General features: G+C 31.8%; 4 protein-coding genes across 9 annotated transcripts; 2 read left to right on the top strand and 2 right to left on the bottom strand.

Moving 5' to 3' along the window:
• The first annotated feature begins 21930 nt into the window (after positions 1-21930).
• Positions 21931-23906, top strand: LOC139513476 (cyclin-dependent kinase 5 activator 1-like). The gene has a single exon (XM_071302031.1). The coding sequence runs from the start codon at positions 22142-22144 to the stop codon at positions 23009-23011; it is 870 nt and encodes a 289-aa protein (XP_071158132.1). The 5' UTR covers positions 21931-22141; the 3' UTR covers positions 23012-23906.
• A 9305-nt stretch (positions 23907-33211) lies between these two features.
• On the bottom strand, positions 33212-39291 carry LOC139513475 (uncharacterized). 2 transcript variants are annotated; one of them, XM_071302029.1, is made up of 2 exons: positions 38883-39291; positions 33212-36518 (listed from the first exon to the last, which is right to left on the bottom strand). In XM_071302029.1, exons 1-2 carry the CDS (start codon positions 38903-38905, stop codon positions 34787-34789), a joined length of 1755 nt encoding a protein of 584 aa, XP_071158130.1. In that variant the 5' UTR covers positions 38906-39291; the 3' UTR covers positions 33212-34786. The 2 variants fall into 2 exon arrangements, with proteins under 2 accessions (XP_071158130.1, XP_071158131.1); XM_071302030.1 differs by lacking the exon at positions 38883-39291 and adding an exon at positions 38466-38647.
• Positions 39292-71022: 31731 nt separating this feature from the next.
• LOC139513474 (unconventional myosin-Id-like) lies at positions 71023-119008 on the bottom strand. Of its 5 annotated transcripts, XM_071302023.1 has the most exons (25): positions 118796-118981; positions 102358-102566; positions 101844-101937; positions 99895-99921; positions 96687-96852; positions 95987-96040; positions 95532-95627; positions 94657-94776; positions 93791-94000; positions 93318-93463; positions 91545-91770; positions 90913-90972; positions 90210-90355; positions 89488-89620; positions 86022-86188; positions 85340-85544; positions 84399-84520; positions 83790-83891; positions 82540-82684; positions 81469-81486; positions 79509-79610; positions 78303-78419; positions 77287-77435; positions 73937-76254; positions 71023-73361 (listed from the first exon to the last, which is right to left on the bottom strand). In XM_071302023.1, the coding sequence occupies exons 1-24, from the start codon at positions 118894-118896 to the stop codon at positions 76095-76097; spliced, it is 3075 nt and encodes a 1024-aa protein (XP_071158124.1). In that variant the 5' UTR covers positions 118897-118981; the 3' UTR covers positions 71023-73361; positions 73937-76094. The 5 variants fall into 5 exon arrangements, with proteins under 5 accessions (XP_071158124.1, XP_071158125.1, XP_071158126.1 ...); XM_071302024.1 differs by lacking the exon at positions 81469-81486 and having other exon boundaries at positions 118796-118980; XM_071302025.1 differs by lacking the exon at positions 99895-99921 and having other exon boundaries at positions 118796-118980.
• Positions 119009-130485: 11477 nt separating this feature from the next.
• On the top strand, positions 130486-134660 carry LOC139513473 (dynein axonemal heavy chain 7-like). The gene is made up of 3 exons (XM_071302022.1): positions 130486-130711; positions 132104-132295; positions 134389-134660. Exons 1-3 carry the CDS (start codon positions 130658-130660, stop codon positions 134632-134634), a joined length of 492 nt encoding a protein of 163 aa, XP_071158123.1. The 5' UTR covers positions 130486-130657; the 3' UTR covers positions 134635-134660.
• The last annotated feature ends 4410 nt before the right edge of the window (positions 134661-139070 follow it).

Genomic DNA, 139070 nt, shown 5'->3' with positions numbered 1-139070 from the left:
GACAAAAATCAAACCTCAGTCTACAAAACACAACATGTAAAAACTAATAAATGAACAATAAGAGTTCAATCAAATACCTGAGGTATTCTTGTGTGCTATTGACTCTAATTAGCAAATCGTTCCATCTGAAATAAGTCGTTTTCTGAAAATCGGAAAGCAACAGATTTCTTAGAACGAAACGGGAAGTAAACATCCGGAAAGACATCATTTCTTGTGTTTTATTTAAAAGAGCATTTATGATTTCATTCATGACGACATGTTTTACTTTTTTATCATGTTGAAAAGCGCCTGAGGTTCCGTAAGAAAAATGAGAGATATCACATACCGAATGCCTGTACCAAGTGAGGAATATCACAGTTGTTACCTATTCGTTTGATGTGTTTGAGCTTTTGATTTAGCCATTTAATTAAGGACTTTCCGTTTTGATTTTTTCCGGAGATCAGAATTTTTATGATTTTACTTTCTTCCACCTGATTTAAAAAGCATCATCCACCCTTTTCTCGTTTCTGAAGAAAAATATAAAAGCAATCGTTCACGTTAATTTTATCGGAACCAAGTATTCTGAATATACAACGTGCAGGACTTCGGTACGAAATGTTTGTGGTGAAAATATTAAAGTACTCAAATCCTAGTGGAAATTGAATATCAAAGAGTCTTAGTTCTAAATTTTGAATAAATTTTTCAGCAATTTTTACATTTCTCTATAAAATCAACATGGTTTTGAGTGATATATGTTGCTGTTGACGGCATTATGATACACAATAGAAAATGTCACATTATCAAGGAACATAATTTCATGGTCCCTTTTTTTAATTCAAACAGAAATAATGTATGTTTCACTATAATACGTTATTTTCATTGCCTAACTGTACATCACGTGTTATTCCTTAAGCAGTTGTATCACACAATAAAACTTTTCATTCAGGATGACACGAGGTCCCACAATAAAGTGCACAAGGTAATTGAAATAAAAACTTGATAAAAGGCGTGTTTTCATGATCCTATAGGTAAAAATGTAATTATAAGTATTGAATGCTTTTTTTTTGTAACTTTATAGGGTTGTAAAAGCGTTGACCGTGCGCACATTTTTAGTATGAAGCGCTTCTGCACTTCATACAAAATGTACTTCGGTCAACGCTTTTACACCCCAATAAATTTACAAAAAAGAGCATTCAATTCTTAAATAAAATCAGCATGTTTTTGAGCGACATATGTTGCTGTTGACGGCATTATGATACACAATAGAAAATGTCACATTATCAACGAACATGATTTAATGCCCCCTTTTTAATTCAATGAGTAATGAAAACAAATTTATTTTATATTTTCTTGTGAAGAATGTGTTATATTAATTATCATTGTTAACATTATAAGTAAAATATATAATAAGAGAAACAACTATAATGTTTATAAATGATTCATTACTAATATTATAATATAATATATAATCAAGATCTTTGAAATGAAAATTTTAGTGAGGAGACATGTTGTCAAATATAGTATTGGAATACAATTTCAACATTAACATGTTTTGCAATGCTACATGTTGGTATCTGTTTTGCTTTTTATATGATTTTCGATCTTTTTGTTTGGATTTTAAACTTATAAAAATTTTATTATGTCCTCTGAGAATATCCATCTTAAAGAAGACTTTTCCTATCATCGGAACCAAGCGTTCTGAATATACACCGCGCAAGACTTTGGTACGAATGTCGGAATTTTCCCTGGGGTTAAAATATTCAAAGTATTTATATCCTAGCGGAAACTGAATATCAAGAGTCTTTATAAATATTATTTTTTAGCAATATAACATGTCACTTCAAAATCAACATGCTATTGAGCGCTACATGTTGGTACAAGATTGCGAATTTCACTGACATGGAACATGAGCTCAATCCTCTGGGTTACATGTACTATCTTTTATCCATTAATTACCGATTAAAAAAATATAATCTAGTAAGAAATAGATTTTTTTAATATATAGAAGAAGAATTTCTGACATACAGCTTGATAATAATAAATCAGTATTTTTTTTTTATTTCTGTGATGCATTGGCATTCCAAGGTCAGATTTCATCATTTTCTAATCAAGCAAGATGCCAATCCGACTTGTTAAACCCACTGTGTAGTGAGGTGTTAATGAATAAACAACCAAACAAATGTTAAATAGATATAGGAAGATGTGGTGTGAGTGCCTACATAAGAGATGCAAATATACCAACGTGATTGTCAAAACTCAAAGGTTAATAACAAACCCACAAAGAACCTGGTAAAACAAAATCCAAAAATTTACAAAAAACAAACCACAGTCTACAAAACACAACAAGTAAAACTAATAAATGAACAATAAGAGTTCAATCAAATATCGGAGGTATTCATGTGCGCTATTGACTCTAATTAGCAAATCGTTCCATCTGAAAGAAGTCGTTTTCTGAAAATCGGAAAGCAACAGATTTCTTAGAACGAAACGGGAAGTAAACAACCGGAAAGACAACATTTCTTGTGATTTATTTAAAAGAGCATTTATGATTTCATTCATAATGACATGTTTTACTTTTTTATCATGTTGAAAAGCGCCTGAGGTTCCGTAAGAAAAATGAGAGAATATCACATACCGAATGCCTGTACCAAGTCAGGAATATGACAGTTGTTATCCATTCGTTTGATGTGTTTGAGCTTTTAATTTAGCCATTCGATTAGGGTCTTTCCGTTTTGATATTTCCGGAGATCAGAATTTTTATGATTTTACTTTCTTCCACCTAATTTAAAAAAGCATCATCCATCCTTTTCTCGTTTCTGAAGAAAAATATAAAAGCAATTGTTCACGTCAATTTTATCGGAACCAAGTATTCTGAATATACAACGTGCAGGACTTCGGTACGAAATGTCCGTGGTCAAAATATTAAAGTATTCAAATCCTAGTGGAAATTGAATATCAAAGAGTCTTAGTTATAAATTTTGAATAAATTTTTCAGCAATTTTTACATTTCTCCATAATTACATTAAATGTATGTTTCACTATAATACGTTATTCTCATTGGCTAACTGTACATCACGTGTTATTCCTTAAGCAGTTGTATCACACAATAAAACTTTTCATTCAGGATGACACGAGGTCCCACAATAAAGTGCACAAGGTAATTGAAATAAAAACTTGATAAAAGGCGTGTTTTCATGATCCTATAGGTAAAAATGTAATTATAAGTATTGAATGCTTTTTTTTGTAACTTTATAGGGTTGTAAAAGCGTTGACCGTGCGCACATTTTTAGTATGAAGCGCTTCTGCACTTCATACAAAATGTACTTCGGTCAACGCTTTTACACCCCAATAAATTTACAAAAAAGAGCATTCAATTCTTAAATAAAATCAGCATGTTTTTGAGCGACATATGTTGCTGTTGACGGCATTATGATACACAATAGAAAATGTCACATTATCAACGAACATGATTTAATGCCCCCTTTTTAATTCAATGAGTAATGAAAACAAATTTATTTTATATTTTCTTGTGAAGAATGTGTTATATTAATTATCATTGTTAACATTATAAGTAAAATATATAATAAGAGAAACAACTATAATGTTTATATATGATTCATTACTAATATTATAATATAATATATAATCAAGATCTTTGAAATGAAAATTTTAGTGAGGAGACATGTTGTCAAATATAGTATTGGAATACAATTTCAACATTAACATGTTTTGCAATGCTACATGTTGGTATTTGTTTTGCTATTTATATGTTTTTCGATCTTTTTGTTTGGATTTTAAACTAATAAAAATTTTATTGTGTCCTCTGAGAATATCATGCATCTCAAAGAAGATATTTCCTATCATCGGATCCAAGCGTTCTGAATATACACCGCGCAAGACTCTGGTACGAAATGTTGGAATTTTCCCTGGGGTTAAAATATTCAAAGTATTCATATCCTAGCGGAAACTGAATATCAAGAGTCTTTAAAAATATTATTTTTCAGCAATATAACTTGTCTTTTCAAAATCAACATGATATTGAGCGCTACATGTTGGTACAAGATTGTGAATTTCACTAACATGAAACATTAGCTCAATCCTCTGGGTTACATGTACTATCTTTTATCCATTAATTACCGATTAAAAAAATATAATCTAGTAAGAAATAGATTTTTTTAATATATAGAAGAAGAATTTCTGACATACAGCTTGATGATAATAAAACAGTATTTTTTTTATTTCTGTGATGCATTGGCATTCCAAGGTCAGATTTCATCATTTTCTAATCAAGCAAGATGCCAATCCGACTTGTTAAACCCACTGTGTAGTGAGGTGTTAATGAATAAACAACCAAACAAATTTTAAATAGATATAGGAAGATGTGGTTTGAGTGCCTACATAAGAGATGCAAATATACCAACGTGATTGTCAAAACTCAAAGGTTTATAACAAACCCACAATGAACATGGTAAAACAAAATCCAAAAATTTACAAAAAACAAACCACAGTCTACAAAACACAACAAGTAAAACTAATAAATGAACAATAAGAGTTCAATCAAATATCGGAGGTATTCATGTGCGCAATTGACTCTGATTAGCAAATAGTTCCATCTGAAATAAGTCGTTTTCTGAAAATCGGAAAGCAAACATATTTCTTAGAACGAAACGGGAAGTAAACAACCGGAAAGACAGCATTTCTTGTGATTTATTTAAAAGAGCATTTATGATTTCATTCATGACGACATATTTTACTTTTTTATCATGTTGAAAAGCGCCTGAGGTTCCGTAAGAAAAATGAGAGAATATCACATACCGAATTCCTGTACCAAGTCAGGAATATGACAGTTGTTATCCATTCGTTTGATGTGTTTGAGCTTTTGATTTCGCCATTCGATTAGGGACTTTCCGTTTTGATTTTTGCGGTGATCAGAAATATCATGATTTTACTTTCTTCCACCTAATTTAAAAAGCATCATCCATCCTTTTTCTGGTTTCTGAAGAAAATTATAAAAGCAATCGTTCACGTCAATTTTATCGGAACCAAGTATTCTGAATATACAACGTGCAGGACTTCGGTACGAAATGTCCGTGGTCAAAATATTAAAGTATTCAAATCCTAGTGGAAATTGAATATCAAAGAGTCTTAGTTATAAATTTTGACTAACTTTTTCAGCAATTTTTACATTTCTCCATAAAATCAACATGGTTTTGAGTAATATATGTTACTGTTGACGGCATCATGATACACAATAGAAAATGTCACATTATCAAGGAACATGTTTTCATGTCCCCCTTTTTTTTAATTCAATAAGTATTGAAAACAAATTTATTTTATATTTTCTTGTGAAGAATGTCTTATATTCATTATCATTGTTAACATTACAAGTAAAAAATATAATAAGAGAAACAACTATAATGTTTATATTATGTTTTATTCATTATGTATTATGTAATATATGTTCTTTCGTGCACACCTTATATTTATATCTATTATTATTGATGCGCAAATATCAGAAACACAGTTTTGGCAGTATTTGGCCACAGCTTTATTACAAACTACAAAATTATAAACACATATAACTAGATAAACAGTTAAGATATATATATAGCAAACAGATAGATAATTAAATGAACGTAGTCACCTTTCATATTGGCAGACTACAAAAGATAACTAGATAACTAACTAGATAGATAACTAAATATTTACAATAAATGAAGCATCCAATAAAATAAAATAAAATGAATCCTGGGATACAGAGATTCATTATTTTTTGTGTGGTGGGTCCTGGGATACAGAGACCCCCAATATCAAATGTTTTGGATGCTAATTGAAATATGCGACAAAATGACGCATATCTAAAGTAAACGCAGCGAAATGTCTCTAAAATACTTAGTCTTGAAACAGAACACACACATAAAGTTAAGATGGTAAACTTCAACCAGCAAAATACGGACTTGAGATAAGTACACTGGATACCAAACTGATACGCTCCATATACAGTTGACTGCTTAGTAGACGTCCCGAACCATTTATTGTAACAGGAACATTCTGAAAAAATACATCAACACACAGCAAAAATTGTCCAAATATATTATAAACATATAGCGGTGGGTGGGTGGGTTTTTAAAATCCTCAAAATAAATATACGTCTGCTATTGTTGAATGTAGCTATTGAAAAGATTGCATTCGCAGTCATACTGCGCGTGATCAATCGGATAAGTGATAACCCACATTAGACAAAAAGTAGCACGGTCAATGACACACATTGCTTACACTAATAACCGAATTTATGCTGAATCATAAATTCTATTATTATTGATGCGCAAATATCAGAAACACAGTTTTGGCAGTATTTGGCCACAGCTTTATTACAAACTACAAAATTATAAACACATATAACTAGATAAACAGTTAAGATATATATATAGCAAACAGATAGATAATTAAATGAACGTAGTCACCTTTCATATTGGCAGACTACAAAAGATAACTAGATAACTAACTAGATAGATAACTAAATATTTACAATAAATGAAGCATCCAATAAAATAAAATAAAATGAATCCTGGGATACAGAGATTCATTATTTTTTGTGTGGTGGGTCCTGGGATACAGAGACCCCCAATATCAAATGTTTTGGATGCTAATTGAAATATGCGACAAAATGACGCATATCTAAAGTAAACGCAGCGAAATGTCTCTAAAATACTTAGTCTTGAAACAGAACACACACATAAAGTTAAGATGGTAAACTTCAACCAGCAAAATACGGACTTGAGATAAGTACACTGGATACCAAACTGATACGCTCCATATACAGTTGACTGCTTAGTAGACGTCCCGAACCATTTATTGTAACAGGAACATTCTGAAAAAATACATCAACACACAGCAAAAATTGTCCAAATATATTATAAACATATAGCGGTGGGTGGGTGGGTTTTTAAAATCCTCAAAATAAATATACGTCTGCTATTGTTGAATGTAGCTATTGAAAAGATTGCATTCGCAGTCATACTGCGCGTGATCAATCGGATAAGTGATAACCCACATTAGACAAAAAGTAGCACGGTCAATGACACACATTGCTTACACTAATAACCGAATTTATGCTGAATCATAAATTCTATTATTATTGATGCGCAAATATCAGAAACACAGTTTTGGCAGTATTTGGCCACAGCTTTATTACAAACTACAAAATTATAAACACATATAACTAGATAAACAGTTAAGATATATATATAGCAAACAGATAGATAATTAAATGAACGTAGTCACCTTTCATATTGGCAGACTACAAAAGATAACTAGATAACTAACTAGATAGATAACTAAATATTTACAATAAATGAAGCATCCAATAAAATAAAATAAAATGAATCCTGGGATACAGAGATTCATTATTTTTTGTGTGGTGGGTCCTGGGATACAGAGACCCCCAATATCAAATGTTTTGGATGCTAATTGAAATATGCGACAAAATGACGCATATCTAAAGTAAACGCAGCGAAATGTGCCAAATTGACCAAGGCAGTCATAAATGACTGACGGGTCAACCGCCATTCCAAGCGGATAGAGCTGCGTAAAAGCTGTGGGCCAAATACAATAATTATATAAGATATAAAAGAGCTATACATATCTAATAAAAACTGAATTCAAATGAATATCTTAAAAGTTCATGATTTACATTCGGGAAAAGTGTGTGGTGAGTAGACAAGGAAAGCCTCTAAAGCGCCTTGAATTGTATTTATAAAAATGTAATTACCAATATCAGTCAGATGCACACCATCTTGACATATAAATGTAGAATTAGGAGATATTTCTGGGTATCGTATGTAATGTCCCCCGTGGCGAATGATATAACTTGCTAGAGAGCTGTTTATTCGCTGCCTGGATCTATCCATTGCATCAATATTAGCGGAATAACGCCAAGTGAGTCTTGGCAAAATTTGTGACCATACCAATGTTGTATTTAGTAAAAGTTCTTTAATGTTATTTACATAATGTTTTAGTCTATTACGTAACACTCCTGTCTTAATTTCTCCTAAGTCATTTCCCCCAATGTGTATAACTAGATAGTTCGGGGGTTCTTCGTATCTAAGCATCAGCTTTATCCTATTTAGTAGATCCTTAAGCCGCATTCCGCTTTTACCTAACCACCACAGCCGAACACCAATGTGATCTAGGCCAAGATTAATGCCACCTGGTCTTCTTCTAGCTTGAACAAATGCATTTTTCACTAAGGAGGAACCAACAATCCAAATTGTAATTGGTGAACCTGCAATTCTTAAATAGCGGTTAGTCCCACTAAAGTGATTGCAAGTTCATTAAACAAAATTAAAAATAAATCTAACAGTTATAGACATTGTTGTATTCGAATATATGAACGAAATGCATCAGACTTCCACCTACCCATAGCCTGAATTTCAGAATCAGATAATCCGTTCATGGCGGCGCTTGTGGCAGCACCTATCCTGAATGAATGAGAACTATACTTTCCTTGACTTAAACCCAAAACATTTAGTGACTTTTTAAGGACTCCGGAAAATTGGTATCTTTATCGGAACCAAGTATTCTGAATATACAACGTGCAGGACTTCGGTACGAAATGTCCGTGGTCAAAATATTAAAGTATTCAAATCCTAGTGGAAATTGAATATCAAAGAGTCTTAGTTATAAATTTTGACTAACTTTTTCAGCAATTTTTACATTTCTCCATAAAATCAACATGGTTTTGAGTAATATATGTTACTGTTGACGGCATCATGATACACAATAGAAAATGTCACATTATCAAGGAACATGTTTTCATGTCCCCCTTTTTTTTAATTCAATAAGTATTGAAAACAAATTTATTTTATATTTTCTTGTGAAGAATGTCTTATATTCATTATCATTGTTAACATTACAAGTAAAAAATATAATAAGAGAAACAACTATAATGTTTATATTATGTTTTATTCATTATGTATTATGTAATATATGTTCTTTCGTGCACACCTTATATTTATATCTATTATATATCTCTTGTAAAATTCTTATATTGGTGTAAAATTGTGAATATGTATCCTATAAGCTGTATTGCTTTCAGAATAAAGTATTATTATTATATATGATTCATTACTAATATTATAAAATAATATATAATCAAGATATTTAAAATGAAAATTTTATTGAGGAGACATGTTGTCAAAAATAGTATTAAAATAAAATTTTAATATTAACATGTTTTTCAATGCTACATGTTGGTATTTGTTTTGCTATTTATATATATTTTTCGATCTTTTTGTTTGGATTTTAAACTAATAAAAATTTATTGTGTCCTTTGAGAATATCCATCTCAAAATAGATATTTCCTATCATCGGAACCAAGCGTTCTGAATATACACCGCGCAAGACTTTGGTACGAAATGTCGGAAATTTTCCTGGGGTTAAAATATTCAAAGTATTCATATCCTAGCGGAAACTGAATATCGAGAGTCTTTATAAATATTATTTTCAGCAATATAACATGTCTCTTCAAAATCAACATGCTATTGAGCGCTACATGTTGGTTCAAGATTGCGAATTTCACTAATATGGAACATGAGCTCAATCCTCTAGGTTACATGTACTATGTTTTGTCCATTAATTACTGATTAAAAAAATATAATCTAGTAAGCAATAGATTTTTTTAATATATAGAAGAAGAATTTTTGACATACAGCTTGATAATAATAAATCAGTATTTTTTTTTATTTCTGTGATGCATTGGCATTCCAAGGTCAGATTTCATCATTTTCGAATCAAGCGAGGTGCCAATTCGACTTGTTAAATCCACTGTGTAGTGAAGTGTTAATAAATAAACAACCAAAAAAATTTGAAATAGATATAGGAAGATGTGATGTGAGTGCCTACATAAGAGATGCAAATATACCAACGTGATTGTCAAAACTCAAAGGTTAATAACAAACCCACAATGACATGGTAAAACAAAATCCAAAAATTTACAAAAAACAAACCACAGTCTACAAAACACAACATGTAAAACTAATAAATGAACAATAAGAGTTCAATCAAATACCGGAGGTATTCTTGTGCGCTATTGACTCTGATAAGCAAATAGTTCCATCTGAAATAAGTCGTTTTCTGAAAATCGGAAAGCAACAGATTTCTTAGAACGAAACGGGAAGTAAACAACCGGAAAGACAGCATTTCTTGTGATTTATTTAAAAGAGCATTTATGATTTCATTCATAACGACATGTTTTTCTTTTTATCATGTTGAAAAGCGCCTGAGGTTCCGTAAGAAAAATGAGAGAATATCACATACCGAATGCCTGTACCAAGTCAGGAATATGACAGTTGTTATCCATTCGTTTGATGTGTTTGAGCTTTGATTTAGCCATTCGATTAGGGACTTTCCGTTTTGATTTTTCCGGAGATCAGAATTGTTTTGATTTTATTTTCTTCCACCTGATTTAAAAAAGCATCATCCATCCTTTTCTCGTTTCAGAAGAAAAATATAAAAGCAATCGTTCACCTTAATTTTATCGGAACCAAGTATTCTGAATATACAACGTGCAGGACTTCGGTACGAAATGTCCGTGGTCAAAATATTAAAGTATTCAAATCCTAGTGGAAATTGAATATCAAAGAGTCTTAGTTATAAATTTTGAATAAATTTTTCAGCAATTTTTACATTTCTCCATAAAATCAACATGTTTTTGAGCGATATATGTTGCTGTTGACGGCATTATGATACACAATAGAAAATGTCACATTATCAAGGAACATGATTTAATGCCCCCTTTTTTAATTCAATGAGTAATGAAAACAAATTTCTTTTATATTTTCTTGTAAAGAATGTGTTATATTAATTATCATTGTTAACATTATAAGTAAAATATATAATAAGAGAAACAACTGTGGTATTCAGTACGTAGGAGAAACTGGACGATATTTATCTAAACGCACTCAAGAACATCTGTATCGTTTTAAAAGACCCAATAAATTCAAAAGTATCATTTACCAACACCTTAAGAAACACAACCATCCTTTTAAATATTTAGCAGTTCAACCTTTAGAAGTAGTAAATAAGCAGCCTGGTGAATCTCATTCAAAGTTTGTACGATCACGGAAAATAATTGAATTAAATTGGATTAAAAAATTACAAACAGTCTACCCTCTCGGTCTTAATGATAATATCATGGGAATTGGTAATATATCTAGAACCGATTCCGTTAACATTTTGGATATAGTGTCTAAAACTGTTCGTAAAAACCGTTCTCACGGCCGTAGAACAAATCGCAATCAAAGAAAATTTCGGACTAATCATACCAATATTTTGGACCTAATTTCTATTTCAAAAAACAACGGAAGACATTATCTGTTAACAAAACTCTGTTCATTACCGGTTAATAAGTTTAATAAAATTTTGGAGGATTGCAACACAATTTCATATAGCAGTCCTAATTATGAAATTGTTAAAATTATTATGGCATATTGTTATTCTAAACTATTTCCCAAAATTGATCGCCCTGAAGATCATAAAAAACATTTTATTAAAATAAAGTATGTCAAGAAAGGTTTTGATTTTGTAAATATTGCCGGTATATTTAACGACCATTCTGTTAAAGAACAAATTCCTAGATTTTTGACCATACTGAGCTACCTCTTATTTGTTATATTTACAAGAAATCTCCCCGAAAATTTGTGTTTAATTATAGTCAAATGTGTAAAGATGTTAATATCAGTGAAAATACACCTACTTCATGTAATTGTAGTACCTCCGAATATATTTATGGACCCATTTCCCATGTTATAACAGGAGATCTTAACATCGTTAAAGACCGAGAGTTAAAATCATTCCTCAGTAAAGGACCTAAATATCGTCCCCCGTCAATTATTAATTGGAATGAGTGTCGTAATATCATCCACGACTCACTTCATACTTACTGTATGAAATGGATAAAACGGGAAAAAGCTGACAAAACATCTTTGGACTCTTTTTTTAATTCAGTAATGACGATAGTTGATATACGTATTCAACATTTTAAAGAACATTTTATTATTAACAATAACCACGAAAAAACCTATTTCTCGTATCAAACATAAACTAAAAGAACTAGCCATGAAATTTGTTTTTGTCCCGGCCGATAAAGCTGCTAATAACATTATTATTGTTTGACGTAAATTTTACATTGAGGTTCTGAAAAAAGAAATCACCAATTCACCAACATTCCAACTGACTCCATTTTCAGAAAACGACATCTGTAACAAACATAAACTTTTAGCTACCGCTTTACAAGCACAGCCAAATACAATGAAAGTCCCAACTATGTACTGGCTTCCGAAGCTACACAAACACCTTACAAATATAGATTTATTTCGTCTTCAAGCCATTGTTCCACTACTAAATTGTCTATTCTTCTTACCAGCACACTTGGTACAATTAAAAATCTGATAATAAATTGTTCAAATAAGGCCTTCGAAAATAGTGGAATTAATTACTTTTGGAGTGTCAAGAACTCGTTGGAAGTACTTGATAAATTGCATGCTTATATTGGTGATTTTGAATCTGTTCAAAGTTTTGATTTTTCTACCCTATATACCACATTGCCTCACATTCTCATTAAGAAGAAATTCACACACCTAATTAAATGGGCATTGAAAAAGTCAGAATGTGAATATATATGTTCAAACTCTTTTAGGTCATTTTTTAGTAGCAATAAACAAAAAAACTATGTCAATTGGACATGCTTTGATACTATATATGCCCTTGAATTTTTACTAGATAACATTTTTGTTCGCTTTGGGAATTCCGTTTATCGTCCGATTATCGGAATTCCAATGGGGACTAACTGTGCACCACTTATTGCGGACCTGTTTTTGTATTGCTATGAGTTACAATTTATGACAAAAATAAGCAAAGACCCATCGAAACAACATCTGATAAACAAATTTAATAATACTTTTAGATATTTGGATGATATTTTGGCTCTCACTAATGACGACTTCAGTATGTATATTAAAGAAATTTATCATGCTGAACTTACTTTAAATAAAGCTAATACTAACAATGACCACTGTCCTTTCCTCGATCTTGATATCTATATCACTAACAGAAAGCTGAATACTAAAATTTATGATAAAAGAGATGATTTTTCATTTCCTATCGTTAATTATCCATTTTTTAGCTGGTGACGTTCCCTTGTCACCATCTTACGGTGTTTATATATCTCAACTTGTACGATTCGCTCGTGTATGTAACAATGTTTTTGATTTTAACGAGAGAAATTTATGTATTACTGAAAAATTATTACACCAGGGTTTTCGATATCACAAACTAGTCAAAACATTTACTAAATTTTATCATCGGTATAAGGACATCATTCGTAAATATAACTCAAAATGCAGACTTTTTATACGTTCAGGTATTTCACATCCAATTTTTAATGGAAATATTCTTTATCAAGCACAAAGGTGTCAGTATTCACCTCAAAAACTAACAAAACCTTTGAATAGACTTATTAAGAAGGGATATAGTTACGATACTGTTGTCAGGTTTTGCATATTTTGGCGTTAATATTGATTCACTTATAGGGTCTTTGCATCGGAACTAAACACATTTATTCAAAAACCAGTTGTTGGCATGACACGGGTTATGTTCTTCTCATAAATGTTATGATGGTATGATACTAAACCCCTAACGGGAAGGATTGTGCCTGATGTTCATATGATGAAATCATAATCTTTCAGTCAGTTTAATTGAAGTCTGGAGCTGGCATGTCAGTTAACTGCTAGTAGTCTGTTGTTATTTATGTATTATTGTCATTTTGTTTATTTTCTTTGGTTACATCTTCTGACATCAGACTCGGACTTCTCTTGGACTGAATTTTAATGTGCGTATTGTTATGCGTTTACTTTTCTACATTGGCTAGAGGTATAGGGGGAGGGTTGAGATCTCACAAACATGTTTTACCCCGCAGCATTTTTGCGCCTGTCCCAAGTCAGGAGCCTCTGGCCTTTGTTAGTCTTGTATTATTTTAATTTAAGTTTCTTGTGTACAATTTGGAAATTAGTATGGCGTTCATTATCACTGAACTAGTATATATTTGTTTAGGGGCCAGCTGAAGGACGCCTCCGGATGCGGGAAGTTCTCGCTACATTGAAGACCTGTTTGTGACCTTCTGCTGTTGTTTTTTTCTATGGTCGGGTTGTTGTCTCTTTGGCACATTCCCCATTTCCATTCTCAATTTTAACTTTAATGTTTATATTTGATTCATTACTAATATTATAATATAATATATAATCAAGATATTTGAAATGAAAATTTTATTGAAGAGACATTTTGTCAAATATAGAATTGGAATATAATTTCAACATTAACATGTTTTGCAATGCTACATGTTGGTATTTGTTTTGCTATTTATATGTTATTCGATCTTTTTGTTAGGATTTTAAACTAATAAAAAATTTATTGTGTCCTCTGAGAATCTCCATCGCAAAGAAGATATTTCCTATCATCGGAACCAAGCGTTCTGAATATACACCGCGCAAGACTTTGGTACGAAATGTTAGAATTTCCCCTGGGGTTAAAATATTCAAAGTATTCATATCCTAGCGGAAACTGAATATATAGAGTCTTTATAAATATTATTTTTCAGCAATATAACATGTCTTTTCAAAATCAACATGCTATTGAGCGCTACATGTTGGTACAAGATTGTGAATTTCACTAACATGGAACATTAGCTCAATCCTCTGGGTTACATGTACTATCTTTTATCCATTAATTACCGATTAAAAAAATATAATCTAGTAAGAAATAGATTTTTTTAATATATAGAAGAAGAATTTCTGACATACAGCTTGATAATAATAAATCAGTATTTTTTTTTATTTCTGTGATGCATTGGCATTCCAAGGTCAGATTTCATCATTTTCTAATCAAGCAAGATGCCAATCCGACTTGTTAAACCCACTGTGTAGTGAGGTGTTAATGAATAACCAACCAAACAAATTTTAATTAGATATAGGAAGAAGTGGTTTGAGTGCCTACATAAGAGATGCAAATATACCATTGCGATTGTCAACCTCAAAGGTTAAAAACAAACCCACAATGACATGGTAAAACAAAATCCGAAAATTTACAAAAAACAAACCAGTCTACAAAACACAACATGTAAAACTAATAAATGAACAATAAGAGTTTAATCAAATTCCGGAGGTATTCTTGTGTGCTATTGACTCTGATTAGCAAATCGTGCCATCTGAAATAAGTCGTTTTCTGAAAATCGGAAAGCAACAGATTTCTTAGAACGAAACGGGAAGTAAACAACCGGAAAGACAGCATTTCTTGTGATTAATTTAGAAGAGCATTTATGATTTCATTCATGACGACATGTTTTACTTTTTTTATCATGTTGAAAAGCGCCTGAGGTTCCGTAAGAAAATGGGAGAATATCACATACCGAATGCCTATACCAAGTCAGGAATATGACAGTTGTTATCCATTCGTTTGATGTGTTTGAGCTTTTGATTTCGCCATTCGATTAGGGACTTTCCGTTTTGGTTTTTGCGGAGATCAGAAATATTATGATTTTACTTTCTTCCACCTGATTTAAAAAGCATCATCCATCCTTTTTCTGGTTTCTGAAGAAAAATATAAAAGCAATCGTTCACGTCAATTTTATCGGAACCAAGTATTCTGAATATACAACGTGCAGGACTTCGGTACGAAATGTCCGTGGTCAAAATATTAAAGTATTCAAATCCTAGTGGAAATTGAATATCAAAGAGTCTTAGTTATAAATTTCGACTTAATTTTTCAGCAATTTTTACATTTCTCCATAAAATCAACATGGTTTTGAGTAATATATGTTGCTGTTGACGGCATCATGATACACAATAGAAAATGTCACATTATCAAGGAACATGTTTTCATGTCCCCCTTTTTTTAATTCAATAAGTAATGAAAACAAATTTATTTTATATTTTTTTGTGAAGAATGTGTTATATTGATTATCATTGTTAACATTATAAGTAAAATATATAATAAGAGAAACAACTATAATGTTTATATTATGTATTATGTATCATGTATTATGTTTTATATGTTCTTTCGTGCACACCTTATATTTATATATATTATTTATCTCTTGTAAAATTCTTATATTGGTGTAAAATTGTGTATATGTATCCTATAAGATGTATTCCTTTCGGAATAAAGTATTATTATTATATATGATTTATACTAATATTATAATATATTATGTAATCAAGATATTTGAAATGAAAATTTTATTGAGGAGACATGTTGTCAAAAATAGTATTAGAATAAAATTTTATATTAACATGTTTTTCAATGCTACATGTTGGTATTTGTTTTGCTATTTATATATATTTTCGATCTTTTTGTTTGGATTTTAAACTAATCAAAATTTTATTGTGTCCTCTGAGAATATCCATCTCAAAAAAGATATTTCCTATTATCGGAACCAAGCGTTCTGAATATACACCGCGAAAGACTTTGGTACGAAATGTCGGAATTTTCCCTGGGGTTAAAATATTCAAAGTATTCATATCCTAGCGGAAACTGAATATCAAGAGTCTTTATAAAAAATATTTTTCAGCAATATAACATGTCTCTTCAAAATCAACATGCTATTGAGCGCTACATGTTGGTACAAGATTGCGAATTTCACTAACATGGAACATGAGCTCAATCCTCTAGGTTACATGTACTATGTTTTGTCAATTAATTACTGATTAAAAAAATATAATCTAGTAAGAAATAGATTTTTTTAATATATAGAAGAAGAATTTCTGAAATACAGCTTGATAATAATAAATCAGTATTTTTTTATTTATGTGATGCATTGGCATTCCTAGGTCAGATTTCATCATTTTCGAATCAAGCAAGGTGCCAATTCGACTTGTTAAATCCACTGTGTAGTGAAGTGTTAATGAATAAACAACCAAACAAATTTTAAATAGATATAGGAAGATGTGGTTTGAGTGCCTACATAAGAGATGCAAATATACCAACGTGATTGTCAAAACTCAAAGGTTAATAACAAACCCACAATGACATGGTCAAACAAAATCCAAAAATTTACAAAAAAACAAACCACATTCTACAAAACACAACATGTAAAACTAATAAATGAACAATAAGAGTTCAATCAAATACCGGAGGTATTCTTGTGCGCAATTGACTCTGATAAGCAAATAGTTCCATCTGAAATAAGTCGTTTTCTGAAAATCGGAAAGCAACAGATTTCTTAGAACGAAACGGGAAGTAAACAACCGGAAAGACAGCATTTCTTGTGATTTATTCAAAAGAGCATTTATGATTTCATTCATAACGACATGTTTTACTTTTTATCATGTTGAAAAGCGCCTGAGGTTCCGTAAGAAAAATGAGAGAATATCACATACCGAATGCCTGTACCAAGTAAGGAATATGACAGTTGTTATCCATTCGTTTGATGTGTTTGAGCTTTTAATTTAGCCATTCGATTAGGGACTTTCCGTTTTAATTTTGCGGAGATCAGAAATATTATGATTTTACTTTCTTCCACCTGATTTAAAAAAGCATCATCCATCCTTTTCTCGTTTCTGAAGAAAAATATAAAAGCAATTGTTCACGTCAATTTTATCAGAACCAAGTATTCTGAATATACAACGTGCAGGACTTCAGTACGAAATGTCCGTGGTCAAAATATTAAAGTATTCAAATCCTAGTGGAAATTGAATATCAAAGAGTCTTAGTTATAAATTTTGAATAAATTTTTCAGCAATTTTTTCATTTCTCCATAAAATCAACATGTTTTTGAGCGATATATGTTGCTGTTGACGGCATTATGATACACAATAGAAAATGTCACATTATCAAGGAACATGATTTTATGTCCCCTTTTTTTAATTCAATGAGTAATGAAAACAAATTTCTGTTATATTTTCTTGTAAAGAATGTGTTATATTAATTATCATTGTTAACATTATAAGTAAAATATACAATAAGAGAAACAACTATAATGTTTATATATGATTCATTACTTATGTTATAGTATTATATATAATCAAGATATTTGAACTGACAATTTTGTTGAGGAGACATGTTGTCAAAAATAGTATTAGAATAAAATTTTAATATTAACAGTTTTTTCAATGCTTCATGTTCGTATATGTTTTGCTATTTATATGTTTTCCAATCTTATTAGTTGGATTTTAAACAAATACAATTCTTATACTATCCCCTGAGAATATCCAGATAACATAATATACTATATTTTGTCTCTAAATAACCGAAAAAAAAAAGTCCTGAAATATATTTATTATTCACGAATTAAATTAGCATGTCTGACACACACCTAAATAATAATATATTTGTATTGTTTAACTTCTGTGGTGCACTAGCATACCCAGACCAGACTACCCAGTTGTTAATCAAGCCAGGTGCCAATTCGACTTGCTACCTCCGGCGCGTCGTAGGTGTTAATAAATAAAGACCGAATATAAATATAAAGTCAGCATAAGAGAGGCGAAAGATACCAAAGCGATACTCAAACTAATAGGTCGATAACGAACTGACAATGTCATTGCAAAAAACAGGAAAATCGACTAAAAGACAAACAACAGCTTTTTCACAATTCACAACATACAAAACTGATAATAAAGCAAAACGAACCTCACCAAAAACTGAAGGTGATCTCAGGTGCTATTGTTCCGATGATTAGAAAATCGTCCCATCTGAATAGGACGGAAGCAGCCAGTTCAAAAGCTGGTTTATGATTCAATAATTAAAATTTCATCAACTTTGCAACTGCTAATTTTTCAAAGTACAGTCCACTTAGAAAAATAAGTGCCCAGTTTATCTGATGCAGAAATATACATTAAACAAGAATGTGTCCAAAGTACACGAATGCCCCATTCGCACTATCATTTTCCATGTTCAATGGACCGTGAATTTGGATAAAAATATAATTAGGCATTAACATTAGAAAGATAATATCATAGGGAACATGTGTACTAAGTTTCAAGTTGGTTGGACTTCAACTTCATCAAAAACTACCTTGACCAAAAACTTTAATCTGAAAGATGCACTTTCCTTTTCTATGTTCAGTGTACAGTGAAATTGGGGCCAAAAGTTTAATTTGGCGTTAAAATTAAAAAGATCATATCATAAGGAACATAATATACTATATTTTGTCCCGAAATAACCGAATAAAAAAGTCTTGAAATATATTTATTATTCACGAATCAAATTAGCCTGTCTGACACACACCTAAATAATAATATATTTGTATTGTTTAACTTCTGTGGTGCACTAGCATACCCAGACCAGACTACCCAGTTGTTAATCAAGCCAGGTGCCAATTCGACTTGCTACCTCCGGCGCGTCGTAGGTGTTAATAAATAAAGACCGAATATAAATATAAAGTCAGCATAAGAGAGGCGAAAGATACCAAAGCGATACTCAAACTAATAGGTCGATAACGAACTGACAATGTCATTGCAAAAAACAGGAAAATCGACTGAAAGACAAACAACAGCTCACAAAACACAACATACAAAACTGATAATTAAGCAACACGAACCCCACCAAAAACTGAAGGTGATCTCAAATGCTATTGTTCCATCTGAATAGGACGGAAGCAGCCAGTTCCAAAGCTGGTTTATGATTCAATAATTAAAATTTCATCAACTCACCTGCAACTGCTATTTTTTCAAAGTACAGTCCATTTAGAAAAATAAGTGCCCAGTTTATCTGATGCAGAAATATACATTAAACAAGAATGTGTCCAAAGTACACGAATGCCCCATTCGCACTATCATTTTCCATGTTCAATGGACCGTGAAATTGGATAAAAAATATAATTAGGCATTAAAAGTAGAAAGATAATATCATAGGGAACATGTGTACTAAGTTTCAAGTTGATTGGACTTCAACTTCATCAAAAACTACCTTGACCAAAAACTTTAACCTGAAACATGCACTTTCATTTTCTATGTTCAGTGGACCGTGAAATTGGGGTCAAAAGTTTAATTTGGCTTTAAAATTAAAAAAGATCATATCATAAGGAACATGTGTACTAAGTTTCAAGTTGATTGGACTTCAACTTCATCAAAAACTACCTTGACCAAAAACTTTAACCTGAAGCGGGACAGACGGACGAACGAACAGACGGACGAACGACAGACGGACGAACGAACAGACGGACGAACGAACGGATAGACGAACGAACGGACAGACAGACAGACAGATGGACGAACGGAAGCACAGACCAGAAAACATAATGCCCCTCTTCTATCGTAGGTGGGGCATAAAAAGCAGTTGACCTATTAAAGAAGAGAGGGGCGAAAGATACCAGAGGGACAGTCAAACTCATAGACTGAAAATAAGCTGAATACTCCATGGGTAAAAAATAAAAAGACAAACAGACAAATAATAGTACAGAAGACATTATAACTTAGAAAACTGAAGATTTAGCAACACGAACCCTACAAAAACTGGGGGTGATTAATGCTCAGGAAGGGTAGGCAGATTCTGCTCCACATGTGGCACCCGTCGTGTTGCTGATATTATTGAAAATCCGATAAATAGTCTAATTGGGTAAGTCACATTTGTAAAAAAGGAAGGGTATTGTAGTTACGACATTATGAACATATCCTATATCATCTGTGAACCGGTTATCACATAACGGTCAACCAACTCGTGATGGCGTCTGTAAAATTAACGAAAGAATGACTTCAACTTCACCATTTAGAACTCTTGATTTAATAGCGTCCTTGTGAGCAGCAATCCTCTATCAAGCAAATCATGATAGGAAATATAAGCCCGGGAATATCGTATCAATTGGGTGATACAGACTCCGTAAGTGGGCGCTGCTGGAATGTTGCTACATAGAAATAGAAAGTTCAAAATTGGGAAGCTGAAATCATCTCTTTTGTCGTAAAGTTTTGTTTTCAAAAATGAACTTTGAACTACTAGTAGGTATCTTTTTAAATGAAAACTTCATGTTCAACTATTAAATGATTTACCGTTAAAGTATCATGAAGCTAGACTGATTATTTTTCACGTGCGTTTTTATATGTAGAAAACATTGAAACTACTGTATATGTCTAGCAGAGAATTGTAACTGGTACAGAATCAAAAGCTCTAGTGTTGAATCATATTGACAGTATGTCCAAAACATTATTTTTTTTACTCGTTAAAATTGAGGGTGGATGCAAATTAATGAAAAATTGAGTTTTGTCCAGAACTTGAATCCTAAAATAAAACTTTAAAACGATCACATCTGTGTATTTATAGTATGTCTGTCACAAATTTGAACTAAAAAAAGGATGCAATTAATCCAACCCCGGGAAAACGTTGATAAAATCCCACTGTTCTTAGTTATTCCGTATATGCAAACAGACACCCTTGCAAAACGGAAGAAGTTTGTATGATTTACATACACTAGTCACGTTTGTAGATACTGTTGAAACGAGATGAATTGTTGTTTAAAGGAAGATGGCACTGACAACCAATTAATAATATTATACAATACTGTCAACAGAGAAATAAAGAAAACGCTAGACCGATACAATTCTTGTTAAATAATGAAGTTAATCAAATAAATAATATATCATTTTGATCAATCAATTGCACGGATTTTTTTAACCCAAAGTTTATCTATCAAACAAGCTATATACGCTGCTTTGTGTAATTATCATAATGGTAATATCAAGTTGACGTCTTCTTGTTTTAATAATCAAAATTAATCCCCAGTGTTATATTACGAATCAATCCATTGATTAAATAGCAACTTTGTTCCATAATGTATACCAAAGCTTTGGAATTTCAGTATCGATCGAGTCCAAGGAGCTCGTATCGATTCATATTCTTTGCGGCATCAAGCTACCTAGTGGTGCTGCATTCAGCATCCATATTTGAGGTTGTTATGGTAATGACATCATGTCTACCATTATGCTAATTGATTCCTTTTACGGTGGAGAAATGTACAATTTACAGGCGATTTAGAAAAACATCTGCTTTGAATTTTGACTGACCTCAAAGTTGTATCAATTGGAAAGGTGCTAATTTCTTTAGAAATATGGTATAAAAACAGGAGGATATACGAAAAAGTGTCATTTTAAAGACGTTCTTCAGGTTAATTTACAGAAACATGGGGACTGTTTTATCATTTTCGCCACGACCAAGGAAGCCATTGTATGAGGAGGTAAATTTAAATAACTACCAATACGAACTTTTAAACAACACTAAAAATTCATCAAATCCGAGGGACAAGAGTTACAGGAAACATTCTATATTTCTTGGAGGATTAAGTTGGAAGAAATTCTCTGTTAGTAATGGAAAGAAGAAAGACAAAAACTTTCAGCGGTTTTCAAACGCCACCATTGTACCAGGAAAAATTGACAACAATTTTAACATCGAGAATGTAGATATAAACAAAAATATACCAAAGTCAATTTCCAGTTATAACATTAAGTCAGAAAAGCTAGATGAAAAGAAAAATGTGGAAAAGAAATCAGTCAAAAAGATCGACAAAGCCACCAGCCCTAAACGGACAGTAATCCAAGCCAGTACTTCAGAATTATTGAAATGTTTAGGAGAATTTCTGAGAAAGAAGTGTAAGCGTCTACGAAATTTCGAAAGTCACAGTGCTATTGTATGGCTGCGGACAGTAGACAGATCTTTACTTCTACAAGGATGGCAGGACGTAGCGTTTATCAATCCAGCGAACGTAGTGTTTCTGTACATGCTGGTAAAAGACTCAATGTATAACGATATAGATTCAGAACATGAACTCCAGGCTCTTGTTTTAACTTGCCTATATCTTTCATATTCTTACATGGGAAACGAAATAAGCTATCCACTTAAGCCATTTCTCGTTGAAGAAAACAGAGACAAATTTTGGGACCGCACTTTAGTTATCATTAACCGACAAAGTGCTAACATGTTGCGTTTAAACAGTGATCCTAGTTTCTTTACGGAGGTATTCACAGAACTCAAAGCCTACTCGCCTTGTATATGAGCCTTTCCTATCTACTTTCGCCATAATGCCAATAATCTGCCATGACAATTAAAAGATAGTGATATGGGAATGATCTGTTGCTTGTTTTACATCGCAATAGTTCAGCATAGCTCAACTCTCACGTGAAAGGTTCATAAATATGCGAGAACAAACATGTCTTCGGGCTCAGTTGACAATATGTGTTCAGTAAGTGAGGGAATTGTTATTTTCTATTTCATATTTCTTATGAAATATAAAATAGTTTTAAATGTTTACTTAAGCTTTTGTTAAAAATTATAGAGTATGCTGAAAATATCGTAATTTGATTCAAATTTTACTTTTCGTTTTTCAAAAATTATCTGATTTATCAGAAATTCTTCTATATACAGTTTCGTATTAGTCATCTAGCCAACGTTTTAAGATGAATCATATGTATATATCCACTCTTAAATATTCGATTCTCCAAAAATCGATAGCTAATGTGATTGCTTCCATGTTTTATTTGATGAAAGAAGCTAGAATCGATTGAATACCGTATAATCAATGCTAAAACTAAATGTATTCATTGATCGTTTGGTAAACTTGATTACAATAGAAAAAACGATATAAAATTGGGTGTTAAATATGTTATTAGTATAAAAGTTTAATTAGTATGTTGACAATGAAAGTTTTCTTGGTTTCTGTTTAAATAATTAGTTTATTCTTATATTTGAATACGTGTATGCTAATGAGTTGTGTTATTATAAATTGTACTGATATGTTTTGTTACGAAGGGAGCTTTAATGACTGCTCCCCAGCTACCCCTTCCCAAAGATACAAAGTATGTGATGTTATGCTATTTATCTTATGTTATTACATTTTAGTTGATTTATGAATATTTTAAATGATTGTAAAATGAAATAAAATATGAATTTTACGTTTGCAAATTTATTCTTTTAGTCTTATTTGTTGATTAACAATGCAAGCCTTCTTTTAAAACGTGCATTTCTGTACGTATTTCATGAATTTATTGGATTCCATTTTGGGTTCTTATATAAAATCGATTGTTAAAATACTTGACAGGTCGGGTTCGTAGTATTGCTCAATATATTTTAAGTTATTTCTTTGAATTTTCTATTTTTTCTTTCGTTCATTGTGCCGTTTGTACTTTTCGACTTATTTATTATCGATGTTCCTATTTTGATTCTTTTTTCTGTTCTGAGAGTGAACTCATCAAGTTTACATTGTGATATTTGATAAAATAGATATTGATTATTACATGACAAATTTTCAAATAAAGGCAACTGCGGCTCGAGATATTCTAGTTTCGTGTTCGTTAACACTTTCAGTGAGAGAACTAGAAGATATATTCTAAGTCCGTATTCGTTAACATCTACAGTATGGGAACTGGAATGTATTAAAATTATTGAGATTGAAATAGTAACAATAATAAAGCAGAAAATCGTCTTCCAACAGGTCTCAATGTTGATACACCTCTTAAATCAAATTGTGTAAATGTTATATCGGTGAATTTGTATACCAACACCGGGTTTGTGTTGGTATTGCCCAGTCTTTTGTTACAGCTTTGAATACGTATTGCCCAGTCTTTTGTTACAGCTTTGAATACGTATTGCCCAGTCTTTTGTTACAGCTTTGAATACGTATTGCCCAGTCTTTTGTTACAGCTTTGAATACGTATTGCCCAGTCTTTTGTTACAGCTTTGAATACGTATTGCCCAGTCTTTTGTTACAGCTTTGAATACGTATTGCCCAGTCTTTTGTTACAGCTTTGAATACGTATTGCCCAGTCTTTTGTTACAGCTTTGAATACTTATTGCCCAGTCTTTTGTTACAGCTTTGAATACGTATTGCCCAGTCTTTTGTTATAGCTTTGAATACGTATTGCCCAGTCTTTTGTTACAGTTTTGAATACGTATTGCCGAGTCTTTTGTTACAGCTTTGAATACGTATTGCCCAGTCTTTTGTTACAGCTTTGAATACGTATTGCCCAGTCTTTTGTTACAGCTTTGAATACGTATTGCCCAGTCTTTTGTTACAGCTTTGAATACGTATTGCCCAGTCTTTTGTTACAGCTTTGAATTCTTATTGCCCAGTCTTTTGTTACAGCTTTGAATACGTATTGCCCAGTCTTTTGTTATAGCTTTGAATACGTATTGCCCAGTCTTTTGTTACAGTTTTGAATACGTATTGCCGAGTCTTTTGTTACAGCTTTGAATACGTATTGCCCAGTCTTTTGTTACAGCTTTGAATACGTATTGCCCAGTCTTTTGTTACAGCTTTGAATACGTATTGCCCAGTCTTTTGTTACAGTTTTGAATACGTATTGCCCAGTCTTTTGTTACAGTTTTGAATACGTATTGCCGAGTCTTTTGTTACAGCTTTGAATACGTATTGCCCAGTCTTTTGTTACAGCTTTGAATACGTATTGCCCAGTCTTTTGTTACAGCTTTGAATACGTATTGCCCAGTCTTTTGTTACAGCTTTGAATACGTATTGCCCAGTCTTTTGTTACAGCTTTGAATATGTATTGCCCAGTCTTTTGTTACAGCTTTGAATACGTATTGCCCAGTCTTTTGTTACAGTTTTGAATACGTATTGCCCAGTCTTTTGTTACAGTTTTGAATACGTATTGCCGAGTCTTTTGTTACAGCTTTGAATACGTATTGCCCAGTCTTTTGTTACAGCTTTGAATACGTATTGCCCAGTCTTTTGTTACAGCTTTGAATACGTATTGCCGAGTCTTTTGTTACAGCTTTGAATATGTATTGCCCAGTCTTTTGTTACAGCTTTGAATACGTATTGCCCAGTCTTTTGTTACAGCTTTGAATACGTATTGCCCAGTCTTTTGTTACAGTTTTGAATACGTATTGCCCAGTCTTTTGTTACAGTTTTGAATACGTATTGCCGAGTCTTTTGTTACAGCTTTGAATACGTATTGCCCAGTCTTTTGTTACAGCTTTGAATACGTATTGCCCAGTCTTTTGTTACAGCTTTGAATACGTATTGCCCAGTCTTTTGTTACAGCTTTGAATACGTATTGCCCAGTCTTTTGTTACAGCTTTGAATATGTATTGCCCAGTCTTTTGTTACAGCTTTGAATACTGTTGTTTGTCTTTTGATCGTTTTCGTCAGTTCGACATCGACTTATGAGTGTGTACAGAAAAAAAGTGATAAAGATGGTTACACAGTAACATGGTGTCACATAAACTTAATGTCAAAGAACCGATGTATATGTACTGAAGATTATTTTTTTAAATTCGGATACTAAAATGAATTGTGAATAACAGTCACAAGTAAGCTCAAGATTCAAGATTCTTTATTTCTCAAACACCATAAAGTTACAATGGTACAAAGAAGTTCATCAAAAGTTATATAACATAACACAAATACACATGACAAGATGAGATGAAAATATGAAATAAAATAAAATAAACAATATAGTAGCGAAGAGTGGTGATTAACCAGGGAGATTCACTTGAAAAGTTATAACCCTGATAAATTTACACAGCTTTTTCGACTTATTTTTAATTTTTAACTGGAATAGTTTTTCAAATTTTAGTATGTTACATCTGTGCAAGAAAAAATTATCCAAATTATGTGCTCGAAAATTTGCCAAAGAACTACACTGCAAAGTGTAATGAAATTCATCACCAATCTCGTTACAATGACATAAGTTACAATATCTAAGGTTTTGCTCAATTTTATTCCATCTACCAGTTTCGATGGGTAACTTTTGGTTACCCGTTCTAAATCTACAATATGTTATATTTATCTTTATCACTTAAAATATTCAGATATTCCTCAAATTCAAAATTTTGTTTAAACAATTTGTAAGCCAAATCTTTTGATGAACAGTCAATATCAGCTCTCCATTTCTGTTGAAACTGATCAAATGACTTTTGTTTTAAACTAATACCCAACCACTTAGAATTAAAATTTCCTTGTGACAGCCATATATTGCTATATCCACATTTATCTAATGTATCTTTAACGTATTTCAACCAATTTGACCTAAATTGGTTGTCAGAATTCTTCAAGAAAATGTATTTGTATAACATTTTAGCAATCCTGTTATCATCCCCATTTACTATTTTTGACCAAAAATTAACCATACGTATACGCAGCTGTATATATTCAGAGTAGACAGTGGCGGGAGGTGTTTGGAACCCCCCTTTTTACGATGAATGCTTTTGAAGATTGTGAATCTAGAACAAAGAGTACTTAATATGATGACAACACTTATAAAAAATTAAATCAATTTCTATAGGCATAACATGTCCGACAAATATTTGACACAATTCACCCCAGTTTTATAGGATAACCACCGCTTACCACCGACAATATAGCATAGTATATTTGAAAACCATCAAAAACCGTACGAAAATGGAGTTTGATAGAAATAGACAATTAAAATTGTGTTGATAAAGTATAGTGTTATTATCATAAAAAGATAATCGATTATAAATCTTGGAGTGTTTGAGAAAACATCGCATTCATTCTAATTGATTTGATTTGTTTTGATAAATCATTGACGTCATATAAAATAGTTATAGATAGGTAATCGAATTCCTATTTTTGCATATACATATTGTTTATGTAATTTTTTTCTACATAATGAAATTTGATACCTTTACGTGACGTTATTTATCGATGTTATTGACCTCCCAACATCACATGCGTGTTGATCAGACATGAGGATGAGATCAAGGACGTTGATGAGATAAATCCAGTTTTAACAACTTCACATTGAAATAAATATGTACAGATCTCAAAACTACAAAGTACTGTATTTATTTCAGCAATGCATGATAGCACTGTTTGAATTACACCTACTGTTAGATAATTCTTCTGTCTTACTAAAAACAGACGCATGATTTTCCAAAATTAAAATAAGCAATAGATCTAATATTGGTAGGTTCTGATTCAAACATGACTTTATATCTATAGAATTTCCACATAGCCTAAACGGACAAAAAAAAATGACTACCGAACGGTCGAAGTCCAGGTGACCATATTTCTACCAAAACCCCTAGTCCATACTTTGGATCTAAAAGATATTAATCATGTACAATTGGTTTTTTTTCCGAACTGATATGAGTACTAGTAGTTAAACTCTCTGCTGATTATTCGCAAACGGCAATGCTTATCTATAAAGTTCTTTAGCTTCTTATGAAAAATTTGCATAAATATTTTAGTTGCCTTCTTGACCATTTTGAGCTACACATATCCGATTGAAATTTTGTGAAATTTCGATTATTTGCTGCGCATGCGGTATGGGGATTGGTTTTGCTCATTGTTGAAGGCCATGCGGTGACCTATAATTGTAATTAACTTTTATGTCATTTGATTGAGTTGTCTCATTGTCAATCATACCAAAGCCTTTTTTTTTATATGTCTAAATATTATAAATGCGAAAGTGTATTGGGGAGATTAAGAGTTCAAATAAGAGTAATTCAACGAGCAATTCAAAGATGCAAAAGTTTAGTCCGACGTTTAGTATTTTATTTGATTCATGGGATACTTTCTCTTTGTGTTTTTAATTTAAATGTAACCGGACAATTTGAGAAACCCTAGCGGTAGAATGAAGTCCTAAAACACAAACAGCATACAAATTACTTGTCATCTGCATACGTGACATACAAGTTTCATCCAACCTCTCTCTAAACCAAGTTAAGTAAAGTCTAACCCCAAACAACACCAAAATCAAATATAAAAAGTGCTGGAGTCTAAGTATAAAACATTTATATGTAATATATTTTGTTTTGACCAAATTGTTTTTAATTCATTTTGATTTTGATTTAGGTTGGTATAGGAGACTATTGGCAATTTTGAAAATATCTAGTAAGTGTGAGTGCTTCCGTGCAGATGATTTGAAATGTTATTGTAACTAAAATATGATTTTTACCGAAGATAATTTCTAGGACGGTGTGCTCCAACAGTATCACAATAGTACAAACTAAAAAAGTCTCGTAAAGAAGAGCATAGGACAAGTTTGTTGTATCAATTAAGAAGTACATATTTCTAAATAATCAATCAATGTAAAAGATAGCGGAGAAAAACCTCCTCTTCAACTCTATAGATTCATCTTAGTGTAGAAATAATACATCAATTATTTATAAGTATATATATGGCTATTGCATGAATTGAATAATATTCGTTAATATTGTTCCGAATAAACATTCGAATAGACATTTATATTGTAAGAGCAAGCTTCCAGTTCATTTTCAGTACCGTTTCTAAAACTGCTTATCCTTGTCACCGCATGTGCTGTTTTTCACAACGCTCAATCGTTTTAACGATCGAGTTTCTGTTTTCGGAATGGATTTCTTTAAAAAAAAATTCTCAAACATATCCAGATGTTAAAATTACTAATTATATTAAAATTCGAGACATAATTGATATAAACAAATCAATCATTGACAGTTTTATTCATTGGCGATATCACTATATGGCAAAATTTATATTTTCAATCTAAGACTAAGGGAAGAAATTTGATCAAAAGGGACAAAGTCACGTGCTGCAAATCATATGAATGAAGTACCCTTGATTTTGCCATATGAATTATAATACTTGTTTCAGTATGAACTATTTTCAAGCTTGTGTAAAAAAATAATCCACCAGATATACTGGCCCAACATTGTTTAAGAGGGAAAATACATATAGAATGAACACTGAGACTACGTAGATATTCATTCACCTCCGAGTTGGGTTTCCCACTCGATATTTTACGTTTTGCGTTTCTCCACCGGCACGAGTTATATCGAGGGATCTACAAACGCTACAAATTTTGAGTTCAAAACAAGTCGAAATTTTGAGTTAAAAAGAAGTCGAAATTTCGAGTTTAGAAAAAACCGAAATTTCCAGTTTTAAAAAAGTCGAAATTTTGAGTTTAAGTCAAGATTTTAGAAAGTCAAAATTTCAAGATAAGAAAAGTTAAAATTTCGAGTTAAAGTCGAAATTTTAAGATTTGAAATGTCAAAATTTCGACTTTGAAAAAAAAGTTCACTACTACTTTTATTTTTTCTATGTCCCTAATACGCTTCCGCACCAACCTCATATCTTTTGCAAATTCTTTGACCTGACAATTAAACCATCCTGATGCAACTTTCTGCCCTATATTTCAATTTTTGCTAATAAATGTGTCAGTGAACAAAATCCTCAAAGTCACACATATTGAGTTCATAGTAATTTCAGTAATTTTAAATAATTTAATTACCCCTGATTTCTTTCAGAACACACCATTTGAACTCATGATATGTAAAATTAAGGATTTAGTGCTCACATTATTATCGACCTAATTTTTCCTGTTATAACCTATCTTGTAAATAAACTCCTGGGAAATACTGTGTAGCAATGCCATTGGTATCCATGTTTGAATTAAACATAAATCATAATTTAAGTACAACTTTTATTTTATATATATACATCACAATTATAATTTGGCCCTCGGGGAAACTACTCAGCTAAAAAATTTAATTTTTTGCTCCATGCCTAAACCAAGAGCCTAGCTATGTGCATACTGAAAGTAGCAAAGTATAGACCCCTGGCTTGACATCACACCAATCCAATTGGAACGATGGTTCAAAATAAATGCATGAGGCTATCAGGAAGCCTATGAGGCTATCGTTCCTAGAGGCTATCATGCCTATGAGGCTATGAGGAAGCCTATAATGAGACAATGAGGAAGCCTATAAGGAGGCTATGAGGAAGCCTAGTAGTGTTGATGTTAAATTGGTGTTGGAATGAATTTGTATGAAATTTGACAGTTTATCCCCAGAAATTCTTGGGGGATGAGTGAAATTTTTGAAACAACCAGTGATAAAATTTCATAAATGTCCATAACACAGATGGTAACAGCTGAGTGTCCCCAAGGATTTGTGAGGTAAGGGAGGGGGTACCTTCAATAAAGCCATGAAAAGAAAAAAAAAAGGAAAAAATAATAATAATAAAAGTTATCACATAATAATAACATAATATCAAAAATTGTCAAACAAAAACAATATCATCCAGAAACTCTGTAAAAAACATGCGTATGGAACATTTGAAAATAATCATTCCCTTAAATTCTACCTAACCTACTTTGAGCTGTTTTAATAGATGCTGGAGTTACCCTAATGTATCTGGTGTAACTATCTGAAGTCCAGCGCCCTAATGTTTTTATCAAGTGATCTTCTATTTTTGCCTTACCAGCACTAGTAGCTGCCCCAATTCTAAAACTATGACCATTATAATGACTTGAGTTGAAACCACATATCTCCAGTACTTTTTTAATACAAGTGATGAAATATTGTCTCTCCAGAGGTTTCTTATCAATGGTTATGAAAAGTGGATCAGTTTGATTAGTAGGAGATAAGTCTTTATGAACTATTTTCAAGCTTGTGTAAAAAAATAATCCGCCAGATATACTGGCCCAACATTGTTTAAGAGGGAAAATACAAATAGAATGAACACTGAGACTACATAGATATATATTCACCTCCGAGTTGGGTTTCCCACTCGATATTTTACGTTTTGCGTTTCTCCACCGGCACGAGTTATATCGAGGGATCTACAAATGGTACACATTCAAACGCTACATGTTGATTAATCTTAAATTTAAAAACATTTTAAGTTTTAAAATGCTACGTACGTTCACACGTAAATCGAGGTTTTTGAAAAATTTGATTACACCATATTCCTTCTTCTCCGTTATGTTCTCAGATCGAATTCATAACGATGTTTGTTTTGAACGTAATATTATTGATCATCTTTCTAAAGTTCAGCCTTGAACTGTGTGTTATATGAATCGGCGCATTTAAATCGACTGAGAGCAGGTGTATATAGGAAATTTGTGATATATGTGATCGTGTGGGCCCTAATTATTGTTAGCTTGCATGCGTCAAATGTGTGTTAATATTAAAATATACTAAAAATGTAAATATAAATTTTTATTGTTGTTTTATTTTTTAGAGACAATTTCATAATCTTCGTCTACGTCAGTTGAGAGAATAACAAGTATGATTCGAAATTCACCCTTGCATGATTCTCAATTTGACCAATCTTAGACTATTGTCAGTACACAACTGAACTTCGCGTAATTCTTTCCATCTTATTATTTTTATTTTTCAGAGACAATTTTATAGTCTGCGTCTACGTCAGTTGGGGGAATTACAAGTGTGATTCGAGAGGAATCACCCATGACTCTTAATTTGAACAACATAGGCTATTACCATTACAAAAACTTCCCGTAATTCTTGACATCTTATTATTTTTATTTTTCAGAAACAATTTTATAGTCTGCGTCTACGTCAGTTAAGAATATAACAAGTAAAATTCGAAAGGAATCACCCATGATTCTCAATTTTAACAACCTTAGACTACAGTAGACAAACATCGCGTAATTCTTTACATCTATATAGTGCTAGCATATCTCACTCCACAATCATTATCGTAAACAATCATTTTGTATCGATTATTGTCATCAGTAACACAATATAGTTCCAATCCAATTCTGGCATGTAATTCGTCAAAATAACAATATTAGGGGATTTTTTTCTTGTTTACATTTTTCGATTGCGGTCGTCGACACCAAACTTTATGATAATAGGGGAACTTGGGAAGATTTCCTTATTAATTGCTGATTAGGTAAAAAAAATAATTTTTTTTGCAGACGTTAGCCATGTGACGCAGACTATTTTATGAACGTGCATGAAGATTATAATGGATCATTCCATTTAATATCTGAAAAAGGTAGTGATCAAAAGTAATTCATGATATATCGGAAGGCTACTCATATCTCTTTTTGTTCTGAGAGGTCTTTTCTTGTCTAATTATTTTTTAATGTTGGGTTGAAATCTGAGGGGTGTGAAACCGATCATCTGACGGATTGAAGATTGTCAGATTTTTTTTTTAGAAGGGTGTCTTTGACAAAGTAACAACATCCATCTCTTTTCCGATAAATGGAATGGCCTAATTTCAATGGGTTGAATCATAAAATGTCTTTGTTTTTATTTGCATTAGAATATATATATATATAAATAATAATCCGTCCATTTGACGTAAATTTTATTTTATGACAATCAATACAAGCAACGTCTTCAATGCAGTGTATTCAAAGATGCTTCTCGGATATGAATAACTCTTCGGAAGGGGAACTCTATCAAAATGTTAAAACAAACTTGTGCTTGCAACGCTTTGATATCAAATCCAGTAAAAAATAAAAGGTATGATAAAAGGAATCACTTTTGCAAACAGTTAATTTTATAAAAAAAATGATTATATAATAGATATACATGATAAAACTGAAGTGGCGACTAACTACAGAACAAAAACGGATACATTACATAAAACAACCTAGTCCAGCACATAAAAATACACAGCCGAGTTAACCAAAGCCTCAACGCAAAAAGTGACGCCCCATTTGAAATTCTAAAAAAAACACACACACCAAGTGACGTCACATTTGAATTTGTAAAAATATTTCCCCAAAATAAGATAGAATAAGGATTGATTTAAGATTAGATTTGTAATACTGATATTACATTTATTAATAACAATGAAAATTACAAAACTTATTAATATCAAATTGTAGTAGTAATTAGATAATTAATTGTATTATCTAGCTATGTCGGTATTTCTTCTGAATCAAACTGTAAACCAAATATATCGTATAAATTTCGTTGAACCAAACTAAAATCTAACAAATGGAGGGGGTGATTAATTATTAATTAGAAACGATTGTGATTAAACGAATAAGTAAAACAAATGCTTGTATATTGATATATACCAATATATCAAAATTTAATGCCTTTATTTTGTTTTATTGTGTAAATATGTATAATATCTTGTAATTTAAGCTCCTATTACATAGTCTCAAGCGACTGGGCAATTTAGTTCTTATAAACTTTGAAACCATTTTATCGTACGTTCTAACATTTACATGTGGTTAGTATGCCCCACCTACGATAGTAGAGGGGCATTATGTTTTCTGGTCTGTGCCTCCGTTCGTCCATCCGTCCGTTCGTCCGTCCGTCCGTCTGTGCGTCCGTTCGTCCGTCCGCTTCAGGTTAAAGTTTTTGGTCAAGGTAGTTTTTGAAGAAGTTGAAGTCTAATCAACTTGAAACTTAGAACACATGTTCCCTATGATATGATCTTTCTAATTTTAATTCCAAATTAAAGATTTGACCCTAATTTCACGGTCCACTGAACATAGAAAATGATAATGCGAGCGGGGCATCCGTGTACTTGGGACACATTCTTGTTTTTACATAAACTTTCAGTACTCGGATTATAAAACTTGTGATCCAAACACCAAATCCAGTTATTGTATTGGTTGACTTCTGAATCTGAGTACGATAACTTTACTCGAAAGTATTATGACTATAAGACTTGATCTAGATTAAAAGAGGTATTTGAGATTTAACAAAACTCGAGAGTGTTCAAAATCAGAAATATCTGAATAGGGTATCTATAGAAATGTCTTATATTAAGTTTTAGTTATTCCTTTAAGGAACTTGATGTTGGTCTCTGATAATTTCTGTTTAAGTTATTCACATTTTTCTAAAGCAGTGGCGAATATAATTTTGACACGTAGAGTATATATTTGTCAATAGTTTACGTTTGTATATTGGCCTCTAAAATATTTTCAAACTTAAAATTGGTTGAATGGTTCTATATCAGGTGAAACATAATATCAAGAAATAAACACAAATTACCTTTCAGTGTAATCAAAGAGAATTCAGAAGTACGACAGCAAATATTTCATTTTTTTTTTATTTCGATACTTGCTACAACTGTCAAACTTTGAGGTGTTTTTCTTTATTGGCTTTCAACTTTTTCACAGTGTTGAACTTTATAAATGAATACACAGCCGTCTTTATTACAAACAATAATAACATCATTTTTTCGATCATAACAAACTGCTGTTGGTTTTTTAAGTTCGTCGGTCTTTGTTAATAACTCGGTGAACTTGGATCCGTCTCCCGTTATAACTATCAAATTATTCGAGGCCTCGCCCACTACATATACATTCCGTCTACTATCTACAGTAATACCACGTGGTTGTTTGAGCTTTTCGGAAAAGAATGTCCACAAAATCTTTCCGTTTGACTCGCTGCAGCTCACTGATAATCCATTCTGGCTTGTATGGTAAAAACGATTCTCAAAACAGCAAACATAAGAGTTGTTTTTCAATTTGCCGCTTTGAATCTCGGATTCAGTTTCATCGCTCATACTAAAAGATTTTATATTTTGATTTGCAACACAGTAAACCAATCTTCCTTCATCTGAAGTGATGCCATAAACATTACCAGAGGTTCTAGTTATTTCTGATACTGTTTGTGCAGCTGTGTCGATAATTTTCACCTCGCGATAACTTCCGGTTGAAAACCCGATTTTTGTCGAATCTATACAAGTTAGATCGAACACTGGTACGTCTATAAAATTCATATCTTTCTCGTATGTTCCATTTGCATTGATAGTGAGAATCCTTTTACTTGGAGAAAAATCGGCCAGTAAGATTTGACCGGAAGGTGATAGTGCACAACCAGTGATGCTTATACCTGCTTTCCCTTTGGGTGCATTGATTTTTGAAGAAAGCACAAGACTAGTTTCGCAATTCGTAATTTGTTTAGATGGTACTTCTCTCGCTCCTTGAATGTTACCTCGTCTCCAGTCTATCATAGATATTGCTCGGGGTCTAGTAACAATTCTCACAGTGCCTAGAGATTTAATCTTGGCTAAGAAAGTAGCTATTTCACTTGCAATACTCATGTCTACATTTATCCTATCAAATTTAGACGACTGCACGAAGTCTTTTATATCTGATTCTAAGAGTGATGCATCTTTATTCAATTTTCTCATCGCTAAGAAAGCTTTCAAATCTATTTTATTTGCTTTCAAGATCATCATGTCGTTTTTCAGCTTTTCAAGAGCCCTTGACTTTTCATTTATTTCTTCAAGTATCTTACTTATTCCATTTTTTTGTAACTCGGTGGAATAGTCCAATTCGTCAAACGTCTTCTTTTCCAGTTGGTCCAAATATTCTTTTATTTTCTCTCTCATATTTTTGATATCTTTTCTAAATTTTTCATTTTGCTCTATGACCAATTTTTTATTTCCATCGCGATCTTTTTTGGCCATTTCAAGATTTCTTGTCTGGCAATTTAAATTTTGCTCAACAGCGTCAAACAAAGCTGATGACGTCGAGGAACATATGACATCTTCTAATGTCATGAAATTTGTGCATGTTTTATGTTGAGTGGTGATGCATTTCCGGCAACACAGTGTTTCATCTTGAGGACAGATATATTCGAATCTGTCGTTGTGTTTCTCACAGTACTGTTTAATGCTCTGCATTAGAGGATGCATTTCATCGTATTCTTCGACTTTAATCATCCGATGATTTTTCGTCAAACGTGCAAGGTCATGGTGCTCTTGACAGTTGACACAAAGTCCTTCGTCACATTCCGGACACCATACTTTGGCGGGAAGTTGATTATGTCGTAAATTACATATGGTACATAAGATACTGCTGGTAGACGCCATAATTCTGGAAAGAGACAAAATAACATAAACACGTTTTCCCTTTTCAAATTATGTGTGAGTTGAGTGATCCCTTAATTATATATTAAATATGGACTGACCATTATCACTTAAAATTACTCTAGAACTCAGCAAACGAGATATTAGCCATATTCGTAGTAATGACATGGAAAAAGGGATAATGAAAATGAATCGGTATTTAACATCCGGTGAAAAAATGTCTAATGCATATCAGTCCGAGAACATGTGAACATGACGTGCTAGTGCACAAAATGAAAGTTCCACAGGAAGAGATGTCACTTAATCAGGATACATCAGTCAGTCTCCGAACTAACTCGAATAATTCAAGCCCTTTCCGTGTCCGATTTTCTCCCACACGAGCCTTTGTAGATCAGCGGAATATAACGACTGAATTATTCGGGTTATCTCCGAACCAACTTATCTCTTATTTATGAATGACTTGGCTTAGCTGAGAAGAAGCAACTAAATATTTTCAAGTCTTTGGTTTGACTTGGCAGGAAAACAAACCACGATCTACTGCAAACCTGGACAAAAGAAGGAATTGGATATTGAGCACGCCCCTGTGAATCCGTATAGTTGTAGCGCACGGGCTTTACGTATCAATTGAGATATATAAACATCATACGACGGTTTTTTCCTCTGAGGGACATTTGCTGGGTAAAATTCATGTTCACCTATTTGACTCAAATCCTAATATTGATTATAAATGTATATCCAAATTGTAAAGCCTAAAATACAATGCAAAGACTCGATGATATGTATTATCATTCCGTGTGTATTTTAGTCTAGACGCATATATAAATAGATAGCAAACACGTTCAATTGGATTTTTCTAAGTTAGTTTGATTTCGTATTATAGATCAAAACATATGTTTTTACCTGTATAATAATGAGTTTTTGTGATACAAATCAATCAATCAAATGATTTACCCTTGTTTCACTTTCAATATTGACACTGCCCCCCTTTAAATAGACGATATCACCTAGTCTAGTATATGAAACCTTTCTTCAGCTGAGGGGTTAAATTAAAGGGTCTCATGAAAACGGATAGATTGAGTTCATTAGCGATGTATTTTAACATATTTGGAAGGAGAAAAAAATCTAGCGAAACTATCTGTTAAAACTGAGTTATTATTTCACTATTTCACTTTCATTAATAATTGAACAAAAAATGATCATATTTCTATTTTTTAAAGACAACTGTCAGTTGATTGCTCGGTTCTCAAGCGTGTAATCTTTCTTGTAGGGTCTAAATAAATACTTTAGAAAAAAACAACATTAAGTTGGATTACAATTTTTTTTATTGTTTTATAATGCGTGTAATTACAGGTGTATTGTTTTTGTGTCATTTAACAACTTATTTTGAATATGGAACTTTAATAATGTCCAACTCATGTATGCAAATTCTTATTGTTTGTACTTCCTATCGAAGGAACAGCAATATATAAATAACACTATAAAGCTGAGATGGTGATATATCATAATTTGTTCATGGAGAAAACATCGTCAAACGAGGCAATGCCAAGGTTGACAATATTTGTTTTGCAGGTAACAATCCCCTCTATCACACGGATTTCCATACCAAGACCTACTACATGCTGTCATTTTTGTCTATTAAATTTCAAATTGAAAGCAATTCACTTTGACTTCATGTACAAAAGTAAAGCAAGATGTGTTTTTTTTTAAATTGACAATGTATCAAAGGGACTGATGCCGAAACGTTAAATATTAACATTGTCTTTTAAAGTTAGTGATATAATACAATGAATTGTCTGTTACATTATTGATGTTTGAATGGCCGTCATGAGAAGGTGACATTCAAAATATTGTCTCCCGCTAAGCCAAGGTCTCCCTCATAATCTAGCATTTCAACAGGAAGTTTAATAAATACAACTAGCATACATAAAATAAAAATCAACATGTTTCTACTCACTGTCAATATGATTTGTTATATCGTAAGGTGGAGAAGCAATATATGTTATTGCACAACGAACAGTCATGTACTAATATACAGTATTGTGTATACAACACTTTGTGTAAATACACATTTAAAATCACTGATCGATTGGAACGTTTCACCTGTTATATTTCTATTTCAAGACACCAACATTTAAAAATACACCAACATTTAAAATCATTCAACCGACTTCAAAAACACAATCATATCTTTCCCGAAAAAAGGGGAATATGTGCACTTGTTTCCTGTATTTAGTTTTATTTTTAAATTATACAAGGGCTGTAACAATTTAAAAGGACGATGAAATTGAAACTTTTAGAAGAATCGATCATTTATGTTTTAACTTGCCTTACTACTATAGCTTAAGCAAAATCTACAAATCCGAGGTCTTACTGTTTATAAAATGCTAAATTCATCCAAAAACTTCGGTTTTAGAGCGATGCACAAATCACATAAGTCAGTTGAATACAACGTTTGAAACTTTTGTATTTTTATGCTCTTCAACTTCGTTACTTATTTAATCTTCAAGCTGCTTCAATAAGAACACCACGAATGAGTTGTTTCAGTGTAGACGATACTCATATCTTGAAGACTTTATATTCACTTATCAATGCAACTGCTGGTAAACGTTTTGTCCCATGGATATCACCAGCCCGTTTGTCGATCCTCATGTGTGTACATGAAAAAGCTGATCTTGATCAAACATTAAGATCACTCGAAGAGCTAAGGATGTTCAACTCTAAGGAATGGATGGCCTGACGATGACTTCGCACACTATTTTTTGCATTTTTGATATTCAATTGTTTCTAAAAATATAAGTTGAGGAGGATATTTAAACCACATGTTTGATTTGAACATGCATCCGTATCATTTCTTGCTTGTTTACATATTTTAATGACACAATTATGTCATCGAACTTGAAAATGTTAGTGCATTGTCGACATGATATACATGACCGTTGCATATAAAGGAAAATGTGAATAATTTAATGGACCTTGTTGACACATATAAAACTATTATATTTCCCAATCTAATCCAAAACCTGAAGTGATTTATTTTGGGTATCGATGATGGCATAGTTATCAAAGGTACCAGGATGATAGTTTAGACGCGAGTTTCGTCCACATAAGACTCATCAGTGTCTTTTATTAAATTTGTATATTAAGAAATGCCAGTCTTTAAATCAAGCGTAAAATAGTATAACATTGAATACGTTCTAGATTATACTTTGTAAACAACCCTGCCTTGGAATACAAAATATGAATATGAGTTACGGAGAGTTAATTCAACAAATGTCCTTCATGAAATTGCATTTGAAAGCAAATCGGATATCTGAGTTGTTCATCAGATTGGAACACGGTATTATATATAGATTAAGAAAGGCAAAACAGTCACTGATAAATAAAAAAAATTGAACCAGCTATTGGATCCAAAAAAATGGCTGCGTATATTTAATATAGATGATGTGTTATATCAAAACTATTCATATAAATTTTTATTCAGATATTTAAAAGAAAATAAACTTAGAATCTTTAGATGGAAATTACTTCAACATATTCTACATACAAAGAAACAATAGTTCTTGTAATTTTTGTACACAATAAAAAGATTATGATCACTTCTTTATACTGTGTCCGTTTTTAAAACTTTTTTGGAATAAAATAAATTAAGTTTTAAAGACCAGTAAAATAACTTTTAAGATAAAACTAAGACACTTAGTATTTGGATATAAAACTTCAGAAGAAAAATATTTTGACTTTAACTATTTTTTAACAACTGTGGGTTTTTCAATTTACAAAACCTACTACATATCTGATTAAAAGACAAAAAATGTCAATGTTTTCTCAATTTTTCTCAATGAGTTCAATAGAAGAGTATGTTTGAAAATTAAAAGTAATGTTTTAGCAACTATTAAAAAACATACGAATAGTCATGTTAAGTGAGTAAGTGATATTATTTAATATATGTATGATGTAAAAATGTAATATGTATTTTACAACTAATCATTACCCTGAGTGATAAGTGGATTGTAACAGGGAACATCAGGAGGAGATGGACTCCTGAAGGATATTGTAACAAGCCAATATTTGAAATAAATATTTATTTATGTTGTTAAAAAAAAAGAAAGAAAGAAAAGCAATAATAGTATACCGCAGTTCGATAGTCATAAATCGATTAAGCAAACAAAGTCAGGGTCACAAACCAAAGCCAATGGAAACACATCAACTATAAGAGGAAAACAACGGAACAACAGAAACACTGAACTACAATAAAAACGCCAACATGCACAGAAACAGACTATTTGATAACAACTGCCATATTCCTGACTTTGTGTTGGATTTTTTTTTAGAAAACAATGGTTGGCTGAACCTGGTTTTATAACTAGCCAAACCTCCCGTCTATATGTCAATGTTAAATGTACTGCTAAAATGACAACAAATGGAAAACTGCAAGAAATCGAATTTCATTCAGTGCACTAAATGCATATCTTGATCATGTATTTCCTAAGATAGGCGCAATAATTATAAGTAATGGAAACTTCCCAACTGATTTGTGGCATATTTTTATGTGTAATATCATCAATTCATAATACGTCACATTGGGTTGTACCAGTATACGAAAAAAAAGATTTCCTTGAGTTTGACAGTTGAAGTAAACTAAGACTACATTTCGTTACAGTTAAAAAAAAAACTGAGTCATAAGCATATATCTTGGGTTTTTCTAAGCCCCATTCTTCTTTATTGATACTTCTTAAGAATATTTTGGAAACTTGAGGTTACATGGTTACTTACGTTTGTACAAAGGGGAAATAGGTGAACATGTTGTAGGTTAAATTCCAGTGATGGTTATTATCTTATATTTAATGAAACGTTATGTGAAAGTTTGTTTGTAGTACTGGACAGGATAATCTTTAATCATGCCAAGTATGTCTTAGTTTAAAACAAAGATAAATTCAGCCCAATTTTTTGAAAACGCAAAATTTAACAAAGACTTATAGGCTGAGATCACCCCTAGTTTTTGGGGGTTCGTGTTGTTTGTTCTTTAGTTTTCTATGTTGTGTCATGTGTGCTGTTTTTTGTTTGTCTTTTTCAGTTTTTAGCCATGGCGTTGTCAGTTTGTTTTACATTTATGAGTTTGACTGTCCCTTTGGTATCTTTCGGCCCTCTTTTATAGTGGAAACAATGGTGGTATAACACCTTATATAGGAAGCTGCACATGCAACTTTGAACTTGTATGTACTCTCGTTTGTTAAATTTCATAGTATTTAAGTGAGATATTACAAAGAAAATAATTACTTGAAATATGACTCTACTTATAGAAGAATATATGTAGTCGGAGGAAGCCATACATAGTGTTTTGTGAAGCTTTTTCTGAATTTTGCTATGTAAGTGTGTAATAGAAAAAAATCCTAAGCATACCATATAAGTAAATATATAGTTATAAGAAAATTTAATTATTTTTGAAGCAGTCATAAAACAATATTCATTAAAAAGGAAAGCCTCTTATGTCCATCTTTGTACAAAACTTGATAGCAATTTACAAAGGAAACAAAAAATCAGTGTGTACCAATAGTTCGTTTCTATCAATATAGGCATGTGAACATAATTTTAAACAGTTGTTTTTTTTTTTTGTAATTTCATGTTAATCTGTAAGCACACAAAACAAAAGTAACTCTAAACAAACTGAAAGGTCGAATAATTTGTTCGATCGTTACTGTACTTAAATATTATGATAGTCAATTACTATATGACTTTCATACAAATGACCTACATTAAAGTAAGGAGTAGTTCACAACAAAATTAACCAATGCAACCTGGTTTCCTTTTTTAATTTGCGTAGTCAATACAAAATACGATTTGCTGCGACTACTTATAATATAATATGATCACCCAACTACAGTTTTTTTAAATGTTTTGCTCAGTGTCGTATTACATATAACTAACTGAAAAAGCCCAAACATTAATTCGGAATAATAAAATATAACTGACGTATTCTTGAGGAAGGTATATCGACAAAAACGCTTCGGACGCGAAATTTTCATATTTTATTCAGTTATTTACTTGTTTGTAAACTATGGTTTCCATACTTTGTTTTGACTCTAAATGCCGTTGCTTCTTAAAATATTTTATATTTAACTCTATTAATCACATATTTTGTACTGATATGTACGTTTTTGCATAGCCAATAATAGCCGGAAGTCAAGGTTGCATATCAGCCCTTGGAGCCAATATCGATATCAGCCCTCGAAATCCATATCGAGCCCCCGAGTTTATAACTTCCGGTAACCTGTCAATCAAAAACTATTTGTAAACAAGTTATCATCCGAAGCAGCTACACGATCAGGAGAGGTTTTTCACAGATCAAATGACGATGCATGTAAATTCATAAGAAAAATGAGAACACAATGAAAAGAAATTTAGAAAGTTACGAATCTGTTGTAGTAGAAAAAAATGTAAAAATCGACAGTCGAAATCACAAATATTCCCGTAAACTTTTGACGTCATAAAGAATTTAGAAAATATATGACGCCACAATGGAAAAGTTATTAGTGTATGATATCGAAAGTTTTAGCGGATCATATTTCGAAATCATAGCAGCGATATGGTGTATTCTTCCTTAGTATTAATTTGAAATGTAACACTTTTTAAAAGTCGTTTAATATTTCTGAGAATTAATATATTTTTTGTTAATTATTTGTTAAACTTTTCACAAAACTTTGTTAACTCACTGTGATACATTTTAAATATTTCTTTTTGTTAAATGTCTTTTTAATTTTTTGTTGAAAATATCAAACATAATTTGGTATATGCTATCTTTGTTTCTCTTGCTTGAAAATATGTGATAAATAGATTATTATATGTCATTTTCTATATGGTCCGTGGTATCAGCCACGACCCAGTCTAGGGCTGGTACCAAGGCCAATATGGAATTTCGCAAATGTCACACACAAAGCAAGAACTGTTCAAGGTTCTCCTTCCAAAACATCACACCCATGGTACTCACAATGGAACAAACAGCTGCTTTAATATCTTTAAAGACAAGGTTTGCATTGAGAATGCTGTGAATTTGTATCTGAAATAATCACAAATGGAAGATGCTAGCAAGTATGGAACATAATGTTGCAATAATTTGCTCAACTGCCAAGTCTTCAGTTTTCTGTTGTTGTGTTGTTCGTCTGACGATCTTTTTATTTTACCCATGACGTTTTGAGTTTAATAGCAACGTATGAGTTTCAATGTACCTTTGGTGTCTTTCGTTTTTATTTAACAATTAACTGTGTATTAGCTTCACCACACATATAGCTTATTATCAAATTTTATCATATACTTAGCATTGATATGTCATGTCATGTCAGTTAACTGCTAGTAGTCTGTTGTTATTTATGTATTATTGTCATTTTGTTTATTTTCTTTGGTTACATCTTCTGACATCAAACTCGGACTTCTCTTGAACTGAATTTTAATGTGCGTATTGTTATGCGTTTACTTTTCTACATTGGCTAGAGGTATAGGGGGAGGGTTGAGATCTCACCAACATGTTTAACCCCGCCGCATTTTTGCGCCTGTCCCAAGTCAGGAGCCTCTGGCCTTTGTTAGTCTTGTATTATTTTAATTTTAGTTTCTTGTGTACAATTTGGAAATTAGTATGGCGTTCATTATCACTGAACTAGTATATATTTGTTTAGGGGCCAGTTGAAGGACGCCTCCGGGTGCGGGAATTTCTCGTTGCATTGAAGACCTGTTGGTGACCTTCTGCTGTTGTTTTTTTCTATGGTCGGGTTGTTGTCTCTTTGGCACATTCCCATTTCCATTCTCAATTTTATATGATAGCTTTTGCATATGTGTAATGAGCGGAAGTACACAAGCCATAATTTCCCACCCGCGCTGATAACCCATATCAGGTGCATCTCGTGCACAAAACCCATAATAGTGCCTCTCGTGCAAGTTACTTCCGGTGTTTCCGGTATCGGTTGTTTACCTTTCCATTGTGACGTCAGATATTTTTATGACGACGTCAAAATTTACGGGAACTTTTGTGGAGATAGTTTAGTATTTGTTAACAAATGCCAAATGACAATTATGAATCATTTTATAGTAAAACAAACATGGAGTAATAATGATCATAAAACTCTTTCAAATTTTCAATGTTTCAAAATGACTCTATAGGAAATGTTACCATAAATATATATGAAGGTAGTGATGCTGTTGTTGGACAATTATAGTATATTTGATTCATAATTTAACTTCTGTATAAAGTTTTTGACTGTTTGAGTTATTGCATTTGTTTATTTGCCTTACATAAAACTATTGTCGGAAGTATATGATAAAGCGATTAATACATGGCCTTTTCCATATCAGCCTGGGTATCATCCCGAGACCCCCCATATCAGCCCAAGACTTATTATGTAGGCTTGTGATTTTAAGCAACCTTTTGCCACGGTAGTCCGATCACGACTAACACGCTTAATGGTAGTTCAATATATATACAACAAAAAGACTTGAAAGACTTCATATTGACGTCAAAGGCGACTCAAAAGACTCTTATTTCAACTTAATGTTAACGTTCACGACATTAATTATGTATAGATATTAAAATAACATAATACAATCATCATACAATCATCAACAAATACATAAAGTTAGGTCCAGTACAAGACAATTCCGTATTTACACTGTACAAAAATAAATACAAAAGCGACTCAGTTACAGGTGGGACTTGACGTTATTTTTGTCTTTGCTATAGTTACTGTTCATAACACAATGTCATTAAGTATTAAATAACTAAGATAACTTATTTTAATAAAAAGAAACATATTCAAAAAATATTAGTATCCAATATGGTAACACGGAGATTTAACTGTTGATAAGAAATGAAAAGGGGGAGGGGACATGTACTGTTGAACAACGAGGACGAAATCCGTTACAATATTATCATCATTAACATTAATTTCTTGTAAAAAGTAAAATCACAAAAATACTGAACTCCAAGGAAAATTCAAAACGGAAAGTCCCCAATCAAATGGCAAAATCAAAAGCTCAAACACACCAAACGAATGGATAACAAATGTCATATTCCTGACTTGGTACAGGCATTTTCTTATGTAGAAAATAGTGGATTGAACCGGGTTTTATAGCTATCTAAACCTCTCACTTCTATGACAGTCGCATCAAATTCCATTATATTGTCACGGATGTGTGAACAAAACAAACAGACCAGTAAGTGGTGCTCGAATTAAAAAGAACCCCGGAAACTTGCCTCCGGGTATATGACATTTTTGGAGACTTCCATCAACAAATAGAATTTAATAAATCTGATTCAGTTATGTTTATATACATTTTTTTATATCGTCCTGGAGATAAATTTAGGGGTCTCTTATGAATGATGTAGTATCTTGCATATTATTCGTTTTCAGTCATCTAATACATGTAACTAACTTTTAAACTTGGTTTTTGATCATTCAACGTAGATCTATATGCACAGCCAAAAGTCTTCGGTTGATTATATCCGTATTCAATGTCATACTGTTAACAGAAATTAAAGTCAGAAGTGGTTTAAAAACAAATTAACCGATTTTAATTTAAATTTGTTTTGTCTTTAAAGTACAGATATACAAACGAAAAACAATTTGCATAAGTTTTTCTAAGTTATATTAATTTTAACGAAGAACATCAATTAGAAATTTAAATTCTATGTTTGGTCTTATATTAAATATATTAGTTTTGAAATGGTAAATATAACAGACGTGAAACAGTTGTTTATTTGTTGACCAATATTTTAGAACCTTTGATTCGACAGTGAATGCTGTTGAAACCTTGGTACTCCTACCTATTCCTTATATAACTTTCTTGACAGTTTGCCAGAAACAATCAAAATTTGACAACAACATAAAAAGTAGGAGTGTGTACAATTTCTTTTTGTTAATATAACATTGTCTTATTTCAGAAATAAAGAAGGGAGTTATTAAGGTTATGTGGTTCAGTAACAATTGTACCGTTTATGTAATAATTTTTACGTAAAAAGTAGTTCTATGAAGATTCAAAATCGTTGTTTATGATTATAAAGTGTAGATACCTGACTGTATTCTTATGCCAAGTATGTAAAATATATGACCGCTTATCAATAGAATAGATAGAAATAGATAAAAAAAAAAAAAAAGAAGAGTAGTTCATTGTAATAAGTTCTTAAAAGCAATGTTCTTTTTTAAGTATAAAATGATGAAATAAACAAATGTTTTCTTTTCTTCTCCAGGTCATGATCTAATTCATAGAACTAAAAATTTTAACTTTCAGTGATGGTTATTATCTTATATTTAATGACACGTTATGTGAAAGTTTATTTGTAGTATTGGACAGGATAATCTTTAATCATGCCAAGTATGTCTTTTTTTAAATAAAGATAAATTCTGCCCAATTTTTTTGAAAAGGCAAAATTAAACAAAGACTTATAGGGGAAACAATGGTGGTATAGCACCTTATAAAGGAAGCTGCACATGCAACTTTGAACTTATATGTTCTCTCGTTTGTTAAATTTCATAGTATTTAAGTGAGATATTACAAAGAAAAAAATTACTTGAAATATGACTCTACTTAGAATATATGTAGTCAGACGAAGCCATACACAGTGTTTTGTAAAGCTTTTTCTGAATTTTGCTATATATAAGTGTGTGATAAAAAAATATCCTTAGTATTCCATATAAGTAAATATATAGTTATAAGAAAATGAAATTAATTTTGAAGCAGTAATAAAACAATATTCACCAAAAGTAATTCATTGTAATAAGTTCTTTAAAGCAATGTTTTTTAAGTATAAAATGATGAAATAAACAAATGTATTGCTTCTACTGTGTCATGCTAAACGATCTCGTGCTTTTACAATGACGGTTGTCAATAAAATTGATGATAAAAAAGTAGATTGCTGTCTTTAAAAAAGCCGAAAGATACAAAGGGGACATTAAAAACTCAAAATTGAAATTAGTCAACAAGAATTTTTATAACTTTTTTCATAATAGCTTTTTAAAGTATACGTACAAAATATGAAAAAAGGAGGCTAGAGCTGGCAGATTTTGATATAGCATTACATTGATAAAATCGGATGATTCCGAAATTCTGACTAAAAGTAAAAACCAAAATCAGCGAAAATCCCTAAGTTAGTCAATGTCCTTTGTATTCCTACTATTTGATCAATGTTTATTTCAAGTTATTTTGATTATTAACAGTTATTTCTCTTTGAAGAAAGGACGACACTAGAATTTTATTCGATAAATTTGTATTCAGACTTTATCTTGATAAAATGGTTGGATGTGAAACTGACAATGACAAAGCACAAACGATAATAACAAGTTCAAAATATATTACCAAGAAAACTAAAGAATGAATTGTCCAATATTTTAAAACTTGCTTTCTAATTTTTGGTTTACAGTATACTTTTTAATCCTATTGGTACCCGAATGATTGATCCTAACGTTTCAGGTTTTTATTTGAATAGAAGTTTTGCATAGGATAGCTTAAGGATGTACTTAGGTGAGGTTTTGTAATTTGTGTCAAATGTTCGGACTCCTTGGTGTTTTTCCATACAATACAATGTAAAATACTTTGCCCCATAATACTCATTTATTTTTTCATATAAAACTTAATAGCTCAATAAAGGTCATTTACCAAAACTTTAGAAGATTCTTGATTTTCTTTCTTTTGTTTTGAGACCCAAACAATACCAATGCAAATATAAAGTAAAAGTCCGAGTCAGCCTTTTCCCGCCATTTTTTAATCTAAATATCTTGAAAAGAAGGCCCATCACCTAACAATATTTTTAGCTTATCTTTATCCTTAATGGATGCTCTACCAGTTTATAGTATTAATTTTAAATTCTTAATTTATTATGTTTCACCTTACCTCACCTAGGTACATCCTTAAATAGCTTTTACTGTATTAGTATATTTTCAAATTTCAGAGCACTGACACTCTTTATAACATTTTCCGATGTTTTCAAAGTTTTATGGATTGTTAATGGATTGAATAAACTCACCATAGATACTAGGATTAAAATTTTATATTTACGACAGACGCGCGTTTCGTTTGCAAAAGACTCATCACTGACGCTCGAATCAAAAACAAAAAATCTAAAATGCCAAATAATGTACGAAGTTGAAGAGCAATGATTGAGGACCCAAAATTCCTAAAAGTTTTGCCAAATATTCCTACGGTAATCTATTCCTGCGGTTATCTATTCCTGAGTTTCATATGTATAACACAAATTTAAATCAGAAGTGTTTCAGCAACAAATTTACTAATGCAGCCGGTTTCATTTTAAATGTGCTTAGTCTTAAAAAAAACCCAGAAATATAAGTCGGAAACAATTTGTGACTATTTCACAAGTAATTTAATTTTTATCGACCATTATCAATAAATACATTATAATGTTTTTTCTTGGTCTTTGATAACATATAAGCTTTCTGAAAAAGTACAAATAGTAATTGAAATATGAAAATATGACAGTTATATCGTTGTGTTTCTGTTAGTATACTAAGTTTTCCATAGTTTGGTTGAACTTTGGATACTAATGGTACTTTGTTGCTTAAACTATTTCATATATAACTTTTCACAGTTTTTCATAAACTATCAACTAACAAACTTTGACTTCAACATAAAAGGTAGGAGTGTTTGTAATATTGTTTTGTTTACACAACATTTGCCAAGGTCACAAAATCATGGAGTTTTCAATGTCATTTTAAGAGGCGTGTTACAGACTTTAAAAATAGACACATGTTTATACTATATGCTGACCTCTTAATCGTTAAAAGTTGGAAAAGTTTTGTATACATTTTAGTGTCTGAATTCTAAGTTAAAGTATGTGGGAAACTAAATTAACCAAACAAAGTCTATTAGTATAATCTAATATGAGATTGCCATTTCTTTAGCTTGTGATGAATATATTTTAAGGTTTTTTATTTTTATTTTATTTTCATGTTTTATTATTACTTTTTGATTGACTTCTTTCGGGAATAAGAGATGTAACTTTGTTGCTATTCACAATCCATGACAACAAACAATAAAAGTAACAGTTTGTGTACAGTGAGTTTTCTTTTGATTTTGGTACCTTGAACATGTTTGTATAAACCTTTAATTATCAAAAGGCAAGTAATTGTTCACAAACATTCAAGTCCGATGTGAAATTATGTGTACCTAAAGAAGAACATTGGTCCTATTCAGAATTCATCGACGATTTTTCTTCTCAAATTCAAAATGCAATGGAGTTACTGAATAACTAAAGAAGGAACTTACTAGTTGAAAAATTAGATAACACTTTTGTGTGTCCTTGAGCTTGTCTTAATTATCCTTTATCAGGAATACCTCAACCCAAACATCTGACAGCCAGGACTGTATGAATAAGTAGAATGGCTATTTAACAAAAAGTAGCGGAAAGAATATAACAAAATTTATCTATAACTGTGGGTAAAATAGGTTGAAACGATATCCAAAATTTGCTGCAAAACATCTAAGCCAAAAGCACATATAGTCAAACATGGGTAAATAACAATCATTAGGTTTGATCAAAGGACTGGATTAATTGTTGAAACCATCATCATAAAACGGCAAAAATTATAATGACATTTTATTACAAAAATGTAATATGGTAACTTGCTTAGATATTTCAAAGACTATTTTGTCTGATAAATTGGCAAACAAAGAGTACGTAAAAAAAAGAAAGTAAAGTAACAAAAACTCCGAAGAAAAATCTAATTTGGGAAGCCCCTTATTAAATGAAAAAACCAAAAGCTCAAACACATGAAACGAACTGGAAACATTTCTGACTTGATACAGGCATTTTCTTATGTGGAAAATGGTGGATTAAAATTGGTTGTACAGCCAGCTAAACCTTTCAAACGCATAACAGATGGAATAACCGTTTCACAAATGATATCGGATATTTTCCTTACGTCGTAACTACAACCCCCTTCCCTTTCATGAATGTGACCTACCGAATTAGACTATTTACCGGATTTGTAATCACATAAGCAACACGACGGGTGCCACATGTGGAGCAGGATCTGCTTACCCTTCCGGAGCACCTGAGATCACCCCTAGTTTTTGGTGGGGTTCGTGTTGTTTATTCTTTAGTTTTCTATGTTTTGTCATGTGACCTATTGTTTTTCTGTTTGTCTTTTTCATTTTTAGCCATGGCGTTGTCAGTTTGTTTTAGATTTATGAGTTTGACTGTCCCTTTGGTATCTTTCGTCCCTCTTTTTGCATAAAATTGCTTAACATTGTCGTCATTGTGTGAACAAAACAAACAGACATAATATGTAAAAAATGTCAAAAAAAGGGTCCACTTTTCTTTTCTTCTTCATCAGATGCTTATTTTAAAATGTTCTATTAGACACGCATTAAAAAAAATTGCTGCTTTATATATATCATAAGGAGCTTTAAATGAAAACACCTTAAATTGAGTGTAAACATATATTATTTTATGATGTTGTCAGATTATAATCAACTGGTAATGAATTTTTAAATATGAAGAACTCCAATCAAAGAAGCGTAGTATTTTAAAGTAAACAAAGTGGTAGATGGTTAATAACATCTCATATTTTAACATAAACAAGTGCACAGTAGCTTTTTGGAGGTTATAACTTGTACAAAAAATAACTTATATTATATCATTCATTTTAAGTTATTTTCCAAGCGTAACTGAAGCTAATACGAACAGTTCAAGAAAATGGAAATAACTCTACATACATTTGTTTCCCCCGCCGTTCTTTCTCAATTGACCTTAATCAGAAACGCTCAAAACCGGGTTGCATAAATATTTGAAGAACTTTGTGATAGAAACGGAAATGGATCTAAGGTTATAAATGACTGAGGACATTTCAAACACTAAGTTGCTTAAATAAGTTGAATTGATAATACACGTTCATGAATATTTGTAAATGGACGCTAGACTTTTCAACAATACTTTAATTATTGCTTCTATTTTTATGATTAAATGCTGAAAAAATCTTGTGCTTTTAGCTTTAGTGAACTCATTGGAATTCACGATAAAAAATGAGGCACTTGTCTTCTTAAAAGAACAGGCCAAAGATACCAAGGGGACATTGATAACTCAAATTTCGGAGTGGAAATAACAACGTCATGTCTTTGTAAAACTACGAAAAAATAGCAAAGATTGTATATGATTTATAAATATAGCTTTTGAAACTAAAAGTTAAACGATTACAAAAAGAAATATAGAGTTACTGGGCACGACTGGTAATTGTAACGCCTGAATAAAAATAAAGTCCGAATATTTGAAAAAAAGACAAAAAATAAGACCAACGACCATCCTCCAGTCAGTCATTGACCCTTGTATTCCTGCGCAATTGTGCCAATGTTTGTTGTATCTGTTATGGATAATTAACAGTTATTTCTAAAGGAAAAAGAAAAGGCCACAACAATGTTATTATTTGGTACACGGTGTATTTAGAATGACAGATGTCATTAACCCGGACGAAAGGGGGAAAAGAAAAACTGACAACGCCATGACAAAAAAAAAGAAAGATATAAACAATTCAAAATACACTACGAAAAAATTTAAGACTCAAATGTCAAATGCCATGAAACTGGATTTCAGTTTTCAGTATACTACTAGTTTTCAATCTTTAAACGGATGATTACGCAGAACGTTTCAGGTTTTTATTTCAATTATAGTTCTGCTTTGGAAAAGCTTGAAAATCTTTACAAAATCTGTAAAATTACTTTTGTAAAGAGAAAAAAATGTAGATAGTGCTTATTCACTCTATAACCATTTATCATGTTCAACATTATCATGTGTAGTTGTTATTTGGACCACAGTACAGTTATCAAAGTGTAAAGTGTAAAATAAAGCACACTCACCTAATATCATGATATATCATGTACTTATTTACAGAAAACTTTAAAGCATGCATAGAATAAAACATTTAAAAAAAGTATTCAGTTTTTTTTTAACAAATCAAATTTTTACATCTTACATTTGAATGACTATTTGAAATAACTTAAGGACTGTATTTCAATTTGGGTCAGAATTTTGAATGAAGTGCAAGAGGGGTGAGCAACCCTTACAGGCAAGTCACAGTAATAGTATTAAAACAATAATTGAAAAATCGTACACTGTTTCAAAGCATTCATTTGTAAGTTTCTTACATAGAATCATATACTTTGTAACATTAGATCAGTGGCTATGCATAAAATAAATAGGTAGTTAATCACACAATGCAGTTTGATAAGAACGTTATCTAGGCCATTCCTTTAACATAATTCTAGCTTAAAAGAGATAGATTGAAAATAAACTGACAACGCCATACAAATATGTTCAATATACCAAGAACGAAAACTACACGTGAGTGGTAGTTAACCAATTTCTCTGACGTCAGTCAATTGTTCTAACGATGGATTATTTTTCAAGAATCCACTGACAACCATGTTAACTTAAGATAACTTATATCATAACTTTTAACTTACGATATTTTATCCTCTCAAAAACGAGAGAATAATATAGGTTCGAACTCGTGCGTATTTTCGACACTTAAGTCTGTAGTCTATGCATGATACCACTAGACCACGAGTGTTGATATAAATTATTATTTAAATATCACTCTTATAGCGTACATCTGTCAATGCATGTCAAAAAACTGTATTTCTGTCTTTTTGTTATCTAATAAAATATATAAACACTATAAAATCAAGGAATTGTAGCTACTACTTACTAGTACAATTCCTTGATAAAATAAACATCCATGTACACATTACACTTATTACTTTTAAGGTACAAGGCCTTTCCCTGTTCATAATCTTTTGGTTTTATGATTATAATTATAGCATACTATGATCACTTAGTTAATCTTTGTTTGATTATAAATGGACCAAATTTACATCAACATTTAACTGACTCTTATGTGAATAAAGTGTGATTAACTAGGACTGTAAAACTACTTCTTTGACGGTGAAACCAGAAACAAAATCGTCAACTTTAGAGTAAAAATGAAATATAGATACCTCGAAGATTAAACAAATATTTTGGTAGAGAAAAACATTACAAAAAAAAAAATCATTCCGGGTAAAATATAAATGTGAACCGTGTGGATCTAGTCAGTTCCAGCTATTAGACAATAAAAAAAGACAAAATACGAAATTATTTTCAAGAAATTCAGTTGTTTCATTGTCAGATCATGAAACAGATAGTCGTTTTACTAGAAATGGGTTAAGCTAAAGAATTGATAAGAAGTAGTGGATTCGAAAACGATAATCAACCCGCGACTAAAGTCGCTCGTTGATTATCGTTTACGAATCCACTACTTCTTATCAATTCTCTACTACATAATGTTGTATTTTCTCAAAATTTGCATTATTTTTTTTTTATCATATCTTATTTCACATCATGCTACTCGAGTCAAGAGAGAATGTCTAATGTCATGAGCTCACGCCATTGATGTTGCCTATGAAAACAACAATGATCAGGTCTTTCAAACTCAGGGGTTTGTCTCGAATTGACTATGAAGATATTGTAACTGAGAAACATCCTTTTGTTGAAATAATCATTGATTATCTTTAATTGTCAAATGTCAATGAAGATGTCAAGAAACTTCAGTCTAAATCTATTCTCAATTTTGAAAGCGCCTTTCGAAGATATTGTAACTGTGAAACACCCTTTTGTTCGAAAAACCATTGATAATATTTATTTAGAAAATGTCAAGAAACTTGACTCTAAATCTATTCCCAACTTAGTTGGTGACTTCCATCTGATCATTTAATATAAACACATGTAAACTGCAGTATGTTGACCTCTATGTGATTTTTGTTTGTACATTTGTGTCATTGTACTGCTGTCTCATTTACACTTTCTTGAAATTAATTTATTCATCTCATAATAATTTTAACTGAAAACATTAGTATTTTTATAAATGTAGACATGCCTTCTGACTTAGCCCGTATCATAACGAAATACAATTCTCTACAATTTGTAACAGGTATGGAATAGTTTTATAATGGCTTTTCTATAAAACCTTTTATATTTTGATTTGGAAAATTAACAACCTGTAACTCATTTGGTATTAGTCGTTATTTTGGTACCTGTAATTAATTCGTTAGAAGTGTCATATATATATTCTTATCAAAGCCCTGAGACTTTTGTTTCAGCTGTAGGCCTTTGTTGCTATCTGTCATATTTATTTTAGTTTGTTTATTTTCTTGTTTGAAATGTTTTCACTTTTTCATGTGCGGGCCTTCAATTTACGATTTTCTATTTTTATCTCTTTCATGTGTAGACCTTCAATAACTCATATACGACATGTGTTTTGCTTATTGTTGAAAAGCGTACGATGTGCTGAAGTTGTTTACTTTAACTGCATTTGGTGAGTGAATTCATTTGAAATCAAACCACAACATCTTATTTTTATTACGAATTTCACTGCTTTAGTAAAAAAAATCCTAAAAGCTTGATTTTCCAAAGAAAATGAGTTTCATGGAATCACATAGGCCTACTTTGTTAACATCCTAAACTTCACAACAGTTTATTCAGGCCTAATCTGCAATGTAACCTTGTGTTATGCTGTTAACTTATTAGAATAAAGACCTACATCACATGTAAGTTACTAGTACCATATTGAAAATGTTTCCCAAAGAAATGAGATGTTATAACCCTATTAATACTGCATACCAAATAGCACAAATTTACCACTTATTGTTCCCTGCAAGCCTACAGGATCACAATTTTTACCATATACAATGATGATTCATGTGTAGTCTTGTTGTCAATTTTCGGACTTTTGTTATGAAAGTCTTGGACAAACTATAAGATTGGTACATTTGCTCATCAAAACAGAATAATTTACTTTTCAGTATTGAAAGATAATTAACAGTTTAATGACCGTTTAAGAACCGACAGATATTCATACTGTTTCAAAAATGTCGTTTCTGTGTGTGTTACAATTTAACGTTGTGTCGTTTGTTTTCTCTTATTTTTGAGTGTAAATTGACATTGCGATAAGACGTGTCACGGTACTTGTCTATCCCAAATTCATGTATTTGGTTTTGATGTTATATTTGTTATTCTCGTGGGATTTTGTCTGATGCTTGGTCCGTTTCTGTGTGTGTTAGTAACATTGTAGTGTTGTGTCGTTGTTCTCCTCTTGTATTTATGCGTTTCCCTCGGTCTTGGTTTGTTGCCCCGATTTTGTTTTTTTGTCCATGGATTTATGAGTTTGAACAGCGGTATACTACTGTTGCCTTTATTCAATATAGACTAAAAATAATAGTCCATAACGATTTTTTAAATCTTTTTTTTAAGTCAAAAGTCAAAATAAGATAAGTTTGGACTATTTTGTACCAAGTATACAGCGCCATAAAAATATATCCACTTATAATTGAAAAATTTCATTAAAGATTTTTCGATTTAAAAAAAAAGCCATCCCACACTGTGCGGATAAAGTTTTCAATATTGTTATGAAACATGATAGTTATTATCAAATAGTATGTTTCTATGAATGATGGCGTTTGTTTGTGTAAAAGTTCAGTTTTTCTGTTGTTTCATTGTTTTCCTCTTATAGTTATGGTGTTTCCCTCGTTTTTTATATTTGATTTTGACCTGGATTTGTTTTCGCTAAATCGATTTCTGTTTGGAATTGGTGTTTAGTACTGTTGCCTTTCTTTATGGTGCATCCCTTTAAAAAAGTGATTCGAATTAATAACGAATGTCCTTATGTGCTTGTTTACAATGTTTCAATCGGAGTTAATTAGATAACATGAGCTGCCCTAACATGTCCTAATTTTAACAGTGTGTACAATTCACCAGACTCATTTGTGCATAAGATATGATTTGCATTACGGTTGAGGTTATGCCAGAAAATGGAATATCTGCGGACCCTATCTGTATAAACTTAGCCTAAGCGATATCCCTTTAGAAGTAATACTAATAACGTTTTATTCCAATGTTTGTCAGAATATATCTTGAATTATGAGATTTGAAACGAATACAGCAAACTTTCGTAATCAAAATTTTACTGTTGTCTTTGAAATGAAGTCAGTGCTGTAAACGTGGATATTTTTGCGGATAGTTTTGCGATTGCAATGCATAAAAGTCTCATGTTGGGCTAAAATTCGCTTTTCCAACGATGAATGAGCCCTTTACAACAATATTGTTACAATATCTGGTACAAGGGAAATTTTGCTTACTTACGGGAAGGTGAAATTAAATGAACAACCCGCGCGCAAACAAGAGAGGCAAAACACAACATAGTAACTTAAGATTGAAACCCACCAAAAACGTGGGGTTTTCTTAGGTGCTCCGGAAAGGCAAGCAGATCTTGCTCCACATTTTGCAATCGTTCTGTTGGTCATGTTAGTAAAACCCTGTAATAAGTCTCAAACAGTATTTGCGTTCTGGTTAAGGGAAACGAGATAGTTGTTACGACATTTGGAAAATATCTACTATCATATGTGAAACGGACATTTACAGTCAACCAACTTGTGATGGCGGCACTAAAATGTACGAATGACTCATTTCACCTATACCACGTAGAACTCTTGGTTTAATAGCTTCCTTGTGAGCAACAATACTCTATCAAGAAAATCAAGCCCTGGAATGTTGTATAAAAATGAAACTAAATACTCCATATGTAGGTGCTGTCTAAGAACATGCATAGTAGATATCCAGTTTTAGTTATATCCATGAGCTTGTTGTGACATCCTCGATGTGTATGACCGGGAAATAAAAAAATTTTGGCAGGACGTTTTTTTTTTTAAATTAAATGTTATTCTTCTTAATATGAACACAAAACAGAAAAAAACAATCTGCCTGTATATGTGCACAATAAATATCATTTTAAATTCCAACTCTTTGTTATAATAGTCAAAGAACGGAAAAAATTTACTCCATGAGTCATTTGTTTCATGACCGCTAAATGTGAGTTTATCTATCTTTAAAATTGGATCTATCAAAGCCCATAAATGTTATCACTAGACTACATTTAACTTTTATTTGAATGGACCATTGTGACTGTATTTTTGACACATATGAATTATTACTTTATCTATTGGTGTAATAAATTAGTATTTATGACCGCTAAAGCAATAATTTGAATTGTATTTCATTATGTGCGTAATTAATGACATTTAAGCAAATCTTTGGGTAGCATTTAATCCTTTTGTTTAGTACGTGTTAATATGTGAAATGTTAAATTCATTATAGCATTTGCCTACGTCTGCAATAGTGATGTTTTTGTCTAATAAAAATACGTATATCAGAGTAATGACATCAAAACTGACCAGCAGATATCAATGACTTTATAAGATTCTGAACTGACAATATTCAGTAAAGGCCAATGTTACCAGACAGAAAATAACACAAATATATCTTTCATAAAAAATATTATTAATTAATCCTGTACCAAAACAGATAATTAGTTTTCTTAGCATGATAGTAATACCAACCAGTAAGGAGAAATGAGAAGCTCAATGAGATATTATAACATACATGATTTTTACTTTACAACAGTCTTTTATGAGTTTTGAACATCGGTATACTATTGTTGCATTTATTCATCTAATGATTTTCTAAATCATCAGGCCAGATGTTTTGAAGATTCAGTTTATACTCTTTAAGTGTCTATACTCTAAAAAGCTTATATTCAGACTCTCGCACTTTTAGCATAAAAAGTCGTTCACCTTATCGCCAAATATTGCAGTTTTTCTTTTTTTTTCATTTTTTTTTTTTAAACATAGTTTCTTTTTGTCAGAAGTGTTTTTGAAAATGCCTGTACCAAGTCAGAAATATGATTACAATTGTTATCAATTGGTTTGATGTGTATGAGTTTTTGATTTCTATTTAATTAGAGACTTTCCGTTTTGAATTTTCCTCGGAGTTCAGTATTTTTGTAATATTACTTTTTAAGGTTCCTAATATTAAACATAAAATCACATATTTACATCTAATCAAATCCCTTACACTTTTTAAACATATATCAATAAAATATGTTGCTTTGTTTTGTCTTTGTTCTGATTTTTTATTCGAAGTCGGGTATTGTTTGTTTTTCAAAAAATTTCAAAAAATGTTATGATATGCTTTTAATGCATTGTGTTTAGACTTTATACACGTTTTTAAACACTTTGACACATTTATCCGAATAGGATAACGCAAAGTAAATTCAGAAATCATTGTCTTGTCTTAATTCTTCCCAAAAAAAATCATAATTAATTACTGTACACCAACTGACTTTTTTAACGAATACCCCTTTCTATTTCACTTCGAAGTGATTTAATTTTGCGATTTTCAAATTCACTTGATGTAGTTGGATAATGAAAGATCCAAGTTTTCAATTTGGGCGTCGATTTATATTCGCATTATTTGAAAGAGTCAACTTAATTTCAACCGTTTGGTAGCCGGAAGGTATCAATTACATTTTAATAACATCAAGGTAGGCGTTCAATTTTCAGTACCGACAAATAATAATAACAAGGTCAATTGGCGGTTTTAAATTAATTTCATTTGAGAAGAAGAGTAAGTAAATCATCTTGTTTTGGGAACGAAATTTAGCGAACGAGATGAACAACTGAATGAAATTTTGTGACCCGATTTAAGCGACTGACAATTTGAACATCAGCAATAATATATCTTATAGGTCTTCTAACTTCGATTCTATTGATGATATCTCTTTGTTTTCTGTTATTAGGTTATTTTGATATAAATAATTTGTTTAGCGAAATATTGCGTGAATAATATATAAAATATAACAACTAATTTTATAACACTCATTAGTGTGTTAAAGTTACATTCTTAGACACTTATATTATTAGTAATATTAATTATTTGGAAAACAAAAGGTCCTTGAATGGAGTATTTTTTAATCAACAGCATTGTCCTATATTAGTTATAAATAAAGTTGAATTCTTGATTCGCTGTTTTACGTCATGCCCGCTAACAAATTGAAATCTGTACCTATATACACCTTATTTTAAGTCCAGATTTTCAGTATTCGTATTGTTATCTTAGAAAGTCTTACTGATTAAAATACTATAATAGGGAACAATTTGACAATGATTGAATTTAGTAGTGTCAACCCTGTGATTATGACCCCTGTATATAGCAAAAATCCTAAATACACCGTTTGGTGGTGCACCTGTCAGATGCGGAACGTACAGAAAAAATAATAGGTTACAGGTGAATATACTATCGGAATCAACCCGGAACTTGTTAAATATTGGCAATATTATTATGTGGAAAACAAAAGGGTCTGGAGTGGTGTAATTTTTAATCTAAATCATGATTTGTCGTTTTTACCTGATGACGGCTGACAAATTGGACCTCGTTATTTTAGTATTATAGATATAGTGAAATGTTCATCCAAAGTTAAAAAATGTGAATGTTTTAAAATTTCAAGTCTCCATTTAACATTTAAACTGTTCATTATTTGAGTAACGTTTAACATTTAAACGTTATTAACCTTAAAACTAGGTTTGTGCAACCTTATCCATTATTGTATGATAAAAACTGAGAAACAATACTTCTAAGACAATTTCTTGTTGTCCAGATAAGCGATCGAGGGAATTTATGTTGCTATATTTTGTAGGATTTCTTTCATTTTGCTAATGTGCCTTGTCTATATCACTGTTTCTTTGATACATATGACGTGACTTTGTACTTATACATCCCGTCATTGTGTTCTTGTGATATTGTAACTTTTTGCATTCTTGTTTTCATTTTTGCCTATGTTCTTTGTCTTTGTGCATCTTTAATTTGTTACATAGTGATATAGTGATTAAGATTATAACGCAATGTTGACGACGGTTGTATCCTTTTTTGAAATTTTTACCAATTATGTCTGCTTGTTTTGTTCACATATCGTTGTCAATATAATGAAATTTGGTGTGACTGTCATACAGGTGAGAGGTTTAGCTAGCTATAAAATCAGGTTTCATCCACCATTTTCTACATAAGAAAATGTCTATACCAAACCAGGACTATGACAGTTGTTATCCGTTCGTTCGATGTGTTTGAGATTCTAATTTTTCCATTTGATTAGGGAACTCCCGTTTTGAACTTTCCTCGCATTTTTGTGATTTTACCTTTTTTCATACTACCTGCTGAATAATTCTAATTGATTGATTTTTAATTAACAGCAACAGTTTACAAATAGTTCAGGTGCATTTTCAATATAAAGAAGACCTATAAACATAATGACATCACCATTATTTATGCTTTTGTCTTTGTTTTTATGTTACTTTTAAAGCTAGACTAGCAATCCAAAAATAATCATGTTTTTTTTAAACGCTCTTGGAATGAATAGTTATTTTTTTTTAAATTGATTTAGTCAACCCTTTTAAATTGGATGTACTTTAAAACAAGAAATAATTTCATCAATATACGAACTACATTGTTTTACCATCTCGAATAAGTTTTTGATAAAAAAAAATAATGAAAAAAACAAAACATTTTGGTGATTGAGATAAATAGTTATTCGGTTTCAGCTTTTCAACAGTTTTGATACTCAAAATCAATATTTAACGCTGTTCTTAGAACTGAAAACATCCAGAAATTAAAGTCTTTTTGAGCATCTGGCATACAAAAGTTCAATCCTGGTATTTGTGATGATTTATTAACATCCACTGGGTCAATCATACTGCAGGTGTAGGTTTTCTCTCCATTTATTTTAATAACCCAGTAGTCAACACTTCTGTTATAATATAATTTGTTTTTTAATTGTCATAATCATCAATAAAGTGTTTACAAACTTTTATCTAAATGCTAAAAAGGGGTTGATTACCTAATCAATACTAGTATTTGAAAAAAACAATTTCAGCATTTGGGTCTTTAATGTCAATAAATATCCGAAACAGTGAAGACATAGTTAGTTTCAGTTTTTGGTAAATAATAATAGCTAGAATGATTTAAAAACTTTGTAAAGTCCATTTAGTAGGAATTGTCCGTTATGAATTTTTCTCGGAGTTTTGTATTTTTTTTTTATTTTACCTTTTTCGTACGCAGGATGAAGTTTCGTCTGTATAAGATTAATTACTGGTGATATCAAACGTACATGTATAACGCATCATTGATGCGATATTTTTAGTTGGAAGAACAATTTCCGCCTTAATTGGCGTGATAATTTAGTATGGCCAATTAAACAATGATAGATTGATTGTTAAACGCAACGAATGACATGTTCTTTCACATCGAGTCCGTGCGTACTTTCAATAGCTGTGACTTTGTCAAAAACATAATGTGATTCGGTGGTAGCTAATATGACATTTTGATATTACTCCTTTCACTATTGACGTCGAACACTGCGTAAACAGATAATCGCAAAAATCTAAAAATTGACAGGTAACAAGCTAACAGTGTGTAATGGTTTCATAACGAGTCGTGAAAGCCTATTTGAGCTATAATGAGTCAATAGTCGAGGGTTAATTTTTCATAATTCGGGGACACTCATTCTGAAAATTATCACAATCAAATTACAACTACACATCATGATAAGAAGCATACTTGTGTTATCTAAAAACGTGGTAATGCAAATAGTTGAATAATGGTATGTCTTATTGCAACTAAAATTTGAAGCCCAACAAGCCGGAATCATTTTTCATCATTGTCGTAACTTATTAATGAGACGATATTTTTGAAAACATAATTAATAACGTTATCCATTGGGGTGATAAATGGTTATATAAGGTCAACAAAGCACTAACTATGCTATCTTTGTTATGGTTATATAAGGTGAGTAAGGCAGCAATTTTAATATCTATGTTAAATTTTACACAATTAGTGACCTATAAGCAAATGGTTAGTCTTAGGTTTGGTTTGTGTTAATTTGTTAAGTATCATGAATTTAGTAAATATTTTTATCTTTGTCTTCAAAAGTTCACAACTAGGCTACTAATCACGTATCAGCATTGTATTAACATGGTACTGTCAAGCTTATCTGATTAAAAGTACTAATGACGATATCAGGTTTTACATGACTTGTCCCATTGGCAATCATACCATATCTTATTTTGTGTATCTACGCTTTTAAACATCCGAGTTTTTACATCATAAAACACTTGTGTTTTGACAAAAGTAAAATCACAAAAATACTCAACTCAAAAAGGAAAGTTCCTAATCTTGATGTTGATAATTTAAGGTATCAAACTTTTCTATATCATAATAGCATCACATTCTATAAACGCATGTCTTGTATTCTAGCGTTGAAGTGAAAGTCACTTCTCAAGTCAGAAAAAATCACAGTTCAAAATGCTTATATTTCCATTATTCAAGAACCATTTACTTTGTATTCAAGAATTAAAAGATACTTAATCTATATTAAGTAATGTATAAATCAATCGTAACAAGTCATAAAGCAGTTCCTCCCAATCCTTAAATGTAAGACAACATAGCCTTACCGATGTTCAAATCTTATAAGTCGCTTATAAATCAAAGGAATTATAAAATGATGATTTGACTTTTATACACTGCATCAAATATATGAATGTTTACATATTGTATTTTTTTTAAAACAGAATACTATATGTATAATGATATTTTGGGCCGTGCATTGTTATTCAAATAATCATATAAATATAAAAAAGATCCAGGAGGGACGGTCAAACCCTAATAAATTGAACATAAACTGACAACGCCTGGCTAAAAATGAAAAAAGACAAACAGACAAACAATAGAACACATGACACAACATAGAAAACTAAAGAATAAGCAACACGAACCCTACCAAATACTAGGGGTGATCTCAGGTGCTCCGGAAGGGTAAGCAGATCCTGCTTCATATGTGGTACCCGTCGTGTTGCTTATGTTATAACAACTCCGGTAAATAGTCTAATTTTGTAGGTCACATTCATGAAAGGGAAGGGGATTGTATATACGACGTAAGGAATATAACAGATATCTTTTGAGAAACGGTTATTCCATAAAAGTCAACCAACTTGTGATGGCGTCCGTAAAATTTACGAAGGGATGAATTCAACTTCACCATTTGGAACTCTTGGTTTAATAGCTTCCTTGTGAGCAGCAACCCTCTATCAAGAAAATCATGATAGGAAATGCAAGCACGGGAATATCGTATCAATTGGGAGATATATACCCCGTATGCAGGTGCTGTTGGAATGTTGCTACTTAGAATTGGAAAGTTCACAATTGGAAAGCTAAAATCAGCTTTTTTGTCGTAAAGTTTTGTTTTCAAACGACCCTCATTGTCAATTTCTAGATGTAAGTCAAGATATGAGGCCGCCTTAACTCATATGTTATAATTTGAAAATAGGTTGATGTCTATATTACTTAAAAATTAAACAATAATGTCTTTTGATATGTTTGAAACGTTTTTCGGAGACCTACAAATAATAGCCATATTCATTAAAGGTCAACTTTTGTTGAGGTAATTAGTATTTCTGTTTCTTAAAAAGACTGTCAGTAGTTCATATTCAAACCTGTGCAATACTTTGTTAAAAGACCCAATCGATTTACATCCACAATCGAATCACTTTAGTCAATCTTTTATCGGGGACTAAAAGCCCCCCCCCCCCCCCGTTAGCGACAAGTGCTATAAAAATAAAAATGAAACGTAAGTTTGATGCGTCCAACGTGTATATTTTTAATCAATTTAAATCAATAATACTTTTATCCTTTATTCCTTGTTACGGAGTGCAAAAAGAGGGACGAAAGATACCAAAGGGACAGTCAAACTCTTAAATCTAAAACAAACTGACAACGCCATGGCTAAAAATGAAAAAGACAAACAGAAAAACAATAGTACACATGACACAACATAGAAAACTAAAGAATAAACAACACGAACCACACCAAAAACTAGGGGTGATCTCAAGGGCTCCGGAAGGGTAAGCAGATCCTGCTCCACATGCGGCACCCGTCGTGTTGCTTATGTGATAACAAATCCGGTAAATAGTCTATTTCGGTAGGTCACATTCAGGAAAGGGAAGGGGATTGTAGTTACGACGTTAGGAACATATCCGATATCATTTGTGATACGGTTATTCCATAACGGTCAACCAACTCGTGATGGCGTCCGTAACATTTACGAAGGGATGATTTCAACTTCACCATTTGGAACTCTTGGTTTAATAGCTTCCCTGTGAGCAGCAACCCTCTATCAAGAAAATCATGATAAGAACATTGGAACTGTCTAAAATGTAGGTGAGGGTTGATTAACAATATAGGGAAGATTTTCAAATATCGAAGTTTTCCATAATGATACAAAATACTGTATTTTTCAATTGGTATCAACAGTTTTAAGAAAGAGTTATGAACATTTTTTTTTTTACCTCAGAATTATAAAATACCAAGTTCTTCTGTACTTGCATAAGACAGATAATTAAATTGATGAATAAATAAGTTTATATTGTCATGACACTTATACGGTAATAGCATTAAGCAGTGACGATTACCGTATTATTTAATGTTTTACTCATTTACTGACCATTTATCGAATGGTGGGTAGCTATTCGACCATTGATGTTGTTTACATTAATCTGTTTAGTATCAACTTTATTGTAGCATTTATCTACGTCTATCATAGTTTTAAATTTGCATATAAATCATGTGTCGACAACGTGTAGACCATATCTGATTTCCATTTTGACATCCCGTTAAACTAACACTCATCCAAGACTATAGAGGGCTATATTTGTTTTTATAAAGAAACCACCTATCAATTCAATTTCATAACACATTATTAGTTTCATTGCATTTGGATTTTGGAAAATATTATTGATCCACGCATGTTGAAATGTAAAAATATTTTCTGCGCCAACTTTATAAACACCTATCTGGAAATTGACAATTTAAGGATGTACATATCTGAGAACAAAAAAAAACATTTCTAGAATTAAACTTCTTTTCTTAACCTGATTTTTGGCTGTCAACGAATAATTGGTAAAGATAAAATCATATGGTGGTGCATTTCTTTTTTGCTACGGCCTTTTTAAAGTATCTAATTTTTATGACTTTTACCTATTTTTGGGCAATTCGTGAAAAAAATACGGTTTCACAATTAAACTTTTGTTCACACTTTAAATAAAGATGAATTGGACCAATCTGAATACATTTAAATTAAAAAACATATCGGTAGATGTTACCATAGTTTAATGTTTTTTTTTTTATATGTCAAATGTACAATGCTATCAATTTTTGTCAATTTATGATTTTTCTCTGTTTTAGAACAAACTGCATATTTTTCACGTCATAAACACTTGTGTTTTGAATTGATGTTGATAGTTTACCTTAGCTGTATTTGGCAAAACTTTTAGGAATTTTGGTCCTCAATTCTCTTCAGCTTCTTACATTATTTTGCCTTTTAAACTGTTTTGGATTCGAACGTTACTCATGAGTCTTTTGTAGACGAAACGCACGTCTGGCGTAAATACAAAATTTCAATCCTGGTATCATGATGAGTTTATTAACTCATCTATTCCTTGTTACAGAGTGAAACATTGACACTGTCTTAAATATTTCGTCTGCAAGCCATTGGTCCACTACTAAATGGTCTATTCTATTTACTAGTACACTTGGTACAATCAAAAACCTGATACTAAATTGTTCAAAAAAGGCCGCTGAAAATAGCGGAGTTAATTACTTTGGAGTGTTAAAAATTTGTTGGAAGTACTTGATAAATTACATGCTTATATTGGTGATTTTGAAATTTTAATTTTTCTACACTATATACCACTTTGCCTCATATTATTAAGAAACAAAATACACACCGAATCAAATAGATACTAAAGAAATGTATCCTGTTGAACTAACTTTAAAGAAAGCAAATACCAACAATGAACACTGCCCTTTTCTCGAGCTTGATATATCGTATCATTAACGGGAAGCTTAATACCAAAATTTATGATAAAAGAGAAGATTTTTCATTTCCTATCATAAGTATCCATTTTTAGATGGCGACGTTCCCTTGTCACCATCTTATGGTGTTTATATATCTCGACTTGTACGATTCGCTCGTGTATGTAACAACTATTTCAGTGAGAGAAATTTATGTATTACTGAAAAATATTACACCAGGGTTTTCGATATCACAAACTAGGCAAAACATTTACTAAATTTTCGGTAAATATAATTCAACATGCATACATCTTATACGTTCAGGTATTTCACAATCATCCTTTATGGTATTATTCTTTACAAAGCACAAAATGTCGGCATTCGCCTCGAAAGCTAACAAAATCTCTAAACAGACTGATCAAGAAGGGATATAGTTACGATGTCAATCAGTTTAATTGAGGTCTGGAGTTGGCATGTCAGTAACTGCCAGTAGTATTTTTTTTTTATATATGCGACATAGTCATTTTGATTAGATTCTTTAGTCATCTATTCTGACATCAGACTCGGACTTCTTTCAAACTGAGTTTTACTATGCGTATTAATTGTTGTGTGTTTGGTTTTTTTCTACATTGGCTAGAGGTATAGGGGGAGGGTTGAGATCTAAAAAGTATGTTTTACCCCGCCGCATTTTTGCGCCTATCCAAATCAGAAGCCTCTGGACTTTGTTAGTCTTGTATGATTTTTAATTTCAGTTCCTCGTGTATATTTCGGAGTTTAGTATGACGTCCATTATCATTGAACTAGTATACATTTTTGTTTAGGGGCAAGCTGAAGCACGTTTCAGGTGCGTGATTTTCTCGCTGCATTGAAGACCTATTGGTGGACTTCGGTAGTATTTGCTCTTTGGTCGGGTTGTTGTCTCTTTGACACATTCTACATTTTCATTCTCAATTCTATGGAGGGTTGATTCTCAATAAAGGGAAGATTAAATGTTGACATTTTCCTTATGATAGAAAATACTGTTTTTGAATTTGTATCAAAAAATCAAAGAAAGGGTTATGAATAGTTCATTGCTGACCGCTGTATTATACAATACTATGTCCTCATGTCCTTGCAGCAGACAGATAATTGGATTTATGTATAAATAAGTTGGTATTGTCATGACACTTATACAGTAATATCATTAAGCAATGATGATTATCGTATAATTTAATATTGTACGCATTTACTGAACATTTATCGAATGGTGGGCAGCTATTCGACCATTGATGTTATTTACATTAACCTGTTTAGTATCTTTATTGTAGCATTTATCTACCTTTATCATAGTTTTAAAATTGCATACAATTCACGTGTCATCGAACGTGTGTTTACCATATCTGACAACAACTTTATAATATTTCCATACGGTTAAACTAACACTCATCCAAGACCATAAGAGTGCTATACTTTTGATAAAGAAACCACCTATCTATTCGATTTCATAACACATTATTAATTTAATAGCATTTTGATTTTGGAAAATATTATTGTTCACGCAAGTTGAAATGTAAGATGTTTGCTGTGCCAACTTTATAAACACTTGTGTTTTATCTTGAAATTGATAATTTAAGACACATAAAATTTGTCATTCAAGAACAAAAATCTTATCTGTGTGCTCAATGTATTTTAGAAATACGTTCATAAATTTGTGTTGTATCTGTTAAAATAAATCTGCACCTTCAATTGACAAGCCAATAACTGTAATACGAAAGAGTGAGATCAAATTTGATCCCCAAAATAAGTAAAGACGCACGATGTCAACGCGCATCTTCAATTCTTTTGAAACATTTGGAAAACAGTTCAGACTAGCATTCCGAAAGAATTGAGGAAAGTTAACGTACACAAAGGAAAGCATGAGCCGACAAACATTCCTGTTATAGCTTTGCCGGGCGAATTTGCTTTAAGGATTCCATGGAAAGGACTTTTCCTGTCTTCTTAGTTGATCAATTTTCGAGAGTATTTACTTCTGTTTCGCCGAGTTTAAATTGGCCTTTGTTAGCGGTACTATTGCTTTCTAGGGTCTGGTAAATCAATTTATTGATAGCCTAACGGAGCATACTAAAGAAATGTTGTCTTAAGGTAGCACAATACAAAGATTTTATAACTACAACTCCCAAGTTTTAAAATGCTGTAACTTTCTTAATAATGCTTGAAAATTTATAAAAGTGGTAGTTTTGGATAGCTAACAGATTACTCTTTCAAATAAATGCAATGTTAGTATTATGCAACAATTATGTAACCAATTATAATGTTAACTGTGTCTAAAATATTTTTCACCAAATTTCCACTTTCAAATGAAATTAGCTTCTGCATAGGTATCCCTAGAGGGTTGATTTTATTATATGTTGTTCCTATGGCCATTATCTACAAAAGGGTGTCTCAGATTTCAGATAGAATGTATAGAACAAATTTTACACGTAATTGAACATTATCTTCTTTTATGTGGTTAGGATGTTTACACTAATTAGAGATTTATGAGAGAATGGAACACCATAGAGACAATCTGAGACACCCTTTTGAAGCCCATGATGTGTTGATTAAGATTCCGTTAAAATTTTTAGTATAGTTAAAGAGATGATAGAGCTAAATTCATTCAAGTGAACTTACCTAGATTTTGCCACTAATTACATAATAATTGATTACATAATGATTGCATAATAAAAATATTGCATTCATTTAAAAGATTATTCTTTTATCTATCTATATATACCTCTTATATTATTTTCTATGCATTTATAAGAAAGTTACAGCATTTCAAAGGTTAGTGATTGGAAGTAAAAAAATCTTTGTATTGTGCTACCTTAAAAAGGCTATTGATGCCTTCAATCAAACCGTGACAATCGTCCAATTGTTATCCATGTAGAAAAAAACAAGTCGCCTTTGTACGAGAATGACGAGTTTACTGTTGTAAGGTTAACTTATCCAACGCAAAAAGTGAGCAAAGACGGTAGTAAATTTTTTTGTAAGCCTTTAAGACAATAACAATCAAAACCAAGGAGTAAACAAAGACTCAAAAAACCAAAGGACATTTACATCAACAGTTATAAATAATAAATAAGAAACAACACGAAATCCACTAAAAAACCGGGAGTGAAATCAGGTACTCCGGAAGGGTAAGCATTTCCTGTACTGTATACGGCACCCGTCGTGTTATTTCTTTGTTCAGTTCGGTAATGAATTGACTAGAGCAACTTTCACCAACATACGCAAAAATTCAAATTACTTTTGCATGTTCAGTTATAGTTGTTTCATACAGAGTTTTGAGATCATGCATTGTTCCTCAGTCTTCCGGATAATGATCTTTTATATCACTCATATGGCTAGGAACACAGTGTTCTCTTGAATGATTTACATGAAACAATGGATGCTATTTTGATATGTTCATACCATCTAACGTCTAGTTCAAACCGAATACATGTTATTTCAATTAATAATATATACCTAGAAAAAATGCTCACTTCTGAATTCGTTAGATAAGCATTTTACATCTCGACAATCAATGTCTCTTCAGTTTTGTTCATTGCTAAACTATCATACAATTACACTACCAATTTTGAAATCCTTTATTCATTTCAAACAAAGTGGAACAATAAAATGTTGATTGTTTGTTTATTTCAAAATTAGGATAATTCTTTGATGTGAACTTTGTTGACACTGCTACCACTGATAGAAAAGGTATAACCAAGTCTCACTTTTTTAGGACTAAGATGGGTGAGTAACAATTTGTGGTTCGTTCACATTTTCAGGTCAATATTCTTTATTCAAGTTTTTCTGTTAAATAAGGGTAAAATATAACAGGAATAATAAAGATAATTGTACCAGTATAAAATTGTAAATCATAAGCTCTAAACTAATACCCAACATATGTGGAGTATGTGAAGACATAATAAATATTAGTTCCAGGCTAAAGAATTTGAAGTTTGTTACGATAGCTAATGCAGTTGGTCAAGTAGCCTTTTTAACTGGAAACTGCACAATCATAGTTGCCAAAATATCCCAAAAGCATGAGTTAAAATTTCACAAGGGAAGGAAAACATATTTATTATATTTGAGCTTAATTTCAATTAGGGCTTGGAATCAAATACTAAGCTCGGCACAAAAAGTGTAGATGTTAATGTCCATACTACTACAAATGTATATTATGTGGTTTCTCAAAATCTTTAACAAACAAAATCAAAGTGCTTGTAAGCACCAAAGGGTAACGAATGTGATAATTTATCAGTGGGTAGATTAAAAATATTGCATTGTCAATAAAGCATTGGTTGTAGATGATTCAACTAAAATTCTAGACAATGGGAGATAACTCCAATTTTTAAAGATGACTTTAACAATGACAGCATTTATATTTTTAGACCAGATATTAGATTCCTGCACCTTGCAAAAGTTATGTAATTTTCTTGACAGGTGTTATATTGTTTTGTGTTGAATATCTGAGCATATGTTTACGTTGATAACCCCATTTAGAGGATGTATAGAATGCTATGATCAATGCACTATATTTTGTGTATCAAAAAGGTAGCAATAAATCTTGGAAGATTTATACATTCAAGTCAGTAACATAGGGTTTGATTGCATTTCATGCAATCTTTACCCAAAAAGGATGGAGTGTTTGAAAATCAAATTCTTAGCCTCAGCTCACCAGAAAATTACCATAGACTTGTACACAACAGATAATCAAAACCGGCTCAACACATATTGTACTATGAAAGAAGAAATAAGCTGTATGTATGAAAGTTTATTCATAGCCATTTCAAATATGCATAATAATATATACATATAAATATATACCATATAATCTTACAAAAACAATAAAATATATGTATGTAAAGAAAGCATAAGCCAGAACTCCTAGCATAAAAAAAAACATCCCATGCCTCATAAAGAAATTGTCAGGTAGATAATCAGATCTAAAATGTGGATAAAATTACCCCATGCAAAACATTTACTGAATCATTAAAGGAAGACAATTTATATCAATATAACTTCAGAATTAATGGACAACAATTTGATCTGAATGGTAATATAAGCCAATAATAGATTAACTATACTTTTGAATTACTAATTTGGTGATTGTTACTTAGTCAAGTCTTTTGACTGGTCAAACTTTTAAGAAGTTTAAATCATATGAACATATTCATTCAAAAAGGAACTACTTGGTTCAACAAGCTATATACCAATCATAAATTTTATGTCAACTTCTATGATTTTCCACCTTTAAGATAATTGTGCTACAATGTAAATAACAGCAAGCAAGCAATTTTTTGACAGCAGAGACAATCTAATTAAAAAAAGAAAGAATTCAAAATACAGACTTTTAAAACATTTTTTTTCAAAGACTAAAGACTTATAACATTGTCATGAAGAGACAAATTTACAATTAAAAATAACTGAATTAAAATACTTCTTAACCTTCCTATTTAATTATTAATTGTCATGAATGAACATATCTATGCACCAAATATTCCCCATAACCATCAAATATATATCAAAGAGTATAAAAGCCTCACCGAACTGTTAATAACACATGTAGATAATAACCAGTCATAATCTGCCCAAGGGACACTGATATATTCTACTTTGTTACTATATTGAAAATAGTGTTAATTAGAGACATTTAAAAAATGGGTGTAAACATGTGGATTTCTATCTGTGAATGAGCAGAAATTATCACAATTGACAAATATATAATTCAAATTAACTCTTAAGTAAAGAAAAACAAATATTTATATAAGTGATAAGAACAAATTAAAAATTGATGTATCATAATTGAAATAGAAGTCAATATTTATTTTTAGTCCCAAATGAAATGTTTCTAGATTTTAAACATCCCTGGCTTGGAAATGTGTAGGTTTGAGACTTCCTGATGAATATGAGTCAAATGCATGAACTTTTTATGAACTTTTTAAGTCATTTTTTTACTTATATAACTGAATTTCATAATGCATGCAGGAATTTTTGTTAGAAAGTACTTAAATATATTTTCCATATTATTACTGAAATCATATAAAATGCTAAAATGACATTATCTGGTATGAATATGAAAAAAGTTTCTGCTGAATGAAGACATTTACCCCTGTATCTATAAGAGGCAAATTTGTTTCATTAATATAGGTTATTTGTTGTGCTATCTGCATATTTATTCTTACTAAGAAATGAATTATTGACTCTTTCCACTAAATCAAGGATCAATCATCACAGAAATCACCTTTCAGGTAAGAAAAATTTTGAATAAAAATCATTTTATAATTTTAGTGCTTAGAAAGTGCTTTTCTTAATTTAGCTTCATCAGTTAAACTCAAACTTAAAATTTCCAAGACCAAGGAAGTACAAAAACCAGAATACTATAGGACTTAATAAACATGTGTAATCACTAGGCTTTAATATAAAAGGAACGTCCTAAAATAGCTGTTTAGTATATTTTGCTATATTACTTTACAAGGATTATTACAAGCAACTATATACTTTAAAAATATATAAATATATGTATAATTTACTACAATATATAATGATACCTGAAAGATACTGCTTAACCTTAAAAACTGATTTAACCAGTTATGGAGATTATTGACACGTAAAGTAATATGTAATAATGGTAAATTGATTTTAATGAAAAAGGTTAAATGATAAGGTGTGACACTTCAGCAATATGTGATGATTGAAAAAATAAAAACCTAAGAAAACAAAAATACATAAAAAAATTCAATAATTTGTATATGTTAAACTAATATGGACAAAGCTGATGGCATTCACACATTTCTTTATTACACTATAACAAATGAGGTGAATAGGTTCAAGTGATTATATATGAGGTTGGTATAAAAAATTATTGGTTTTCTGCCACCATGAAGAAGGATGACCTTTTGTTATTGTTTCTAGTTTCATCTTTCCTCTGAAAAGTATTATATGTTTTCATTGGTTTCATAATCATATATAATCACACCTCACTGTTGGTCTTTCAATGAAAATATAAGTGTTATGTGAAAGTTTTCACATAATGATTAGAAACTACAAAGTACTTATGTTAGGTCCTATCGTATTATATATTTTAGTAGTTTGTTACTTAAAGTCATAAGAAACCTCAAATCAAAAAAAAATAATGCATATGTTTTTTATAACTCAATGGATAGTTTTCATAGTAAAACTTATGTACATATACTTTTTTCTGAAGAAAATCCTTTAATTTATTCATATTTAGAAGAAGTTTACTTTATTTGAATTGCTTCCTTCCAGCAAGCAATTCCCCCGACATATTTTCCGTATGCAAGGTGACCTCAGTGTGACCCATCTCGTAAAAATCCGGTGACCACAATACGCATGGATGTCCTTAAAATAAACTATTATCTGAATTTACATGTTAAACACGTGCTCAATTTCCATGCTTTTTTGTTTATGTTTCGTCAATTGTTGACAAACAGGTGACAATCGTTAAACTTCGGCTTCAAAACACGAACTTTAATTACCTGCCATATTTTCATAACAACACTGACCGATTGAAAAAAAACTTGACGATTATACGAAATTTACACGAAAAAAATTAAAAATTTGAGCACAGAAGACTAAGTTTATGATGTTTGTATGCATTGGTTTAAGAATTGGAAGAACATTATTTTTACCGGTCACTCGTTTCTTATGACTTTAAATGAATTTGACAAATAGATGTTAACAAAACAAATATCAACAAGTCAATAAAATAACAAAATATATGTAAATATATTAAAAAACGTTCCTGATCTCAATATTATATAACATGTGACCATTTGATTTAATTAAATGACTAGCACTTAAGTAAATGATATCAAATTATTGTACACATTTTACTTTAAAAAAGTCTTTTCAGACCTTGAAAATAAGTTTGAAGTTCAATGTAGTCAACCAAAAACGTTTCTTATGCAAGAGCTGTATGTTTTGACATTACAACTATCTGAAATAGTCAAACACAGGTTATGAATGAGATAAATCAGATATTATATTTGGAAGTTGTTGAATCAGTATAGGGTAAGCATCATATTTATCTAAGAAATCCTTAGGAATACATACAAGTTTGTTCATATGGCAGCAGTTTGTCAATAAATATTGCTTGTTTAATAGACATGTTTACTTCACATTGGAAACAATATGGCATCTTTTGTATTGCATTCAAAATACATCAGAGCCTATACTGACAAAATATTAAGTAAAATCTTAATGTAAGGGAATGAGGCCTTAAAATGATTTAAAAATCGAAAGAAAATCATTAAACAAATAGGCTCTCAATGTCATTAGCCATTTTCTTTCATAAAAAGGTCTGCTGATATTTGCAAAGATATAAAATGACTTTTGATCAGGATCTGCACATTGACTAGTTTTTCAAAAATAACAAAACAAATACACCGTAATGCTGCCTGTAAAAGCTTGCAAATCTATAATTTTCTCTCAGAATTACCTATTTCTATACAGGGAAACTTTTCTAAATAAGAAACAGCTTTGTCACAAGCTCTTGATATGCTATCCTTAATTTTTAACAACTAAAGCACATTATTTCAAGTTAAATCTACTGGGGAATTGTATCAAACCTAAGTTTTTATTAGCTGTATTCAAATGTCATTCCATGAATGGACCAAACCATTTGTTTTTAACTTGATGAATTAAGTCCTGCAATTCAGAAACAACAAGTCAAAAGACCTATCAAAGTCAAATGGAAGTTCACATTCCATGATCCCAGCACTGTCTTAAAACTTCTTCAAATTGCATGGCTACAAAGTGAAACCTTGCATTTATAAGTCACTAGTTCAAACAACATAAAACATATTTATGACTGATAATTCTTAATATTGTAAGTCTGAGACTTCTTGAAACCATGTCCTTTAAACATTTCATGAGAATAAGATAAAGCACTTTGACATAAAGGCACAAATAAAATAGAATTTATAATAAAATACAAAAATATAATGATAAGTAACATAGTTTTCAATATCAACAATATCACATTAATAAAAATCTACATTTGACTTTTAGTGTTTTGGAATGATTTCATTGTTGCTATCTTATTCAAGTTTTTATAAGATTACTTTTATATTTAAGATGAAGTGCATATATTGCAATAATGAATAATCTGCAACGGTGTTAGGGTAGGATCTTTATTACCAAGACTACAGTTTCTTTATCAACAAAAAATACAAACTAACTTTACTTTTCATAATTACTGTATCTACATTGAATAAAAACAATTCATGAAAAAATAAAACCTTATTATTTATCACTTGAAGTCCAAAAGTAGATTGGTGTTTGAAAAATATTTTTGAAAAATATTGTTTTCAAAATTTAACCACATGGTTCTGGCAAATAGCAATTCCAAAACACTAATCAGATCTACATTTAGTTTGAACACATATATTGTTTAATTATGATTTATAAGAATATATACATATATAAACTCTACTCTTAAAATCTGATTTTAGTACCATCTATGCTGTATTGTACATGAAAATTAGAATAATTACAATGCATTTACTTTGGCCTTCCAGAAAAATTTATCAACATAAAGAAACTAGAATGAAAAAATAATGTATGGTATATTATCAATTTCTTGTCCTTCTACCCGAAAACTTTCATAAGCATATATTTAAGCCTAAAACTTACTTTTTAATTAATATTTCTAACTAAAATTTATTGAAGCACTTTTTTAATTATATATCTCCGCTAAATGTACCCACTTTATAATGATTTGAGAATGCATGTTCTAATTCTTTGCACCACTATGCATAACAATAGGAACATTTAGTACAGCAAAATAAAATTTGATTTCTACGTTGTTCATCCAGATTCTGGCCACAATAAAGCAATGTCTACGCCATCTTTCTGGAATGTTGGACCACCATTGTTAGCTGTGGGACGCACATTAATTGTTCGTCTCTTCCCACCAAGCATACAAGGTATTGGTTTTAATGTCTGAACCTTCAGTTCTCTGTTAAATCTATAAAGAAATAATAATGTGTTACTGATGCATTTATTCCATTATAAGTTTAAATTACTATATTTCAAATTAAATTTAAATCTTCCTTCAGACTTTTATTTTTGCCGATGTTGTTGGTACAGGGAAACCAAGAATTTACAAATTTTGTACAGGAATGTATGCAGACATTGCCAAAACTACGAAATTTAATATCCAGGAATATGCATGCTTTCCTCAATCAATAAAAATTGGTACCTATGAAAATAACTGAATCCACAGTAAAATGGAAAGATCACCTGATGGAAGAGAAAGTTATATCACTTACCACACTCAAGGCAAGAACAATACCACAGATGAAGTTTCAAGCCAAACTTAACGATATCTTAGACAAAGGAACTATGTGATAATTAAAAGCTTTGCTGAGTGCAGCCTGATACAACTGCAGATGTCAAACCTGAACAGTTGGGGCAAATTTGGACACAATATTCAAGCTTTATACTGTCTGAATTTGGATTATGATCAATTATTTCTTTTTTTACATAATATAGGTTTCTGACACAAAATAAATTTGATCAGGGATCCTACAAATGAAATCTATTGCACAATACTGTGCAATTGAAGATTTCTTCTTGAAACTTTTCAAAAATATGAACTCCTTCAAGAAAATGGGAAAAAATCTACTTATACACAAGTAATTATCCTGAAACTAATTTTGGGTAAACGGTTGGAACCCTCATCCCCAAAATAAATCTCAACCTTCTTTTTGTGGTATTGAACCTTATTAAAAAATTTCATACAGATCCATTCACTTAAACTAAAGTTATTGTCCAACAACCAAATGTGTCTTTGGACCACGACAACGACATAGCATTATACCAACCAAAACAAAATTATGCAAGTTTTTACAGAAGTTGTAAATTGTTAAGACTTGAGATGTCATATATCCTAATAGTTTATCTGTTACAGATGTACTATCCAGAATAACAATTTACTGAAAGATCTTAATTCATTATACATTTTGAGTAATTTTACACAAAATATAGAAAGACTTACAATTGCCATTGTCTGCCTAGGGTACCTATAAATTCTCCAACTCTCTCCTCCTTGCCAGGATTCTGTAGACAGACTACCAGATCATTCTCTGATGATAGATGTATGGCTACTAACTGATCTTTACCAGGTGAAACACTCACCCCTGTCACCTATCAATAAATAAGGGAAAGGATTTATTTCAAAATGTGCCATATCTAAGATTATATTCTTGAAGAGTTTGAGCAGTGGATGACAAAAATTGCTATTTTCTTGATGACTAAGTACAATAAGAAAACTAAGTGACTGTCAGTTTACACCATGTTAAAATCTCAGTTTTGCTTTACATCTATTTTTATTATGTTTTAACTCCTGTTTTTAAATACAGCATTGTATCAGACTGACATATCATGTTATTTACTTTCATCTTGGAAATAGTTTAATCAATCCAATCATATGTTACAGATGTACTATCGTATTGTTCTTTAGTTTTCTATGTTGTGTCGTGTGTACTATTGTTTTTCTGTTTGCCTTTTTCATTTTTAGCCATGGCGTTGTCAGTTTGTATTAGATTTATGAGTTTGACTGTCCCTTTGGTATCTTTCGTCCCTCTTTTACACACTATTTTCTTCATTCATTGAATTTCTAAAAGCATTTTTAAAATTAACACTGGCTAAATTAAACAATTATTTTGTAAATGGGTAGTTGATTAGGAATTGGTGCATAAAAACCATCACAGTGTGAAGCATGCATACATGAAGTTTGATACCACATATCAGGAAACTTTTATTCAAAATTTCTGAGACAAATGTGACTAAAGTTCTTTTTCAACTTCTGCAAGTAATGCCTATTTGAGTATTTTGAATCTTATACATGTTATAACTAAAATAAATCTTGGTTTTTTTTCCAAAACAAACCCTACCTCCTAAATCACATATGCATTCTTACATTTTTTAAAAATAATTAGACTCAGTAACAAAGTTTTTGAATGATAGGAAGTGGAACACATAACCTTTTTCAATAAAAATAAGTTTACAAACCTCAGATACTGGTATTCCTTTCCTCATGGGTTTAAATTTCTTCTTTGGATCCAACTTGTAAATGAACTTGTCTGTGACAGCAATGGATCTATCAGCTGGCTTACTGTGCTTATTTATCTATAAATATAAATGTAAACTTATTTATATATAAATAATGTTAAACTTACAAATGTTATTCAAATTATGCTATGTTTTAAAGAAATCTATGGCGGGAAATATTCATACAAGTATATAAATTTTTATACGATTTGCATATCTACAAATACTTGATTCGGATATGTCTGTTAGCACTTGCACCTGGGTTTACTACTTTTGTACATGTATAGGATTCAAAGGTTCAATTTAAATCAAATTGAAATTTGAAAAACAAAATTCATGACAGTCCTTTTTTTTTAACACTTAACAAATACAAATAATGCATTACAGCTTTGCAAATGTATGAAATTAAAATAAAATAAATTCCATGAAATATAATGAATGATCTTATGTGTTGACGTTATGGCAAAACATGCCATCAAACAAATAAAAAATCTCAAGCAGAAGATTATTCCAATACTTGTACACTTCAAATCAGGACAATATCTCATTTATACAAACTTCAATGGTGTTTGTATTCTTTTGTCTCATACTGTATTTTCTGTTAGTCTCAGGTTATATTTCCTTGTAGTTTCTTATATATTTTCTGAAGTCTTATACTGTGATCAATGTTTCTGTAATTTTAGAAGGAGGTTGTGTAATTATCTGTAACGGTTGGGTGATCCTGATAGAGCAAATCTCAATTAAAGTCAAGACAGCAACCCATATAAAATTGAGCAAAATAGACCAATTACCCACTCCAAACAAACTCAACTAAGGCAAATATAAGGGGTTTCTGTGTGAAAACCAAAACATAGTCTCAGCAAATCATACTGGCTTAAAGCAGAAACTAAAAGATATAACAAGTGGTCTGTGTATGTTAATGAATTGTACCCATGAGGTCATCATCTTTATCATAACAGTAATTACATTTGTAAACTGAAATGGCTGATTTGTTTGTACAAAAAATACCTATGTTATTATAAGTAAACTATTAAAAATGAAATTTTTGAGGTAGGTGCTAGATTCTATTGCATTAATCAACATTTATGGATTTCAGAACGTCAATATGGTGGTCAACTCCTTCAATAGTACATTTGATGGTAAATATGTCTTAATAGCTATCTTTACCTTTTTAACCATACAGGAGAAGATTATTTTGGTAAATTTATCTTGTGTCTTTAGATGGTTCATTTTGACAACAAAATCCATGGTGTTACTGTTATCTTTACTCTGAAATGACAGTCAATAGATTAGATCATTCAATACAATTATAACTTTAGTCTTTGATCCATAGGTATGACCAATACAATCCTCACTTACCTTAGGAAATAACAGCCAAGGGTCTATTTTGTTAAAATAAATAAGATATTTCATTTTTTAACATTGAATAAAATTTAAAAAAAAAATGCACAGGGAAGTGAAGGCCTTGACTCAGTAAACAAAACAAACTATGTAGCTTTAGCTTTTACCAAACAAAAATAAGAAATGTCCAGATGTACCGTTAGGTATCCCAAAACTGAAAGGGGTTTAAAAGTAAGAGAGCGGAAATATTTTTTGTAAATATAGAAATGAGTGACTTAGTAAAAATAAGTTTTTGACTATGATTGTTTACCTTATACAAGACACACTTCCAAAAAGTGGTGAATAATCCTGTCAAAATTTATTACTTAACTCCAAGGAATTGAATAGAAGAGTCAAATCTATTTGTGATAGATGGATGGAGAAATGAGAAAGCTGATTATTTCAAATAATGCATTACTTAATCGGTCAATTAGCACTCAATATTTGCCAGATGTGAACAAAGAAAAAGTAATTAGTCAGAGTTACTGATTTTTGTTAAGATAATTTAGATTTTTGTTAGGCTAGTTTTAAGCAAATTAAACAGATATTAAGTTGTATGTATGCTTTTTTTAAGCAAAATGACATTATATTTGAATGGAGTTAGAATAGAAAATATACAAAAATAAACATTTCATATTTCTAAATAAATTCCAAATATGATACAGTACATGTAGTGTACAATATATATATACAAAGAAGAACAACTCCAAAGATTTCATCACAAAATGACAAAACCATAATATCTATCAATAAAAAAATCTGTAACACAATAACCACCTACACAACCCAATGTTTACCAAATGTTTAAATAAATATCCCCCTCATTAATATAAAACTAAAGCTTGAATATAAGTTGCATTTTAGCTGTATTTGCAAAATGACATGCATTAAAATATTTTTAAATGATAAATTCTAAAATTTCATAATAAACAGATATACTTGTACTGAAATGAATTAATCTATATTTGATTGACATAGAAGACCTGAAGTATCAAGTATCTATACTCATTTAATTACTAACATATAGCTTAATTCACAGACTTGGTCGTTTGTATGTGTGCCACACAGCAAGCTTAACAAGTGCTGCAGAAGGACAGAATTAGAAGATATGTGTTGAAACACACTGACAAAGAAGAAGCAAACAATTTCAAATTAGTTTGTATTTTGATTGTTAATCATGATATTGTACAACACATTTCCTGGCGTTCAGGAAATATTACAACAACTGTTCATATGTTTTTGCAAATGTAAAGTGAATATTTAAGTAATGCAGTTTTTCATCCTGAAGTCTACATCTCATTTTTTATTAATATTTCAGTTTTCCTTAAAAAATAATGAAATAAATATTAAAAGTCTCCAAGTAATTTTAAGAATGAGACATCTTTTTTAAGAGATTTTGCTGTGCTCTTAATTCTTTAAAACTACTAACATATCTTTTCAACAAATTTGCTTGAAAATCAAAACTCTAAAAATATATGCTGGCAGCTATAAATTAAATGACTTCTTTTGACCCATGTTTACTAATGGTAAATACTGATATTTTATCAAAAATAATATGCCTTTTTATATGTCTAGCAATTTTATAAATCATATAACTATCATAATTGTGCGCAGCGTATGGTTTCAGTGGAAATATGAGCAAATTTTATAATACCTTCAGATTTCTAAAATTTAATTATAAAATATTTTATATAACCAAGACTTTTCCACTGAAACCTACAAATCAACATGCAATAATCTAATTTACCTTTACCTCAGCTGATTCCTGTTTAAAATCATCAAAGTATTTCTTAAATTCATTTGTAAACAAGCTAAAATCAAATGGACTGAAGTTGTGCATGAAAACCTATTTCAAAACTTTCTTACGAAAATTTTCTTCAAGTAGTGTCTACTGTATCTTTCTTAAATGTTTTAAGTTAGGTGGGGGAATGCATCACAATTTCTATGGAAGTTGTTGTTTTTCTAATCTTATGAACAAATTAGAACTAATTGTAAGAAAACTAATTAGATACATGCGACTTGCTTTTTACAAATAATATCAGCAGAACTAGCCATTAATGTTTTGGTATGGAAAACCCAAAATAAACCAAGATCAATCGCTAAAATTTAAATAACAGTTGCACAACTTCATATCCTGTAGTCCGGTTGATTTCTTTCAAGCCCTTTTAGAAAAGTTGTTGAATAACAATCTGGTAGGTAACTTTTAAAAGAGCCTCAGATTTACATAAAGTGTGACATTGCAGACAATGATTGTAGACAGCAAAAAAATATTCCTGTCAGAGGACAGTCATTTTATTTTCAAGTTGTGGATATCAAATGGTAGTTATTATCATGATTATGTTAAATGTAGGTCACCCCTGTGTCAGTGAGAGAAATATGTTATCAAATTTCCATTTAAAAATTATAGTACACCATATAAAGCCAGTGATCAGACATGATCATATATGAATAAATGAACTCCTGTTTATATGAAAATGCTATTTTTTTTTTAAATCTATGCACAAGTCTTCACAGGGTGATTTCAGTGGAAAGACAAATTAATGATCATAAGAAGTAATTCATAGTCCCCTTCAAAGAAAGTCTCATAAATCAAAGGTCACCAAAAACAATGCTCTTTTAGAAAACAATTTAAACATATTCATCATTTCATAAATGTTTCTGGGTATCTTCTTCATTTATTTACAGCTATTTTCCATAAAAATATTTTTATTTTCACAAATATGATTTTATAAAGTGCATTTCACACCAGCATGCATTAACAACATAATAACATCAAAATTAAAGCATGGAAAAGTTTTAATCTAACATAAAAACTTACTTGGGCAAGATAATTGCCTTCCCATTTTCGTCTGTAACCCCACTCTGGCCTCTGACCTTTCAATAAATCTTGTGCCACTGTCTTTAATCGTAATTCTGGCCATTCTGACTTTGGATGACCTTTAAGGATCATGTTTGCTCGCCATCTAAAATCAATGTTTTAATAGATCAAATTTTTATGTTTGGGCCTCTTTTTTTTAGGAATTTATTTGCAAACCAAAATTTTTTTGTTAAGCAGCATTAGATAAAGCACTTTTTATTCCATATTATCTATTATCACATTGGCAGCAATGATATACCACATTTAATAAAAACTTAGAATTCCAAGATGTTGTCAATGTAGTCGCATCCAAATGAATTGGGAATGTGTAGAATAAGAAATAGTTCCTTTTATTTTCCTATTGTATTTCCATTTAAAAGCTGGTTCTCAATGCAACAAAATATAATTGCCATTTAAGGGAACAAAAATGCATAATAATACATATAACAGAATAGCTTATCAAAGACTACACAAATAGGACAGGTTAAAAGACTGAAGAACCCTGATAATTAACTGATGCGCAACAAACATTTGTAAATTAATGTGCTGTTCCGTGACTCTTTGATAATTTTTTTCTTAATCTAAATTTTTCAGTTAGTTATCATATAAGTAATTTTTATGCAATTTTTGTTCAATGGTTTGTTTAAATGTCAATAGTTCTGAATAAGGGCTATCTCTGGATTGATTTTATTGTTTTTTTCACGGAAACTTTTGTTCTTTCACTTATCTAAATAAAAGATAAAAATCTGTAAAGAGTTCTTAGAAACCCTGTATCTTGCTTGTAGCTGTTGTATAAAAGTGTATGGTAACTACCAAAAACTAAGTACATTTAACTTTTTTTAACCCTGCTATGTTAACAGTGTGTTTCATGTCAGGACTGTACCCATTTTTGATTGATATTTGGTGTTTAACACTGTTGGTTATATTGTTGATGTCAGTTTTTTTTTTTTATGGAAGAAGCTGTTGTGACAAGAGAAAACAACAAATGTTATGCAACTGACAATCCTAGTCTTACCGGCCGTGCAAGGGCTGTATAGCCAGTTCCATTTGTTCTTGTTTGTCTTAGTCAAATAAAATTGGAGTTGAAAGCAACTTGCCCATGTGAGGTTTGAACTCACAACCTCAGTGTTGACAAACTAGAGATAGAGCACTTGGCCATTGAGGCCCTACCTGTTAGTGAGCATTTCATCTGAATACAGTTATAAGCATACCTGTGGTGAACTACTTGTAACATTTTAACCATTCCTTCTAGTACACTTGGTGGGTGGGGCCACACAACACTCTTCCCAAAATCTTTCATTCTCTTCACATTTCTAAAAATAAAATCGTAAAGGTATCTTATGCTTGGAAGTCATGGTTATTTTGTATTTTTTTGATGGGCAGCACATTTCAATTGTGTTTTTGTTTTAATGAGCTGTGTAAGAGGTGTAAATGGTCATTTTGGTAAATTTCAACATGTTTGTGTTGCAGTGACATGACAACTGACATTTCTGTACTAAAGTGCTAAGGTTATATCATTCTATTCATTTATCTGATCTGACTACAAGCAGAACTTTGAAAGTATTGATGGGTGTCACTTTTTTTACAATTTCATGGAAAAATAAATGGTTCTTATTGAACCTCCTTATTAAAAAAAATATATATATAGATTGATTGATTATCTGATATTTGCCCTATTCCATATCAGCATATTTGTTTAGAAAATGTACAATATATGTTTAAGTTCATATCATTTTTAGATGTCCTTGAAAAAATCTTTATGATACCTAGAAAGTTACAGTTATGGTAAAAAAAAAAAATAAAAAAAAATATATACAAACCTGAACTTTTCAACTAAATTTAAGATGTACTGTCTCAATTTGTACTTTCTAAATTTATTCATGATGAAATATATAGCTTTCATAAATTTGGCTCTCCTTCTCGCCAGACCTCCTCTCCACATCTATAACAGAAAAACAAAAGTGCAAGCAAACGAACTAAGGGATTAATGAAGCTTGCATAACTCTGTCTAAAACAAATTCACAGTAAAAAAAAATTGAAATAGATCCAACATTAAAGAAGGATTTTGTCAAAGTTTATCGAATTGGTCAAAAGTATTATAAATATTTTTGTATTTATTAACTGATTTCTACTTTCCTGGTCTAGTAAACTGGTAAACCATTTTTTTTATAATCAACCTGTAATTTCGTTTCATCTCATTTCTTTGGTCAAAATTCTATTGTGACATCAATTTCTCTTTGCTTTTCTGACATCACAAAAAAGATATTCATGTGTGATCATGGTTTTTAGACAGAACAATCTTTTGGCGGTCATTGAAAAAGATGAAGTTTTCTAATTTATCCTCTAAAAAAACATTAGAGAAACAGATTCCTAAAGGAAAATATCATACGGTACATTATTTTTCCACTAGCAACATCTAAATTTAACGGTCTTCAGTGGAGTTATATTGTATAAGACTCGATGATGGAACCTATATGTATTTTAATATTTATTTTTCAATTTTTTATTTACCAGTTTTGGTAAGAAGAATACAAAGAATTATACCTCCTGAACATACTTATTCAGATATTTTAGTCTCATTTTGGCACATCGAAATAAAATCATGAATCTTCATAACTTAATACTGCCTTTTAAAAAACTAATTTTTGTTTTTTGTTTTTGTTTGAGAGTTCATTATATATCAAACTTCATTTTTGCTGTTCAAAATGCTTAAATTTGGATAAATATATACTTCAGTTAAATAATGTAAACCTATTTTTACCTTTTGTAAGAAAACTATAATCCCTGGCAACATCTTGTCTCTTGCCTCCTCTAACTGAAACAATGTCTGCGGTGATCTAATAAAAACTTTGGATTTTCCATAAGCTACATCATTTTCATAATTTAATGTTCTGATAATGGTTTTAACTCCATCTATTTCATTTCCTCGGAAAGTTGGCCATGTATGACTTGTCAGGCACTTGTATCTAAAATAGTTAAGTACTAATGAAAATTATTTGTTAAAGTGAACAGATTCTTCATGTGATGGATTATCATATACTGTAGATTCATTATTATTAAGGGAATACAAATTTCTCAAATATTTATTAGTTATCAGTGATTTCCTATGATTATTGAACCGTTTATTCCCAAATTCAAAGGTCTTTAAACAGATTAAACTTTATAATAATTGATATAATAGACATGATTCAAAATAAGATTTTTTTAAAACACAAAGATTACTTTTAATATACAGGGAAAAATGGTCATGTTGACATTAATTTGACACATATCTATATATAGATATAAGAAGATGTGGTATCAGTGCCAATGAAACAACTCTCCATCCAAGTCGCAATTTATAAAAGTAAACCATTATAGGTCAAAGTAGAGTCTGCAACACAGAGCCTTGGCTATCACCACAAAGAAAGGGCCCCAAAAAATAACTGCTTAGAACAACTTACCTTTGTAAAAACCTAGAGTAAGGAGCTCTGTAGGCAAAACCAGCTCGTCTGACACGGACATTTTCTAATAATCCGAGGTAAAGAACTTGATGTTTGACCCGATGCTGATCAAAGACACTAGGTGATTTAAGGTCATTTGGTTTAACGCATCTCACATAATGTGGTTCCTTAAATGAAATTAATTATTATTCAATTATCTTATTTTTACCAGAAATTTATATCAAAAATCAGCATTTAGGAATTAACCATATATTATCTGAATTAGAAAAGAATTGAAGTTTGACCTTATGCAGAATTAATAACAAAATTGCTTTGAAAGTTTAATGAAATCTTTCCTTTGTAATCTTAACAAATAAAAACCTAACAATAATGAACTAGGAGGAAACTGTTTCCTAATTTGTCAGTGCATGTTACTTAGAAATATCTAAATCAAGTTAGTTTTGCATATCACCAACTTATTACATCAGATGTAATTTTGTTTTTGGCAAAATAAGCAAGCCAATGGCAAAATGAATGGGTTATGCTTGGCAGTAGGTTGGATATATCATTAGCATGGTGGCATTGGCCTCAGTCAGACTTACATTTTATCTTGGAAACCTTAAAATATTGCAAGATCTTATTTCATACTAGTATGTGCACGAAATAAAAATAAATTGGGAAACCTCACTGAAACAAGAGGCTGTCACAACGACAGCAAACCGGATTTATTAACATTTATTTGTGTCCTGGCAATATCACAAGAACCATTACTGATGAATGATGAAAGTGAAAATCGTCAATATCAAATATGACCTCCATTTTGTCATCAGTATCAACATATTAAAATTTGAAAAGCTTAGATTGAATGGTTCATGAGTAAATGCAACAACCTGAATGGAAACGCCATTTTACGATCTTTCAAGAACCATAACTCCTGAACGGTAAAAGTCAAAATCGTCATTATTGAACTTGACCTCTATTTTGTCATCCGTAACAACATATTAAAATTTCAAAAGCTTTGGTTGAATGGTTCATGAGAAAATGCACGGACACGACGGGAAACACCATTTTTCAATCTTTCAAGAACCATAACTCCTGAACGGTAAAAGTCAAAATCGTCATTATTGAACTTGACCTCCATTTTGTCATCAGTAACAGCATATTAAAATTTCAAAAGCTTTGGTAGAACAGTTCATGCATAAATGCACGGACACGACTGGAAACTCCATTTTTCAATCTTTCAAGAACCATAACTCCTGAACGGTAAAACTCAAATTCGTCATTATTGAACTTGACCTCCATTCTTTCATAAGTTACAACATATTAAAATTTGGGAAGCTTTGGTAGAACAGTTCATGCGTAAATGCACGGACAACTCCATTTTTCAATCTTTCAAGAACCATAACTCCTGAACGGTAAAAGTCAAAATCGCCATTATTGAACTTGACCTTCGAATAGTTGTCAGTAATAACATATTAAAATTTTAAAAGCTTTGGTTGAATGGTTCATGAGTTAATGCACGGACAACATTTGATTGCCGCCCGCCCGCCCGCCCGCCCGCCCGCCCGCCCGACTGCCGACCGCCCGCCCGCCCGCCCGCCGTACATCCCCAAATCAATAACCGACATTTTTGTCACAAAAATCCGGTTAATAAAATTAAAATCTTTGTCAAAAAGTTTGATATTCCTTATCAAAAATTAGTCAACTCATTGATTTTCTTTACAAATTTTCTAAAAATGTGTCTGTTACTTAATCAATCCATATTTTTTGTATCATTGTAAACTTTTAATTCCTGTACATTACTACTATATGTGAAGCATACCTGTCAACTCACCCGTTTTTTGCGGGTGACACCCGTTATTTTCACCTCTCACCCGGGAGTTTTTCTTTACCCGGCGGGTCCCGGGAGTTTCTAACATTACCCGTTTCACCCGGATTTCTGACCGGAATTGTTTCCGGTCTTTAGAAGTAATACGACCTTCGGTTTTATCGGTCTTTTTCAATGTAACCAAAAGTCAAAATATAGGACTGTTTACCTGAGCTACGTAACGATATTTTATTAGATGAACTTCCACTTTGCACTTCCCCTGAAACTGACATTGGTACATTTTGGGGAGAAATGTCCAAGTTGCATGACATTTTTCTTAACAAGCCAAGATTTTTTGTTTTGTCAAAACTTGCTAAAACATTACTGGTTTTGCCAAACAGCAATGTAGATGTTCCAGACCGTATGAGTATTTGGACCGTACGCGTACGGTCTGGACCGTATGCGTACTTTTTCAAAATACGTATACGGTCGGACCGTACGCGTACGGTCTGACTAATATTAAGAAGTTGGTCAAGTTTATTAGATACAAATGTATATAACAGATCAACATAACTTATATCTCAAATTAATATAAAAAGTTCAATAGTAATTGAAATAAAAACTTAATATTTTGACTATTTAAAAAACACGCTCTTATTTAATCTGTTAATCTCCTGTATTTAGCATGTCAGTAATTCATTAATTGCAGCCCAGTATGCTCATTGAAATTGAAGTTATCGGAAGTAAACATAATGTGGGAGGACAATTGTCATAGAATATTTAGGAACTTTACAAAAAAAATGCATATGCAAAGGAACATGCATGAACAAAACATGTTAATGTAAAAAAATATGACGTTCCTTGTGGTAGAAAGACTAGTGTCACCTTGGGCCAGAGTAACAAAATAGGATTCAGATATACAATTAAACAAATATTTAATGTCAATTGTTCGCTTATTCACTTCATCCATCTATTTGTAATAATAACAATTTGTATAACTAAAAAATAAAGATTTTGATAAATATTTGTTTTTAACCCATATGATCTCAAAACATGTCTGGTCAGCTGGACCGTACGCGTATGGTCGGACCGTACGAGTATACGTATACGGTCCGGACCGTACGCGTACGGTCCAAATACTCATATGGTCTGGAACATAGACAGTGAGAGGGCATTTTCTTTAGTAAAGAAAATAGCTACAGAGTTTAGGGCTGATCTTAATAAGGATACACTGTGTGCTCTTCTTTCTTGTAAAATGAATACACATTTGCATTGCTATGAACTGAAACCAAGTGCAGTTCTTTTTAAGAATGCCAAGTCTGCTACTATGGAATATAACAATAGTCTGAAATAAACTTGTATACATGTTCTAACTGTTTCATATACATATTGACTATATAAATTATATGTAAACATATTTTTGTTCTTCAATTGAGCCCGCAAAATGTCGTACGCGTTATGACCTGAGATTTTTTTTCTCAATGCAGGTCATGACCTGACTTTTCATTTTCAGAGGTTGACAGGTATGGTGAAGCAGATTATAAATACTCAACAATTACTGGATGGTAAAAAAAAATGAAAAAAATAACACTTTTATCCATTTAGGAAAAAAATCTGCTAAAAATAATATCTACATTCAATTATGAAAATATCTATCTAAACTAATACCTATACACTAACCTTACAACCTAAAATGTCTACTAATGCTATGATAGAGTTTTTAAAGCTTGTTCCTGCTGTTATTGGTCTCTTTGTGGTCTCTGTGATGTGCTGTTTACCCTCTGGGAACATTTCTTTTAGAACCTGTTCTTTACTATATAAAAATGCAAAGTTCAAAATAATTCTCAACCCCCAAAAGAAATACACTTGAATACTTGAATATTGAATCAAAAATTATTTTGAAGACAGTATGGTGACCTATAGTTAATTTCTGTGTCATTTGGTCTCTTGTGGAGAGTTGTCTTATTGGCAATCATACCACATCTTCTTTTTTATAATGAAAAGAAATGTTGAGACATAATTTTGGTTTTAGAAATGCACGCATTGTTTTCCTAAAAATAGCCCGCAAGTCCTTATGAAATTATGCTTAAATTTTTTTTTTTAAACAACTTGAGTTTTGCATATGGAAAGCAATACATTTTTAACTATACCTCTAGAAAAGGCATCTTGATCTTTGGATCCATATAATAGGGGGATTGACAGGATGTAGGACAATAAGTGTTAATAACTAGATGGCTATAAATAATTAGTTATGTATTTAAAACTTTTGAAAATGAACTCTATATTAGTGCTGATTATGACAATATTCAAAGAGCTAACTGACTGCATAGTACAGATAGCCAAACTAATGGATTTTAAGTGTTGTTCCAGATTCTAGAACAGACCAAATAATATGAACCTACCTATTATACAGAAGTCGTTTCCAATCCTGGAACAAAGTATCTTTATTCTTATCGATAAAACTTTCTACTGAGTACACGACATCCCCAGCATAATGTTTAATTCTGAAATCTCTCTTGTGTTCTAATGTCTTGTCAGTTGGTTGGAGCTACAAGTAGACATATAATGTTTTGATTTGATTTTTATTTTCTGTGTTTTAACACCATTCTGAAGCACTGCTTTTGGTCTATTTCTGGGAGGCCAGTTTTTATTGGTGAAGGGAGCTGGAGTGCCCAGGGAAAACCACCGACCTTCGATAGGAAAACTAACAATTCTTCTCAATTAAGATTGGGGTCGAGTTGTACCTGCACTAGCAGGGTTCGCACTCACAACCTCAGTGTTGACTGGCTAGTGATTACAGTAGCAACTTTTTCGACCACTCGGCAACACCTAGGCCCCTTATATAATGTTTTGAAATATTTTTGGTGAAGTTGGAAAGAAGTTTATTATAAAAAGTAAGAATATTCATGATGAATAACAAGAAATTTATGACAATTTTGCTTTGCTTTCTCTCCATTTAAAAAGTATAGTATTTTGAGTGCAACCTAGGATAAATAAATAATTTTGTTTAAATGTAATAGTAAATAGTTGCAATTTCGATTAAGAGAAATATAATTTTTCCCATATAATAATTCACATTTCTAAAAGAGTTTCTGTACAACTTACAGCTCTACATGTAAAATGTTCATGTTTGGCAAGTTTCTGTGACATGGCTGTCAAAAACATCTGAAAAGAAAAATCAACATTCAATAAATGTTCATACAATGAATATTTAAAAATTTAACATATGTCATAAAACTTAACATAATTGGTGTCTCTTCATGAAACATCCCCAACCAATATTTATTCAATGGTATAAACAATAGACTGCTCTACAAAAGCCATACAGATTACACTTTATATTATGGTTTCTTGAGGTTAGCATTTACAAGTGGTGAGTAGGCTGACATAATAATGACAAACAATCATACAAGTATGAAAGCTTTCTGTCAATAGGCCTCAAGAGTTTTGTTAACAATGTGTTATTATGTTAATCTTGACAGCAAACCAGGTTTTACTTCTGCAACCAAGAGTTATAAACAACTGAACAAAACAAAAGAAATTCCTCGGCTTCAAATATTAACTTAATTTTGTCATGAGAAAATACACTTAAAAGTTTTAGGTGAATAACAGCACAAAAAGCACTGATCTTTTGCTTTTAGTTTTGTCAAAGTGAATGAATGGAATGTCATGTCTAAATTACAGAACCTTCTTTCCATTATAACAAGCAGTTTTAATTTAGTATTTAACATGTTTACCTCATCAGTGACTTTCCCTACACTGAGGCAAGCCTCATCCAGTATTGCCAATACACCTTTATGAGCTTGTTCTACTAGATCACAGATGATTTTGTTGTTGAAATATTCTATATGAACCCACTCGATCCCTTCTCTTAAATATTCCTCCTGTTCTTGTTTAAGGACAAGTTCTATAAACAACTGTTGTAATTTCTCATTGCAGTAGTTGATACAGAATTGTTCAAAGCTAAAAAGATAATAATAAAAAGAATATCTAGAATACAATATCAGCTGAAGAAATGTTCAACAGAATTTTTTTTATGCAGGAAATCTGAAGAGAGGACAAAAGCTTAAGTTTCATGTCCTGTTTAAACATTCAGTTTTAAATTGTTATATTGTTGCCAGGGGTCGAATTTAAGCTTTTTTGTGTACTGGCCAGCCGGACCAGTGGACTGAAAACTCTACTTGTCCGACTCCAATTCTACTGGTCCTGCAAAAATGACATTCATTTGACAAACACTAATATAAACGATAGATGTTTAATTTTATTTTGATGCTTTCGTTTTCACAAGTTAGACAGGAACAAAGGGATAGTCTTGATTCTGATTTTGATAAAGGCTTTAATAATCTCAATGATTTTCTTTATCATCAAAATCAGAATTTTTTGTGCCGTTCTAATTGCTCATGAGCAAGTACAGAATCCAATTTGAAATTTGACGATCCAGTTACGAAAATACATTTCCTATCTAGGGTTGTCACTGCAAATTTTTCACATGTTGTACAGTTCATTAAATTCCGATCAACCATTCACGACACAGGCACTTGTTTCCATCCATACAAAGGTTGACTATCCATATAAATAGAAGTATGGATAGTCGACCTTCGTATGGACAGAATCTTTTTGTCCGGCGGTTTAACTCCTTCCAAAAATTTCTTCTTTTTATATTGTTATAAAGGACACTCACCCGAGATATTAATTAATTTGATCAATTGTAATACCCCCAGTACTGTGTAATTGATTTTACAGGTAAATTGTTTTGTAAACAAAGGATGCAATCAGTGTTTTTTATGGACAAATTTCTACTGGTCCGCCGGACCACCAGCTGACAAAATCTACTGGTCCGACGCACATTCTACTGGTCCCAGACCATCGGACCAGCGCTAATTTTGACCCCTGATTGTTGCTGAACTTTTTATTATACTGCTTCTGCTGAAGTACTAAATTTTACAAATAAAATATAATGATCCTACATTTCCTTAATTCATACAGATTTATTTTTTTTATCTTTTCTTTGAAAACAAGAGTGCACTCCTTAAAATGTTTCGCATTGTTTATTCATCATTACAGTTCACTCTTACTAACATAGAAAACAAACTAACAAATTAGCAAAACTAATAGCATTGATACTTGAATAAACTGCTCTGAAGATATAACACAATTTTTAAACTGTATTTGTGTGCATATTAACATAGATATAAGAAGAATAGGAAATTACATTTCGTAATTTTCAAAAAAATATCAGCTGCTAGTTTTCTACATCATGATTGTCTTTGGCTGATCACTTAGGTGAAAATTAGAATAATTGTTGAACATCATATATAATTGTTATAATGGTTTTTTTATACTGTTAAAACAAAAACAAATTGTTGGTGTTTAAATTTGATTATTTCGTGGATAGATATCATCCAAAATGAATATTATTCCTAATAAAAATGAATTTAGAAACAAGACCACACAATTTCTACCCCATCAAAATTTATATTTGTACAATAATTCACCATTTTATAACTTACCTGTTATTGTCAAAAATTTCAAATCCATAGATATCTAATACTCCAATAACAGTGTTTTTACCAATAAGTCTCATACCACTAGCTTTAGGGTCTATAGCTTCATTAATTCTCTGTACAATCCAGGAAAACATTCTGTCATAGGTTGCCTACAAGTAACATTAGCGCTTTTATCTTCAAAAGTAAATATGTCAACTGTCCCTTATAGTGCTTATTCAATTGTTCATAAATTTTTCAACAGATAACTCTCAGATGTTTTTTTAAGTTTCTTCTATAATAATCTACTTTTCTATCTAACGTTCAACTTCTTTTAGTTAATTAACCATGTGAACTGCTTCTTGCTTTTAATTTATTCTTAAACCTTATTGAGTGTATAAAATAATATGGATAATTCAATATGTCTTTATAATTTCCCCCAACAATACGTAGCAGAATTAGAATAGCTAATTTGTAGCCGAACTATAATGCCAACCTACCTTAGCATAAGCATCTCTGGCATACATAGCCTCTGATACAGTTAAACCTTTCTCTACCACCTGTCCTCCAGCCGCTATCACACGAGAACAAAGAGCCTTCTCTAACTCATCGGGCGTCACAGATAACAGATGGGCAATATTACCTAACAATTTTCTGTCGCTGATTCCAGCCATGTCATGATCATCTACAGCTTCATAACTAGTATTTCCCTTTAAGTAAAAATGGTTATTATATATTTGTAGTCACTAAGGTGGAACTTCAGGTTAGACTGATACATTTATTTGTGACTAGAAGAGTTATCACACTTTGCAATAAATAGAAAAGGGTTCAACAGAACCATGTGTTTCAGCTGCTATTGATGCAGTCAATGTAAAAGAGTTATGTTGACAGCAAAAAACTTAAGTCAGTTTATCAGCAAATTATGAAACAAGAGGCTGTAAGAAGGACTGCAAACCAGATTTTCCTGCAAAGGTCAAACTCTGAACAGTTGAGCTAGTATGGACACAACATTAAAGCTTATAGCAGCCCTGCATTTGGATTGTGATTAAATGTTTGACACAGCATAGGTTTGTGAAACTCAATGAATGTGGTTTAGGAACTAAAAAATTGGAAATTTGTTATTTACCTATTAAATTCCAATATCCAAAATCTAATTACATTGTTAGAATCAGCATATCAAAGAACCCCATGAATACAATTTTTGATGACAGACTTTTAATTCTATTTCTGTTCAAACGGAAATAACTCAAATTCAAACATCAATTTTGCTACTGAAAGGTCTACAACTCAACAAAATTGTTGATGTCTACAAACAATTGAGTTCATCTTATTAGGTATTTCCATAAACCATAAACATATATCTTACCAGATTTAACACAGCAGATAATACTTTCCACAAAGCTTCAGCCTGATCAAATCCAAAGCCCATGGTCTTCATAGCATTCATTACAGATCTATAATCTTCACGGTCATTTATTGTAGAACACTGAAATGTGTATTATTCAAACATTAGTTTTCCATCTCTATATAAACATTGAGATATAGCATATAAAAATTTACTAACAATATTCGTTTCAAAGTTTATCTTATATTTTATTGTAATATGATAGCAGTTAGACATGTTAGACATCTATATTTTCGACCCAAAACAAAAATTGTTGCCAAATTTGTTAAAAACTGGTAACTTGTATCTTTACACAATGATTAGTTTTATATATGGGTTGAAGTTGTGCATCATTTGTGTTTCTGAGTCAATCTTTAATGCTATTTATCAGCAGGATTTTATAATCATTTATAAAGAATGGTACTTATCAATTTGAAAGCGGTGCTTTTCTATACAATAGAATTTAATGAATAAACCTAGGAGAAATTGTTAAAGTGGGAATCAAAGATGACTCCAATTCCCTTATAGAAGTCTAATACCTTCTTTCATAAATTCCACTGAAAAATAACTGGAAAACACAAATAAGGTACCCAATTTTCCCAGTACACCTACCCAATATCAATATATTTTATTTGTAATTTCGGGCCCTTTTATAGCTGACTATGCAGTATGGGCTTTGCTCATTGTTGAAGGCTGTACAGTGACCTATAGTTGTTAATTTCTGTGTCATTTTGGTCTCTTGTGGAGAGTTGTCTCATTTGCAATCATACCACATCTTCTTTTTGATATATAAGCTAGTTCTGAATTTCACATTACTAGCCAAAAATATAGATAAAACTATTGTATAAAAAATTTACCTTTGGTTCACCACCTTGATTTATGTAGAAATATTTTTTTGGATCTCTTGTTAGTTTAAGTTCTGATAACTTCTGGTCATTGGCACCAAAAATAAGCTGAAATAATAAACGATGAAAACATGAACCAAACATAATATTAACACAAATCTGCAGGTGTCTCTGCATTTTTTCCCTTCTACATCTGCATAATATGATTCCCAGAATATTATTTTTTCATTGCCATACCAGTAAATAGCTTTCCTGTAAAGATTCTCTTTTGAAACATTTTGGCAGTCTCATCTGTGCAATTTTGGCAGTCTCATCTGTGCAATGAAGAAATCATTGGTTCTTGGTTTAAGGAATTTGATTGGAGCTTATATATAAAATTCTATTGTTGATGGTTAAACTCATACTATTTGTTGTGTTCTTTTAAGAAAATCCCTGTATTTGGTTTAATAGACTATGTTATACATTACCTGATAAAATGAGTGAAAATTTCTTTCTCCAGTCTGTTGATGTACTACCCTTGACTGAAAAAGAAGATCATTTATTGACATTTAGAAAAAGTAAAAATATTTGGAGAAGTTAATTCTAAAAATAAGAATATTCTCAATAAAAATTAAGTCTAGTAAGAAAAAATTAATTGCTTAAATTATGTACTGTAATAAAAAAAAAGTATACTGTATGTTTACAACTTTTTTTTAATGTAAAGGTTAGTCTCTGTGAAATGAGAAGGTTTCAAGAATATTCTGCTGTTCATTCATTACATTAGTATTTTTAGGGATTTAAAATATCCATTACTGTTATTAATTTGTAGAACTGCATAATATGAGTATATGAACTTGAGCTAACTATTTACAAAGGTTTTAACTTTTTCCTCTTGTTAAGATTAAAAAGGGTGTGTTAACCTTGCGATCTAAAAATACTAATTAAGTTTGCCACATTCATGTGTCTGTCCAAAGTAAGAAACCTTAACAGTTATAGCCATAAATCAAATCTTTTGTGTTTTTTCCACTTTTTAGGAATGTGGTTGTGACTATCAATACACGAGGTAACAGACTTAATGTCCCGATTGGGAACAGAGGGGGTTGCTAATTCATACCTCCTGCACAGCAAAACAGACACCCCATAATTGGCTAGGGTTTTATTGTGTTTATACTTTAAATTACAAGCTACCTTTTCTAATAGATAATTGTTTATATGTCCACCAACTGGATCACCTTTGAAATCAAAGTTTATGTCCATATACTTCCCAAAACGACTGGAGTTATCATTCCTGTTTGTTCTGGCATTTCCAAATGCTTCCAATATCACATTTGACTTGATCAGAACATCTTTTACCCTGAAAAAGTAGGAAAGTTATTCCAGATTAAACAGAAAGAGAATTAAGGGAAATAGAAAGCACACAAGGTTGATGTATATGAGGAAAAAATCATACAATAGTATTTCAAAATCTTTTCAAAATACATGAAAAGATATTCTGATTTGATTTTCAACATTTTATGAAATTTTAGTCTTGGATTTTTTTTTTCATTTTGGTCTGTGGTCTTTTTTATATGATATACAGACTTGGCATTAACAATAAATATAATCTGTAATAACTTAATCAATTTCAGTGAAACAAAACTTTAAAAAACATTCTTTGTTGCCTGCTGTCTTGCTTTGTATATGATTTATAGGTTTGTTGATGTACAATATAATCTTGAGATAACAATAGCAAAAAAGTTCAATCCATCATATCATTTTCTGACTTAAAATAAAATTACTGGTACTGCTTTTCTGCAGACTATTATTGGAATCAATCGAAATATTGGATACATTTCTGGTCTTAACCATGTACTAAATTAGAATTGTATACTGTTCACAATATGGTACGTAGAACAGGACAAGTAAAAATTAAATCACGACATATTTAAATGAAGATTAAACAGCTGTGTTATGAACTTATAGTACAGGGTCTCTAAACAACCTTGAAAAAGTAATTGTTCTTTTTAGATGAAACATACCTTTTCATTAAGCTATGCAGTTTAGTTGCTGAGAAAATACAACCAAAATTTCTTAGATGAGCAACAATAAAAAAAAAATTGCTTACTCCACTTCATTTCAACTTTAGTGGATAATTGTCTCATTGGCAATCCTACCACATCTTCAAATTTTTATATTTATGTAAATGTAGCCAGCAAAAAAGACAGATCTGCAAATGAGTCATACAGTAAAATTTATCACCATGAAGCAATATATATCAAAAAGATTTGTATAAAAATTTGATGACTATTTCTTATATGTGAAGACAAACATGGATGACACAAACAGGAAGAAGACAGCCTAGGTATCAGATCTAACCAGATGCTCCGCAGGGCGCAGCTTTATACGACCGGACCGCAGAGGTTGAACCCTGAACGGTTGGCGCAAGTATGGACACAACATTCAAGCTGGATTCAGCTCTAAATTTGGATTGTGATTAAATAGTTGACACAGCATAGGTTTCTGACACAGAATGAATGTGGTCTTAAATGAACTTAAAATTTTTTTTTTGCCTTTGAGCAATTCACTATGCTGTTGAATATTAATCCTCTCAAAAAAATGTTTGAAGAAATTTTCTTTTTATTTATGAAATCTGAAATGAGAAAAATTGACCCCCCACCCCCAAATTTTTTTTCACATCCCCCTTAAGGCTTTCCCTTATTCCAAAACTGATTTCAATTCAAATTTCTAATGGAGTTTGCAACAATAACTACTCCTTTAAATACATCATAAAATATTAAAATGTAAAAAAAGTGCTTGTTATGACTGAATGGTAAAGATTGTTTTAATTTATCAGTTGGTAGTAAAAGTGAATATACATTGCATATTGTATAAAACAATGATTTAAGATGATTCAACTACTATTCTGGACAAACAAAGATAACTCCAATTGAAAATTTCTTGCTATTGCGCAATACTGTGCAATTGAAGACTCTTGCTATTGCGCAATACTGTGCAATTAAAAATTTCTTGCTATTGCACAATACTGTGCAATTGAAGATTTCTTGCTATTGCTGAATACTGTGCAATTGAAAATTTCTTGCTATTGCACAATACTTAATATAATTATTTTGGATCTTGATTTGGACCAACTTGAAAACTCCCAAAAATCAATCCCAACCTTCTTTTTATGGACATAAACCTTGTGTTTAAATTTCATAGATTTTTATTTACTTATACTAAAGTTATGGTGCGAAAACCAAGAAAAATGCTTATTTTGGCCCCTTTTTGGCCCCTAATTCCTAAACTGTTGGGACCTCAACTCCCAAAATCAATCCTAACCTTCCTTTTGTGGTCAAAACTTAGTATAAACAATACCTTGTGTTTAAATTTCATTGATTTCTATTTACTTATACTAAAGTTATTGAGCGAAAACCAAGAATAATGCTTATTTGGGCCCATTTTTGGCCCCTGATTCCTAAACTGGTGGAACCAAAACTCCCAAAATCAATCCCAACCTTTCTTTTGTGGTCATAAACCTTGTGTTAAAATTTCATAGATTTCTATTCACTTTTACTAAAGTAAGAGTGCGAAAAATAGAAGTATTCGGACGACGACGACAACGATGAAGACGCAGACAACGACGCCAACGTGATACCAATATACGACCAAAAATTTTTCAATTTTTGAGGTCAAAATTTTTGAGGTCGTTTAACAATGTGTCACAGCTTCATAAGGACACAACATTCAAGCTGGATTCAGCTCTAAATTTGGATTGTGATTAAATAGTTGACACAGCATAGGTTTCTGACACAGAATGAATGCTGAAATTACTAATATGAAACATTTTACCAAATATGAAGAAATAAAATTGAGAATGGAAATAGGGAATGTGTCAAAGAGACAACAACCCGACCATAGAGAAGACAACAGCAGAAGGTCATCAACAGGTCTGTTTTGTAATTGTTGAGAAAAATGCAAATAACACTGGAACAAACAGAAAGTAGAAACGAAGCTTAATGTAATAGATAACAAGATCAACTATGAATTATATTGAGATATGAGACTTGCAAATGTAAATGGTACAAGTCATACTGTAAAATATCCTATCTATAAAGGACACATACATTTTTGTACATTCTTGTAGATGGTATATTTTCTAGAATGAGTTTAATAAAGAAAAGAAAAGAGAGCAAATTGAGAAGAAAAGCATTCTGTATTTGAAAAAAAAATTATAAATAAATTAGACAAATGAAGAAAGTACATGCGAAGGAATAAAAACATCTAAACTCTTGTATTTGACATGTCTCAAATAGGATAAAAAGATTTGATTGTAACAGACTGGAAAACAAGAATTTAAGAAGTTGACTTGCATTTATTTTTGTAAGATAGTTTTAATATATATCTAGAGACAACAAACCTCTCAATTTCTTTTGATACATTGATCCTAAATATAATATTAGATTTTATTTCTATATGTAAACAATTGATATAAATTGAAGCAGGTGACTGGGGTCCAGATACAATGTATCTTCAAATGCTGAAACTGTCTTACCTATTACATACATACAACTTGCATTCTTTTCTATACACAAAAAGCATTTACACAACTTTTATGGATATAAAACAACAAGTGTCTGTTCAATGATACTGGAGGCATATATCAAAATGACTATAGGTTTGAAATACTTCAAAATTAATGACTGATTGGTGTTAAACAAAACTTTCAACAGTAATACGCTATTTCCTGGCTGTCAGTTTTTATTTTATGCGAGACTCCCAGTGTCCTGGAAAAAAAAAAAAAAAAAAAAGGACTCCCAGTGCCCTGAAATACTCAGTAGTGAAATTAAGGTGGTACCTAACACTATAGGGAGACAACTCTGTAAAATCAGCAGAACGTTTTAATGACGTTGTGTTGTCAAAGGAATATTAAGCTTCTCAATGATCAAAATTGGTTTTTGTCAAACTGCTATATAACCAGTGTATTTTTTCTGATTAAACGGTTGGTTCAAATTTTTTGAAATTTTTATATTTTTGTCAAAGGTTCAAAGTAAATACTTTATCAAAATTTAAAGAAAATTAAACGAGCCAAATTAATTTTAGTAAAGGTGTTAGGTACCACCTTAACAGGCTATTATTTGAACTTGGAATTATTTTCAATTATGGAATTTGCAAAATTTCTAGGGCTTGAAATCTATAATAAATTCCATGTTTATTTGGTATTATAATGTTTTGAGTGGTTCATATCACTTTCCATACAATGCATTTTGTATAGATAGTCTATTGAAAATGTACTATCTTCTTTGTAATAGGAAGTGTTGTGCGCAGCACAGAACAGAAAAGTACAGAATAAACATTGAATTTATCAAAAATTTCAAGCACAAGAAATTATGCAAATTCCATAATTTTAATAATAATTCCAAGTTTAAATAATAGCCTGTTAATTGTAATTTTGATCAATTGTGTCAATACTGTATACTAAATAATTGTTCAGACTTATGTGAGAAGATAACAAGAATGTGTCCATAGTACACGGATGCCCCACTCGCATTATCATTTTCTATGTTCAGTAGACCGTAAAATTGGGGTCAAAAGTCTAATTTGGCAATTAAATTAGAAAGATCATATCATAGGGAATATGTGTACTAAGTTTGAAGTTGATTGGACTTCAACTTCATCAAAAACTACCTTGACCAAAAATTTAACCTGAAACTTGAACTATTATTTTTTATGTTCTGTGGACCGTGAAATTGGGGTCAAAAGTCTAATTTTGGCAATTAAATTAGAAAGATCATATCATAGGGAACATGTGTACTAAGTTTGAAGTTGATTGGACTTCAACTTCATCAAAAACTACCTTGACCAAAAACTTTAACCTGAACGAACGGACGGATAGACGGAAGGACGGATAGTAGGAAGGACGGACGGACAGACAGAAGGACGAACGGACGGACAGACAGACCAGAAAACATAATGCCCCTCTACTATCGTAGGTGGGGCATAAAAAACAAGAACTTCATTATCTAGAGCTTGCTGAAGATCTTCTATTATATAAATACAATTAAATGAATCCCTATGAAACAGAAAGAGCATTCAAAAAAATAAGTTGTTTTAATTCTCAATTTCATTTTTCCGAAAAAATCAATGGAATCTTATAAATTTTAATCATAATGCTTGCAAGTTGCTAATATACCCGTAAGCCATAATGCTGTACACTGGTTTGATATTGATTCAATACTATTTTCCACGTTATTTTAATGGATGTTAGTGGGGAATCTGAAGTATTTTTTTAAGCTTGTATAATAAATGCACACTTATTATACTGCTACTTTACATGCCTTATTTTCTTTACACTAAAGTATCACTGACCTCTCAACTTCTTTCTGGCCGCCAACATTGGTCACAGCGGCTATATATCTCATTATTATCTTGGATGCCTCTGTTTTACCTGAACCACTTTCACCTGATAAATATACAAAACTTTAAATTAAGAATTCCGTAACAGTTTAAATTATATCATTAACCAGCAGTTGATTATCAAGGTAGTTCAAATGGTTTTTTTGTCCCAACATTATTTTTCAGTTTGATTCCAACACCAACCATATATATATTTTATTTTGGTAATATCACATTCTACTATATGCACATAGTATTTTCCCTTACTGTAAATGCTCATGTTTTGACAAGGTCTTACAACAGAGATCTAAAATAAGCGGCATATACATGTACTAATTTTGAGTATTTTGGTTTGACCAGAATGTGATATCTATCATACCAATGCAAAGGAGATAAGCTACATGTACCATTAGACCCCTAAAAAACTTTTTAGAAGACAAATGCAGGTGTGTTAAACGTTCTAATATGCTTCATACAAGTTTCATACCTGATATTACAATACATGTATCTCTACTTTTTCTTTTCATGGTTTTATATGCACTGTCTGCAAGAGCAAATATATGTGGTGGCCTTTCATAAATTTCCCGTCCTTTGTACTCATCAACATAGTTCTTGTTGTATATATCCACAGGTTTGTAAGGATTGACTGACACAACCACTTCTCCAATGTATGTATATAATCTGTTCTTTTCATATCTGTAAACAGAAAGCAAGTAAAATTTAAACAAAATAATAACTCAATTATAAATGTGCATTTTCTTTTTAATAAAACAGTCTATCATGAAATGATTTTGATTGAGGTTAGTAGGTAAAATTTTTATGAAGCCCAGGTGGTCGTGTGGTCTAGCGGGACGGATACAGTGCAGGCGATTTAGTGTCACGATATCTCAGTAGCATGGGTTTGAATCCCAGCGAGGGAAGAACAAAAATTTTGCGAAAGCAAATTTACAGATCTAACATTGTTGGGTTGATATATATGTATATATATAGCAATGCTAGGCGGTGTTGTCGTAGAAGTTAGAAACACAAGAGTGCACACACTGAAATGTCTCGCCTTCTATTCTAATCATTGATATTATGTTGATAGTCCTAAGTATAAAGCTAAGCTTTATTACAACTGTCACATAAACTTAACATTAACCAAGATAACTAAACAAAGACCAATGAACCTTGAAAAAGAGGTCCAGGTCAGATGAACCATGCCAGGCAGACAGGTACAGCTAACAATGCTTCTATACAACATATATAGTTGACACATTAGGGGTCATCCATAATTGTCAACCATTTTTCAAAGTGTACAAAACGTACACTTGGGGGGAGGGGGTTAAAAAATCAACATTTTTACCGTACGCTTTTTTTTATTTCCGGAATTTATAAAATCGAGAATTGGCTTGGGTGTGTTTCCCTTCTTATTTCTTCTTTATTATTTCCACTTGATGATATTGATTTCGATATCATAATTCTACTCAATCAGGATTAAACGATTAAAAGATCAAATCATATGAAAACTAAATCTTTCAAAATTATGAACTAGTAAAATTATTTAAACAAAAAGTTTGCAAGCATTTCTCAGTACCCCCGATTGTCAATTCCACCTGCTTTATTATTGATCGATATCGTTTTACTCTGTTTAATAAACAAAATTGATGGAAACACTAACATGCTAAATTCTTTGAATGTTTTGATTTTGACAAGACGCGATTTTGTTAACCCGAATAATTCAGTCGTTATATTCCGCTGATCTACGAAGGCTACATTCTCGTGTGAGAAAATCGGACACGGAAAGGGCTTGAATTATTCGAGTTACGATTTTGTGAAAAGATTTTAAACTGGTCCTTCGATTAATTTCCTTGTAATGCATTCCAAAACAGTAAACCAGTAATCCGGAAGTAAACTTATTTTTCTTAGTATAAGCCTCCTTTAATTAGGAGCACCTCCATATGAAGTTTAACCTTAACTTAAAAAATATCCAATATATGTACACGTTACAGTATACATACATAAACGATAAAAGTGCCATGAATGGCATATTTACAGGGACCTTTTAAATAGAAATACAGGCGGGAAATTTAAAAACTCAAAATGTTTTAAAATATTACACTTTTATTGACTGCTGTCTTGAGCTCTGATTCCATCAACAACTGTCAATCCATACTTTACCAATGCAATATAACCATGCATTTCCCTTTCTTTGATTCTTAGCATCATTTATGTGCCCTTTTGTTAATCTTTTGCATGCTCTAGGTACCCTTTTTTTATTGGAGTTACCCTTCCCACTGTGTGATAGGGGAAACACTAATTTTTGTACTCTTTATTCTGACAAAACACAAGCATCATCATGACCACAGATAGATGTCATCAAATAAAACAGTCAGATATTTTTTAGTTTTTTTTTCAATGCAAATTTCTATATTAAACTAAAATATAATAGACAGGATCTTCTTTTTTATTAAGAATGACTGATTCTTCTCTTGAAATCTGAAAATGGTTGATGTACACTTTTTGAGGGAGGGTGGGGGGTCTGAAAAAGTGTACGTTTTGTACACTTTGGAAAATGGTTGACAATTATGGATGACCCCTTACTTATAGTTTAAGAAAAATAGACCAAAACACAAAAACTTAACACTGTGCAATGAACCGTGAAAATGAGGTCATGGTTAAATAAAACCTGCTCGACTGACATAAAGATCATAAAATATTTTTATACACCAAATATAGTTGACCTATGGCATATAGCATTAGATAAAAAGACCAAAACTCCAAAACTTAACTTTGACCACTGAACCATGAAAATGAGGTCAAGGTCACATGACATCTGCCCGCTAGACATGTACACTTAACAATCATTCCATACAACAAATATAGTAGACCTATTGCATATGGTATGAGAAAAACAGACCAAAACACAAAAATTCAACTATAACCACTGAACCATGAAAATGAGGTCAAGGTCAGATGACACCTGCCAGTTGGACATGTACACCTTACAGTCCTTCCATACACCGAATATACTAACCCTATTGCTTATAGTATCTGAGATATGGACTTGACCACCCAAACTTAACCTTGTTCACTGATCCATGAAATGAGGTCAAGGTCAAGTGAAAACTGTCTGACAGACACAAGGACCTTGCAAGGTACGCACATATCAAATATAGTTATCCTATTACTTATAATAAGAGAGAATTCAACATTACAAAAAATTTGAACTTTTTTTTCAAGTGGTCACTGAACCATGAAAATGAGGTCAAGGACATTGGACATATGACTGACGGAAACTTCGTAACATGAAGCATCTATATACAAAGTATGAAGCATCCAGGTCTTCCACCTTCTAAAATATAAAGCTTTTAAGAAGTGAGCTAACGCCGCCGCCGGATCACTATCCCTATGTCAAGCTTTCTGAAACAAAAGTTGCAGGCTCGACAAAAAAGTACAGGTTTCAGTCCTGGCACCGGGGAGGAAGTTACGATTCAAATCTACTCTAACATCGTTAGGTTGATTTTCTAGACACTTTATATATATATATTACAAAACATTTTCATATTATTAATTAACAAAAATATATATCGGTATTCATTGAAGAGATGTATTTATATCAAATGATAAGAAATGTTATTTTGCACTAGTTTATGTTTGCGTATTTATCATGTTTATAGATCGGTTAAAATCCCGAAACTAATTTGCATAATTTATGCATTAATGGAAATTTAGGCTATAGCAATACATCGAAATGACCTCAAGGTCATTGCGATGTAAAAAGTAGCCTTGACCTTGATCTCTATTGCTACATGCATGTACATGTAAGACATTAAGAAATATCATCAAACTGAAATGTCAATACATGTAACATTACATATCGACAGGTATTCAAAGTAAAAAAACATATGGTAAAATATTTTCTATGGATTTGATACTACATGTATGTAAGCTATTAGGACATAAATGTCAATACATGACATAAATGTCAATAACATGACATATTGATATAGGTATTCAAAGTAAAAATAAATGGGGAATGTGTCCATGTAATGGGACACAAATGATGCACCAAATAGCACATATCAGGTTATAAAGGAGCATAACTCAGGAATGGTAAAAGTGACACTACCCAAAATTGTACTTAATCTGTTTTTTGTGGTAATAAGCATTGTGAATAAGTTTCAAAACATTTGCTTGAGGCAAACTTAAGTTAGAGAACCAAAAAAAATAATTAAAGAATAGTAAAAACCAAATTCAAACTAGATCTGTGTTTTGTGGTGATAAGCATTGTGCATAAATTTCACAACATTTGGATGAGGCAAACTAAGGTTAGAGAAGGGAAACCAATTTTGGGACGTACAGACAGAGGAACAGGGTACTACATAATGCCCCCAAAAAGGGGTATTAAAAATATGGTTAAATTTTACCTATGGTTTAAATGCACAAAACTTGAAAAGTATAAATTTCGCCTTCCCAAAATTCATATCTCAAATGTACATGTTCCTCAATAAACAAAGATAAAAAAGAAACTAAGTTACTTGTGACAATAGTACTGTAGGCATGTACATTTATCCAACAACTTTAGAAAATGAGATGTTTAAAGTAGACCTAATACATTGAGTTATCAGTAGCATGAGAAGCAGAAGCTGCAGAACATGTTTAATTTACTGACAATCCAGTCCTGTTGACATGCAAAAAATTCTGCCTCACCTAGATATGTTGCAATTTTTATGTAGAAATGAACAAAGCTCTTTTTGTAATTTGTGTCTGTATTTTTAAGTAGGCTTATCATTTTGACTATTCTGTAAATGAAGTATAGATAGTCATGTACTGTTCACCAATAAATAGTCCTACAAACAGCTGAATTATTGTTGAATAATAAATTATCTTCAAAATGAAATCCTTTTAATTTTATTTTTATAAGAAGTAATCTGTAAATGCTGTGTACTTTGTTAATCTACTGTTTACATAGGGCATAACACATTAGGTGTATTAACAAACTCCCTGATAAGATTTCATTCTGACATTCAACTTTCGTTCAATTTTCAAGTACATATATATGTAATGAAACTATAGTTAAAAGTTCTTTTGAATAGTTGGAATAACTTGACCTTGTAAATTTGTCATGTAGATCTAATTATGGTAATGACATCCTATATACTTCCTACCTGATATGTAAAACTATGTGTCTATCAATACCTAGATCTAATTACAGGTAAAACCCAGTTAGTCAACATTAAACATCAGGTATATCACCTGATAAAAACATAAACTTTTAATATTTTGGGGGAACATCTCAGGAATGTGCAACTAATGTTAGAATGTTCTTCAAATGGTCTTCAATATGTATAAATTTTACTTCTAGGACTAACTTTTGACATGTATATTATGGGTATATGATTTATATATAGGATGTATATGGGTATATGATGTAGAATATATATATATGCACATCTTGTTTATTATTGACATACATATCCTTCCTTTCAGTTTAAATTTCCTATTTCTATGAGTATGATGTATGTAAAACTAATTTCAGCAAATACATATATATACCAAAACAAACAAACAACAACTAACAAACATTTTATTTGCCAATCATGGCGCCCAAATTGAGCGGAATAATTACAGTATAAATTTTCAAATATAATGAAAAAAATTAAAAATAGGTATACCATTATACTTACTGCAAAATTTACAGCTCACTTTCAAAACATCAATGTCATTTAATAGAAAGGTTAGGGGAATACTGTATCATCATAAAAATATTTCCAAGAAACTGTTTTCTTTATTTTTATACATACATTTATTTCCGTATGTAAAACACAGTATAAATATGATATATGGTTTATATATATCAATATAGCTTAACTGCTTTTAAAACTTGACATCTGATTTCAAACTTAAGACAATGTATTTCAATAACAAAAAAAGAACTATTGGTTAACAGTTTCTGTTGCTTTAATTTTCTTTCTGTAAATTCCCTTAATATGCAAACTGTCCCAAGTCAGGAGCCTCTGGCCTTTGTTAGTCTTGTATTATTTTAATTTTAGTTTCTTGTGTACAATTTGGAAATTAGTATGGCGTTCATTATCACTGGACTAGTATATATTTGTTTAGGGGCCAGCTGAAGGACGCCTCCGGGTGCGGGAATTTCTCGCTACATTGAAGACCTGTTGGTGACCCTCTGCTGTTGTTTTTTATTTGGGCGGGTTGTTGTCTCTTTGACACATTCCCCATTTCCATTCTCAATTTTAGAATGTTTTAGTAGCCACTTTTGTATTTGACCACCCTTGGAAATGTATTTAAACTGATAAACTTGCTTATCTAAAAACATTTTAAGTGTAATTAACCACAACAAGCATAAAACGAGATTACAGCTATGCAACAGTGTGGTTTTTACACATACATTTTTACTTTGCAATTCAAATGTTTAGGACAAGAGCAGTAGAGACATCCAAGTTTTCACCTGAAGTACTGGAGTGGAAGTACTGGAGTGGAGCTTTTAACTAATTTACACATGATTTTGAAGCTAGAGTTCTTACTTTAGGGTGCATCATTGACATGTATTTGGAATTAAAGCCCAATTCAAACACACCCAGTAAAATCTCATTGGTGAAAAGCAACCACTGATCTTGACTGAATCCAAACAAGTTTTGTAATAATACTATGGATGCATTATTATTCGTTGGATACTAATTTTCGTGATTTTCGTGGATACAGATGAACCACTAATTCAATCAATCACACGTTTTCTATAGGCTTTGTATGCAGAGAGTTTCTTAATCACAAAATCAAATACCCACTAAAATGCAAGTTTTCCTTAATCCTCGAAAATTGATAACCACAAAAATAAATATTAATCCCCAGTAGTGAGTTATGACTGTTTTCACCCCCTTCTATTGCCATTTTTAAATAATTTTGATATTCTGTTTTCTAATACTAAAATCAGTACTTTATTGAAATTTAAGACAGATTTAATGGTAGAATGTGACCCTGGGTAATACAAATGACACTTTTAAATTGTAAAGAAAAATTATCAATAAAGATGTTTTACAACTATACGGTATTCTATTTACTTAGTATACAGTACAAAATTTAAATAATCTTGTATATAAATCTGCTATCTTACACCCACCAGATATTGTTAAAGAAAGCCCCCTCCATTGAACCAATCCAACAAAGTTTGGTATTATCTTAGAATGGTAGCTTTAAAAAAAATTAAAGTTCAAAGATCACAACAAAAGATAAAAACATTGAGGCCGTGATTCTTTGCTGGTAACTATTTGCACTGTCTCAATACTTTCCGTTACATTGAATCAAGGATTGAATCAAGGGCGAGGCTTTTATCTTCTTTATCTTTTGTCAATTTGAGTATGTTTTGGTGACTAACAGACAAAAATCAAATACACCCTCACATGTCAAGTATTTCCTCCATTGTTAAAAGTACATGTGTATATAATATATCATCATCTAATGAAATTCAAGAAATGTCATTACAATATGTAATACATAACCACTGTTAAATGAAGCTGAATATTATAAATAGGGCAAACCAATAAATGTCAGATCTAGCATCTTTAATGGTTTATCAAAATTTAAATTCTTAACAGCCAGGTAGATTTCCAGATAAATGTTCAATCAGAGTTCACACAAGTGAAAAATTTCCATAAAATTCAAGGCATTTAGAGATTTATAGCCAAATAAATTAATTTTTAAACAGTCTCTCCAAACAGTTGATCAGCCATATTAATGCATTATTTCCTGCATAAATTGATCTGCCTTGAAGGAGTCATCAAAATATTAGTATTTGTCAGACCGATTGTTGAGCAAATTATTAGTTATGCAATTGCACTTTTTTGCCCATCTTTAAATAAAAAAAATTTGTATCTATTTGCTTCAATGCACACATGTAGTACTAGTAACATAGATGTGCGTATAATTCAATAACTGCAATCAAGTTCCTCAAATTGGTTTTATGGGCTGTTTTGGAATTTGCAGTGATGAGACCTTAATTTATACTCCATGTTATAGACCTAAATTTGATTTGATTTTGGTCCAGTACAAGTACAAGAGTTATATTATTAATTATTAATGTATGGCTGATTTTTATCAAATCTTTAAAAATTTCACTGATGAAATGCAAATTTTATTATAATGCAAATGCATCTTCGCTTCAATTGGTGTGTCCATGTGTAAAACTAGAGGCTCTAAAGAGCCTGTGTCGCTCACCTTGGTCTATGTGCATATTAAACAAAGGACACAAATGGATTCATGACAAAATTCTATTTTGGTGATGGTGATGTGTTTGAAGTTCTTACTTTACTGAACGATTTTGCTTCTTACAATTATATCTATAATGAACTTTGCCCATTAGTAACAGAGAACTATATTTGGTAAAAATTTACATAAATTTACCAAATTAATGAAAATTGTTAAAAATTGACTATAAAGGACAATAACTCCTTAAGGGGTCAATTGACCATTTAGGTCATGTTGACTTATTTGTAGATCTTACTTTGCTGAACATTATTGCTGTTTACAGTTTATCGCTATCTATAATAGTATTCAAGATAACCAAAAACGGCAAAATTTCTTTAAAAATTACCAATTGGAGGGCAGCAACCCAACAACCAGTTGTCCAATTCATCTGAAAAATTCAGGGCAGATAGATATTGACTTGATTAACAATTTAACTTCTTGACAGATTTGCTCTAGATGCTTTGGTTTCATAGTTATAAGCCAAAAACTACATTTTACCCCTATGTTCTATTTTTAGCCGTGGCGGCCATCTTGGTTGAATGGCCAGGTCATCGGACACATTTTTCAAACTAGATACCCCAAAGATGATTGTGGCCTAGTAGTTTCAGTGGAGATTTTGTAAAAGATTACTTAGATTTATGAAAAATGGTTAAAGATTGACTATAAAGGGCAATAACTCCTAAACGGGTCAACTGACCATTTTGGTCATGTTGACTTATTTGTAGATCTTACTTTGCTGAACATTATTGCTGTTTACAATTTATCTCTATCTATAATAATATTCAAGATAATAACCAAAAACAGCACAATTTCCTCAAAATTACCAATTCAGGGGCAGCAACCCAACAACCGATTGACCGATTCATCTGAAAATTTCAGGGCAGATAGATCTTGACCTGATAAACATTTTTATCCCCATGTCAGATTTCCTCAAAATGCTTTGGTTTTTGAGTTATAAGCCAAAAACTGCATTTTACCCTATGTTCTATTTTTAGCGGTGGCGGCCATCTTGGTTGGTTGACCAGGTCACGCCACACATTTTTTAAACTAAATACCCCAAAGATGATTGTGGCCAAGTTTGGATTAATTTGGCCCAGTAGTTTCAGAGGAGAAGATTTTTGTAAAAGATTACTTTAATTTACGAAAAATGGTTAAAAATTGACTATAAAGGGCAATAACTCCTAAACGGGTCAACTGACCATTTTGGTCATGTTGACTTATTTGTAGATCTTACTTTGCTGAACATTATTGCTGTTTACAGTTTATCTCTATCTATAATAATATTCAAGATAATAACCAAAAACACCAAAATTTCCTCAAAATTACCAATTCAGGGGCAGCAACCCAACAACCGATTGACCGATTCATCTGAAAATTTCAGGGCAGATAGATCTTGACCTGATAAACATTTTTGTCCCATGTCAGATTTCCTCAAAATGCTTTGGTTTTTGAGTTATAAGCCAAAAACTGCATTTTACCCCTTTGTTCTATTTTTAGCCGTGGCGGCCATCTTGGTTGGTTGACCAGGTCACGCCACACATTTTTTAAACAAGCTACCCCAAAGATGATTGTGGCCAAGTTTGGATTAATTTGGCCCAGTAGTTTCAGAGGAGAAGATTTTTGTAAAAGATTACTTTAATTTACGAAAAATGGTTAAAAATTGACTATAAAGGGCAATAACTCCTAAACGGGTCAACTGACCATTTTGGTCATGTTGACTTATTTGTAGATCTTACTTTGCTGAACATTATTGCTGTTTACAGTTTATCTCTATCTATAATAATATTCAAGATAATAACCAAAAACACCAAAATTTCCTCAAAATTACCAATTCAGGGGCAGCAACCCAACAACCGATTGACCGATTCATCTGAAAATTTCAGGGCAGATAGATCTTGACCTGATAAACATATTTACCCCAGTCAGATTTGCTCTAAATGCTTTGGTTTTTTAGTTATAAGCCAAAAACTGCATTTTACCCCTATGTTCTATTTTTAGCCGTGGCGGCCATCTTGGTTGGTTGACCGGGTCACGCCACACATTTTTTAAACTAGATACCCCAATGATGATTGTGGCCAAGTTTGGTTTGATTTGGGCCAGTAGTTTCAGAGGAGAAGATTTTTGTAAAAGTTAACGACGACGGACGACGACGACGGACGACGGACGACGGACGACGGACGCCGGACGCCAAGTGATGAGAAAAGCTCACTTGGCCCTTCGGGCCAGGTGAGCTAAAAAACAATAGAATAGCTATTTAAAGGAATATTTCCGTCGCTACAACTCTCAACCCCTTACATAACCTCTTTATATGAGCTGCTTTACAAAATGTTAAAACTGTACAACAGCTGTAGATATCCTTGTTACATTCAATTTAAGATGATTAATTCTGTCTACAATATACAGTGAAATTACTGTTTTTTCACATCTCCAATTAACATGCACAATGTATTTTTGTTGCACTGTATAAAATGCATATTTTATGTTGTGAATTTTTTTTTTTTAATTTACCATTCAACAGTGGACCACGTCAAAGCTATATTTTAAAAGTAAATTGAAATGTTGACAATTTTTACAAGTTTTGACCCAATCATAAAATTGAGAATGGAAATCGGAAATGTGTCAAAGAGACAACGTAACCTGACCAAAGAGCAGACAAAAGCTGCAGGCCACCAATGGGACTTCAATGCAGCAAGAAACTTCCTCACACATAGGCATGCTTCAGCTGGCCCCTAAACAAAAATGTATACTAGTTCAGTGATAATGGCAGTCATGCATGCACATCATGCCATGTAAGGCCTAAAATCACTTGCGGCAGATAACTTAAAATCAAATTGAAGAAAAAGAAGATGATGAAGCCGTTTAATAGGATTTTTTTATTTTTATTTTACTAGTAATTACTAGTACTAATAACTTGTGTAAGTTTCAATTAATTCTGGTATCGTTTCATCTCATAATCAGTGGCATATAAAAATAGTGGATGGATTATTGCATTGATGGACACAATGGTCATGTTATGGTCATTCACTGCCTGTTGAGTGTTTTCAGGGTACTCACTAAGATTTTTTTAAGGCAAGTCCAGGGACTGGTCATTTTTAGCAATGACAAGTCCAATTGTGAGAAAAAGGAAGTTGTATTGCCATACAATACATTATTTCAGTCTTCATGACCTAATATAGCAAGGCTATGACATCAAAGGACAAAATTCATGGTTGGCCTAATATGGAATTGGATATAAATCATTTAAAGAATTTGGTTCTTAAGATAATATGACTGGGTCATTTCAGTAATGTTTGGGTCCAAATGGCACATACTGTGGCTTGTGTTTTCCTGTGAATAATGTGTAGAGAATGAGGATTCATTATAACCATTGTCTTTAGAGTTATCTCATGTTCTATTATTTGATACTATTTGAGGTATACAGATGAACCGGATGAGCCTTTTCCATCAGTTAGTTCATAGTTCATTATACATTTACTATAATCTGACTCATATGAACTGTTATTTCCTTGATTCATTTTTTTTTGTATTGTGGGGGAGTGCTACGTCAGAAAGATGTATTGTTTACAATGGAAAATGTAATTGACAGTGATAAATAATGTTGATTACAAAAGTAATAATTAGCACTGATGTACCTTATGTTGATCTAAACCAAATAACTGGAAGAAAAAAGGCATTGACTTATTGTTTATTTGTTACTGTGTAATACATGTGCAGTACATGCATGTAATCAGGTCATGTATGTATTGTATCACAAATAACACAGTACATGTAGACATCTTTTTTCTAATGCCTGATAATACAGTTGACAAAAAGAGGAAAACTTAAAATGAGAGGCAGCAAACTCAATACCTTTACCTTGGCAATGGTTACCTTGTGATCTTATCAAGTACCCAGTTGGTAAGACTTTTTGTGTCAAGAAAGGGAGAGAATACTCAGACCTTTGACCTAACAAAACCCAGCAAAATTTAAATGACCCTTTGACTAGATACCTACAATGCTATTTTAGTTTTTATAAATGATTTAGGAACTATAATCAATAGTTTTAACAATTTCCCTATCCTTTCACAGGCACTCAATAGTTTCACTTTGGTTTCAGAATTATTTTTAGTGCCTGTGTATCATTGATATCTGGATCAGAGTAAGGACAATGATACAGGGGGGAAATCACAATGTAAACCATTTCAGATCGTGAAGATAGAATGTATATATGTTGGTGGATGCTCTTAAATGACATTTATCTTAAACAAAAGGCAGTGCTCAAAACAAAATGAGTAAATAAAAGACATTTAGAGTATACTTATGAAATAGTCTTGAAGACCTTTAAATGTATTTGGGAGTCAGTACCTTCAAAGTGCAGGTGTTTTTTCAAGCATTATTTGGTTTAACAAAACATGTAATAAGACTAACAAGAACACAGTAAACAGATCTTACCTACAAGGAGAACACAGTAAACAGATCTTATCTACAAGGAGGACACAGTAAACAGATCTTACCTACAAGGAGAACACAGTAAACAGATCTTATCTACAAGGAGAACACAGTAAACTGATCTTATCGACTTATCTACAAGGAGAACACAGTAAACAGATCTTATCTACAAGGAGGACACAGTAAACAGATCTTATCTACAAGGAGAACACAGTAAACAGATCTTATCTACAAGGAGAACACAGTAAACAGATCTTATCTACAAGGAGAACACAGTAAACAGATCTTATCTACAAGGAGGACACAGTAAACAGATCTTATCTACAAGGAGGACACAGTAAACAGATCTTATCTACAAGGAGGACACAGTAAACAGATCTTATCTACAAGAACACAGTAAACAGATCTTATCTACAAGGAGAACACAGTTAACAGATCTTATCTACAAGGAGAACACAGTAAACAGATCTTATCTACAAGGAGAACACAGTAAATAGATCTTATCTACAAGGAGAACGGAGAACACAGTAAACAGATCTTATCTACAAGGAGGACCCAGTAAACAGATCTTATCTACAAGGAGAACACAGTAAACAGATCTTATCTACAAGGAGAACACAGTAAACAGATCTTATCTACAAGGAGAACACAGTTAACAGATCTTATCTACAAGGAGAACACAGTAAACAGATCTTATCTACAAGGAGGACACAGTAAACAGATCTTATCTACAAGGAGGACACAGTAAACAGATCTTATCTACAAGGAGAACACAGTAAACAGATCTTATCTACAAGGAGAACACAGTTAACAGATCTTATCTACAAGGAGAACACAGTAAACTGATCTTATCGACTTATCTACAAGGAGAACACAGTAAACAGATCTTATCTACAAGGAGGACACAGTAAACAGATCTTATCTACAAGGAGAACACAGTAAACAGATCTTATCTACAAGGAGAACACAGTAAACAGATCTTATCTACAAGGAGAACACAGTAAACAGATCTTATCTACAAGGAGGACACAGTAAACAGATCTTATCTACAAGGAGGACACAGTAAACAGATCTTATCTACAAGGAGGACACAGTAAACAGATCTTATCTACAAGGAGAACACAGTAAACAGATCTTATCTACAAGGAGAACACAGTTAACAGATCTTATCTACAAGGAGAACACAGTAAACAGATCTTATCTACAAGGAGAACACAGTAAATAGATCTTATCTACAAGGAGAACGGAGAACACAGTAAACAGATCTTATCTACAAGGAGGACCCAGTAAACAGATCTTATCTACAAGGAGAACACAGTAAACAGATCTTATCTACAAGGAGAACACAGTTAACAGATCTTATCTACAAGGAGAACACAGTAAACAGATCTTATCTACAAGGAGAACACAGTAAACAGATCTTATCTACAAGGAGAACACAGTAAACAGATCTTATCTACTAAACAGATCTTATCTACAAGGAGAACACAGTAAACAGATCTTATCTACAAGGAGAACACAGTAAACAGATCTTATCTACAAGGAGAACACAGTAAACAGATCTTATCTACAAGGAGAACACAGTAAACAGGTCTTATCTACAAGGAGAACACAGTAAACAGATCTTATCTACAAGGAGCATTTATTTTTTTAACAAAATGCATTGCAAATAAACATAAGAATAACTATTTTTCAAACCCTAAAGCTACATGTATCTGTACAAGGTACATATAAACATGTAACTCAATTGAGCTATTAAAGATTGACATATATTGATATATATATAAGATCATTTAAGGAATCTTGTTGAGAGTGCAAATCAATGGGGCATGTAGAATTTCCAATATATGATTAAAAGTCCTACTGAACTAGTGTGTACATCACTTAATGTATCTATTACTTAGAGAATAAAACCTGAATGAAAAGTAGTCATGCAATTTTTAAGTTACACTTAGTATTCTCCTAGGGCCTTTTACCATTATTATAATGGGATTCTATATTGCTTGAATCAGAATGTGATGCTATCTGGGATTATTATGATACAGATAGTGTTATGGATGTAATGCTAAACTATCTAGGAATAAGATGGTATTTAAAAAAAAAACTCTTTACCAGGATATTATATCATATACCCTGGTATATAAAATTTGTGGGGAGAACACGTTAGTCATGGAAATTAGCATTCGATGTAGCACTGTTTTTACCCCAATACATTTATTATAAAATCATTCAAGATAGTACCATGGTAGAAAAAGCATTAGTGGATCATGGTGCGTTAAGGCCCTATAGAGAATACAGCTGTAAGTAGTGAATTTACTTCAAAATGACTACAATGCTGGAAGAGATTCACAGTTATATATCAAATATGTGGGAGATGAGATTTTCTTTTTTTACTTGAAGTATAAAAATAGTGCTTCAATCAGTGGAAAATGGTAAATGTAGGGTTTAATTTGGGATATGCATGTACAAATGTATCATATGTTTATATTAATTGTACACACATATACTGTAAACATGAACTGTAACTCAGTACACTCATAAAAACCTGACCCAACTAAGTTACTATCATTTGACAAACTATTAACTGTCACTATATAAATATAAGAGAGTCAATATCCTTCCTTTGTAACTTAAAAGCACTTTAAAGTAAATATTATATCAATCATGTCCTCCAAAGACTCATATACCAGTTATGCATAGGTCATCATACTATAAACAGCATGTAGGGATAAAAAGGTGAACATTTGAGGCACACATACATGTACATGTACATGTAGGATTCATTTAAAGAAAATTTTATCATAGAAATTTATTGTTCAAATACATATCACCAAACTTAAATATTTTAAGCACCCATCGTGATATACTCAGCATAAACCTTAAATTTTGAGATTGTATGAGATAAGTTAGAAAATATTAATTCATCAGTAAAAGATTATTTTGAAAGACTTATCATTTTTTTTTTCCCTATATTTATCATCCAGATAATTTTTTTTGTATATATCGTGTACATGTATTAAAGAGTATTGTACATGTAATGCAGACTCCAGTATAAAATTTCAACATATTTTTCAATGATAGATATAATTTCTATAAGCTCCACAATAAAAAAAAATCTGAAGACTTCAAGTCATCCCTGAACTAAAATAATATATATATCAACAAAAGTACAATGATTTTCTAATTAATTTTACATAAGTTTTTATGTCAAGTATTGTGCATAAGTTTCATAACATTAGGTTGAGGCAAGCTAAGTTAGATAATGAATACATTTGTAAAGGGTCATAACTCTAACATGTCTAAAGCAGTTCTGATAGATTTTCAGAAATAGGGAACAGTTTACATTATGAAAACTGTTCCCTGCTGGGACATATTTTGATTGGTCATTTTAAAAAGTTGACTTTTTGCAGACCTCACTTGGCGACGTTTCTGTAGAGTTTACATTTTCAGTGAATACTGATACATACTGTCATGACTGGGACCATTTGTCAATGTTTGTGTTTATTTGAAAATAATTATCTATGTTGAAAGACATGCTTAATTTCAAATCATGTCAATATAAGTTGTTTAGTGTCTACGTAAATTTTTGTAATTTCTGTTGCTATTGTTTCTTAATGGATCATGCTACATGTATGTGGATACTGTTATGTTATACATGTAAGTATGGCAGTTCTGCAATGCAGCTATATTACCCATACACCAATCTTGAGGGTTTTGTTTTTACCCAGTGTTACATGGCGTAAACAGACATCATCTTACAATTGGTTCTTTCTACATACCACTACCTAAGTGTTTCCGAATGCAGGAGATCAGTTAGCTTTTCTTCAATGACATCATAAATAAACATTGTGCCAGAATTTGTGGCATAGGAAATTTACGGGAAAGTGCACTACAAGTATTAATAAAGTTGTCACTGCAACCCAATGTTTCAAACTGTACAAATATGAAGTGATTTTATACCCATAAATGAGGACAAATCAGGATCTCCAAAGTACATGTATGATGTACTGTGTGGGTCTTATAATTTAGGGCGAGGGGTACCAACCGGTCGATAAGGTCTTCGGACCATAGTACGGGACTGTCGTTGTGCTTGATATTTACAAACAATCAAAAAAATATAGGTCTATGGCATTTCTTATAACAGACAGTTTTAATTTAAATTTCTTACTAAAATGTTAATAAAAATATAACCTGTACAGGTTTACTCGCGCCACTCTGTCAGGTGTACGACCCAAAACAAATGATATATTTACCTGAGTTTTAAATTATCCATGAAGGCCTCCAGTGTGACATCGTGGAGGAGAACAAAGTCTCCAATGCCAAATTCTGGCCCTTCATGAATGGTACCAGCCATAACTATTGATATCACTTTTTACCGGTTTTACATTTCTATTTTCCACGGTTCAAGACTCATCATATGCGTATTTTTATCGTTAGGCGGCGCTCATTTCCGGTAATGAAGAGAGGCTCCATATAGGTAATAATAAATAAAATAAGGGGACGAGAATATACCGAGAAAAAAAGGAATAAGATTTTTAGATAGTTCACATAAAAGATTTTCTTAAACTGCTTTCTTTTTCTTTTCTAAAGTAGGAAATTAGTCAAATTGCTTTCATTTTAAAACGGCTTTGCTAAATGTGCATTTTTTAAACATGATATAGACATTATTTTATTTTCCAATCATGGGCCCTTGTCAGGCAAGATACAAAACAAGTTGCTTTCTTTAAAAAAAGAAATGCAATCGTAAACCCAAATGCTTGTTTGGCGTTATATATATATTAGATAATTGTTTAATAAAGATGTATTGTCTTATATTACTTTTGTTGTGCATAAGAATTAGAAACTGACATTGCCTGTTTAGTGGTTTAAATAATGTAATACGGGCTTCACACATCAACGTATAGATCCGACGTACGTCGGCCGAGGTAAAAAAAATCATGCACGCTACCAAAACGCTAGTAATTTTGATGCATTCAACCTGTCAATCATATCTGTATCGTGTGCACAACGAGCTTAAAGCGTGTATTGGGTGTGCGTAAAGCGTACCTTAGCGTTTCTCCTGGTCTTCGATCCTACATTCCCAACTGCAGGTCTGTCTATATGTGAATGTTTGTCAATAAGTCTGTCACATTCGCCCGTCTGTTTACAAGTTTACCAGTCCGTCTATGTCCACTGGTTCGTCTACATGTTCACTAGCTTTGAAATAGCTTTCGGTAAGTGCGATTATTTCAGTGATTTGTGTCTATTGTTTTTATGTAAGTGATTATTGTGCACCGTACCCATAATTTTAGGGACGCGAATTGCAACTGATATTTTACAGTTTTTTCTTGCGATGTGTTGTCCTTAAGGTTTGGTTCATTTGGGAGGGTTGGGTTTATGGCCACCACATTGTTTATGTGCCAATGTCCATTCTAAAGCCAGAAACATGTAGTACAGTGGTTGTTGTTCATAATTCATGTCGGTCAAGTTGTTTTCGTAAATTATTTTGTTATCAATAAAGCTGTTTAGTTTTGTTTGATTTTTGTTTTTAAATCTTAATGGTCGGGGCATTTAATAGCCGACTAAATAGTAGTTTTTTTTTCATTTTTGGAGGCCGCTCGGTGGCCTTTAAAGACTTACTTCCACGTCATTGTAACTCTGGTTGGTATTTGTATCATTAGTGCTGGACCATGGTCGATCCTATATGCACCTTTGAGGCAGGCGGGATATTTTTGTAGATCTTGTACAGCTCAAACTAATGTGAGTAGTTCCTGTACTTCTATGTCTAGTCCCATGTTGCATGGTTAGAGAGGGTGTAATATCTTCTGTAGGTTTGATGAAGTTTCACCCGTATCGGACTTCTTTTCCTAAATGAAAGCTTTAAGGCGACGAGTATTTTTGTATGCAATGTGTCCTTAACGTGTCTAAAACTTATCTGTAGCGTTTTCAACGCTCGTGTAGCGTGTATATTATGTGCGTGCAGTTTACAGGTACATGTATATGTTCCAGACCGTATGAGTATTTGGACCGTACGAGTACGGTCCGGACCGTATACGTATACTCGTACGGTCCGAACATACGCGTACGGTCGGACCGTATGAGTATACGCGTACGGTCCAGCTGACAATACATATTTTGGGATCATATGGGTTAAATTCAAACAAATATTTATCAAAATCCTTATTATTAGTTATACAAATTGTTATTATTAAAATGAGATGGATAAAGTGAATAAGCGAACAATTGAAATTGAATATTTGTTTGATTTTATATCCGTGAATCCTTTTGTGTTACTTTGGCCCAAGGTGATACTTGCTTCCACAAGGAACGTCATATATTTTTTACATTTTCATGCATGTTCCTTTGCATATGCATTTTTTTGTAAAGTTCCTAAATATTCCTCAACAATTGTCCTCCCACATTATGTTTACTTCCGAGAATTTCAATGAGCATACATGTACTTGGCTGAAATTAATGAATTACTGACATGCTTAATACAGGTGATTAACAGATTAAATAAGCGTGATTTTTTTTTAATTTAAAATATTAAGTTTTTATTTCAATTACTATAATTGAAATTTTTATATTAATTTGAGATAGAAGTTATTTTGATTCTTGTTATATATACATTTGTATGTAATAAACCTAACCAACTTCTTAATATTAGTCAGACCGTACGCGTACGGTCCGACCGTATGCGTATTTTGAAAAAGTACGCATACGGTCCAGACCGTACACGTACGGTCCAAATACTCATACGGTCTGGAACATATATACGTTTGACAAACGCTTAAGCTGAATGATTTTTTTTATGTTCCATTAAAATTTTCCTGAAGTAAAAGCGTTCACCAAGCGTATACCTTTGCATTTCGACGTACTTCAAACTTATGGAACGCGTGTTTAAACGCTTGCGTAAAGTTCCTCTGGTGAGCAACTAAGTTACGCATACGATGATATGGACTTTGTTAATTTTCTTTTTTGACTGATTGTTTTACATTGTCATTTCGGGGCCTTTTATAGCCGACTATGCGGTACGTGCTTTGCCTGTTGTTGAAGGCCGTACGGTGACCCATAGTTTGTATTTCTGTGTTATTTTGGTTTCTTGCAGATAGTTGTCTCATTGACACCAAACCCGATATCTTCTTTTTTTATATTCGATATCTTATCGCCGACCTGGTTAAGTCTGCTAAAAATAAATTTTTGATTTAGATTTCAGTCACGGTTATTTTTTCCCCCTTCATATTGAATATCTATACTTATCAGTCGCATTTTAATGACGAAAAGGATTCAGAGGTTATTAAAAAAAGTAAATAATGTTGCAATATTAAACAAAGAAAATAACTTTAAATTTGCAATATTAATGAAAATAAATACGGACATAACTTTCATAATGAATTTTAACGTTATTTTCAATAAACGATTTTTTTTTTAAATCCTCGTTTTTACACCTATTTGAGGCACGTATTTATGATTATATTTCCATGTCCTTGGTCTATCCTAGACGTAAAAATTCAAAAAGTGCTAATACTTTTTTTAAAGATATTATTTTTAATTGTTCTCGTTCAAAATATTTTATTTTTTCATATTCAATATCTATTTAATTTTATTTTTAATAACCATTTTTTTTATTATTAAAGTTCCAATATTTAACCAAAAAAAATAACTGTAATTTAATCATATGCAAGAAAGACTTCCCTTTAATTTCAGTATAAAAAAATAAATAGCTTGCTTTTTACAACATGTACATCTTCACTAAACGTAAAATCTAAAATAAAATGCTACTAAAACTCTTTCTAAAGATTTTATTTTTAATTATTCTCGTTCAGAATATAAAGCGCATTGTTTACATGAAATCGTATCTCATATCTAAACACAGCTGTTACATCGTTTGACTAATTAAAATACTACGCATGTAGGTTAATATTAGCAGCTTGTAATCGTGTGCAAGAAAATATTATATCATAATAAATTTCAGATCATACGTAAAATATCTCTATAGCAACTTAAGATGCTAATGCATATTCAACAGATTTGTAAGCTATTGCGCATGCATTTGAAAGGTGGTCATAGCTATTGCGCATGTATTTGAAAGGTGGTCATAGAAAGACCAGAAGTGTTCCGACTAACATCCGGTGTTCCGAAAGACTACATCACTCGTCCAATATATACTGCGTAAACCCTCAGGGGTTTACGCAAACATCATAATACAATGATTATATAAACACGAGTATAAACATTATGTTTCATTGGTGATTTCACAGGTACTTGTCATTTTTTTTCATAATAATTAGGCAATTGTATATATGGGGGAAAATCTGAGACAAGTGCCTGTGGGCGGTTTTAAAGAATTCATAATATAATCACTTCGACACCTCAAATCGTGACCTGACAATCAATTTAACTTGCCATTTGGTTTTATTACGCGAGAAGATTATGTGTGGCAATTTTCATGAAAACGTAAATAGTACAATTTTTTAAAATTTGTTAAATATACAGCAAAAAATAATGTTTTTTTTTTTACGTTCATGAACATTTGATAAATATGAGTTATTTCTGAATAAAAAATGTATAAATTTTTAGGATACTTGTAAAATACAGAAATTACAAATTATTAAACAAAAAACAATTTGTGTTTATCTTTAAAAAAAAGGGTGTCTTTCTTCCGAAAGGGAAAATACGGCCACAAATCCGAATTTTGAGCAAATATACAAAATTTCGACCACATTTTACTCAAAAAGTAGCAAATGAAGGTATATTTTTTATTTCATATTTGATTTAATCAGGTAAAAAGTAGTCTATATGGAAATTTTTATCAAAATGGAAATACGGGATCAACGCTGTGGTCCAACGTTTTTTTGTTGGTTGCTGTTTGGTATGGGTTTTTTTAATGATTCATTGTTGTATTATACATCAGAAAATTGTTTTTCTCGTTTCATTTTTTATACCAGGGCCCCGCATAGCTTGGATTTGATCATGGTTGGATATTGTTTTTCTCCTTTGAATGTTTTTCACATTTGTAATACCTGGGCCTTGTATAGCGTAAGTTTGCTCATTGTTGAATATTGTACGGTAGTCCTTTATTGTTCACATCTCTGTCATTGTGTCTATAGTTACTTGTCTCATTGACAATCATGCCACATTTCTATGCTTAGTTTTATAAATGAAAAGCCCAGTACAACCTTTCTGGTGTTTATTGCATATCAACATGATTGACAATCTAATAATTTTGCATGATTGAATAATTTCCCAAGTAAACAGTATACTAACTGGTGTGGTTACATTTTAAACATAAGACACAGATAATGTACGATAAAACTGACAGAAAATCTTGAAGTTATCTTTATTCAAAATTAGGAAGTTATCAAGAGAGTATTGTTAGAAAGAGTTAAATATTTCAACATAGCAATCCCGAGTAAGAATAAAAAAATATGTGAAATGTTGCAAAAAAAAAATTGACCGTTTGAAATAAGTTGAAGCCATCAACCTATATTTTAAAGGGGACCAAACATCTATTTTCATATAGTTGTAATTTACTCTGAACATACATATAGCTGCATGGGTACATGTAATTAGCTCATGCAATGGTAAGCATACATCTCCTTATTATTATCATATATTTTACAAGTTTTTCATTGATTTTGGGCATTTATTATCATCATCGGAAGTAGTGACCGACGTATATCAGTCTAAATGTGTTATCGGTAAATGCCTTCATCAAGTCTTAATTTCATTTTTAAGTCTCACTTTCATCTTTGACACGTTCTAGTACTATATCGACAGTGGAAATGTTAAGTATAGGGTAATCAATCGATAAGCTCTAAAACAATACTATAGTCACATATTTATTGCTTCTTATTGAAGTTCCATAATCACATGATTTTAACGCTTTCTTTTTTAATGTTTAATTTTTAGGAAAAGGTTTCACTTGAGTTTTATAATGGTGTTTTGAGTTATTCATCTCAATTCATTCAGGAGACCACAAGTTCACTATTTCATTAACTATTTTACCAATTGACCTATTGCTGCAGTGATGAATCTGCTGTTGTTCTTTCTCTTTTGCTCCAACCTGGTGGTTGAGTTTGATACGTAGTGTCCGTACCTTCCTCTAAGACTATGGCAGTTTGAATTGCCTCTGGAGTTAGCATACTCATTGGAGATGTAAGTAATAGTGTACGAAGCAAGTCTGGGCCATCGATGTCGAACTTCTATTGTAAAATCTATCCTTCAACTCTTCCTTCTAGGTACGGATGGAGTATAGAAGTATTGGCGATGGTATACCTTCTGGGAGTTGTATAGTATGGTTACAGTGTCCGCCTTGATGTTGCCATGAACACTCTCCACGATACTTTGTTCAGTGGTGTGTATGGTATTACAATAAATGTGTCCCTAGCGTGCATGTGACAGAGTGTTTGCGTTAGAAAGCTTGGTCAAAGACATATCACTGTTGTCGCTGTTAAAGTATTTTTTCTTTCTTTTAGAATTGACGAATCTAAGAGTATAAAGGTAACATTGTTACTTTTGGTCAAATATGTAAATTTGGACATGTTTATGACACCATGGTGACATCACAAGTGACCTCTCTGCACGAAAGTGTCCAAAATATACCAACCTGCTCATGTATCATTACAATTTACATGACCAGTTTGGCAGGCTTATATAATTTTACTATTTTTGCAATATCAGGGCCAATAACAATGGAACTTATTACATTTCATTCTTTTATACCTTCGACGATGTAGAGGGGGGATAGGAGGGGTCCTGATCCCGAAATCCCGGACTTAAAAAAACGAAATCCCGAGGTCCCGAATTTAAATAAAGTAAATCCCGACGTCCCGAAAAAAAGGATTCCCGGATCCCGAAAGGGTCAATCCCGAAATCCCGAGCTTAAAAACATCCGATCCCGGAGTGATCGGGATAAAGGTCCTACCCCCCCCCCCCCCCTCGATGTACACATATTTTTAAAACTTTAAGAAAGCAAATTTTCATATATTGAATATGATAAAATGGCTGTACCTCGACAACAGTCATTTTTAAACTAAATTATCAAACATTGAATGAAAAATAAATGACTTGAAGGATCATAGATACTGTTTTGTTTTTCTAAAAAATTCTGGACTAGTTTCGATGTCTTATAAAAAAACTTAAATTCCATTTCAGTCGATTTCCTAGAATACATTCGAGTAAAAACTTTCTCGGCGGAGAGTTGGCAAACTGTAACAACCGCCATATCGAAAACAACACAGGCCGTTATTGTGTTTAAAATGTACATATTTCACATAGGACTTTGTATAAAATCGAATGAAAATAATAAATATAAAAAGTTAAACATAAAATTAAGATTAAATCATGCATTTGCAGAATTTTACGTAACACTCGTACTAAATTATATCTGTAAATAGATATTTTACTTAAATTTTTTTTTTTTAAATACAAGTAAAAACTACTGAAACTCAGAAACCTTTTTTCAACAGTTATATATGGTCTTTAAAGGTTTAATAATTATAGACTATACAGGACAAGTTACAATGTAACATCTATATTGTTTTCAAAATAATAGTAAGATATTCCGAGAAACTTTAATATACAAAATGAATACATAATTGTCTCCTGGCGACAAATGTAGACATAATTGATCAATTTTTGAAAAGGCATTTAAAATAGATATCTTCCTACATTATCAAATAATAGATATAATCAAATGTTAGTTCTGCCTTTTATTGTGGCAAGATTTTAACCCGTCTTTAAACAGTGTACCAGTGTACCAGTTTATTTAGACTGGAATATTTGTATTGCAAAGTTTTCAAACATATATATACATATGCTGTTCAACCAGCAATGACAAACATTCATCAGTTCGTGTGTCAGTCCTGAACTTTGACCTTTTAGAAATAACGAGATGCTGTATAACCAAATATTAAACATGTACCGTCGGTTTTTTGCATTTCTTAAGATTTTAACTTCTAAAATTCTGCTCAACGAGGATCAAAATACAAATATTTTCCTTTAGTTTTAATCAAATTATATTAACATCACCAACGAGTTTCTTTCCTAACATGTGTATTTACTCTGCTCTGCAAGTGACAACAGATGTACACCTTCATATGATATCTTTTCAACTGATAAACCGTCAAGAAGAAAAAAATCAATCGTAACTATTTTATTGCCAACTAAAACTCCTACAACAGTTTTTGTAGCCAACTACCATAAAAAAATGTTTTGTATCATGACATGTTTCATTTATCTATTAATTTGGGAATGAAACAATATCCAGAACGGTTTCTTGTTCCTACTGCATGGGATTTTAAGTATTGTCTTCGTCAAACTTTATAAACTTTTTAAAGAAAAACATACTTCGAATGTACTCCAGGCTACTAAAATCAGGCATTAGTTGTACTTTTTGCACTGATGCCACTGGTATGATATATTTTTATCAATATTTGCAACATACAGAAGTAACATTTAAATAGTGCTGTCAAATTGATAAAGAACAACTCTTTTATTGAAAATGGCTGCTTGGTATATTAAAACTTCTTGTAGGAGTTAATACATTTAAACTTTTAAGAAGTACCTAAACTTTTTGAATGTAGACCACTTTAATAGTCTAGTTGTGATCTCAATTGACGTAAAAAAAAAAACCAGTGGTAAACACCCGTGCGAATGAAGCTTTAGAATATGATTAACTACTAGCATACTAATACTAATAGTTTAAATTATCTCATAAATTATATATTTTGCACTTTATAAAACCTTCTATATATATGTGTAGATTCTGTAAGTATGGGGTTAGAACCTGGAACTCACAACTCCACTATATTGATTATTACACTTTCTGTAAGAATGTTTTTTTAATGATTTAACATTCTCTATTTTGACCTGAAATAGGCATACACTGTGATTCAAATATCGTCCTATGTTTCTGTTAGAATGTTTTTTTTATGATTTAACATTCTCTATTTATACCCCCGCTTTAAAAAAGGGGGGTATACTGTTTTACCTCTGTCAATCAGTCCGTCCATCAGTCCGTCCGTCAGTCAGTCAGTCCGTCCCATGAAACTTTCGTCACATTTTTCTCAGGAACTACACATCCACCCTTTCTGTAATTTGGTATCAACATTTATATATGTCAGCCATACCGTGTGATGCGTTTTCAGATTCATCACTTGACAACTTCCTGTTTACCGAACACTTGTCTGATTTTACACATGATAGCCAAGTTGAAAATTTTCGTCACATTTTTCTCAGGAACTACAATACAAGGATTTCTGAAATGGTTTCAGGATTTATATAAGTCAGCTATACCGTGTGATGCGTTTTCAGATTCATCACTCGACTACTTCCTGTTTACCGAACACTTGTATGATTTTACACATAATAACCAAGTTAAAAAAATTTCGTCACATTTTTCTCAGGAACTGCAATACAAGGATTTCTGAAATTTAGTTTCAGGATTTTTATAAGTCAGCTATACCGTGTGATGCGTTTTCAGATTCATCACTCGACAACTTCCTGTTTACCGAACACTTGCATATTTTTACACTATTAATATTATCCACTTGTGGCGGGGGTATCATCAGTGAGCAGTAGCTCGCAGTTTCACTTGTTTGACCTGAAATAGGCATACATGATATAATGTGATTCAAATATCGTCCTATGGCAAATAGTTCCTGCATATTCAGAAAAAACCATATTAACAAATTATAAAACAGAAAGGTTCTCTAAAGTGTGACGATCGGGACGAAGGGTGTGAAATTTTGCTTTGCAACGTGCAACAAAAGGTATCCTATAAATGATGAGAACTTGTGTTGAAGGCTGTAACTTGACCTATACTTTTTACACATTGTGACTTAGATGGAGAGTTGTCTCATTGACCCTCGTCAACATCTTCATATTTATATTGTAATGATTTCTCTTAAAAGAGAGGCAACAGATACCAGAGGGAAATTAATAATCAAAAACTAGATGTGTCAAAGCGACACGAATGGCCCGGTCTAAAAAAAAAGTTGAAAAATCTGCAGTTTCAATAACTCATGTGGACACAAACATGATAGTAGTCTCACATATCAAAAATCAGCTCAAAATCTAGAGGCGTATAGAAAAAAAGTCTAAAAAACTGTGATTTTCATAATTTTCAAAGTTGTAAACCCTTAATATTGGCAAAAATTAGCGGAGCGGAACGAAACTTGATCTGTAACTCATCATGGTTAGCTTACATACCAAAAATTTAGAACAAGGACCGTATAACTGTGATTTTCAAAAATTTATCAAAATCCAAAGCCCAAAATTACAGCAAAAATTAGCCAAGCGGAACGAAACTTGAACTTGATCTGTAACTCATCATGGGTAACTCACATACCAAAAATCAGCCCAGTATCTGAAAGCCTTTAGAAAAAAAGTCCGTATAACTGTGATTTCCAACAATTTATCAAAGTCCATTGCCCGTATAATTCCGGCAAAATTAGCCGAGGGGAACATACCTTAAACTTGATCTGTAACTCATCTTGGTTAACTTACATGCCAAAAATCAGCCCAATATCTGAAAGCGTTTAGAAAAAAACTCCGTATAATGGTTTGTTGCGGAATGACGGAATGACGGACAACAGGGTACAACTATATGGCAAGGACAACTTCGTTGTGGTGCCATAATAAACTGACAAACGCCATTGGTAAAAAAGAAAAAAAGATCAATAGACAAACAATAGTACCAAGTCAGGAATATGACAGTTGTTATCCATTCGTTTGATGTGTTTGGACTTTTGATTTTGCATTTTGATTTTTGATTTTCCGTTTTGAATTTTCCTCGGAGTTCAGTATTTTTGTGTTTTTACTTTTTACACAAAACTCAACATAAAAAAATAAGACTTAGCAATACGAACCCCACCAAAAACTGGGAGTGATCTCAGGTGTACATGAAGGGTAAAAAGACCCTGTTCACATGTAGCACTTACAAAGTAGTGTTTCCAAATTCACAATTTAGAAACTTTTGATTTAATATGTTCTGAGTGAGCAGCAAGCCTCTAGCAAGGGTATCATGATAGAAAATACAATCCCTAGAATATCACGTAAACTGTGTGACATCTCCGTATGCAGACGATGCTGGAATGTTGAGCACTTCGTATAGAAATGGAAAAGAAATGGAAAGTTCACAATTTGGGAGCTGTAATCATCTCTTTGATTCTATTTTGTCGTGAAGTCTTGTTTTAAACCGACCCTCATTGTCAATTTCGAGATGTTAATCAAAATATAGGACATATTTGTTGTATCCTTTATCTCAAGTTCAATAGGTTAGATAGGATCAACATAATCACCACATTATGAATTATTTAGTGAGAGAACATCATCTATTTAGCGGAAAGTAAAGTTAAAGGATATTGCCAACCATGTGTTTTGTTTAAATCCAAAGTGTATCCATCCCTATAGTTAGGACAATATACTTGTTTCGTCGACCATTCTTTTTATGAAACAAAGCAGGACCAACTCTTTCGATTTGTCTTTTAGTTTGGAATGGAGAATATAATCGGATTCATCGGATATAAAGTTCCCATTCCGACCGCACGTGGCTGCGTATTTATACATCCCATACAGCTAAACGGACGCCCTCTGTCGTATGGGATTTACTGTCTGGTTGGAGAAGTCCAGCTGAATACATTTCAGTCATGTACACTCGTCTTATTTATTTCAAATTTTATCTTAATTTTGAATACACATTTGTTGCTTTGCTTATAAACAAAAGATGGATTTCTTTCTGAACCATGCAGTTAATGAATTTTACTGGGACGTCTCATAGGTGTCCACGTATGAAAAAATGGCCTTTATATTTCTTAATACATATGTTAACCTTCATCTGAAATTAGAAACTATAATAACATCATACAATGTATATTTTAATTTAAAAAACCTATATTCAGGAGATTAAAAACACGTCAATCTTGCTGGTGGTAATCCTTAAACAAAATACATTTAAATTGTTTTATGGAATAAGTAATACAATACTACGTATATTATTTTCATCGATCATAGTACGTGTAATATAACTTATGTCAAATTTGACAATACAGTTATAATACTTTTAAAGAAACATTGCGCTGTTTCTGAACTTTGTCACAAAATGTTGGAATAAGTCAGAGGAAAAATAACCCATGATGGCAACCCAAGAAATTGATATAAATTCAGTTATGAAGGATATGAACAAGGTGTGTGAGTATTATTATAAATGAGTAACAGTGTTTGATTTAAAGTTATACTTAACATAACATTCCTTTCACTGTTTATTTCAATTAAATTATGAATGTGAAATTGTAAGTTTGACTTACTTCCAAGTTTTGTTCATACACAATTTAGGACATTCTTCGTAAAAAAATAGCTACATATTGTATACCATTAGGAAGTTTGTTGAAACATTTTATGAAGTACAAAATCCAAAATTATCTGTACCGATGGAATCAAACCGTTTATAAGGATATGAGGCGTATGCGTTTGGTATACACTTGGAAATAACTATTAAAACAAGTGAATAAAACTGTGTTTTGATTTGACTTATTCAAAAATAATATCCAAGAAATAGTCAAATTTACGAGAAAAAAAAAAACGAACAAAAAACGATAAACGTCGAAAAGACAAACAACATTACACAAAACACAACTTTGAAAACTAAAGACTGACCAACACGAACCCCATCAAAAACTGGGGGTGATCTCAGGTGCTGTGAAAGGGTACACAGATATTGATCCACATATAGCATTCGTCGTGTTGCTCATGTAAGTACAAACCAGGTGACATGTCTTATTCCGTTGGTCATTTTCCAGGTACATGCAGGATTGCCGGTACAACAACTGAAACGTATCTGTCGTCATCTGTGAAACTGATGGATAATGGCTTTTGCAGTGTGCTAAATACATTCCACCTTGCTTAATTGTCATAGAAAATTAATTATTTTTGTTATTTACTTTATAACTGAGATTGTAGTTTGCACATATGCTATGATGAGTTTATTTGTACATATGCTGAAGTTGCTAAAACATTCATATACAACAGTACTTATTATTTATGTATGTACCTGTCCCAAGTCAGGAGCCTGTAATTCAGTGGTTGTCGTTTGTTTATGTGTTACATATTTGTTTATCGTTCATTATTTTACATAAATAAGGCCGTTAGTTTTCTCGTTTGAATGTTTTACATTGTCTTTTCGGGGCCTTTTATAGATGACTATGCGGTATGGGCTTTGCTCATTGTTGAAGGCCGTACGGTGACCTATAGTTGTTAATGTCTGTGTCATGTTGGTCTTTTTTGGATAGTTGTCTCATTGGCAATCATACCACATCTTTTTATTTTATATTAGATGTATAACTTTTTAACAGAAGCAATCATTTGGAAAATGAATGTGTATTATCAAGATATTAACGCAAATATCAACGTGGAATATTCTGTCATAAATAAACATCTACATTTGTAAATAAACTATGTTTCATAAAAATAATTTAGATAGCCTCACACGTTCATACACCAGCATCAATTTAAAAGAAATACACCTCGCCAAAATAAGTGCACGCAACTTTTTACTGAAATACCAATTCAATGTATTTTAGATTAAAAGAGCAGACTTGAACGAGTTGAAAAGTCTATCAGCTCCTCCGAGTGGTGTTATTAGGGTAATGCAAGCAGTGTGTCTACTTCTAGGAAATGGCAAGTGTTCCTCTTGGACAGATTCACAGAAACAACTCAGTGACCCAAACTCTTTTCTACAAAGACTTAAAAACGTAGACAAAGACAACATACGGGTAAGCTTACTAACAAAAGACAACACTAGGAATACGGAACATACGGGTAAGCTTACTAGCAAAAGACAACACTAGAAATACGGAACATACGGGTAAGCTTACTAGCAAAGACAACACTAGGAATACGGAACATACGGGTAACTAAGCTTACTAGCAAAGACAACACTAGGAATACGGAACATACGGGTAAGCTTACTAGCAAAAGACAACACTAGAAATACGGAACATACGGGTAAGCTTTCTAGCAAAAGACAACACTAGGAATTCGGAACATACGGGTAAGCTTTCTAGCAAAAGACAAAACTAGGAATACGGAACATACGGGTAAGCTTACTAGCAAAAGACAACACTAGGAATACGGAACATACGGGTAACTAAGCTTACTAGCAAAGACAACACTCGGAATACGGAACATACGGACGGATAAGCTTACTAGCAAAAGACAACACTAGAAATACGGAACATACGGATAAGCTTACTAGCAAAAGACAACACTAAAAATACGGAACATACGGGTAACTAAGCTTACTATCAAAAGACAACACTAGAAATGCGGAACATACAGGTAAGCTTACTAGCAAAAGACAACACTAGGAATACGGATTAAAACGTATCTATAGTTATCTCGACCAATGGGAAACAAACGACAAAGATTTACAAAGATTGTCAGCCAAATAATTTTTGAATGAACCATACGTTTCTTACAACGAATTTTATGTATCATATCTTCTAACCATTAAGGTTAGACAGCAAAAAAAAGTAAAATAAAAAATGAAAGGATAAACCAGTTTGTAAGTGGTTTGGCTAATCAAAATTGAAATGACGAGGGGAAGTGATAACAAAGCTAGTTTTCTTCCTTCCTATTCAGATGACCACGTACTCAATTGTTGTCATTTGTTACATATCAATGCTTTTTTTGTTCTGTATTTATTTAAAACTTTTTAAGACTCTGTGCGATTTAGAGACATGGCTTAATGGTTTTATTCAACTAATGAAACACACGCATGTATATATACAATTAGGGGCTAGACGAAAAAAACAAGGTCATATACATTTGAAGCTAGATCAAGGATCAATTCAAAATCGACTGGAAATCATAAAGGATATAAAGCCTACGAATTTACCATAGCATTGTATCCCCTATAATCAAATAAAAGCAATTGGAATTGCGTTTGTATCACTAAGTTTCTGATGAGGATACCATACTTCCACGTTTTAAGTTTTAAAATTTAGTAATTTCTTTAAAACATAAATGGTATACTGTGCTTTGGGCTGGTGGGGAAAACACATTTGGTGTATCAAAAAAAGTTTCGTATAGTTCTGCAGAGAACAATCTGAATACAGTTTAATTTTATTCGTTCAAAGTGTGTTAATTTACGTTTTTTTGATTGAGTTAAGCCTTCCAATTGATATTTTATCGTGTGGTTTTCTATGTTGTGATGTTATGCTATTGTTTCAGAAAAAGGGAGAAAAACGTTTAATCCCGCTGCAAATATTTGCACCTGTCCTAAGTCAGGAATCTGATATACAGTAGTTGTCGATTGTTTGTGTTATTTATACGCGTTTCTCGTTTCTCGTTTTTTATATAGATTAGACCGTTGATTTCCCCGTTTGAATGGTTTTACACTAGTAGTTTTGGGGCCCTTTATAGCTTTTTGTTCGGTGTGAGCCAAGGCTCCGTGTTGAAGACCGTACATTGACCTATAATGGTTTACTTTCATAAATTGTTATTTGGATGGAAAGTTGTCTCATTGGCACTCACACCACATCTTCCTATATCTATCTAAAGCCATTTTAAGCCTTGCAATTCAATTACATGTTTCAAATATGTCAATATTTTGTTACAACATAAATTATATGGATTTTGACCAAGATTGAAAAAATTAAAATTCATCCCGTTGTGAATTCAAGGGAAATTGAAATTTCCTGTTAAAAGGTGCAGTACCAAAATATCACATGACAATACACATGCTTAACTTACATGTATGTGATTAACATTTAATATTTCTGTTCCTTGTTTAAATAAAATAAGATAATGCTATATTGCAATAAGACAGCAAACTTTTCTTTGATTTTGTAATACTTTATTTCAGCCAAGTATAATGGCTAGAATTCGTAAAACTTACACCAGTGATCCAGATTTCACCACTGAAAGAATCATGAGCATTTCAAGAGCAGCAGGATCATTGTGCAGATGGGTTATTGCAATGGATCAATATGATAAGCATTTGGAAAATCCATCACAGACAGAGAAAAAGACAACAGAAAAACAAAACAAAAGTGATAAGTTTTCTCGGTATTCGGTATCAACATTTGGACATATCTGGAAATATTTATAACAATAAATAGTTTTTATATACTATTACACCTAAACTTTTTTTATCTGTACATGTATATTGGTCCATTTCTGTACAAGGACAAACATTTTCTCACCAAAATGTTATCGAAATGCTAAATTTTGACAACTGCTGCGAGTACATACATGTATGTCGAATGCTGTAAATATTTGAAAGATTCTTGAAACGAGGCGTCTAAACGATGTCGGACTGAAAAATATGTAAAGAAATTATAAAAAAAGGATGCAAACATGAGATGTATTTAACAGCTCTTTCCAGTGCAGTTTATTCATTTGACGTATCACAACTTGACTTCCTTTTTCTAATTTAAACTGATTATAGCGTCTGTCTAGCAGAAGAACTGCAAATACTTTTTTTGAAAAGTATTTAATTTGACAAGGTTTTTGAATTCCACGACCTCCTAGACACTGAAGTCAAACACCCTTCTTCGATACCTGTATTTATAAGTTTTCTGACTTCAAATGCTCTGACTTAGACTATATTGATGATTTACTATTTCATGCATCATTTCAATTTTTTGAATTATGATTCTCAAGATCACAGACTTGACACAATGTCTATGATTTCATTTTTTATGCCCCACCTACGATAGTAGAGGGGCATTATGTTTTCTGGTCTGTGCGTCCGTCCGTCTGTTCGTTCGTCTGTTCGTTCGTCCGTTCGTTCGTCCGTCTGTCCCGCTTCTTGTTAAAGTTTTTGGTCGAGGTAGTTTTTGATGAAGTTGAAGTCCAATCGACTGATATGATCTTTTAAATTTTAATGCCAAATTAGAGGGTTTACCGCAATTTCACGGTCCACTGAACGTAGAAAATGATAGTGCGAGTGGGGCATTCGTGTACTGGGGACACATTCTTGTTTGAAACTTGTATCATTTAACTACATATGCATACCTATTTTGTTTATATTTACGAGTTATAACGTAAACTAAAAAAGCCTATTACAGCAAAATGCATTGAGTGTGTAGGTAAAGGTACTATCTTTGGTTAGTTTGCTTGTTAGCTCAACCGCGAAGTCATTATTAGGTTAGGTGTACTACCCTGCGTTAAGAGTAGACTAGTCCGACAAATAACCAATCTATCTGTCTGTACAACTAGTAAACTCTTACAGGAGGGAAGTATATTTTTACCTAATAATGAATTCACGATTAGGCTAACAAGCAATCTAGCCAAAATTATAACCTTTACCTACACACTTAAGGCATTTTGCTTTAATGTCTGTAGAAAACTACTCTTATAGTATCAATTTTAGGGTTTAAATCACCTAACTAATTGTGTTTAAACTATTCTAATATATATGTTTTCAAGTACGTATCCCGTGTACTTTTCGGAAATTTCACTCTTAATCAGTCACTCAAATTGAAAATTATGCACGTTGGTTATCATTCTATGAGTATGAAAAAATAAGGAGATGCGATACGATTGCCAATGGAGACAACTAATCACAAGAGACCAAATAACGAGGTGTAAACAACTAAAAGAACTATTACCTTCATCAATGAGCAAAACTCAAAACATCAAAAGGAACTATATATATATTTGTGAAAGGTCCAAACGTAAAACATTTTAAACAAAACAAATAGATCAATGGCTTATCTGTGATAGGAACGATAAACAAAAACATATATGATAGACAGAAACAAACGACAAACACTGAACTACAGGCTTCTGAACATACAAAATGGATCAATGTTGAATGTGTATGTGAATGCTTATACCATTCGCATGGACAGATTTGTAAGAGCACAACACTTCTATTCTGATGATAGTGCAGTACAAGTGCATGCTGGATTGGATTTAAATATTCATTCATATGTTACCGCTCTTGTTGCAAATGTTCTCGAGATATTCTTCCGCATGCGTTAACACAAATTTTCGGTACTCATGATTTGTTATCGATATATATATTTCTCACGACAAAACATCTCTAATCATTTATCTTTTTTCTTAAAAATGTTTTCATGAATATTGACGAAATTTTATATAACAAGAGTCTAGGAAAAAAACGGTTTTTTTTTTGCACTCGACGATATCCGCGTAATTATACGATATACGTAAATAAAACAAGGTCAACTGGGTAGAAATATCTGCGGCAACATAACACCGGAATGACTCAAGGCCATTCGCTGTAAAAAAAAATAAAAATAAATAAAAAAGAACCCACAAAAAACATGACTCTGGGCAGTTCTAAATTGTATGTATCGACAGGATGAAGGACCATAAGTGTTTAGCAATCATATTTTCGTGTTTTTATTACTAAAACGAAAAACACAAATAATGACAGTAGTATTCAAACTGCAGAGATTTCACAACCCTGCTGAATTGCTGAATAAATCATTATGCTTAATAAAAGGATCGATTAGATAACATTGGTCGTATGTAAATAAAGACAAGAAGTGTTAAACACTTTCGGCCCAAAGTAATATAGTTTTCGTAAGAAATTATAGTTATTGATTTATGAAAACAAACAAAAAAAGAAAAGAAAAAGTACATATATTTACGGGTGCATAGTATAACAATAACAAAAACACCCAAGTTGTCTCATTGGCCCTCATACCACATCTTCTTATATATAAAAACTAGAATGTCCAAACATATTTAAGACCTTACCGCTACCGCTAGTCTTTAAATACAGATTGCTGGATAATAATATCGAATCTTCAAATAATTTAAAGTTTGATATTTAATAAATCCTGAATATAAAGAATAAATAAACCAAAGATTAGTTTAAAATCTGTATTGCTGTCAAATCTGGACCGCGAAGAAACGACACTGCGACGACTGTCGAAATTGAATTGTCTTTCTTTAACCATTATACTGCAGTCTTAAACTTTATATTACGATGTCCAAAATCTGAACAAGTTGCTTTCTTTAAAAAAAGAAATGCAATCGTAAACCCAAATGCTTGTTTGGCATTATATATATATTAGATAATTGTTTAATAAAGATGTATTGTCTTATATTACTTTTGTTGTGCATAAGAATTAGAAACTGACATTGCCTGTTTAGTGGTTTAAATAATGTAATACCGGCTTCACACATCAACGTATAGATCCGACGTTCGTCGGCCGAGGTAAAAAAAATCATGCACGCTACCAAAACGCTAGTAATTTTGATGCATTCCACCTGTCAATCATATATATCTGTATCGTGTGCACAACGAGCTTAAAGCGTGTATTGGGTGTGCGTAAAGCGTACCTTAGCGTTTCTCCTGGTCTTCCTACATTCCCAACTGCAGGTCTGTCTATATGTGAATGTTTGTCAATAAGTCTGTCACATTCGCTCGTCTGTTTATATGTTTACCAGTCCGTCTATGTCCACTGGTTCGTCTACATGTTCACTAGCTTTGAAATAGCTTTCGGTAAGTGCGATTATTTCAGTGATTTGTGTCTATTGTTTTTATGTAAGTGATTATTGTGCACCGTACCCATAATTTTAGGGACGCGAATTGCAACTGATATTTTACAGTTTTTCCTTGCGATGTGTTGTCCTTAAGGTTTGGTTCATTTGGGAGGGTTGGGTTTATGGCCACCACATTGTTTATGTGCCAATGTCCATTCTAAAGCCAGAAACATGTAGTACAGTGGTTGTTGTTCATAATTCATGTCGGTCAAGTTGTTTTCGTAAATTATTTTGTTATCAATAAGGCTGTTTAGTTTTGTTTGATTTTTGTTTTTAAATCTTAATGGTCGGGGCATTTAATAGCTGACTAAATAGTAGTTTTTTTTTCATTTTTGAAGGCCACTCGGTGGCCTTTAAAGACTTACTACCACGTCATTGTAACTCTGGTTGGTATTTGTATCATTAGTGCTGGACCATGGTCGATCCTATATGCACCTTTGAGGCAGGCGGGATATTTTTGTAGATCTTGTACAGCTCAAACTAATGTGAGTAGTTCCTGTACTTCTATGTCTAGTCCCATGTTGCATGGTTAGAGAGGGTGTAATATCTTCTGTAGGTTTGATGAAGTTTCACCCGTATCGGACTTCTTTTCCTAAATGAAAGCTTTAAGGCGACGAGTATTTTTGTATGCAATGTGCCCTTAACGTGTCTAAAACTTATCTGTAGCGTTTTCAACGCTCGTGTAGCGTGTATATTATGTGCGTGCAGTTTACAGGTACATGTATATACGTTTGACAAACGCTTGAGCTGAATGATTTTTTTTATGTTCCATTAAAATTTTCCTGAAGTAAAAGCGTTCACCAAGCGTATACCTTTGCATTTCGACGTACTTCAAACTTATGGAACGCGTGTTTAAACGCTTGCGTAAAGTTCCTCTGGTGAGCAACTAAGTTACGGATACGATGATACGGACTTTGTTAATTTTCTTTTTTGACTGATTGTTTTACATTGTCATTTCGGGGCCTTTTATAGCCGACTATGCGGTACGTGCTTTGCCTGTTGTTGAAGGCCGTACGGTGA

This window comes from Mytilus edulis, chromosome 2, assembly GCF_963676685.1.
Source record: "Mytilus edulis chromosome 2, xbMytEdul2.2, whole genome shotgun sequence".
In the NCBI taxonomy this organism is placed as follows: Eukaryota; Metazoa; Mollusca; class Bivalvia; order Mytilida; family Mytilidae; genus Mytilus; species Mytilus edulis.
Note: the sequence above shows the minus strand (reverse complement) of the source record. Positions and strands in the feature narration are given on the sequence as shown.

Excerpts from the sequence above, each read along its gene's own strand:
- LOC139513475 (XM_071302029.1), bottom strand. The coding sequence starts at position 38,905 with ATGAATTTAGCATTTTATAAACA. Across the intron at positions 36,519-38,882 it reads AATTTAGCATTTTATAAACA|AATTATGGCGTCTACCAGCA; the intron begins GTAAGACCTCGG and ends GTCTCTTTCCAG.
- LOC139513474 (XM_071302023.1), bottom strand. The coding sequence starts at position 118,896 with ATGGCTGGTACCATTCATGAAGGGCCAGAATTTGGCATTGGAGACTTT. Across the intron at positions 93,464-93,790 it reads CCAGAGATGCTTATGCTAAG|GCAACCTATGACAGAATGTT; the intron begins GTAGGTTGGCAT and ends TGTTACTTGTAG. Across the intron at positions 84,521-85,339 it reads TTATAGTTTTCTTACAAAAG|ATGTGGAGAGGAGGTCTGGC; the intron begins GTAAAAATAGGT and ends TTTCTGTTATAG.
- LOC139513473 (XM_071302022.1), top strand. The coding sequence starts at position 130,658 with ATGATGGCAACCCAAGAAATTGATATAAATTCAGTTATGAAGGATATG. Across the intron at positions 130,712-132,103 it reads TTATGAAGGATATGAACAAG|ATTAAAAGAGCAGACTTGAA; the intron begins GTGTGTGAGTAT and ends AATGTATTTTAG. Across the intron at positions 132,296-134,388 it reads TAGACAAAGACAACATACGG|CCAAGTATAATGGCTAGAAT; the intron begins GTAAGCTTACTA and ends ACTTTATTTCAG.
- LOC139513476 (XM_071302031.1), top strand. The coding sequence starts at position 22,142 with ATGGGGACTGTTTTATCATTTTCGCCACGACCAAGGAAGCCATTGTAT.